We start from the raw sequence: 123,153 nt of genomic DNA, 5'->3' as shown, positions 1-123,153 counted from the left end.
AGATATGGAAAACATGCACTGTTAGGGCTCCCAGGCTTGGTAAACACTGGCCTTAATAAGAATGAAGTGCTATTTACACAAAGAGATATGTTTTGTCAAAGCAGAATATAACATTAGTCCAATACAACAGGCTTTAAAATAAAGCATTCCCGCAAACGCTCACGTGTTTAAATTACTAAGCGTAACAATCGGTACATGTAGCCGTGTTTTCCGCCTTTCATTTTTTAAACCACCAGTACAGTCGCTCCTTGTGGCTGGCATTCAGATAAATTATTTATATTTCTAGGCATGTTACATTGGGGTGTCAGCATCTGTTATAAGTTTTAAGGCAACTAATGTGTGGTTGTAGACACATTATAAGCTTATGAAAGGACCAACACATGCATTGTTTGATACAGCTTTTGTGTATGCAACAGCGACAATGAAAACCGGTGCTCCAGGCTAAACTTCTCATCTGTGATGCTCTAAACAATGGACAAAGCACCTGAACGCTTAAGAACTATTCAAATCAATATTTAAACTGAAGCCTGGCATTAAGAACCCTATATTTGGTATTCCAGTACATACCTTTTTATAAAGGGATAATGTCAAGTGTATTGCAAACTCGATGGTTTATTTATTACAACAGAGCTAGAAGAACTTGTGCTGTAACCCACCAATAAAACAACCCGATATTTGCTTTCATTAGGCTACATTAGACTGCTAAAGGCTGATATCAGATTGGTTGCTATGGGTTACAGCACACCGTCACTCTTTGCACCATGTGACTGTGTCCATATGTGTGGAATGTTCATCGGTCTTGCAGAGTATTATAGTATATGTTGCCGATACCTATTAATGTCAGGTCCTGGAAGAAGTACACTGTGACGAGCATCTTCTGTTGTCCCTATAAACTGTATTTTCTTCACTTTTAAGATGTTCAGCTGTGTTTTTGTAACGGGACTCATCATATATTCCAGAGGTATCTGTGTCAGGATCGTTGGCGAGTAATTAAAGTGCCAGGGAATGTGACCGAGCCAGTGGATATATTATTATATTTTTTATGGCACAATGCACAAATGATACAAAAGCTAAGTGAATATCTAGAGACACTGTAACATGTTATGTGTGTGACTTCTGTTTAAGATTTGCTATCAAAGGTTATGGAATAAAATGAAATGAGGCTTTTTACTTGATTCAGTTGCTGTTGATCCTTTACATAACAAAAAATAAGTTTTGACTATCTCTGTTCTAGGAGGGGGGATGTGAGTTGAATCCATGTTTATATACATTTTATTTACATAGCGCTCCGAAGATTGTAGAATTTTACACCTATTGTCAGGTATACAGGGAAATAGATACATGTTCTGACAAAACAAAGTTTAAAGAGGGGGAAATTTTTAGCTTACAGCTGCACTATCATCTACTTTATCATCATTATCTATTTACCGTATTTCCCCATGTATAAGACGCACCTTTTTCCCCAAAATTTTGGGTCTAAAAAAAAGGTGAGTCTTATATACTGCAAGTGCTACTTACCTCAATGAAGAAGTCGGCACCTGGTGGGAGAGAGGAGTCCCCGCTGATCAGAACAGCATGTCTCCGCTGGCTGAATGGAACAACGTGTCCCCGCTCCGAGAGGTAAGGCACTCAGCTAGGAGCCACCAGGGCCAGGGGGGAGTCTCAGAAGGCGGGGGCCCCTGGAATCTGGCAACTGCCTGGAGGGCAGCATGCTCAGACCATCAGATGGCACCCAGCGCGGGACGTCCAGCCGGCCGTGGGAGACCCCAGTCGTCTCAGGAAGCAAACAAGTGTCACCAGCGGGTCCATCAAGTGTTCTCCACTACCCAGGTACTGCTGGCCGATTGTAGCCTTCAAGGTAAGGCAGAATATGAATCCTCTGAGTGGGAGAGCACAAATTATGTGACCATCCGAGGTGGTGTCTTAGCCCCCCCGCTGGCTGTTTGGAACAGCGTGTACCCGCTGATTGGCAAAAGGACCTTAAGGTCCTTCAGGCGCCTCCCACAGTCTCGGAGCTGTCAGTCTTTATGTAATACATCTTTTTTTTTCATTTTGGGCCCCAAAATTAAGGTGCGTCTTATACTTGGGGAAATACGGTATATAGCGCCACTAAAATAAACCAGAAATATGTGACAGGATACAGGATGTAAAGCCCAAAGGATCTTAGGTGACAGAAAATCACCTGTATGCATGACATGGCCAGAATGTCTAGGGGGCGTCACACAACAGACCTTGAAGAGATACAATCCCTCCCATGCTTCCTGAATTTACTTATACTTTACATTGTTACATTTTAATTACTGTTCGATCAATATTAACTTTTAAAGTCTAGAGAATATAAATAGATGGTAACAAATGCATGTAACATGGAGAATAAAAGGAATTTATTGGGCAGTTAATAGTTAAATAGAGGGAGAAATCTTGAAATTCTAGGAGCATCCCTGGAATCAGTGAGTGTTGGTGATTATATAAAGCAGTAATCCAATATACTGTAATCCAGTGGAACTATAACTCCCAGCATGTCCTACCAGTCCAAAAGTGAGAGATAATTCTAGTATTGGGGTCCCTGGGTTGATGTGGGGTGAGGGGATCCTAGTATTGGGGTCTCAGGATTTATTTGGGGTGAGGGGATCCTAGTATTTGGGTCTCAGGATTGATTTGGGGTGAGGGGATCCTAGTATTGGGGTCTCAGGATTGATTTGGGGTGAGGGGATCCTAGTATTGGGGGCTCAGGATTGATTTGGGGTGAGGAGATCCTAGTATTGGGGTCTCAGGATTGATTTGGGGTGAGGGGATCCTAGTATTGCGGTCCCTGAGTTAATGTGGGGTTAGGGGGTCTTAGCAGTGGGGTCCCAGGGGTGATTTGGGGTAAGGGGATCTTAGCATTGGGGTCTCAGGATTGATTTGGGGTGAAGGATCCGAGTATTGGGGTCTCAGGGGTGATTTGGGGTGAGGGGATCTTAGTACTGCGGTCCCCGAGTTAATGAGGGGGTTAGGGGGTCTTAGCAGTGGGGTCCCAGGGGTGATGTGATCTTATTATTGGGGTCTCAGGGGTGATTTTGGCCGAGGGGATCTTAGTATTGCGGTCCCTGAGTTAATGAGGGGTTAGGGGGTCTTAGCAGTGGGGTCCCAGGGGTGATTTGGGGTGAGGGGATCCGAGTATTGGGGTCTCAGGGGTGATTTGGGGTGAGGGGATCTTAGTACTGCGGTCCCCGAGTTAATGAGGGGTTAGGGGGTCTTAGCAGTGGGGTCCCAGGGGTGATGTGATATTATTGGGGTCTCAGGATTGATTTTGGCGAAGGGGATCTTAGTATTGCGGTCCCTGAGTTAATGAGGGGTTAGGGGGTCTTAGCAGTGGGGTCCCAGGGGTGATGTGATCTTATTATTGGGGTCTCAGGATTGATTTTGGCCAAGGGGATCTTAGTATTGCGGTCCCTGAGTTAATGAGGGGTTAGGGGGTCTTTGCAGTGGGGTCCCAGGGGTGATTTGGGGTGAGGGGATCTTAGTACTGCGGTCCCCGAGTTAATGAGGGGTTAGGGGGTCTTAGCAGTGGGGTCCCAGGGGTGATGTGATCTTATTATTGGGGTCTCAGGATTGATTTTGGCCAAGGGGATCTTAGTATTGCGGTCCCCGAGTTAATGAGGGGTTAGGGGGTCTTAGCAGTGGGGTCCCAGGGGTGATGTGGGGTCACTGGGCACACGTGTCACCTCCCCTCTCGCTGGAGGACCGGCCGCTGTCCCGGCATGCACCGCGCTGTGGACACGTCACCATAGAGAGGACCCTGTTATGGCGGCCGTTGAGGTGGCAGACACCGGGCCGGTATTGCGGATCTGAGGGATAACCGGACACTGGGATATGAGACGTGCATTGCGGCCTGTCAGAGGGAGGACGGAACGCTAAAGCCTCGCACTTTCCTGAGACGTGTGGCCGAGTAGCAGCGCTCATTTCTCGGCTGTGCCGCTAGTTCTGCCCGGTGTGACGTTACGGAGAGCTGATCCCTGACCTCGGCCATGGCCTCCTGGTTCGGGGGTCTGGGCTCTGGTCTGGGCCAGTCCCTGGGACATGTGGGGGGCAGCCTGTCCTCCCTGACCGGACAGATCTCCAACTTCACCAAAGACATCCTGCTGGAGGGGGCCGAGGAGCTGCCAGGTGAGAGACTGTCCAAGATATGGCATTCTGAACCAGTTCTACACGTGACATGGCGCAGCTGCGGGGTAGAGGTGGCGCAGGGCCCCCGGTCTGCGGGGTTGAGGTGGCGCAGGGCCCCCGGTCTGCGGGGTTGAGGTGGCGCAGGGCCCCCGGTCTGCGGGGTTGAGGTGGCGCAGGGCCCCCGGTCTGTGGGGTTGAGGTGGCGCAGGGCCCCAGGTCTGTGGGGTTGAGGTGGCGCAGGGCCCCAGGTTTGCGGGGTTGAGGTGGCGCAGGGCCCCAGGTCTGCGGGGTTGCCGTGGCACAACTTCCCAGTTCTACGCATGCCGTGGCGCAGGGCCCCAGCTCTGCGGATAACGTGGCGCAGGGCGGCAGCTCTATAAATGACGTGGTGCAGCATTCCAGCTCTACGCGTGCCGTGGCGCAGGGCCCCAGCTATACATGTCACATAACTTGGGGTCCTAACTTTACTTGTTACATGCTATAAGGTCCATTGCATACAATAGGGGCCGATCTCTGAGGTACATGCTCTATAAAGAATGATCTGTACATTAATCTCTCTACAGAGATGCCTGTTATGAAGTTAAACCACTTTCTATATAACAATCTAATGCAATGAATGGATAACAGTCTGTTGTGTCTGGTCTATTATCCCCTATACAAGCTGTCAGAGTCCCTCACTTGTTATTGGTGGTCTGGTTTCTGCAGACAGGAAGTAAACAGCCTTGGGACAGACAGTCTGACAGCTGTTTGTATCCCTTGTATCTGGTTTCCAGGATTTGTGTGTTGGGTACATCGAAGTAAGACTTGTATCCATACAATACATCTTGGGGCCTATTTGTCAGATGGCCTAGGAGATAAATACTAACTTACTCAGTAATGTGATATTATTGAATTAACAACATACCTGTTTTCAATCCAATACACGTGTAACATTTACATACAGACTAACTGCGTACAAAATGAGCTGGTTCAGTCCCTTAAGACATTTTGGTTTCAAAACAAATGAAAACAGTTTCACTGGTTTATGCTTTGTAAGACCTGTAAGCTTGTTTGGGCTGGGTCTTTTTATTACCTCCTGATTTAATGTCACTGTATTTAAGTTGTCTTTATGTGCGTCTTGTTGCTGTCAATCTGTCAGCAAGTGGCAGATTTTTCAACTTGTGTTGGAGGGCAGCAATATTGTTACCTGACGTCCTTTATACATTCTTTTTATTTGTTGATGTTTTAAAGAATGTTTGGCTTGTGCTCCTATTTCATACTTAATCTTCCACATAGAAGGCTTTGAATAGGACTGGTTATGTAGCCCAGGAATCTGCTACCTGATCAGAAGGGTTTCACAGCGTTTGCTAATAGTATTCTGTTGAATGACATGGTCTTTAGTGAATTGTTCTTGGAACTAACAAGATCATGTCTACAGTGGCTTTATTATTATTATCATAGATTTGTAACGTGTTGCAGTACTCCACAGCGCCATACAATGAAAACAGGGACATATATAAAAATAAAACATACATAAAACAGGGACATACAAGGTAGACAAAATTAAATGCAGACATGAAAACAAAGGGTATGAAGGACCCTGCTCATTAGAGAGCTTACATTCTAAGTGGAAGATGGCACAGCTGAAACAAGATGAGCGAGTGTGTTTTAGAGTGGAGATTGGGATAGTTGTGAGAGTGCTTTAGTGTGAATAGAGTTATCGGGGATAAGGTCACCTCTAAAAAATGAGTTGGGGTTTTAAAGAGAGTCTAAAGATTTAAAGGCTGTAGGAAAGTCTGATTGAGCGTGATTCCAAAAGTGGGGAGCAGCACGGGAGAAGTCTTGTAGGCGGGAGTGAGAGGTGGTTACCAGAGATTAGACAAGGCTCAGGTCAGAGGTAGATCTAAGAGGGCGGGAGGGAGAGTATTTTGATATGAGATTTGAGATGTATGAAGGGGTGGTGTTGTTGAGGGCTTTGTAGGTAGGGATGAGTAATTTAAATAAGATTAGAAATTAGATTCTGGAGGACACAGGCAGCCAGTGTAGGGATTTGCAAAGTGGTGCAGCAGATGTGGAGCGGTGAGAGAGGAAGATCAGTCATGCAGTAGCATTTAGGATGGATTGAAGTGTGGATATATGGGTGTCAGGAATGCCAGATAGCAGGAGGTTGCAGTAGTCAAGACAGAAGATGAGAGAATGCATAATCGTTTTTGTAGTCTGTTGAATAAAAAAAGGACGCATTCTTGCAATGTTTTTAAGGTGGAGTTGACAGGACTGTGAGAGAGTCTGGATGTGAGGAATAAAGCAGAGGGCAGAGTCAAGTGTGACACCAAGGCAGTGGGCTTGGGAGACTGAGGAAATTCAGGTGTTATTGACAGTGAGGGCAATTGGTGATTCTGGCAGGAGGGAAGATAATAAGCTCTGTTTTGGACATGTTGAGTATTAGGTAGCTTTGGGACATCCATGTGGAGATAGTAGAAAGACAGTTGGCTACACCAGATAGTACAGAAGGGGAGAGGTCAGGGAAGAGAGATAAATGTGGGTGTCATCAGTGTAGAGGTGGTACTGGAGGCCGAAGGAGCAAATTAGTGCCCCAAGAGAAGTGTACAATGAAAAAGTTAAAGGGCCAAGAACAGAGCCTTGTGGGACCACAACAGATAGTGGAAGTGGAGGGGATGATGTGCGAGAGGTAGAAGCACTAAAGGAAAGGTTTGATACGTAGAAAGTGAACCAGGAAAGAACTGTCACTAAGGCCAATGGAGTGAAGGGTGTGTAGGAGAAAAGGGTGATCAACAGTGTCAAAAGCAGCAGAAAAGTCCAGGAGAATGAGTATGGAGAAATGATCCTTAGACTTTGCATTAAGTAGATCATTGATCACTTTTGTAAGGGCAGTTTCAATGGAATGGACAGAGGCCTGATTGCAGAGAGTCGCGAATGGTGTGAGATGATAGAAAGAGAGACAGGTGTTTGTACACTAATCGCTCAAGTGGTTTGGAGGCAAAGTGAAAGGGCGATAGAGAGAGAGGCTGGAACATGAGATGATTTCTTTAGAATTGGTGAGATTAGCGCATGTTTAAAAGAGGATGGAAATGTGCCAGTGGAGAGAGACATGTTGAAGAGGTGAGATAGAGGTGGGCATGCAGCGGAGGAGAGGGAGTGGAGAAGTTGGGAGGGAATAGGGTTGAGAGAACAGGCTGTAGTGTGAGATGAATGCGGAGACTTCTTCAGTTACTAGAGCGAATGAATTTAGGGTGGATTTGGAAGTGTAGGTCAAGGTGAGTAGAGTGTGTGGAATTTGGCATGAGTAAATATCGATTTTGTCTTTTGAAATAAGTGTCAAACTCATGGACTGTGAAGAGGGAGGAGGTGCAGGTGGGCAGAGAAGTGAGTTGAAGGTGGCAAAGAAGCAACGTGGGTTAGAAGACTGGGTGGATATTAGATTTGAAGAATCTTTGATTGCTAATTGAAAGGGCAGCGCTGTAAGATAAAAGGATGAATTTCTAGTGGAAGAAATCTGGATAGGAACGAGATTTTCTCCAGTGGCACTCTGCAGTGCAGGAGCACTTTTACACGGAGCGGGTCTGTTTGGTGTTCCTTGGTTGGGGTTTGGTTCGTCGGAGACTGTGATAATTGGAGCTGCATTGTTTAGGGCTGAAGTGTGTGTTTGTTGTAGAAAGAGACAGCTTGATTAGGGCAGGACAATGCAGTCACATGAGAAAATAGTTGTTTTGGTGAAAATGATAAGTGGATTGGGTTAAAAGTACTTGGGTGTCGTTGTGTATGTCTGTATTTGGGTGCAGGGGTGAGGGCTTGAGGTAAGGTGAGGCAGGTGAGGCTGAAGGAAAGAAGGTTGTCGTCAGAGAGTGGGAATGCTAAATTGGTGACACTAGAAGTGGAGCAGTAGTGGAAGAAGATCAGGTCAATGGATTGCCCATTACAGTGGGTGGGAGATGAGGTCTACTGGGAGAGACCAAAGGAAGGAAGGAAGTGAAAGAAGTTTAGTGGCAGAAGAGACAATGGGATTTTTAGTGGGAATGTTGAAATTGCCTAATATATGAGTATTCAGATCAAAGGACAGCAAATAAGTGAACCAGGCTGCAAAGTTGTCAAGGAATTGGGAAACTGGACCTGGAGGGTGATAAATGACAGCAACATGAAGGTGGAGAGCAGTATTCTCCCCAGCACCTTTCCCCCGGGTGCTCCACCTGGCTGTTTATACTTGACTCCCGGCTCTTGGAACCTAACAGAGTTATATTATAATATAATAATCCATTGTCTGTCCTGTGTTAACTGCCTATGTGAGCACAACAGGCAGCAGTGTGTGTTAGAAAAGTCCTGGCACAAGTCTTGGCAGGTGTGTGGGCGATAACATCCAACTTTTTTCAATATTAATTGCAAAGTATTACACTGTCCCTACCCGGCTTCTTCCTAATGCCACCCGGCTGGCAAAATTTTCTGGAGTGGACACTGGAGAGGATAAAATAGACTGAAAGTGTGGACTTCAAAGGAAGATAATGAGAGGAAGGGTTCAGATGCTATGACTTGGAAGGTGCAGCTTGGAGAAAGTAGAATGCTTACTCCACCACGTTGTCTGTCTCCGGGTCTAGGGCTATGGCTGAGGGAGGGTGTCCTGTAGGAGAGGGCTGCAGGGGATGTAGTGTCAGAGGAGGTGAGCCAAATATTTGTAATGGCAAGGAGGTTGAGGGATTTAAAAATGAATAGATCACGGATGGATAGAAGTTTGTTACAAACAGATCTAGCGTTCCATAGTGCACAAGAGAAGAGAGAGTAGTGAAGATGTCTGAATCAGGGCCGTCTTTCTAATTGAGCACAATGGGCAGGTGCCCGGGGGCCCTGCAGCCCAGGGGGGCCCGACGGAGGCAGCAAAAAAAAAAGAAGAAAATACTTACCTTGCGGTCAGCTGGCGATCCGGCTCCCTCCATGGTCTCCTCCTCCGTACGGCGCTCGCAGTGCATGTCGGGCGTGACATCCATTGCGGAGCGCGACGGAGTGAAGTAGTGAAGGGGAAATAATAGGCGAGGGAGAAGAGGAGCTTGTATCCTCCTCAGAAAATTTTGCCAGCCTGGTGGCATTAAGAAGTAGCCGTGTGGGGGCAGTTTTAATACTTTGCAATAATATTGAAACATGTGAATGAGATGTGAATGAATGTGTATAAGCTGGGGTACGTAATGAGAGAGTGGTAAGGAACAATTGATCCAAATTGTGCAGGGCAGTGGAAGAGGTGAGGGATACTTTACTGCCCCCTGGCTGGGGTTGAGTAGGCAGTTTCTGCAGCTCTGGCTTTTAGGTTTGTTGCTTTTTTTTTTTTTTTTTATATATATTTTTTTCTTTTTTTTAATTATTATTATTATTATTATAATTATTATTATTATTATTGTTATTGTTCTTTGACATTATAGACCATACTGTGTGATGATCAGTCGGAATGATGTGTGAAAGTTCCAAGGGGTGAATTTATTTTTATAGCCTCTATATAAGTAACTGAATGTATTTTGTATTATAACTTCTGACCGGTGAAATGTGTTCTGTAGCTCTGAACCAGTAGAAATATTTGTTTTAATTTCAAATTAATTTAACCTGTTCTTTAGTTATGTATGATATAGTTTATAGCTAGTAAGTGTCTATTCTGCTTTCAGTCCTGGTTTATATCTTGAAACATTGAAGTGTTTTTACTTCAGGAATGTGTTTGTTTGTTTTTGCTTGTTTCTATTAATTTGCGTTGAAGTAGTGCAGAGTTATTGTGAAAACAAATCTGAGCTTGTTTCTAGAAGTAGCTTATTTATAATGCCTGGTACACCTGTATATATACAGAACTGCTATTATTGTATGTGTTGTCTTTCAGTGCTTTAGAACATTTAAATGACAGCCAATGAAATATATGGGTCCTGCTCACATAGTGTAGTACTGCAGACACAGGTTTCTCTCATAACGAACGTGCTTTCTTTTTGAAGGTATTCTAATCATTTTTGCCACTGCCGTGCTCATGCCAGTGGACACATAAACAGGGCTGTTTGTATGTTACAGCTGTATGCTTGCAGACCAACAACTTTGAAAGTTGAATACAATAAAAATGGTCTCATCCAATAGTCTATGGAGGTTGTCTGGGTGGTGGGTGCCCCAAACAATGCACGGAGGAGCCGTTTCTTGAACAATCCATGAATTGTTTATCTTAGAGTATATTGCTGTCAATCCAGTGACTTAGAGGGATGCAGATGTAATTTAATTGTGCAGCTTTTTCATTGGGGAAAAAAAATGTGTTTCCGTGCATTACTTTCTTCCAATAGTTTGATTTCTATTTCTGGAGCTCCTTCATTTTAGTTTTTTAATGGGTTCTCCATTTTTCTTTTCCCAATGTCACAGACAAATTCTTAGTTTATAATATAAGAGAGCTTTGGGTCATGTAGACAAATGTTGGTGCTCTGGCTTCATTTGACAAAGTTTAGAGCAACCATTAATCTGTATGACCGACCATCATGTAGAATACATATCGCATGTGGCTGATTTAAATTGAGGAGACCCAGTGCAATGATGGGGAGGGGGGTGATGGTTCTCCCCTGCACACTACCACAATTATATATAGTGAAATGATCGACGACCAGATAAACGTCAAGAGCTCTGTGGACAGCCTCTACCCTTCAAATCTCATTAATAGGTTAAAACCATACCTATATACATACACAGAGTGAGACACCTGTGTATAATAACATGCCAGCAGGCATTTTAAACAAGCATTGTACGTGTTTGATATACATACATGACACATGTCAGACTTGCTGATATGGAACAAGAAGTGTTTTAAAGTAATGCCATGCAACGCAAGTTAATTGCTTATAGATAGGCATATAATATATATGGTCCCATTTGTCTTTTTGTTTTCACATCGGTTTCTATTCCTGTATCTTGCATTAAAAGAGCGTAATTTTAGCACCAGTGGGCACATAGCTAGAGAGTACGAGTTTTTGTTTTCTCAAAGTTGTTGTTTTGTTGCAGATGTTACGCCAGAGCTGCACGTGTCCAAACTGCGAGACATAGAGAGCATGCAGTCTACGCAGAGATCAGAGGTGAGCGCAGTGGGCGGTCCCTTCCCTCCTCCATTTTGGTTCTTATAACTCATACTGGTTGTGTCTTGTGTGCAGAATGAGAGGATGAAGAAACTGTGCACCGAGCTGGAAGACAAGCTGGAGGCGGCCGAACTGCAAGTGAAGCAGCAGTCTCTGGACTACAGGAATCGGCTACAGCAAAAAGAGGTGCGAAGATGAGGACTGCAGTGCATTATTACATGCTAGACATGCAATAGTAACAAACAATCACATGCCTCTAGTGTCATTCATTCTCACATAGCTAGTGTGGCACCTGAAAGTCATATTAATGGCTATACACAGAAATATTACATCTCTGCGCTGTAGTAACTATTTCTAGACCGGTACGTGGGATATAGGAGAAGTAAAGCCTGCCTCTCCCAGTACTCTCTCCAGGGCAGGGATCACATGTATGAAGAATTCCAGCCAAGAGTAAACCTCTAAGTAAGGTTATGTAAACTATTATGTGGCTGTTTCCTATTCATATACTTTTATTTTTTTATTACATAATTTTGCTCTACTAGTAGAAGGGTTTGCAGCGGGAGGGTCATAGTGCGAAGTCTTCTATCTCCCAGTATAGACTGCTATTAACTAAAGCTTACAGATCTCATGTAGTACAATTGTGCAATAAAATGTACTATACCTTTTTTATAACTTAATACATTTTATTTAAATTTTTTTACAAAACATTTTGAAAAGCAAAATGTTCTATACTTTGAATTATTTTCTTGGCCATAAAATTGCTTTAATTTACAAGCTCCCCCACCTGTAATTCCCTTGAATGAGCGTAGTCTGTGATGACCGCAGCACTGAGACATAATGGTAACTCCAAGTCTCCGACAACATGTCATCTGGCATGTGCTCTAGAAGTTATACTTGCCCTGCTTCTAGCTTCCAGTACTGACTGCAACTAATACCTATTTTGCAAACAAGGCATGTTTTGCAAACACATGAATAAATCTCATGTGTTCTGTCGTCAGCAAAGTGTTACTTCTCCAAATTTAGTGATTGCACTGTATATAACTCCATGTTACAATGGTCACCACCTCCAGTATCTGTTGTAGATAAAGATAACTGCCCTGGAACCATTGTCTTCATCTCACTGCTGGTACACACATATTTTATACAGGAAGCCCTAATGCAGAATGCCGGAGAATTCCAGACAGATGACAGTAGATAACTTTCATGCAGGGATGTTGGGGGATGGGGGGTTTACAGGCGTTTAGGATATTACTTACCATCAGTAACCTGCCATTATTGACCACTACTGGTGCTACTTGGCCACCAGATACTCGCTGACTGTGTCAACTGCGCGCCAATGGTGCCCCCATGTGTAGGAAAAGAGTGGCTGCCATTGTGCTCCGCAGTGGGTGGGGGGCCGTTCTCCCTTCTTTTCCTTGTTCTGGAAGCATTAGAGACAAAGTGGGCCAGGGCTCAGAACCTTTTGCTCCCTGGCATCATTAGGGGTCTGGGCTGGGACATTTAATTTATGATAATACAGGCTTTTAAGTAACATACAGTTGTCATTACTGGTATTGTCGGCTGTTCTTCCCGCTCAGGTTGTGTAAAGCACAGAGTACACAGATTGGGAACAATTTTCTTTTTTTTTCTTTCTTTTTTTACTTGCATTTAGGTGGAAATCAGTCATCTCAAAGCCAAGCTGAACTCCCTCCAGGATGAAATGCAGAAGACGCAGGTCTCAGCACAGCTGTCCAGCGTCTCTCTCCAGGCGGCCGACCCTTCCCCTTTCATGTCCAGCATCCAGCCGTCTGCATCCGTGTTCCAGGGAGACGACATGGACTTCAGTGATGTTATCTGGTCTCAGCAAGAAATCAACAACCTCTCCAGCGAGGTGTCCAGACTACAAACGGAGGTGACTCATTGGAAGCATGTAGCACAGGTGAGACCCCCTCTCCTGCGTTCCTCCAAGTAACAGGGACGTCCTGTGTGGGGGATGTGACGGGAGATGTTTCTGAGGCCATTTGTAAACTAGCACCAGTATACTTCACTTCTAAATCTGTTGTAGTTCTCTTATTAGACAAATAGTGCAAATAATTAATACCGCTGCTAAAATTTTACTTTGTTTACATGCCACATCGCATGTTCTATGTTGTTCTATTTTTTGCGCTTCCCGAATGTACAACTGAACACATGAGTATGTTTCTTCTCATTGCTGAACACTGCAGCTAATACGTTTGATCTTTGTTTTAGTCTATGAAAAGCCAAGGGACCCACAGCACCGACCCAAGTGAGATCTGCATTTTACAAGACACTATTAAGGTACAATCCCCTTTCCCTGCAGCATTTGTGTTTTAAATAAATGTACAGAGATTGTGAAGATCAGTAGTTGGAGTTTCAGATAAAATTATGTGACAATCACGGTTTCACTTTCTCATCTCCTGTTAGTCTGATTTCTTTACTTCCTGACACACTAATGGCTGCCTGTGGTACATTACTTTGCGTTAGATGAACGCAGATGGCCAGGCCTCATTTGAAGTCTGTGCTATAAATATTTTATTGTTAAAACGTGGTAAGTCTTGTACATCTCTCCAGAATAAAACTGCTGCGTCTATGAGATATTCTTGGTTCAGAAGTTACTGTCCAAGAAATGTCAAGCAAGTGTCACAGCTTCATTCATGGTAAAGGACCAGTAAATCTAAGATTGACATTGTATTAAATCCCTCCAATTGCTAGTTTAGCCTAGTACCTACCGCTCCTGGGGATCCCTGTTCCCCCGCAGTAACGCTGGACACACACACACAGATATATCAGCAAATTGGCCCTAATCAATGGGTTGGTCTGATAATGGTCCAATCTAAAAGGCCAAGAGCATAACCATAAATCCAGTTGATTGGTGATTGTTGTTGGACTATGTGTGTGGTCATCTGCTGATCATGCTAACCAACTCGAGCAAGACTTGGCCACTTAGCAAAACTAAATCCTAATGATTGCTGGCCTCCTATTGTCTATAGTGACCCTGAATTTGGAGGGTTGTACATGTGTTTTTGTCACCGCAGGATCTGAGGCAGAGACTGAGTCGTGAGATTGATGAACACCAGCATGAGCTTTCAATCTTACAAGACGCTCATCGCCAGAAACTAGCCGAGATCACGAGGAGGCACCGAGAAGAGCTGGGGGAATACGAAGAGAGGATCGAGGAGCTGGAGGAACAGTTAAACACAGGTTTGTATTCCACTATTATAGTCATAAACTGGCTTTATTATAAGACTAAACGGAGTTGGTCATCTGAACAAAATCCTTATCCTGCACTGAGGCGTTCTAAGAACGACACCGTTTATTAGTCAGCAAATTCCTATATCAGCACTAGCCTGTGTCATGCTCTGAATGTCCTTTGGGCAAAGCATAGACTAAAAACAGCCATGTATAAGGTATACCCAAAAATCAGAGCTCTAGAAAGAAGAGAGTCCGGATCAGACCGGTCACTATTGTAATGTACTTGAAGAAAAATTGGCATTTAGGTTTAATTAACTAATAGTACTTAGAAGTCAGATAAAGAAATATATGGAAATACCTCTTTAAAGTTCACCTCAATCAGCATTTTAGGAGTCCGTAATATTCTACCTATATAGGAAGCTTTCTTTTATTTATTTTTTTGTTTCCACTTATTCCATCCTTATAACTTCTGCTAGCTCCACATGAGAGACGGCTTCTCAATGAAGCGGATGTTATTAAGTCAAAAGATGGTTTTATATAAAGACCTAAATAATGTGGAGCAAACAGCACAAACGACTAGTAATTCCTTAATTATTAACTATATTTATACATCCACCTATATAGGGGAAGGTGAGTCCCTTGTTGCAGGGGGGTAAAATTGCTACCCCAGCATGTCCTGCCTCCACTACGTCTGGACAGGGATAGTAAAATCTTACACCCAACGTAACGCTTAGGACTCCTGCTCCAAGCCAAAAATGGCTCCATGAGGCCACCACCAGATCCCAGAGCCACAGTCCTGTGGTTACATTACCCAGAGCTCTTTGAGCTCCGTTATGTGGATTTGCTCTCTGGGGTAGCGCATCGTCTGGATACATTTGAATCTCTCCAAAGCCACAGTAAGGGTCTGGTGCTGCTGCTCTCCGTCCCCCACCAATCCCTACTTTCATTCAGGTTGTGGTCTTGCATTTGTGTTTCAGGGGCCACAGGTGGTGCTCCTGACCAGTTCAAAGTATTTGAACTGCAGAAAACCATCCAGTCCCTGGAAGCAGAGAAAGCTGAGAGCGCACAGAAGGTCCAGGAGCTGGAAAATAAACTGAGAGACCTGGGTGACGCAGTGTCCACAGGGGATTTGGAGAAAAAGATCCTGTGTCAGGAAAAGGAGTCGGCAGAGGCCGAGAGGAAACAACTGGCGCTAGATTACGAGAGATTAAATTGTGAATTTACTGAGCTGCTGAGATCCCGAGAGGCTGATGGTTCCATCAGTGTGACCAGTCTGCAGCAAGAGGTTCTACGGCTACAAGAAGCCCTGCTTGGTAAGCGTTCGTCAGAATTCTTGCCCAATGTGCGCTTTTGAAATAATGTTATATATACATGCTGAATAATATGTTAATATGTTGGTGCTATGTATAGAGTGAGTATTGGAACGGTTAATAGTCTTTAGTAGAACATGCAGTAATTGGCACATAAGAGACATTTGAGAAGAACCTGGCAAATTATTGGGCCAAACTTGTGAAGAAAGTGTAATAACTTCTATAATTTCTGCCACAAGGACACTGGGAGGTGAAAACTGGTGTAAAGGAAAAAAAGGCAGTTTTGTCATATCCACTAATTAGGTTATATTATTTTTATGTTTATTTTAGAAAATGAAGTAAGGGTCTGATTGTTTGCTGAGAGTGACACTGTCTTTGTTGGTGTGTTCACAAGTGATTGTATTATGAAATGGTTAATTATAAGAATATATGTTGTTGTTGTTCTATTTTTCAGATGCTGAAAAAGAAATGAGTAAAACGACTAGGTCAGACCAGGTAACGTTCAATGTGCTCATTTGTGTTATATCATGGTTGGTAAGGCCATAAACTAAGAACTGGACTTTATTTTGCAGCAGGTAGATGTATCAGTGAGTAAAGACGTGACTGATCTGGATAGTGACATACAGGCCCTGAAGGAAGACGTGAAGAGGCTAGAGAAAGAAAAGGTAAAGATTTCATAAGTCGCATTCTGTCTCGCTTGTATCGATATGAATTCTATTTTATTGCACTCATTATGTACTGACAGTGTAGGCTGCTGTCTTATATCCTGAACTGGTGACATCACTGAGTGTGCAGCCTATCCAGTCACTAGGAACCAGTGACATCACTGAGTGTGCAGCCTATCCAGTCACTAGGAGCCAGTGTCATCACTGAGAATGCAGCCTATCCAGTCACTAGGAGCCAGTGACATCACTGAGAATGCAGCCTCTCCAGTCTCTAGGAGCCAGTGACATCACTGAGAATGCAGCCTATCCAGTGACTAGGAACCAGTGACATCACTGAGAATGCAGCCTATCCAGTGACTAGGAACCAGTGACATCACTGAGAATGCAGCCTATCCAGTCACTAGGAGCCAGTGTATTCACTGAGAATGCAGCCTATCCAGTCACTAGGAGCCAGTGACATCACTGAGAATGCAGCCTATCCAGTCACTAGGAGCCAGTGACATCACTGACAATGTAGCCTATCCAGTCACTAGGAACCAGTGACATCACTGAGAATGCAGCCTATCCAGTGACTAGGAACCAGTGACATCACTGAGAATGCAGCCTATCCAGTCACTAGGAGCCAGTGACATCACTGAGAATGCAGCCTCTCCAGTCTCTAGGAGCCAGTAACATCACTGAGAATGCAGCCTCTCCAGTCTCTAGGAGCCAGTAACATCACTGAGAGTGCAGCCTCTCCAGTCACTAGGAACCAGTGACATCACTGAGAATGCAGCCTATCCAGTGACATCACTGAGAATGCAGCCTATCCAGTCACTAGGAGCCAGTGACATCACTGAGAACGTAGCCTATCCATTCACTAGGAACCAGTGACATCACTGAGAGTGCAGCCTCTCCAGTGACATCACTGAGAATGCAGCCTATCCAGTCACTAGGAACCAGTGACATCACTGAGAGTGCAGCCTATCCAGTCACTAGGAGCCAGTGACATCCTGAGAATGCAGCCTATCCAGTCACTAGGAACCAGTGACATCACTGAGAGTGCAGCCTCTCCAGTCACTAGGAGCCAGTGACATCACTGAGAGTGCAGCCTATCCAGTCACTAGGAACCAGTGACATCACTGAGAGTGCAGCCTATCCAGTCACTAGGAACCAGTGACATCACTGAGAATGCAGCCTATCCAGTCACTAGGAACCAGTGACATTTAAGATGTTAAATTAACTAGCGTGCACATCCTCTATGATTCTGCCTCACCTTCAAGTTTTAAGTTTTACTTACAGAACTTAAATAGTAATGATAACGTTTTTTATTTTCTTACTTTCAGGAGACGCTGAAAACCGAATTGGATCGGGTAACATCCACTTCTGCCCGAGAGGCCGATACGGCTTATGAGCAGCTGAGAAGAGATTTGGAAGAAAGTGAGAGGAGACTGAGGGAAACTTCCACAGAAAAGGAATCTCTTACAGCTGAACTAGAGGAGCTGGATAAACAAAATCAAGAGGCCTTACAGGTAGAATCTTACTCTTTCCCCACTTCTTACTGTACAATCTCCTATTGTTACACTAACATATTTATATAGGATTCCAGTCTATAGTTCTACAGCCAGTTCCAGTCTCTCCGTGATAACAGAGGCTATAAAGGCTGTTTGCTGACCATATAGAGACACAAGGCTCCAAATTAAATGCTTTTTTTACATCTTCATTATCGTTATATAACCTAAGGTAGTGTTTATTATTTTTTATAAATTTGATGATTTAATGTTCATTATTCACAAACTGTAACTGGTTATTATTATATTAGCAGTCCATGCTGGGGGGTCCATGCTGCCTTGGGATACAAGAGGGCTTCTACATGGATAGGCCTTTGGTTTGAAATGTTGAAAAAAAGTCAACTTAAAGCTCCTCACCTTCTATGCCCCAAGTATCAATGTGTCCCCATGTCTAAGTGTCATAGGAGATTGATGCTTAATATAGCACTATAATCCACAGTAGCTTACAGTATACTTATTGTGCATGTCGTGTATATCTTTGAGATAAAACTCTGTCATAGTAAACTTCAGTGACGAGCCTGTATAAATGAAGCTGTATCCTCTTGTTTTGCAGCATCTCCTGCTTGTGAAAGAGCAGTTGTCCAAACAGAGGACTGAATTGGAGTCCCGGACTGCGCAGCTGAATGAGGAAAAGGAGAAAGCTTTGCAAGCGGTTTCTGAAAAGGGCAAAATACTTCACCAATTAGAATCCGAGCAAGAAAAGCTGACCCAGTCTACGATCACTCTCAACGACTTGAGTGTCAGCAAAGAGCAGCTGACCGTCCAGGTGAACGAGCTGATGGAGAAGCTGAAACATTTGGAAACCACAAATTTCAGCATTAAGAGTGAAAATAAAGAGCTTCTGGAAAATCTGAACCAAGTTAAAGAAGAACTCTCTGTTTCTAAGGTGGCCTCTCCATCTAGACCGGAGCACCAGAATGATGGCGAGAGGGAATCAGAGATTTTAAAACTAAATAACCATCTTTCAGAAGTAAAGCAATTAAAAGATGATCTGGAGAAAGAAATCTGTGATCTCAAGATGGAGAATGAGATGCTGCTTTCAACCCAAGAACAGGCAAAGCTGCAGCTTCAAGAGGTTGTCTCCTTGAATAGTAGAGAATCCTTGGAGAAGCAGACGGTGATTGAAGCGTTGAGGATGGAGAAGGGGCGGCTGGAACTGGAGTTAAACCAGATGGAGAACAGACTTCTTGCAGAGGCTCAAAAATATGAACAAACCATCGACGAGCTTTCCAATACGCAAAAGATGGACACCTCCGCCTTGCAACGCGAGCACGAACGCCTCATCATGCTCAGTCAGGAGAAAGATTTCCAAATATTGGAAAGCAAACGAGCTTTAGAACAAATGGAGACCGATTACGAGGAAACCAAGGAGTTGCTGACCAGTACCTTAGAAGGCCAAAAGCAGCTCACCGAACTCTTAAGAGAGAAGGAAACATTTGTCAATGATCTGAAGGAACTTAATCTGGAGTTAAAAAGACAGCTTGAACATCACACCAAAATATCTAAAGAATGTGATGTTTTAAGACAAAATATTGAAGAAAAGGAAAAAATTCTGGCATCCATGAAGGAAGATAATAGCCATTTTAAGGAGGAAATCGAACGACTGAAAGACCAACAGAGCCGATCTCAACCAGCGGTGGAACCGAAGACTTTGGACATCATCACCGAACTAGAGGCAGAAATCACTCAACTGACTAAAGTGCAGAATAATTACGAAGAAGAGTTGAAACTTCAGAAGAGAGTAGTTGATAAACAAAATCAGAGCACTATACAGCTGCAGAAGTCTCTGCAGGAAAAGATGAAAGAAATGGATGATGTAAAGTTACAACAGAAAGAAATGGTGGACACTTATGAGAAACTGCTTTCTGAAAAGGACAGTGAGATATCTAGTTTGCAACAGACGAACGAGTTGATCAGCTCCCAGCTACAGAATGAGCATCTGATCCACACAGAGTCCTCGGACATACTCCACGATACGAAGACGCAAAATATTAATAACTGCGATAATGGTACGGAGAAGCATGATTTCTCTAAAGTGGAGATTGAACGATTGGTGAAAGGCATCAAAGAGAAAGAGATGGAGATTAAAATGCTCAATGAGAAGAATGTTACTTTAACCAAGCAGATAGACCAGTTGTCGAAAGATGAAGTTGGTAAACTCACCAACATTATCCAACAAAAAGACATGGAAATTCAAAGTCTTCATGCTCGAGTGTCCTCGGTTAATTACATGCAAGATGTAGTGTATCTGCAACAGCAATTACAAGCCTACGCTATGGAGAGAGAGCAAGTTCTGGCTGTCCTCAGTGAGAAGACCAGGGAGAATAGTCAGCTAAGAACAGAGTACCACAAAATAATGGACGTGGTGGCCGCAAAAGAGTCTGCCCTCTTGAAACTTCAAGATGAAAACCAGAGACTCTCTCACAGCCAAGAAGGGAGCACTCAAGAGATGTTCAGAGAAACCATCCAAAATCTGTCACGGATCATTCGAGAGAAAGATATTGAAATAGATGCCTTAAGTCAAAAATGTCAGACCTTGTTGACTGTCCTCCAGACGTCCGGCTCGGAGAACAGCAATGAACTTGGAAGCATCAACAGCAATCAGTTTGAGGAGCTGTTGCAGGAACGTGACCAACTCAAGCAGCAAGTTAAGAAAGTGGAAGAATGGAAACATCAAGTGATGACAACTGTCAAGAACATGCAACACGAGTCTGCCCATCTGCATGAGGAGCTGCACAAGCTTCAAGGACAAATACATATAGACAGTGATTCCAGTTCGAGGTTACAAGAAGACTACAACCACCTGATTCAGAGCTACGAACACAATGAGAAAAAATTGAAAGGTCTCGGTGTTGAGTTGAATAATGTACAAAGCAGCATTGGGGATCTTAACCATACGAAAGAACGTATTCTTGGCCAACTTGACACAGTCAAGCTGCAGGCAAGTAGGGTTCCTGTGGTTGGTGATGTAGAGTATTCTTCGGCAGCATCTTCTGAACAGAAAAACGATCACATGCTGAAGGTCCAACAAGAGTACGAGCAGCTGAAAATTCAGATTCAAGAGAGAGATGCAACCATCAGGACCCTTCAAGAGAACAACCAACGTTTGTCCGACTCCATGGCTATAACGTCTGAGCAGGGCCGCAAGAGTCAACAAGAGACCGTCTTGGAGATGAAGCACATGAAAGAGAAGAATGAAGTATTGCAGCATTCGCTCAAAGAAAAGGACCTCTTCATAAAAACCAAGGGAGACAAATTAAACTCCGCCAGTGAAACTTTGCGAAACAAAGAGACCGAGAACGAACTGTTAAAACAGGCTGTCACCAACCTCAAAGAAAGGACTCTTATTTTGGAAATGGACATCACCAAGTTAAAGGAAGAGAACGAAAAGGTGATGGCCAAAGAGAAGGAGAAAGAAACGGAATTCCGGGCTTTGCATGAGACCAACATGCAGTTCTCAATGCTGCTGAGAGAAAAGGAGTTCGAGTCCAGCTCCATGAAGGAAAAGGCATCTGCACTCGAGAACCTTCTCAAAGAAAAGGAACAGGTGTCTAAACCAGTCTTTTCTATATTTTATTATTGGTTACATATTTGTATTTATTTTTTTAAAAATCTGTGCCAGAAAAGTAGATTTTATTTTTAATTGATTGATTCCTCTTTACGGTCTTCTGCATTCTTTCATAGAACACGTTTCCTTTTAAGGTTTACGTGAGAAGAGAGATTAGTCAGAACATACTCACAGCTGATGTAATAAACCACACAATGAACCTGGGGGATATAGTAATTAGGAAGAAGTGGGGGAGGGGCGTTTGGCAAGAAGAAGGAATAAAACATTAACTGGGGCAGGCTTAAAGGATGACTCCGTCCAAAACAAAGTAGTCTTTACTTGGGTTGAGTTATATAAGTAACGTTAGAATTCTTAGTTATTTCCTGTATTTTAAGGAGTATTTCCACTTTATCTATAGGCATGATGACCCAAATAATGACGACTTAAACTATTAGTCACCTTTCAGCCAGTGGAACGAAAGAAATCTCTGGCGCTAATATGAATATCACAGGTATAGGAAGAAGAACACAATTTCTGACCAGGTAACAAATGCAGCAGCTCTCAAAAGGAGGTAGTGTTAACCCTCCCAACAAAGCATACAAAAGGGAAAAAGGAGAGTTGCGCAGAAGTACCTAATAGGTTTTTAATAAAAAATGTCAAACAGCTGTGTAAAATACATGTATCACATACTGACAACCACAGAGTTACGGTGGAACGTATACTATGTATATACTAGCTTTTCTAAGAAACAAATAAAATAAAAATAAAAATGTAAAGATAAAAATAAATAAATCTCAATAAAAAACAGATCACATGACCTCATAATCATGTATATACATGCATATATTGCGATGCAACCCAATACACCTATTTATCACCAGCTGGTAAATATAGTTGGAATATCTAGATTTAATTGGATCCTGCAGGATATAAGGAAGGCAGAGAAATTGTTTTTCCCTTTTAGCTCTTCAAATATATAAATACAGTTGAAATTGAACTATTACATGTACATGCAAATGATGTTTCTTGATGGAGTTTAGATCTTCAGAAAACTGTCCTTATAAGGATCAAATATAGATGTTATCCAGTCATCAAACAGTGCAAGGGAATAATGAAAATGCTGTTAATTATCCAGAAAGTGGAATCTCTTGTCACAGTCACTGTTATAAAACAAATATGATCCTATATATAGAGAGAACCACACTTTGTGTGTGAAACATCAAATAGAGGCACCGCTTATTAGTGCTTCAGCGGCTATTGGCAATCAAATACCACATGTCTCCAAGAATAAAAACAGTTCCGTTATTGTGGATCTAATATGAATAATATCCGGTAAATAGACAGATGAAGAGAATTTGAATATTATAAATCATCAGTAAAATAAGATCTGTCGCAACCGCGACTGAAATTCAATAACAATTCCGTATATCGAACCATACTATGTATGTTAAACGTCCAACAGAGGTGCAGCTTCTTTCCGCTTCAGTGGCTCTATATAGTCAAAAGACCACATACCTCTGGGGATCCAAATCGGCTGATGATGAGTGTCTGTCAGCAATGGCAAAGATTGACCACCTTACCAGAAAGCGGGTCAGGATAAAAAACATACAGCAGTTCCTTCGGTGCGCACCAAATCCGGATCCAGACACACAAATGACGTGTGGATGATAGGTCCCAATAATAATAGCGTTTCAGGCTTGGTAATAGCAATCAAATTACTCAGGCACTCAGATAGTGGTAGGCAACATAAAACAAGGCGACGCGTTTCGTCTGATGAACAGACTTTTTCAAGCAGTATTATTCCATCTGGATAGTTGCCCTTTTTATAGGGAGTATTCCTTCATTTAATTACATTCATCTGTTCAGATCTTTAAGGTCTTAAAGGTACAAATGTCCATTAATGCACTTAGAAAGTGCATAACACTATCTGATCTTTAGTACATATATATGAATCCGTACATAAGGATAATCAAAAACTAACAAAATATAAATCATAATAATAACACCAAAAAGAATATAATAGGTAAACTAAATTAAATTAAAAAATTATATATAAAAATAAATACATAAATTAAAATCTAAATATCCCAGTCGTTAAATTCCAAGGTTTCATTCAAACCTTCTGGGTGTAGTGTTTGTAATTTAAAAATCCATGATACCTCGCTTTTACACAATTTCCTATAACGATCCCCCCCCCTATCTGTAGGACAAAATCTTTCTATTCCAGTTATCTTCAAACCCTTCGGATTATTACCATGAGCTTCCGAGAAATGCCTAGAAACACTGTGTTTCATGTAGCCCTTCATAACATTTTGCCTATGCTCTCTGAAACGACTTTTCAGAGAGCGAGTGGTGCGGCCCACGTACTGGAGTCCACAAGGGCACTCCAGCACGTAGATGACAAAAGTTGTCTCACAGTTAATGTATTGTGAGATAGGAAAAACCAATTTATTCACTGTAGACCTAATATTAGTGACTGCTTTCTGAATAAAGTCACATGTTAAACAAACATTCTTATTACAACCATAACATCCTGGTTTTTTAGATGGTAACCAGGATTGGGCGTTCTTCTTTCCATTTTCTATTTGATCATTTTTATTATTTCTATTAGATCTCAAAACACTTGGTGCTAGTAAGTTTTTTAGGTTATTATTTTTCTTGTACACTACTATTGGAGTTTCATCTAGAACATTGCTCAAAATATTATCCTGATGCAGGATTTTATAGTTGTTAGTTATAATCCGTTTGATCAGATGAGATTTATTGTTATATTTTGAAATGTAAATGAGAGAATTATCAAAACCTTTTGATTTAGTAGAGTTATCAGATTGAGTTTTATTCTTTGAAACTAATAAATCACTTCGTTTTAATTTAGAAGCATGCTCTTTGGCTTCTTCTAACAGATCTGACGGATATCCTCTTTCAGAAAATTCCAATTGCATTTTATTGGCCTGTGTTTCATAGTCATTCTCAAGAGTACAATTCCTTTTAATCCTACATAATTGTCCCTTGGGGATATTTCTGATCCACGGTTTATAATGGCCGCTTTTGAAATGTAGATACGTATTAGAATCCACAGGCTTATTATAATTATTGGAAATAATTCTATTACTAGTTTCCTCTATCGTAAGGGTAATATCCAGGAAGTTTGCAGTGGAACAACTAAACTGATGAGTGAAAAATAAATTATAAGTGTTAGTGTTAAGAAAAGAAACAAATTCTGAGGCCAATTGAGCACCTCCATCCCAAATAATAAATAAATCGTCTATGTAACGGCCATAGAGCACCAGGTTCGCCCCATAGGGGCCACCCCAAATGAGGTCGTCCTCCAACGCCCCCATATAAATGTTGGCGAAGCTAGGGGCAAACCTGGTGCCCATGGCCGTCCCAAGTATTTGTAAGTAATACACCGATTCAAACAAAAAATAATTGTGCGTAAGAATGAATAAAATCGCATCAATAATGAAATCAAGATGTCTCCCAGAGATCTCACCTTTCTTAGTCAAAGCTTCCTTAACTGCCTGTGCCCCACTCTGATGGGGAATATGTGTATACAATGATTGAACGTCCAGTGTCAGGAACCCCCAACCTGGACGCCAGATTATATTCTGAATCAAATTCAAAAAGTGCATGGTATCTCGTAGGTAAGATCTCTGCGAGACAACGCAATCCTGAAGATAGTGATCCACGTAATAAGACAAATTAGATGTGAGGGAACCAATACCAGAGATAATGGGACGCCCGGGGGGTGTAGTGAGGGATTTGTGAATCTTGGGTAAATAATAAAACACCGGTGTAATGGGGTGATGCATAAAAAGAAAGTTATGAACATCCTTAGTAATAACACCTTCCGATAATCCTTGACTCAACAGAATCTCAAATTCTTTTATATAAGAAATAGTGGGGTCTTTATCTAAGGTTCTATAGAACTTGGCATCTTGAAGTTGCCTAAGAGCTTCTGTATAGTAGTCCTCTCTATCCAGAATTACGACTCCTCCTCCCTTGTCCGCCGGTTTAATAACCACTGAGACATCATTTTGTAGGGAGAATAGAGCCTTTCTTTCTTGTAAAGATAAATTATTTCTCCCTAAATCTCTCCCAAGGGACTTGCTACACAATGTCTTAAACTCATCCAATGTTTTTTTATAAAATAATTGTATAGATGGACTCCTATGATGAACGGGATAGAATTCAGACTTATTCTTAAATTTGTTAGTACTTAACTTATTGTTAACATCATAAAGGGCTACAAGATCACAGTTTGTTGTATCCAAAACATTATTATCTCTCCACAGATCCTCTAGGATTTCTAACCCCCTATCATCACGTCTATCTAGACATATGGGGGAACCCTCTGTACATTTCCTATTCAGATTTTTAGATGCAAAATACCTTTGGCGACATAAGGTTCTAATATATCTGTTTAGTTCAGTATATAGGTCAAACAAATTGGGATTTGTACTAGGAGCAAATGAGAGACCTTTCTTCAATAGTTGCAATTGACCATTATCTAGAGTTTTAGTAGACAAATTAAAGATCCCCTTTACATCCTCTGATACCTTTTGGGTTCTGTTTCGGTCCCCTCCCCCTCTCTTTCCTCGTGTTCTCTTGTACGTTTTGGTGTCCTCGGGGCTATGGCATCGAATCGATTTCGATGCTGAAAAGTCTCCCATGGATTGGTTTTCTCTAAAAAATGTGGTTTATAACCATTTATAAACCATCTATTTACCGGATATTATTCATATTAGATCCACAATAACGGAACTGTTTTTATTCTTGGAGACATGTGGTATTTGATTGCCAATAGCCGCTGAAGCACTAATAAGCGGTGCCTCTATTTGATGTTTCACACACAAAGTGTGGTTCTCTCTATATATAGGATCATATTTGTTTTATAACAGTGACTGTGACAAGAGATTCCACTTTCTGGATAATTAACAGCATTTTCATTATTCCCTTGCACTGTTTGATGACTGGATAACATCTATATTTGATCCTTATAAGGACAGTTTTCTGAAGATCTAAACTCCATCAAGAAACATCATTTGCATGTACATGTAATAGTTCAATTTCAACTGTATTTATATATTTGAAGAGCTAAAAGGGAAAAACAATTTCTCTGCCTTCCTTATATCCTGCAGGATCCAATTAAATCTAGATATTCCAACTATATTTACCAGCTGGTGATAAATAGGTGTATTGGGTTGCATCGCAATATATGCATGTATATACATGATTATGAGGTCATGTGATCTGTTTTTTATTGAGATTTATTTATTTTTATCTTTACATTTTTATTTTTATTTTATTTGTTTCTTAGAAAAGCTAGTATATACATAGTATACGTTCCACCGTAACTCTGTGGTTGTCAGTATGTGATACATGTATTTTACACAGCTGTTTGACATTTTTTATTAAAAACCTATTAGGTACTTCTGCGCAACTCTCCTTTTTCCCTTTTGTAACCTTTCAGCCAGTGCCATTTGGCCATGCATTCTGGTCGTGCTGACCCTGGTCCTGTATGGAGAATTAATTTCCATACGAGAAACTTAATTAAGTTTCCATGGTTTATCCTGCAACTCATAGGGAGGGGTATAAAATGAGTGTACATCTCTTTAAATGACCACTACATAGGAAATCCTCTTTCTGTTAATGTTCGTCTACAGATCATCATCATTATCATCACCATTTATTTATATAGCGCCACTGATTCCGCAGCGCTGTACAGAGAAGTCACTCACACAAGTCCCTGCCCCATTGGAGCTTACAGTCTAAATTCCCTAACACACATACACACACACACACACACACAGACAGAGAGAGACACTAGGGTCAATTTTGATAGCAACCAATTAACCTACTAGTATGTTTTTGGAGTGTGGGAGGAAACTGGAGCACCCGAAGGAAACCCACGCAAACACAGGGAGAACATACAAACTCCACACAGATAAGGCCATGGTCAGGAATCAAACTCATGACCCCAGTGCTGTGAGGTAGCAGTGCTTACCACTTAGCCACCATGCTGCCCTACAAGAGTAATATATTTTAATGTCCAGAACTCACTGCACACAGATGTGTAAATATTGACCCTTTCCGATTCTGCTGCCTCTTTTTATATGTTTCTGTAATGAAATTACTGAGCTCCTGGTTGTCTCCCGTAAACCATGTTTTGTAGAAGAACATGGTTTAGGGTCTCAGTAGCTCTCCTCCTGTTAGAGCCGTTTGATGACTACTGTTAGAGGAATATGTTTTCTCCATGGCAGTAATCTATGAATCAGATCTCCCTGTCTATTTCCTGTGCAAGAGTTCTGATAAGTGACCATGTCTGTAAGCTTGACCGCTCCTGGCGTTGTTATTAGAGGGCCCTTCCATCGTCTTCATGCCTAGTGACCGGTGACTAGGAGAGTGTCAGCCCAGAGCTTTTTGTGTCAGTGCTACCAGTGAATGATCCGCCCGTCTCCTTACACAGGGAAAAGCCGGGGAGTTGAACCAATTGTTAAACGAAGTGAGATCGATGCAGGAAAAGGCCATTCTGTTCCAGCACGAGAGGGACCAGGTTATGTTGGCGCTGAAGCAGAAACAGATGGAAAGCGTCTCTCTGCAGAATGAGGTAAGAGGCACCCAGGCTGGTTAATGATCAGAGACTGCTCTTCATGTAGGTAACCGTGTATGTTACTGTGTTATATAAGAGCTAGGCAGCCTGTATCTCTGCGGCTGTTGTGGAACTAGAAGTCCCAGGATGTCCGTTCAATACCTGGCTGCTGGATTCACAACAATGGTAGCCTGGTTTATGATGCCGGATGTGATGGAGGAAGAAAATACCCCCTAATACAGACTACAAGCCCCAGCATGGTCTGATAGCTGGCTGGTTATTCTGAGAATTGTAGTTTCATCATAGCTAGAGAGCCACAGTTTGGCCAGCCCTGCCCTAATACTTCTAGCTTTGTATTTTGGGGGGTGGAGGAAGAACTCTTTCTGCCTGTTGTTCTACACTGGCTTTATTATGTAACGCCCGTATTATTACGCTTATTTGCCAATGTCACGGTATTGATGCGTTGCTCTCGTGTGAGCGCACACTTTCAGTGATGACACTGATAGGATCCTGTTAGTCACATGACTCTGGATCACATGATTGGGACAGCATCACGTGACAGCATCACGTGAGTTCGAGTCATTTTCAAATTCCTAACATGTAGGAAAAGGCCCTCACCCATTTTTTGTTTGTGTTTTAATCAATGGTCTCTAAACTGAGCTAAATCGCTGGATATATTTATCTATATCACCTGTCTTCTCTCGCTGTATATGAGATAAACATTTAATTCTCTGGCTGATCCATTATCTCAGGTTCAGCATTTACGAGAGAAAGAGCAGCGACTGAATCAAGAGCTGGAGAGGCTGCGCAATCACCTGCTGGAGATGGAGGACTCGTACACCCGAGAGGCGCTGGCTGCCGAGGACAGAGAAACCAAGCTGAAGAAGAAAGTGAAAGCGCTGGAAGAAAGGCTTTTATCCTCGTGCACCGCTGTGGAAACCGCCAGGTTATTATTGCTGGTTGTATGACGGGGGGCTGGGCTTATTTGCCATAGGATTAATTACAAATCTGCAATTTCTTTCCTCAACAGTCATCAGGCTACAATGCAGGTGGAGTCCTTGCAGGAGCAGCTGAATCTTGCGTCCAGGCAGAGAGACGAGGCCATGATGCAGTTTAACATGTCTCAGGAACAAGTCAAACAGTATGCAATGTCACTGACCAACCTGCAGATGGTGCTAGAGCAGTTCCAGCAAGGTGAGTGTCGTCCGTGCAGACCGTCCAAGTGTTCACATTGCAGATACTCTGACTGTACACTGACTTAAAGGGCAGCACTCAGAGAAGGAACATGTTTCCTCCTTTGGTAATAAGTACTTCCAGATATAATATTCAATCATTTTTAAATTAAACAGAACGCCATGCAATATTTATTTGATGATTAAATTTTGTGTTGCCCTCAGGGGGATCATTATACCTATATTAAATTTGTTTTATAGCTTAAACAGATATGTTTTTATCTTTGCAATCAGGGAATATGAATAAAATAATTAAGTGGACATCTCGTTTAATTGAATCAAGTTTGTCCTGATAGGTTTACAAAAAATGTTTCCAGCATCACTAGATCTTCATAAGGCATACATGCCAACATTCCGGGAGACTCACGAATTCCGGGTAGGTCTCCCACATCAGAGCCGGCATGGAGTTGTGTATGGGCGGAGGGGGCGGTGCTTCACGAATCGCGCCATATTGGCCCCACCCCCTGTGACGTAATGCCTGCTTTGGGTCCTTTAACCAGTGTAAAAAGACCACAAACAGGCATTACGTCACTGGGGGCGGGTCCAAAATGATGCGATTCACGAGGCCCCGCCTCTTCTGCCCTCCCCTTACACCCCTCTTCAGTGATCTCCCGGAGTGAGCCAGCCAAAAGTAGGCAAGTATTTCATAAGGTGAACGGAATTTGTTAGACACACGCTGTAATGTTCAGTAGAATGAACGCAGCAGCCTCATTACACGTAATACACACAAGTTCTCTAGTTATCAGATACTCTCTCCTATTTACAGGTAAGTATGTGGCCCTGTTTATGTATATATTGGATGATATGACTGTAGGGGCTTGTTATAAGGACTGTAGGCTAGTAATTTTATTTAGAAACCTAATCCTTTTGCAGTAAACATTTAATTTAAACACAACTAAGTTTAGATGAAGAGGTGTAATAATTGTAATAGTATATATTATCTGAGCTACTTGTGCCCCGGCTTCCGAGACTTTTTTTTTAGTCATTGCTGTAAAAGCAGCGTGATTTGTGACTAACAATCTGTATTTTTCAATTTTACAGAGGAGAAAGCCATGTACTCTGCAGAGTTAGAAAAGCACAAGAGACAGAGCACAGAGTTTAGGCAGAAAGTGGATAAACTGGAAGATAAAGTCCTGTTTCTTCAGGTAAGAAGATCAAATCCTGACTACGTCCCTCCTGTGTCTGTTATATATGATGTGTTGTATAATTACCCTGTTCTGTAACACTAAGGGGTATATATACTAAACTGCGGGTTTGAAAAAGTGGAGATGTTGCCTATAGCAACCAATCAGATTCTAGCTGTCATTTTGTAGAAAGTACTAAATAAATTATAACTAGAATCTGGTTGCTATAGGCAACATCTCCACCACTCTCATTGTGTAATAACAAGTACTAGCTCTCACTAGTCACAATGTGGGGACACAGACTGTATAGGTTCTAGTAACTGGGTCTAAGAATATGCTGATGGCAAATTAGAAACAATCTTTAGATGTAATAATTCCCAGTGTGTCTGTCTTTTTGTAAGCATTAGAAGTGTAAATACATTAAGACCAATTAATTTCAAACCACCCCACTTTGTGCACTAGTTCTTTGTTTTGTATCCTTGTTTCTCTCTCCTCACCTGTCCCATGTTCCAGCGCGGTGCAGATGCTCACGCGACTCTGCTTTGTGCTAACACGGTGCGCTTCTGTCTCTAATATACTGTATTATGTTATATATCATAGGCCATTATAATCTGCTATGATCTATTCTGCATTACAGCAGACTAGATAGGGGAAGAGCCACATAGCAATGCCGGCATACAGAGACAGATCTGTGTTGTATCTGAGCAGGGATCCGAGTAGTGTCTGTACCGCACTGCATCGTGGGATAGGTCCAGACAAGCAAATAAAGGACTAATAGGTGGGAGAAGGGGGAGGGGCTTTGAATTTAGTGGGACACCCTGTTTGCTAAGTGATCTCTCCTTCGTAGGCCATACTGCCAGCATTAGCTCAGAGGTGGCTTGTTTAACTTTGCGTTCTGGAGGTTGGACTTGCCCTGTATTGTCTATTTCTTTTATTTTTTTCATGTAAATGACCCAGCTGTTTCTTCCCCTGCAGCTGTCCCTATATGGGCCGTTAAGCTGACTATTGCGTTCTTGTTACAACAGACGTAAACAATCGCTGTGGTTTAGTCTCTCTAGACCTCCGCTGTCTAGTGGCCATTCTGGATGAAGACTGTGTCCCTCAGTCTCTCCTGGAGTATGAGCAGGGGCTATGGCAACTATTGTATAATGGTTTTATAAATGTTCGTTGTTCCTGTGTTCCATAACGCTGCTCGGTTGAGTCTCTGACTATGAATAAGGTCTTCCAGCGTTAGGCTTCTGTGGGAATGTTGCTTAAGACCCTGGTTCCTGGTCTGTTCAATTCATTTGCTGGCTGATGACTTTGAATGTGACGCTGAAGTGGTGTCTACTGTTTGGTGGTTTTCTGACAGCCTTTCTGGGGATGATTCCTTTTTTATTCCCCACCTGGTCTGTTATTTGGACACCTCACTTAAGAGACACAGATTGTTGCTGTTATTGGCCTTCCACCCGGGTTAGTTTTGGTTTTCTCCATTTGTATCACAAACTTCTCTTTGTTGTTTCCAACATTCTATTCCTGTTTTCGGAACCAGAGCCCATCTCTGAGCTAATGCTCCTTTATAAATGAGCGGTATCACGTGTTTTATTCACTTTGAAACGTGAATATTTAATTTATTTGCACGTTACGATTTATTCCTTTCACATGTAAAGCTGACATCATTTTGTCTGTGTGTATTCAGGACTCGGCCTCCTTGCAGTATGAATGTGTTTCCTTGTGAAGCGAATGATTGAATATTCTCTGGACAGCGCTGTATAATGAAATAAACCTGTATAATAAATAATTATAGTGAAAGATGGCTCATAAATAAATGAAGGAAAGCGCCCCTAGAGGTGAGGGTTAAAGCCTATTTCCATCCTAGGAAAGTTTAGATGAAGCAAACGGTGCGCTGGAAGCGGCCTCCAGACTTACTGAGCAACTGGACCTGAAAGAAGAACAAATCGAGGAGCTGCGAAGACGAGGTGAGATTAATATATTACACTTCCTGTCCGATGTTTACTGTCATATTGACCTCTGACCTGTCCTCTCCACCTAATCTGCTGTCCCCCTGTCCAGTGTGACATCCGCTGCCAGTTCCCCGGTTCAGATGGCCAGCTGTGGTGTTGATGCCCCATTGCTGTGTTTTATTATAACCTTCGTTGGTAGGAGTGAGGCCACAGTGCTTTTTGGAGCCTTCAGAGGGACCTGCCAGATAGGCCGGTAACGCTCACAAGGGAATTAGAACTTTGTAAACTCCACTCAAAACTGATTTATTTTTCTAGTGGAGTTAATCTTTTAATGTTGAATGACCTCAGTACTTATACAATAATAATGTAATAGTAAGAGAGTGAAAGTGACTGACTTGCAGTCTTCTAGGTAACGGATATTTTCTGGACAGATGGGTAGGATCACACACAGGGGATGACAATTGGTGTAACCAGTGAGTTTATAAAGGGAATAGCTGACATGCTACTCCTAACCTTTTGAGGATTTTGTCCTATGCCGGCATATTGTAATTATTGTCTAAGGTCTGTGTTAATATGTCTTTTCTGTTTAAGAATAAATACTGTTGAAGGTGCGTTAGATTATGGAGCGCACCTTTTTGTCATTCTTCATCTCCTGTTCACATGTCCCCAGTTTTAAAGTAGGCAGAGGAGATAGAACAACTTAACGCGCACAGCAGTGCGTAGTATTGCAGGAGCTGATCTTGTGGGGGTTAGTCACAGGGCAAGCGGGAAGTCACAAAGGGAGAACTTGATAATGAAACGAGCAGGGTACCCCAACAGCACAGAGTAATGATGTGAATGTCAAACGCACCTCGATATTTATTAATGTTAAATCAGCTTCAGTGGAATGTAGAGTAAAGTTGAACAATACAATTTATATTCATAATTAAGGTGTGACAATATTTGAGTTTAATGATCACGTACTGTCAGCAATATGTCATTACTACCAGTTTATGACGGACAATTGCATGATACTGTATATAACTTGTGGTTAAGGCAAATCTCCATACAACGTACAGCCACAGTTCTATTGCATGGAGACAAGAAAAATGCACAGCTCAATAATAACTGCATTATAAAGGAAACGTTGGAGCAACGAAAACTTTCCCTAATCAACATAGTATATCTAATAGAAATGTATCCAAAATTACTGATCCCATTATGCCTTATTGATTCTGACTGTCAGAAATGTTACTACTCATCTGTGCTCCAAATCCAACGTGCACAGAGATGGAGTCTGAAATCAGTCACATTGTACACTTTTTGAATTTGAAGGTGTCGCATCTGATTTATTCGCTCTTGAATCCATGCATCTCTTTCATGCCCTGTACATCGATTTTAGGTGTTTTGTATCTAAGGAGAAAGCGTTCCTCTTTCATAGCCATGGTTTGTTTTTCTATAAAGTTTCACGAATACAAAAACAGAATATTTTCATCACCAAAAAGCTAATTTTGATGCTTGTATTAATGGACATGCCTGAGTTCCATAGCTGTATTGACAAGTTAGGACACACAGGCCTAGGGCAGCACTGTTCATATTACTAACACCATTTCTACGCAGAGTCCTGAAGTTTTTTGTCAACCAACTATATTGTATAAAAAAGTAATGGGAGCATTCACTGTCCGTGCTATGAGAGCATCCTCTGAGGATGGTGTCAGTGTGATAATCATCAGCCAGTGTTGCTACCACTTACACGAGAGAGAATAGGACGCGTAGCTGGCCACATGCGCGGAAATTAATGAGCTCTCAGCCAGGCACCCGTTGTGCAAGTTTATCTGCGATATCCTTTTAATTATGTACATCTATATATTGATCGTCTATGAGTTGCATTTACAATACTTTGATTTTTGGTCATGGGAAAAGCGAAAAAGATTTCATTATGTTGAAGAGAAATATTCTCTTAAATCCATCGGGCAACGCTATCCATCTTAATTCAGTAAGCAGCAACTTGCTCTGCCCAGACGGATAGCCAGGAATCCCGCCTGTATTCTCGGCGTTCTTTCATTATATTGTGGCAGCTCTACTCTTGGTGGGATTCTATGTAAACTTGCAATACAGTTTATATTCCCCCCTTCCTGTCATTTTTCAAAGAGATTAGATTAGAATAGACTTTTTTCCCTTAATAGTGCACTAATTGTTTTTCCTAGGAGATTAAGTTGTGCGAGTGTTGATATTAGATCAGAAAAAAATCCCATATTCCAAATGCATTAGGCTGACTAGACAGGAAATCCATAACCATAAGTGTTTGTGTTGAGAGCAGATTAGTGAATGTTTTTGCTGCATTTTTAAGAGATGAAGCAGTTCACATTGCTGAATGCAAGGACTGAAGCAATTCTGTGCGCTAACCGTTCAGCTCCCACAAATCTGTGATGAACATTGGTCTATATGTTTGGGGTCGAGTCTGATTAGGAAACTCTGTAAGTGGGTAGCGGCACGGGAAAAGTGTAACAAGCCACTATTCTATTCAATGAATTTCATACCTCCGACTTATTTGTTCAACGTTGTTCACTCGTCATTCATTTAGGCAGAGGTAATGCTAATCTTTATCCAGTGGAAGTATTAGAACAATCACAGGGTTAGTCTTGTTACTAATTATTATTATTGTTATTGTAGATTTGTATGGCACCTCACCATAGCGCTGGACAGTGGAGATAACGGGACTTAGAGACATTAAAACAAAAATAATGAAGGCTTTGCTTATGAGAAGGCTTATAGTCTAATTGGAAGAGAGCACCACTGAAATAAGAGGAGCGAGTGTGGCTCAGAGTGGAAATGACCGTTGTGAGGGTGGGAGTAGGGTACACTCAGAGATGGTTCTTCAGAGAGCGTTTAAAGAGTTGAAGGCTACGGGAGAGTCTAATTGGTCAATTCCATAGGTGGATAGGAGCACGGGAGTTAGTGGGAGGTGGCTATGAGAGAGGTGGCGAGGTACGGGGCAGAGGCAGATTAAAGGATCTGAGAGTATTTTGACATGAGGTTTGAGGGGGTGTTGAGGGCTTTTGATCGTGAGGGATAGTAGCTTGAATTGGAACTGGAGGCTAGATGAGGGAATTGGTTCCACAAGAGAAGATGAGGTGTACATGAGAAAGCAGAGGGCCGAGAACAGCGCCTTGTGGTAGCCTAAAAGATGGGAGTGGAGGGGAGGATGTGCCAGAGGTAGAAACACTGATGAGTTATTAGATAGATAGGAAGAGAACAAGGAGAGAACAGTGTTCTGAATGTTACTGGAGTGAAGTGTTTGCAGGAGAAAACAGTGGTCAGTGGTGTCAAAAGCAGAAGAGAAGTCCAGGAGGATGACCATGGGAGGTGACCCTTAGATTCATCATTGGTCACTCTTGTGAGGGGAGTCTTATCAGAATGTTGGAGGCAGAAGTCGCGTTGTAGAAAGTCAAGAAGGGATTAAGGGAAGAGAAAGCCAGATAGGTGGCTGTACAGAAGCCGCTGACGTAGTCTGGTAGGAGAGAACGAGGGTGGTAATTGGAGAGCGAGGAAGGGTCAGGAGATGGTCTCCTTAGGATTGGTGAGATGAGTTTGTATTTAAAGGAGGATTGGAATGTGCCAGTCTGGAGAGACAGGGTGAAAAGTTGGGCTAGTTGTGTGCATGTACTACGGATAGGGAGCAGAGATATTGAGTTAGGAGTAGGGCTGAGGAAGCTGTTTGTTAGGGTTGGATGATGAGATGAATGCCAAGAGTTTGTTCTTGGTTAGAGTATGAATGAACAGAGGGTAGAGGAGAACACAGAGGGTGCTGGACCTGGTATGAGGAGAAATTCCGTCAAGTGTTGTTGAGTTTGTCTTTGAAGTGGGTGTCCTGGGCTGTGCGGGAGAAAGGGAGAGGTGGTGCAGGTGGGCAGAGAAGAGAGTTGAAGATTGCAAAGATTTTCCGTGGGTTAGAAGATTAAATGGATATTAGAGAAGTAAATGGTGTTCTAAGCTGGTTGTGTTTGAATCTCCGAAAAGTTAGGTGAGAGCTGAAACTGCTTTGTCTAAGGCTGAAGTGAGTGATGTTGTAGAAAGGAGCAGCCAGATCAGGCTATTATAGAAGAGAGTAGTAGTTTTAGTGAATATGAGAAGTGGATCAGGTCAAGGGTATTTAAGTGTGTCTGTGTGTGTATTTAGGTGCGGAGAGGGGAGTATGAGGTAAGATGAGGTTGAAGGTAAGGAATTTGTGGTTGGAAAGCGGGAAGGCTAGAGAATCTAAGGATAAAGCGTAGCTAGATAAGGTCAAGGGGGAGTCCACCATGTTATGAGAGTAGGTAGGTCAAACGATCGTAAGATAATCAGACAGGCAGCAAAGGAGTTATGGTATTTGGAGTCTGGAACTGGGGGTGATAACTTAGAGAAGTTCAAAGCTGGAGACAGATGGTGTGGACTTTACAGGAAAAGGAAGGGTCCGGGGTATGACTCAGAAAGGTGCGTGACGTAGATTGCCTACTCTGCCCCCTGTCTCTGGGTCGATGAGTGTGGCTGAGGGAGAGTCCCTCATAGAGAGACGAGCAGTGGATCTAGTGTCGGAGGAAGCCAAGTTTCTGTAATGGCAAAGAGTTGAAGGGATTTCATAATGAATAGATCATGGATAGATGTCCGTTTGTTACAGACCAGTCCGTGTACCAGAATGCACAGGACAAGGGAGGGGAAGGTAGTGGAGAAATGCTGACATGGTTTGAGAGGTTTTAAGCACAAGGATAATGTGAAGTTTGGGATGCACAGAGGAGAGGGAGCAGATGGTTGGGATTGCACGGGTCTCTGGTTGGGTGAGATGTCACCAGCAGCCATGAGAAGGAGGAGGGGGAGGACAATTTGTGGTTGTGAGGTATGGTTCTGCTTGTCTGTGTTGGTGAGTGAGGGAGGTGCAGGGAGTAGAACAGGTCTTGGGTGTATACTAGCGAGGGAGAAATAATTATGGAGGTGCGAGAAATAGGATGCTGGAGAGAGAGTGTAGGAAAAGTAGAGACGGTAAATTGAGCAGGTGCATGCTGTATAGATGCGAGATGTGGATGGATGTTGGGGTAGGTTTTGAGAGAGGGGAGGAGCAGTAAATCCAGGTGGTTCAGGGTAGTGGAGTCTCCTTTGCTGCCCCCTTGCTGGGAGAATGGAGGAGGCAGCCTGTTGACTTGTGGTCCGTTTCTTCTGGATAGTCTTGTTTCTGGTGTGAGGACCACTCCTCGGAGTCATTTACCAGCATTTATACAATGCTTTCTATATTCTGCATTATATATTTATTATATTTAAGTCTGCTTAGTTCCTTTTCCACCAGGTGCTAAATTAGACTGTTGTACAAGACCAAATTAAATAACTTCTTCTCTAACTTGGCCCTGACTCGTGTAGTAACTGGATATTCGTTTGTCTCCACTCGCTAAGCAGTGAAATTTGACATCTTGTCATGAGCCTGAGCAATAAAATGAATTTTAAAGAAAAACGTCTTTTCCTTTCCCCCTCTCGAATGTGCGTTCCTAAGACCGAGCTGCTAATATCTTTTCAAGGTGCAGGATAATTCGAGTTTGAATGAACTGGTGCACGCGTTGGACTTTTTTTATTATGATTATATTTAGTCTCATTTTAACCCTTGCATTAACGGCAGTTTGAGAAGCTTCAATGTCGGCTTTGTGAGTAAATAATTTATGACTATACTAGAGAATCCACAAGAGTTTACATTTAATAGAATGAATACTGTATTATTATAATTATTATTATTATTAATTTTTATTTATAAGGCGCCACAAGGCGTCCGCAGCGCCGTACAGAGACAAACAAATTACAATACAAGGTGAGACAGCACAGTACAGTAAACAGTAAGCACAGTAACTCAGTAAGCTCAATGCACAGCTAGAGAGGGCGGGAAAGGGGGAGGGAGGATCCGCAAATGACGGGGCCCAAGAAGGAGGACGTGGAAGACAGGGAGACCCCCAGGGGGGAGGAGGGAGCGAGAGTGGACGTGGGGTGGAGGACCCTCGAGGAGGAGGGCTAAGTAGCTGGAGAGCAGAGTTAGAAGTGGTGGAAACAGGAGGAGAGATGGCCCTGCTCAGAGGAGCGTACAATCTAAGGGGAGGGGTGGACAGACAGAGAGACGCAGGGGAGAGAGGGAGAGTAGGGGGATGGAGGCAGAAGATAAGGTAGGAAGTTAAGTGGGAGATAGAAAGGCTTTAAGAAAAAGGTGGGTTTTTAGGGCCTGTTTGAAACCATATGATAGTAAATTGTAATCTTTTTGGATTAAGGCCATTGTTTGGATGTTCTGGTTTCTTTGTTCTCTTAAACACCTCAACAATACTATTCAACATGCTTGAAGGCACCTGTGGCTATTTCTTTTTTATCACGAACTACAAGTCCCAGCATGCCAATGGCATCCTCTGAGACCTCAGTTGACAAAGATTGACTTGATAGAATATACGGGTCTTCGTATAAATGGACTTCCAGGTTCATAACGTTTCTTTGTACTGATTGGTTACCTCTCTTGGTTTGCATCTTTCCGCCATAGTGATGTTGAGATACCAACTGGCGCTCACTCCTAGGTCAGGGGTAGGCAACCAGCGGCTCTCCGGGAGTTTGTGAAACTACAAGTCCCAGCATGCTTTGCCAGTAGATAACCAGCAGATAGGTGGCAAGGCATGCTGGGATTTGTAGTTTCACAACACCTGGAGAGCCGCAGGTTGCCTACCCCTGTCCTAGGTGAAAAGACTAAAATGAGCTGCGATAGAGTTTTGCAGACTCTCTCCTTGTTGGTGTCTGTTAGTGCAGGAATCCAAATACTCTGCGATCTGTTGTAGTGGGGTAAAATGTTCATCATTTATCCTATTTAATCATCATGAATTAGCTGATCATCGTAGGACTCATCTTTGTATCCATTGTACCCTCCTCTGTTTTTAACTTTTTCTATTCCCAGAGAAGGAGATGAAGAAACCTAGAATTGCGTAAGGGGCGGAGTTACATCTGGGTGATAAGTCTAAACAATTGATAGGCCATTTGTTCAGATTATTGCAGAAATAAAACAGCATAAACATCTATATTTTGATGGCCGGTTTTGTGGAATCACTGACTTTTCACCTGGTCTCGTACGTAATTTTATGAGTTTGTTTTCACCTTTTTGCGATTTGGATGACAAAAGCCGAACCCGTCCAATTGTGTTGGTCCTTTGGCCACCTTTGCGTTTTATTTGTTCTGGTTTAGTGCATTAAAATGAGGAAAGACTGAGAAATGCATCAGAAGTGCACAGACAAGGGAGCAGCCTGAAGGGTGATGCTGCGTCCTCGTGATCAGCGTCGTGTCTGATTTAGTGACCCCCCGTATATCATATTCTTTCTGATCTACGTACTTCTCATCCTGGCTCAGAACTGAAACGGTTACTTCCTGCTACAGACAGAAAAAATAGAGGCCTATTGAAAACAGTCCCAAATGCATTCTCAGACACAGTCGTAGCCAAATCTCCTGAAGGATTTCTTTATGGACGTGCTGGCAGAGTAGACGCTGGATTCACAGAAAGACCCAGCCTGCCAAGGGGACATTTCTGGGATTGCCATAAATGGTTAACGAATTGATCCTGACCATTCCTAATCTCGCCGTTTCCAGGTCCGGATTAATAATGTTTTTTTAATGTTTACTATAAAATTAAACTTAGGTTTCTTTTTTTTTTTTATTTAAAAGTCTGAGATACCCATTGAATCTGGCTGAGGTTCTCCTTGGGTACGTGTGCTGTATAGTGCTAACGCCAAACATCAGAAAGATCAAGGATGCATTAAAATGACTCCATGGTCCGTCCTGTGTTGCAGTTCAGCGCTGGGAGTACTGGCGTTTAAATCCCTCACAGTGATCATTATTTTACGGTCCGTCCAGCTGCGCAGGACAGCGTTCCATATACAACCAGCCATGAGTACGAGAACTCGCTGATTCTGTCCAGCAAGACATTCCCCCCCAGCTCTGGATTGATTTATCCAGTCTCCATAGATGTATCTCTCCTTGAGTCGATTGATTCAATGTAACACCTTGCACTTTAGTTGTATGATTAATGGCCTTGCCCGCAGATAGTTAAACTGTCTAGACCCACACTTGTACATATATGGAGATTTTTTTGTTTTTCTTTGCCCACAGGCGTTCACACGCTCACACTTTGGGTGGAGAACCCACCAGGGAACATTCAAGGTCATTCGGTAATCACAGAAACAACATTCCATTTATTGTTAAAAGAAGAAAATCAAGATATACAATAAAAACAATAGTGTACTCTTGCCAATTCAGACCCAATATTCCAACTATTCCCCTGGACAGGGGGCTGCGAGACTCTGATGTGGAAAGCAGAAATAATTTAAACGGAGCTTTTCCATGTTCCTATGATTGAATTAGAGCCCAGACTGTGCCGGTTGGTAATGTATACATGGTTCACTTTGTATTTTAGATGATTTGAAGCAGGAGATGTTGGATGATGCTCAGCACAAACTAATGAACCTCCTGAACAGCACCGAAGGGAAGGTGGACAAGTAAGTGACCTCCTTGTACACAGAGAACTTTGTTAATGTGATTTCTGTGCTTAAAACAGGGAACTGAAATTCTCAATGAAATGCAGAATAACCCATTTTAGTTCTTTCCCATCAGATGTTTTCCATGGAGATATACATAGGAATATTTAATCTAAACATTAGTACCAACGTGTCTGCTATAACAGCAGTTAAACAGCCCGATCGAAGCATCACCCTTGTTTTAGATAAGACGTGACCTATCGGGCTGCTTAGAGATTCCTCAGAGGGCTCTGACACTACTTAGTTTTTGTGGGGTAAGGGAGGGTCTTGTAGAAAAAACAATCTGGATCTTTGGAACACTTCACAAGACAAAGAAATCCAGAGAATGATCAACCTACAAGTATTTTAAGTGTCAGTCCGTTCATGAGTTGTCCTGGTCTGTTTTGTGGTTATGTTCTTGTAAACAGAACAGACTGTGTAGTAGTACAGAGGATACATACTGAGGAACGGTTTCAGACTTGATTGTACAATGAATTCAGCGCTGGTCTCAAGCTGTGAATTCATTCATTATTAGAGAGTCATGAGTGAGCTGATCAACAGGCCTCAATATTGGATACTGTAGTCTTAATCAGTTATACCCAATAGCAGTCACCCCCGAATACTTTGTTACATACATATTATCATCACTATTTATTTATATAGCGCCACTAATTCCGCAGCGCTGTACAAAGACCTCACTCACATCAGTCCCTGCCCCATTGGGGCTTACAGTCTAAATTCCCTAATATACACACACAGACTAAGGTCAATTTGTTAGCAGCCAATTAACCTACCAGTATATTTTTGGAGTGTGGAAGGAAACCGGAGCACCCGGAGGAAACCCACACTAACACGGGGGGAGAACATACAAACTCCACACAGATAAGGCCATGGGTCGGGAATTGAACTCACGACCCCAGTGCTGTAAGGCAGAAGTGCTAACCACTGAGCCACCGTGCTGACCAATTGTGCTATGGGAGTTTGACTCTGATTTGCCCACGTTCCCCCTGTGATGTTCAATGACATTATCTCTGGATCTATTATATCCCTGGATGTGAATATACCTGGTATCCATCACTGGTATTCATCACTTTGTTTATGTGCCTTTAGCTGCCGTGTAGCGTAGACCCAAGCGCTTGCCTTTGGCTCGTCTCCTGTGTTCCTCTACCCTGAGATCAGAGAGGCGCTGGGCGGAACGTGGGAAGACATCGATAGCTGCGGGCCCCCAGGGATTACTACCATATGTGGCAGTTCTAGCTTGTTGTAAACTTATCCGCTAAATATTTCCTAACAACACAAGAAAAACAAAAAATGTTAATTGTGAAGTTCTGCTCTCTGCTACTTTGTATATATTATTTGGAGACCTCATTGTTTTCCTGATCGTCATCCCAGTCCATGTTCTCGGATCTTCAAACGTTAACCTATTCGCACAAATGAGGATGTTCTGGTTCATTAGTGTAAAAGAAGTGAATCTGTGTGCAAACCGGAGTCACCGACTAGTTTCTGAGCGTCACCGTTAGTCGCTGTCTAATCACTGGTCCTCTCAGATCACATTCAGGTCTAGTTAGTGGTTCCGTCACCTACGCCCAGCGGAGGCAGCCATACTTACCACTGAGATAACTAACTAATTTACATTGCAAGGAGGTAAATGGGTACCACCAGGAGGGTGATTGATTTGCAGATACTGCAGATCAGGTTCAGAAAAGTGCCCCTCAGTTCTGATGCTAAATGTTAATGTATATATACTTCACTTTGCTCACAGACATCCCTATTAGTAACTCAGCGTAGGGGACATCACATTTTATAAATTCAATGTGACCGATTAGTGCAATCGCCCCGGGCAACGTGAGCAGTGATGTTGGGATATACTTATCTTTAGTCTTTTACACAACTAAGTAAGTTTTTCTACTGACCTACAGTGCAGTGTGCAAGTGGACTTCATCCTACGCAGCTTTACTAATATCTGTGTTCAATGGAAATAATTATTTATGGATGCAGGTAAATGTCATTAGATTAAAAGTGTTTTCCTGCAATTCTCAGGGTTTTGATGAGGAATCTCTTTGTTGGCCATTTCCACACCCCGAAAAACAAGCGTCACGAGGTGCTGAGATTAATGGGGAGCATCCTCGGACTGCAGAAAGCAGAGATGGATGAGGTGAGTACTTGTAGCGTCACGTGAACGTTCGTGCTGTTTGGTATTCTGTTCTTTCTCTTTTCCTTTCTTTTTCTCTCCTCTTGGCCAACTTTATATGGGCAATAAGTAGGTTACAGTACGAAGTGACCTATCTCCTACGCTGGGGGAGGGTGTTGTGGGTGGTGGGATCTCCTCCTGCCTTGTTGGAGACCTCACAAGTCTGATTCTCTCCCCGCAGCTTTTTGTTGAAGAGACCCGCGGTGTAACCCGGTGGGTGACCGGTTGGCTCGGAGGAGCTGCGTCTACTTCCAAGAGTGTCCCAAGCACCCCTCAAAGACCGAGCCACCAATCCCTGTTCAATAGCGTAAGTGTACAATCACCTAGCATGCATGTGAGTGTATAGTAAATAATATGTATGGTTTAGTTCTTATGTCATTATTTGTGATCATCATTATTCCAAAGGGCCCCACTGAGGAAGGAGGAAAAGCAGACTACAGTTCTTTCTCCTCCATCATGCAGCGTGTGCTCCCTGTGTCATGTGAGGTCACGTGACGCAGAAATCAGCTGCCCCTGGGGGCCGCAGACGAGGGCTGAGGTGCATGTTGCCCACCACTGTGTTAAATATTCCTGCTAGACCAGGCCTGTCCAACCTGCGGCCCTCCAGGTGTTTGTGACACTACAAGCCCCAGTATGCTTTGCCAGTAGACAACCAGTTGATAGCTGGAAGGGCATGCTGGGACTTGTAGTTTCACAACACTTGGAGGGCCGCAGGTTGGACAGGCCTGCGTTAGACCTGGTTTTAGAGGAATCACATGTTATCTGTGAGTTATACTTTAATACAAATCTATAGTGGTCAGTTCATTGTCTCCTGGCCCTGATGTGTGTGTGTGTGTTAGGAAACTTAGATTGTAAGCTCCATTGGTGCAGAGACAGAGTTTGTACAGTGCTGAATAACATGTTGGTACTATGTAAATAAAGGATAATAAATAATAGATGTGTACCCAGAGGATGATACACGTGGCATCTTTTCCATTCATTTTATTTGCTTGCAGGTTGTAATTTGGGAATCTGTAAAAACACATCATAATTTTGTTTGTTGCTTGGCCACAATTTTAAAGTAAATTCATCAATGTTTTCTCTTCGTTGCTCCGAGTTCAGATCATTTCATCATGTTCTCTGTGTACAGTCATTTTCAGAGCTCTTTGTAAAGTTCCTGGAAACGGAATCACTGCCCAAACTTCCTCCGCCCAAGCTGTCGATGCAGGACATGGCGCCCCTGGGTCAGAGCGTCACCGGAGCCGCGGCGGTCCCAGGTACATCGCCAGTAACTGAGCTATTACACCACCTGTGTATTCTATGCTGGAAGTATCAGCACGATGTGTTATTACATTATGTCTCCTCTGTCATCTTCATGGTGGAAATCACTTATTTGTCCTAAGTCCCTTGATTTATCTGTTGTCTCTGAGCCAGTGATGGTTTAATACAGAGAGCAGACCCCAGTAATTGCTTCCAGAGTTCAAAAGTCACCATCGATGAACTTCATTCCTAGTCTCTGATGTCTTTATCATCACTGGGAAGAAACATCCCAAACGAACTTCTTCTTTTTTTTTTTTTTTAATGTGTATTCTATATAGATTTGTGGTTTGTTCTATTAGGAAATGAAAAATGATATATTAGGAATTGTTACTTCAGATTAGTCGCAGACTGACAACAAGAGTAACTGTCACACCCAAAGCTGGACTGATAGGACCTAAGTTATCATGATCATAAATACTTTGACCACACACAGATTAATCAGTTGGTTTCACATTGCCCCATACGGACTGGCTGAGCCGGACGTTAAAGGAAGGACGCAGCAGCTAGATGCACTGTGCTATCCGGTCGCTCTGCGATGAGTAGAATTGGATGGATAAGTCTCTACGTGTGGGACCTTCACATCCAACCATTCGGTGATATGGCCAAACACCCTGGTTTCACCCTGTATCGGCTAGTTTAATCACATTCCCCAGGCTCTCGCCCCCTATCTGCATCTACTTATCAGCCTTGTAGCCGGTGGGCCCCTACCCCTTACATACCCTTGGAGCACGCATTGGCCGTCTTCTAGATAATCGGACCTTGCAGAATGTTGGGGGTTAGGAGGGATACAAACAATGCAGATCCCAAATAAATGTTGTTGGGTTTTTTTAGATATTTTTATTGAACAAAGTTTTACTTCAAATGCAAATATAAAACATTAGAGAGGCCAAGGGAAACAATGCAGGAAAACATTAATTAGTCATTAAATAATTTACAGAAGGTTTCCAGAAACAAGTCAGTGTACGTGTCTATAGCTGGATAAAATAGAATGGAAAAGCGTTCCCTGGCTGTATGATATTTCTACATATAATACCTAATGCCCAAAATGTTCCATTTAATTCTTCTTTTCCTTATCTTTTAATCAAATAACAATCATAAATATCATAGTGATACATACGGTTCCACAGGGGAGGTTTTCCATGGTAACATTGGGGGAAATAACGCTTAGCTTGTTGTCTATCACAGTAGAATTGGAGAGATCCTCTAAAAGTCTCGTTTCATTCCACCAAGTGAATTTTTAATTAAAATTGACGCAAAAATGGCAAAAATTTGCACCTTTGTGGTCCCTCTGAACTCCCTCTACCCCCATATCTCTTCCGGGTGATCCATTGTATGTGGAAGGCTTGCAGGAGATTACCGAGTAGCTTTTCAAACTTCCTAAAAAGGAAAAGTGGAGCTGTCGCCCATAGCAACCAATCAGATGTCGGCTATCATTTTTTAGAATGTACCAGATACATAATATCTGTTTGGTTGCCATGGGTAACACCTCCACTTTTCCTTTTAGGAAGATTTGATAAAGCTACCCCCCCATGTATGTTTCATTGTTTCAAACTGAATGAACTTAAAATATTTTTCTGATGTAGGTACCGGGTTGAGCCGACGGCAAGACTCCAATCCCTTCCTGGCTCCTCGCTCCGCCGCTGTCCCACTTCTCTCCACCTCTTCCCTGGGAGCCGGCTCATCAGGACACCTTCTCATGAAGCCCATATCCAGCGCCCTGCCCACTTTCACGCCTGTGCCAGTCTCCTCCGACGCCAGCGCAGGCGCCGTGCTAAAGGACCTCTTAAAGCAATAGACTGGTCCGAATGAAGACTCTGGAGCATTACAGCACTTTAAAATGAAAAAAAAGAAACACTATTATTGTATATAAAAAAGCCCAAAGAGACTTTTTGTACAATCAGAAAAATTTATTTAAAAAGACAAAAACTTTTCTAACTGCAAAACCCCAGAGCAGGAACTCTCCCGATACTAAATCACAGAGCAGTAGATGCCAAATAAATGGACACGTTATGGCAGTCTTCATTCTGGAAGATAGGTAACACCCTGTTTGGAGTTATTATATTTACCTGCCAGGAATTTATTTATTGTATCGGAAATAATCTTGTAATTTATCAGAAATAATTTCCTCTACTGTAGGGAAGATGATCAACAGCAGAACATTGTGTCCCCGCCATTAAGTGATCAGGAGATGACCCCCCCTTCCCTCTTGCCAAATTAGTCAGTGTTATTTTTATCCAAATACACCAGAAATGTTGTATTGCATTATAATACTCTGCAGAAACCAACTAACTCTGATCTTGTATATGTCTTGTCACACCCACTTGATTTATTTTTATTATTATTTATTTATATCCTCCCCAGTTGACACTAGGACGGTGTACAAAGATTTTTATATTGTCTGAAAAACAAGAGGTAAATGTAATCGTTTCTCTGAAGGAGTGAAGGAAATATTAGTGCCACAAAGTTTCTTTGCGGTGGATAGGGAAGGAAGCTCAGATATATCTCTTCATACTCACCTGATGTCAGTTGACATTTCCAGCTCACAAGTAGATAGGTTAGGATCAACTTTTATATGATTTTTCTACCTGACCGGAGCACAAACATGAATAACATTCACGTCCAAATCCTCTTATTAGCAATTGGTCAACTTGGATTTAGCAAATTGTAGAATCCCATTTTACATTAATGGGGCGTCCAACAGATTTTACTTTTTTTTTTTAAATTAAATTTTTTAATTAATGTTAAAAATATAAATACATGAACAAACTGCTTTAAATTCCTGCATTTTACAATATCCTTCCTGGACGGGTCTTATAAAAAGCATCGAAACACGTGACACATATTTGATAACTGCAAATATGTACAGAGAAGTGAATCTGTTGTGAGTTATTGTAGTTATTCTCATTGATGGTCTGCAGGACCCAGGCACAGCCTGCAGGTGGAGCAATTTGAACATTTTAAAGCAATAAGTGAACCCTCTGTCTAAAGGAGTGGTCATATTGCCTAATTTGAATATTACTGCCCGCCCCCTTCCCCTCTCCTCCACGTGACTGCAACAAATATATTAAAATGTGAACAGCGCCATCCTTCCCAGGACTTACAGTTGCTGTGACCCAAACCAGACACTAGTAAATAATATCCTTATTCGTCATCTGACCTCGACAATGGTGGTACTCCCAGTAACATTTAGATAGAGGAATAAAATTAATGACATTTTCAGTATAATTTAACTCTTTCAGCAGGTGGAAGTTCAGTTAAGTTGAACATTTTGGGTTGGTTTTCTTGCTATATGAAATACCACTAGTATCGAGTGTTTTATACATTGATTATTCTGTATGTTTGCTTTATCTCATCTCCTCTTACACAGCACAGTGGAAGATTTCACCTTTCTATTTTATTGCCTCTTTTTGCTCATGTATATTGGGTGTTTGTTACATAACTGTTAATTGCAGGGCTACAGTGTGAATATTCTGTATAGAAAATAAATCTAAATGAATGAATGTCATCTTGGTCCTGTGTTAATATCTTCTATATTTGGGAAAACAATTGATGGGAGACAGGAAGTCATTAGATGCAGATCAGTGATTTGTAAAATTTCTCGTATGTAAAAGATGATTTATAGTATTGGGTAGAAAAGTGATTTTTGTTTCTTTAAAGTTTTATTGTTCCAGATATTTGTGGACCTGATTCATCAAAGACCGTAAGTCCATTTACGTGTTGTCTTGCGTGACATAGCCGTGTGCGTGTGTCAGAACGGGGCTGCATGCAGTCCATGTCCTCACAAGCGGCTGATCCAAGCTTCGGACATCTCTTACGTCTTTGTTAGCTGTATCACTCGCACCAGCTACAGGTCGGGTGTAAGTGCCGATGGATAGTGATGAAGTATGTATTGCTAGAACCTGTGTGTGCAATTACGACAAACTGTAAAAATGCATTTTATGTACATATAAAGAACATCCTGATGTGTGTATTTCATGTAAAAAAAAAAAATTAAATGTACTTTATTAATGATAGTAGTAAGAGGTGTTAATGTATGTAATATTGTTTTTTGTTTTTTTCCATCCTTTCTAGTATGACTTTATACTGCACGTAGCATTATGTGTATCCCACAGTCTGTTCTATCTCTCTACATACAACAAGTGCTGTATAGTCAGCTCGTACTTCCACCCAGATTCAAATGGAAACATTAACGTTCTAACTTGTATTAAACAGCCAGTGGCACCAAAATATTTCTACCTAAGCTTCAGATCCGTTAAGGCTGAAATTGTGGCTATCCTGCATGTCATTTGGAACTAAACTTATCTCTAAACATCAAGACCATGGTTATTTTTTTTTATTCTGGTGTAGGGATCGAATGCACCAACGACCTAATAGTCCCAAATTCGTGTAATGGACCCTCACATTACCGAGAGGAAAGTAAAAAAATTGCTTTCTTTGTGGATTTGGTAGATTTGGCAATATTGCAGATATGTCCAGGTCATGTGGCAGTAGATATGATCTCCTTTATACAGTGGAGTGTCTCATCGTGCAGCGGTCCGTTGGGCCTCTGTCTGGGGTGCTGATTACACATGGACGGCTTTTAGCTGCGATTCTCTGGTAACTTCAGAGTTACTGCAATTATTGTGTAGTATAATAAATCACCTTAATTGCAGAAATCATAGTGTGATTACTCAATGAGCATAGTCTACACATCAAGCTTTTGGGGCACCAGGCGTTTTTTTTAACATTTCACCCCATACCTCCTAGATCATGTTTCAGTGTAAACGCCTCTTCTACTATCCTGTTGTTATACACAAATGAGGCACTTGTATTACTGTGAAAGGGTTAAAGAATGTAACACCCCCCCCCCCCCCTCTTATTTTTGGCAGTCACCCCGAGATTGTTGTGAGTAGTCTGGCCAGTTAGTGAACTGACTAATCAGAACCATCTGTCTCAGACGGAGGCCCCTATTTGCATTGTTTAGCATACTCTGAAAATGAAGAGTTCATTTTTTGCATTCCTTGTGCAATTGGTCTAATGCAGAATTACAGTGCAGGACTAAGCTGAACCAGGTGCTCGTCAGTGTGTATGAGAGACGCTGCAGACTCTGCCTCTTGCTTACATCACTCCCAGCTCTCTCAGCAAAGCAACTTCAGCTGCTTATTCCTGCAGAAATCATCGCCCAGGCGCCCAGCACAGAAAATGCTGAAATTCAGGTAACCGTTTCTGCTTTTTATGTCCTTTTATTGCTGTTTGGCTTAAAATTATGCCCAACGTAGAGCTCTTTAAGTGTCATTTTATGTCCTGTATAACTTTTATACCACAATGTCCTGCTGAGATTTATAGAGGGAAACTAACCCAGACACCAGTGTCGGACTGTGTAATTAATGACCATTTATACATCTTTTTTCCATATAGTCATGAACTCAGATGTGTTTTGAAGTTGTATTTTAACATCCACCTGTCATTTTATGGATATTTAGGGGTAATTGTTCATCCTTTGAACGCACCATCATATTAAACAAGAAAACGTGAATTTCGACCTGTTTTTAAATGTTCCACAGATGGACTTAAAGACTTTTAAAAAGAGAAGGGACATAAATGTTTGTTTTCTTCTCATGTTGCACCCAGTAACCTGGATATTAAGGAGTGCCGATTTGCTACACTTGTACCTGACGTAGAGATAAACACTCCTAGACACAAGTAGTTACTTTTTTATTTGTAAAGAATCCTAATGTAGAGGCGTTTCAGATACACTTGAGAAAAACTAAGTTATTCAACCTGTAGTTTTCCAGATGTCGTTGAGCTAGGAGGTTGTGTTGGGAATTGTAGTCCCACAGAAACTGGAGATCCACAATATACCTAAACGTGCTTCATACTGATCTGGATGGACCTGTACTTTATAGGAGTCTGTACAGCGTACTGCAGTTCCCCAGGGCCCACAGAAAGTTACACTTTGCACAGTGAATAATCCTGCAGCTGATATCCATCTCACCACACTTCCTTTGTATAATACCAAGTCCGTCTGTGATGAGGCCACAAACGGGACCTTAAAAGTGGATTTCTCCAACTCTGATACATTTTATTCTATCATTTGTCTTTTATGCAAATTCATTTCACGAGCAGCGTAAGAATCTCAGATTTATTTATGGACGAGATGCAAACTATTTTTTTTTCTTGTTTCGGTCATTGCATCTATCATTTTTTTTCTACTTTGCATACGATTTGCCATACATAGCTAGTACGGTTGGAGAAAGACACAGTTCATTCTTTTCATAAATTCTAATTGCATTGTTCACAAATCCAACCATAGAGTGTGATGTGTTTTTTGTTGTTGTTGTTGTTTTTTTGGGATGAGGGGGGGTAATACTTGACCCCACAATTATACTCTGATCAATTCCTTTGCCACCTCATATGGTAAAGAATCCCACACTTACAGTAAAAACCCCTTCCAGTGCTGATGGTGAAACAATGTTTCTTCCAGTCTTCTGCTTAGTTAAAAAGTTCTATACAAAGCTTTATATTGTCTTCCTAATATATTAATTACATATTATGTATCCTCTATGGCACATTTTTCCAAACTAAAGTAAACTAGTTTTCTTAACCTTTCTTTATACTTTAATACTTTCATTTTCTTTATTAATTGGAGTAGAACTCTCTCCTTCTATGCCCTCTTACAGCAAGGTGCCCAAAAGTGCATCTCCTATTGAAGATGGGGTCTATCTAGTGACTTATACAATGGTAATATAATGTTTGAATTGTATGCATTTATCCCCCTTGTAAGCATCCCAGAATTGTCGTGGCCTTTGCAGCAGCTGCCTGGCACTGAGCACTGCTGATCAGCTTTCTGTCAACTAGTGTTCTGAAATCCTTTTCCACATTTGTATTCCATGTAACTTGTAGCATAAACAGCCGAGGTGCATAACTCTGCATTTACCTATATTAAATATCATCTACCATTTCACAGCCAAATTTAGTCTTATCTAAATCTTTCTGTAGCAGCTTACTACCTTGCTCATTCTTAAAGACCCTGCATAGTTTGTGTCATCTACAAATACAGACACCTTACTTTCTATGTCCTCTTTAAAGTCATTAATAAACAGGTTGTAAATGACTAAAAGACAAGCAGGGATGTTTCATCAAAGACCACTGTGGTGGACTTAATATCCCACAGTGGTTTTTGGCGGTTTGCTGGTTTGGAGCTGACAACTCCTACTGGTGCCGTTTGCCCAAGCCAACCATTCAGTTACTGACTGGCAATTGCCCGCCAATATGATGTCAGTCGCAGGTGGGTAATTGCTGCCACCACCAGGTTCCTTCATCATCTGGAACCACTCATGTGTCTTAGCAGCTGCAGCGTCTCTTTGCGGTTACTCTGGCTGATTCCTTCCTGACCGCTTACTGTGGATCAGGACTACTGGGTATCTGGCAGGACATCCGGGGGATAGATTAACATTTTTGGCTAATCTGTTGGTCACAGGAATAAGCAGGATGTTAATTGTAATGGTGTTTGTAGTCTCAATTAGCTCTTAAAAGAGAAATGCTTTATTTTCTTTCTTTTTTTTTTCCCTAAGTCCCTCATGTACAGATGAAGGGGTCAGACTGGGCATTTTCATTTAAGGGGTGGTGAATGCCACCCTATCCACATCTAATCAGAGCCCCTGTCTTGGATCTGGTGCCAGTTAGTCTGGCATTGGAAAGTTAATCATTAGGTTTCTCACTCAAAATTTCTTTTAGGCTTTAGCAGTGGGGTCTAGTGGCACCTTCTACCTGAATTCAGTTTCAGGAGGTTGGCATGAAGCCTGACACTGATCTATGTGCTGGTGCATGGTCCTCCTTACTGTCCTGGTTAATGTTCTTGCGTGGTTTGTGTCATCAGCAAATACGGGCACCTTACTTTCCATGTCCTCTACAAAACCATTAATAAAAACATTGTAAATGACTAAGGCAAATTGGCCACTGGGCGCTCGTGTACCCATGTAGACCACCAGGTGAGTGCATTTCATTTTTGCATCTATACAAGTTGCCTCATAAATACTTCATCAAGATAGGGGAATGAGTCACACCCATTAATCCCCAAAAATTTAATTTCCATATATGAACCACAGAAGTGAAATACATTGCTCAGTGTTAACCTGACATTCCATTCCAGCTCTGCTTAAAAGAAAAAAATATATTACCTCTCTATTTCATTATACAGCTGAAGCTGCTTCCACATCTTGAATTTATTCAGGTCAAAAAGCTAAGAAGGCAGTCATTTTAAGCTGCTGTGACATAATTGACCCCATCCTTCTGTATGGTCTGCCAAGCTGTCAGTCACTACTTTTTAGTTAGAAAAGCTCCTCCCTTCTAACATATCAACATGCTGCAGAGGAGTGAGAGAGAGCGCATAAGGGAGATTTTTAGTTAAGTATAAACACTCCATTTATTTCATGTATAAGATTTAGCTTGGTAAATCTAAAATATAGATTTTGTCATAAGTTAATGCCTTTACTTGTCCTGTAAATTGACTCAACCCCCCCAAAAATCTGTTAATTATATCTATTGATGTATTTTATATGTAAGTCAATACAGTACGTCATTTGTATCCGATAATAGAACACTGAATGAAATCAAACTGCTATCTCTATGTCATGTGATTACAAATGAACTTCCCATGGATAAATGTACATAATCTGGGGCAAATGTGGTACCCATAGCTGTGCCGCTAATCTTTAAAAAATATTAATTTCTAAGCAGGAATTTATTTATGAATAAGTACAGTGTGAATGGAAGCTGGTGTAGTTCGGGTCATGCCATTTAAACTTAAACAATTACTGCTGCCCCCAACCTTAGCGGTTTGTTTTATTCTCAATAAATCATCTTTAATAGGATGTTGTACGGTCTGTTTCTCTGCACATGAATTAGGTCTGGATTAAAGACCAATATCATTTTGTATTCTAATATCACATTTAACAAGATCATATAATATATCCAAAATCCCCCAGGTTATTCGCAAGCAATGAAATTATAAGACAATATTGTTTATAATGACACAGATTCGCCCCATATGGTCTCCCTGCCGTCACATACAATGGGGAGATATGTCGCCTCCTCTGTAGGTACTTGGGACCCACGGACGTGCCAAATGGATTGAGAGGGAAAGGAGTTGTGGTTTATTTTTTTTTGTGTGTGGTTTTTTCCACAAATTAGTGACTCATTACCGCAGGTCTATCCTCTCACAGAGACCCTGGAGCAGAGAGCCAAGAAAAATGTTTCATTAAGCGTGAACTGGCAGAACAATCCGCATCAAGTCGCTGTGTACTGGCACCGTCCTCTGCAGCCCAGGGAAGGGGGGCAGAGATCTGCTCTCTAATCGCCCCTCGTGGAAGACCGAGGGATAGATTTATCAAGCCTTCTAAAAAGTAAAAGTGAAGGTCTTGCTCATAGCAGCCAATCAGATTCTAGCAATTGTTTATCTAATACATTATACAAAATGATAGCTAGAATCTGATTGGTTGCTACGGGCAACATCTCCACTTTTCCTTTTTAGTAACTGCAGCCAAGTCGATTTTTCCTTGCTTACAGAACTGATGTTATACAGTAATCTCTTTAATACATTTTTTATGGTGTTTTTATTAGATTACTAACCTCTAGAGATATGCAGCTCATTGCTCTTCATATTGATATATCGCCTAGAAACTAGGAAATGCCAAAATACTGGATTAATTTATTTTGTTTACCACTTCCAGGGCAATTCTCAGGGGAAACTGAACATAATTTCTTACAGGAACTGTATCCCTGTCCATTTCCCTGGCAGGAGATCTGTGCACAGGATTGAGAAGTATAAAAGTATATAGGAAAATGGTCCGGAAATTGCAGCCTGTCATTTGAAGATTAAACCAATACTTATGAGAATTCAGTCCAATTTACACAGAGCAAAATGGCCTTTTACACTGTGTGAAAACTGGTATATAGTCCTAAATACAGTGTAGAGTTTGATACAAACTTAGATATAGCAGCATAGTGGCTCAGTGGTTAGCACTTCTACCTCACTACACTGGTGCATGAGTTCAATTCCCGACCATGACCTTATCTGTGTGGAGTTTGTATGTTCTCCCCGTGTTTACGTGGGTTTCCTCCGGGTGCTCTGGTTTCCTCCCACACTCCAAAAACATACTGGTAGGTTAATTGGCTGCTATCAAATTGACCCTAGTCTGTGTGTGTGTGTGTGTGTGTGTGTGTGTGTGTATGTTAGGGAATTTAGACTGTAAGCTCCAATGGGACAGGGACTGATGTGAGTGAGTTCTCTGTACAGCGCTGCAGAATTAGTGGCGCTATATAAATTAAATGGTGATGATGATATCTCCAGGTGTGTGCGGCATTCGTATCTTCGATGTCCTTTTTCTGCAGGTCCCTGTGAACGCTGATGTTGTCAACTTGTGACTACACAGTTCTAAATTATTGGGGAGACAGCTCTCTGTGACGTTAATAAACTAAAAATAAGGTCTCGTTTGCTAATAATGATTTTCGTGTCTTTGTTTCAGAATATTGGTCCTGATCACACTCTGCCTAACAGATGTTGTACACGCACAGGTAAGCGGTCTGTATTGCACATGGAAAATGTTCTCTTTAAAATGGATTTAAAGAAATGTATTTTATGTGATTACACACAGAAGATTGTGTATTTTTAATATTTGTAATTGTTATCAGCATGATTGAAATCTGTCACTACGTTTGATTAGTCAAGTTAAAATGTAACCTAAATCTGTTAGGTGCCCCCTAGTGGACAGTTCATCTACCAAGCAATAAACTAAAGGGTCACTTAAACTAAAAAGCATGTTACTTTATATAAAATAGCTGCCACTAACCTATATATTAAAGTTCCCATAAACTGGTCCCCGGTACATTTGAGACACTTGACACATTTTTTATTAGCTGGACAGACAAGTGCCACTTTCAGATCTGATAACCTGTAACTTTACATATATATTGTAGAATGGTATTAATAGTTGTTGGTTTTTTTTATGTAACTCTTATATTTTGGGTTTAGGAATTGCTCACTTGAAATAGATAGAGCAAGAATACAATATTTGTATTTGTCATTAATTGCATAACATTGTAATTAGTTGGACGGTGTTTTCTTAAGCACTTAATTGCATGAGATATGTTTATGTATGTAAATCACCTGCGTGCCCCAGACTTTGTTGCAACAACGTTGCTGCTCTCTGTAACACAGTTATTCTTAGAGCTGCAGAGAATCTGAGAAGTTAAAATGTTTGATATAATTTTGAGCAGACCCAGGACGTTGTTTCTGTACGTTTGGTTAACTTCAGACTTCTCGATAACCAATTCTACCCAAATCGTATGTAGTTTTTTTTCCCCCTCCTCACTTTGGGGCGGGGAAACCTCCAGTGTACAGATCGCAGCTTGAGCCGCCTTCTGCTTTTCTGTTTGGAAAATGCAGATTTTGGTTTTGAGATAATCTGTGAAACGTGTATCCAATGTCAATTCCCCAACCGCTGTGTAGTGCGGCCAGCAAGCACAGCTGGCCCAGCGTGGGATCCTTCTTGGCCGATCGCACTCCATCTTCTCTTAAAGGCAATCTGACACCGAAATTCTGTTGCAACCGTTACCCAGAAATTTACATTTTGTTCCGGAATTGATGACTCTTTTTTTCAAAATTTTCATTTTATCTGTCTGCCAGCTCTTCTTTGCTGGCATGTCCTAATGCCGGTGGCACTCTATGCAAATTAGGGGGAGGAGACAGACTTACCAGCCATTATAATACTGTGCAGCCCTTCCTCCCAGTCTTCGCTTTCATTGTGTATTGCCATTAACAGTATCGACCCTGTCCTCCCGGGCAACTCTGGATGGAGTTAGCCAGGTGTCAGTAGCTAAAAATATATTTTATTATTAAAATAAAGCTTCTTTTTTGTTTGCTCCAATTTTTATATATTCTTTAGATTGACCTAAGACTGGCTGACAAAACTTTAAGCCAGGGTTTCCCAAACCCAGTCCTCAGGGCTCTCCAACAGTGCAGGTTTTCCATATCTCCTTGCTGGAGCACAGGTGTATTCATTACTGACTGACACATTGTAACAGATCCACAGGTGGTCCTAATTATGTCACATGTGATCCAGAAAACCTGCACTGTTGGGGAGCCCTGAGGACTGGGTTTGGGAAACCCTGCTTTAAGCTGTTCTTACAGCTGTCAGCCAATATCACTCAACTGCCTCATTTTACTATTGAGGCGAGAGAAGGTTTTCTATCGATGCTACAACATACAGTTCCTTTCCGTCCTCCGGTATATGGCGACAAGGCAGTGCAAAGAAACCCTAAACTTGTGATTGTATATCTCACATGTTATTTACATACAAGAAGTGTCCGCCTCTATTTCTACACATATAATGCTAGTAACAAATGTTTGACTCGATGTAGCGTTGTGTAGATGCCCTCTCAAGGAGGAGGGAGGCCCCTCTACTGCCGTTAGGCTTTAAAAACTTACTACACCCCAATACGAAAAAATAAATTCTTAAGCAAAGCTGGTACCTCTATTTCAGTGGACAGATCCTGTTTCCCAAGTTTAAATACTCCCACACCCCCCTATAAAACCAACTCTGGTGATTTTACTGGTTTTATTATAATACTTTTCATCTCTTTGTTTTTACCATACAAAGCCGCAGTGTTCCAACGGTTTCCAGATGGACAGGACGACCGGGGAGTGTTTAGGTAAGGCCACAACCAGGCAGCTTCACAACTAATGACAATATTTTTGGTGATAATTTTTAAAAATTGCAAACATGTTCTGCTTTGCATTTGAAAACATTTTTCTGCAAATCTAAAGGACGAAAATTGCATAAACAGAGGAAGTAATGGGTTAGATCTGTCAGTAAAGGGGGGGGGACGGGTCATATTTTTACTGATCTGTAATTGTTCTTCCTAACCAGTGAAATGTTGACTGAGCTCCAACTAGCTGCCAGTAACTTTACAAATGTCTGGCGACCATGGAGTAAAGAGATGGAATGTTGGACAAGTGCATGTTTTTGTATTTCAGGAAATACTAAAGAGACATGTTTTTGAAATGTTCTAAAAGTTATCTCACAGTGCCAAATGAATGGTAACATGAGGGACAGATTGGGGTGTCCACCATAATTTAGAGTTTCTTTTTCTTGTGTAAAATGTACAGTTATGTTCTGTGTAGGCTCACGTCCCAATGCAGACTTTACATTAACTTACACACACACTACTCTACGCTTAGAGAGACGGTACGGGGGGAGGGAAGATGCGGGCAGGCTTAGGGCAAGTACAGTAACGGTATGTTCACTTAGTTGCCGGCACAAACAGGGGTAATCAGCCAATGAGGAAGCACATTTGTTTCTGGTTCTCGATCTTTGAAGCAAAATCCGTGTTGTTCATGTCCAAGGGGAATGGGGTCTGCAAAAGTATGTGCTGAACGAAGATGCTTGTAGAACTGCAAGTGCCAGCATATCCTGGCATCCAGAGGTAAATAACATTTGGCTCTCGTATTACTGCGTAGGCAACAGATGGAGAAACACAGGTTGTCTGCCCAGGGTATAGACTGAAACGCTTGTAGTAACATTTATTGGTCACAAGGTGGCGCTGTAGCTCTCTTTACTTACTGGCCAGTGCCATTGCCCTCTGGCATGGAATTTGCATTAAAAAAAACGCAAACCTCATGTGAAAACGCATATAAACATCATATGTTAATGCACATGTCTGATATACGGGTCACATGCAGTATATCCATGGTTAATATGCGCTCCGGATACAAGTGGCATGGCACTCGCCCATTCATGTCCATAGCCCGGTCATGTCAATGAGGTTTCCAATGTTTAGAACCGCTATTAAAATGAATGTGACACGTTCTGCAACTCAATAGAATAATTAAATTAGCGCTAGACCGCCTGGGCTGGTTTCCACTAAGACAGGAGTACAACGACCAACGGGACCCCCTGCTAGAGTGGTAACCCCCCCCAATATTACCAGGGAAAACTGCATTGGGTTTGCCCATAATAGCGGAACTAAACCCAGAATGGTCACGGGGGAAGTCCCTATTAAGATGGGGGTGCAAAAGAGAGTGTCCCACCCCTCCAAGAGACTACCCCCACCATGCAGGAAAGTGCAGGGGCTCTTCCTGGTAGCCCTGGGATGTGGGTACTGGGGTAATGAGGAATATGAGTATTGGCACCCCAGGATAATGGTAAGTGTCTATAAGAGAACCTGCCCTTTATACAAATATCATATAAAACACAAACATTTGTAAATATAAAGTTTATATAAAACTCCCCCTATTCTCTTGTTCACTACAATAAAGAAACATCATTCCTTTTTTTACTGTTTTATCATAAGCCAATGGGAATTCTTGAAGTTTTTATTCCAAAGGGGAACAGCCTTAAATTGTTATCCAAAGGGAAATTCAGGCCAGGTCGTCTTGTAACGCACTGAAAAGAAAAATGAAAAAATAAATATTAAGATGACTCGAACTGCTCCTCACGGTGACTTGCTGCGAAATGAGAGCTGGATCAAAAGACCGGCACACCCCTTAGCAGCTCAGCCAATCACAAGCAGTTTTCTCATGGTAGCCGCAATGTGATTGGCTGGTGGTTAAGGGGAGCCCCAGGGATTGCGTGCTTTAATCACACATCAATAGAGATTAATTAAATCTATCTACACTTTTACGTGCCCAGCCTGCCAAGTTAGAGAGAATTACCTTTCAGCAAGAGATTTCCAGGTAAATGACCTGACAATCTCTTCTGCCAGATAATAAAACGACGTCCTTCTTATTCCCAACTGAAACTATCAAATTCACATCATCTGTTGCATTATAATCTGTGGAAGATGAATAGTGTCATCTAATTCCGTCATATTTATCATCGAAGCATATATAGTACATTAGGCAATTTCACAAATAAAATGAACATTTGAAGGGGATTGTCCATTTTTAGACCCCCCCCCCTCGCTAGTTTTCCCAATACCCCCACACCAGTGTAGCATTTAGGTGCCACCTAATTGGACAGGAGTTGTGATTGTCCAATCAGATGAACTTTAAGTCACTCCCCTCCTATTGTTATACAAGTCCTAGCATTGGAGCTACAGTGCTTAAGGACTCTATGAAAGGGGAACCGTTGACAATTATAAGAAAGAATCTTGTTATTCACCTCCGAAAGCCTCCTTATAGGGCCGTCCCTGGGAACTGAGAGTAATGAATAGATAATAATTATTTGTAAACATGGAATACATTGATGATCTCTTGCTATATCCCATCTCTAGACATAGATGAATGTCGGACCATCGCGGACGCCTGTCGAGGAGACATGATGTGCGTGAACCAGAACGGAGGCTACCTCTGCATCCCCCGCACAAACACCTTGTACAGATCACAATACCGAAACCCCTTCCTCCCAGCCGCCTCACCTCTCTCTCCACCGCTTACTGCATCAAACTTCCCCTCCCCGGCCAGACCCCTCATCTGTCGCTTTGGGTACCACATGGACGAGAACAGTCAGTGTGTGGGTAAGTTCACTGCTGTTATATTTGCAACATAGAACCTTTGTGGTAGAGTTATCAAACCTCCTTAAAAGGAAAAGTGGAGTTGTTGTTGTAGCAACCAAGCTGATTCTCACAATCATTTATCCAGTACATTTTATATAATGATAGCTAGAATCTGATTGGTTGCTATGGGCAACACCTCCACTTTTTAGACAGTTTGATAAATCTGCCATTTTAAACAACATTGTATTTTGGTTTTGTGTGGTATTTGTTTCCTGTTAATCTTCTATTGGCATATAACACTAGGCTTAAATCGGTGTCTACTGGGGCTTATAATGAACTGTGGACTATTACTGAAAATTAAAATGAAATTTTAATTTTCAGTACTAGTCTTTGCATGATTCACGGTTCTTCAATGAATTTGCAGAAAAAGAAGTGGGAATAGTGATAGCAATAACATTTTCCTGACGATTTTCAGCGTAATTCTGCAGCTCTTTTAGTCGGTCGGAAATGCGTTCACGCTAAGAGATAAGTCAGAATAAAAGATTCAAGTGAAATTTCATTCCATTCAATGAAAGAGATTTTTTTTTTTTGTGGAACTTCATTAGGAACATGTGGGAGGTCTGTAGAACAGCAGATGTTTGGTAACCTGTCTACAGCGATATATTAATCTCTTTACAGATCTCCCCAGGATCCTAACTCTTATTCATGTTGTCAGATCTGGCTCAGTCCCCACAGACGCTGACATATTGGAACGGAGTGCTCTCCAGGTGTCCTAAGCATTTCCTGCATTACTAGCTGTACTTGGAGAGACGTGTGCTGTGTAGGACTGACACACTGCTGCTTGTGTTGGCTCAGAGTCGCTGCCTTCCTCGCTTCAGTCTTGTTACCATAGGATACAATTAGCTACAAGTGAAATGTGAACGCCGAATCGCCTTCACTTTGTTACATAGAAAGAGGCTTTTGTTTCTCAATGGAAGATGTGGACACAGAGTTTCCAAACGTCTGTTAAGGACTTGTTGATTATTTATGTCTGTGTGTCAGTAATTTGGGTCTGTGGTACCCAACCTATGGGGTTTGTTTATTATGGGATGAAAAGCCCTATCTGTGGCCATAATGGGTGTATACATCAAGGGGAAACTGCTGGCTGTAAGATTCGCCGGTGAAGCCTATATCAAGTGTAGTCGGCAGAAGAAAATAAATGGAAAAAATGCTTAATTTTTAGCATGTGTTTATTAAATATTTAAAAATATTGGCAACTGTTGAATATCTATTTTATACAATTACATTTTTTTCCGTTTTTTAAAAAAAATAATTAGTGGAGATGAAAGCCCAAATCAGTTGCACTGTGCATGCGTGATCCGGCCACCCGCGAAACGTTAACTCTTACTGCTCTGGGCCAGTACCCTGAGTCAGCTCTCTGGCTGGGGGGGGGGGGGGGGGGGGGTTGGCACTCACAATGAAAGAGAGAGCAGCAGGCGCTCTAAGCTGCCCCCACTGTGCTGACTGCGCTATGGCTGAAGTCTAACTGCGCTGGCAAGTCCGACTCGCTGAGCTCACCCGTGCAGCAGCCAAGTGGCGCTGTCACAGCTCTCGGCACTCCGCCACAATTGTCAGACGGAGCCAGGAATGTTAATGTTTCCGTTGCCTTCCAAACCAATCACTGCAGACCTGCCGTGTCTCTGAGCGCAGGAATACCGTTACGACCACGTGTGCCAGTGTCTCGGCTGTTACTGTCCAGCTCCGCCTTACTCTTCCTGACCTAACTGCCAGGCCAGTCACTTATGTATTTATTTATTTTTAACTTTTTATTTTGAAAGGACATATAGTAAATACACTCGGTGCAGGAAATAAGACAAACACTCGGTCACTTATTTAAATTCAAATAATTTGCTGAGTCACCCGACACTGGAAGCTAAGTGAAGAGTCTTTCCTGCCAGCGAGACTTATGTGGCAGGTGCGGGTGACACAGACGAATGGGTGAATTATGCTCGTCGGTCTTAAAATGGCAATCAAGCAGCACTCCCACTGACTAACCATTAGTTAAATAATTTACATAAAGGACTTACAAATATATTACATTGCCCCGAGATGTTTTTATGAGCTGGCTGGACCACTGGGTGACAAGTTGGTCATGGGGATCTATGAGCTGGTTATAGGAGATCCGTAATATGCTGGTCACTGATACGCTGGTCACTGATACGCTGGTCACTGATACGCTGGTCACTGATACGCTGGTCACTGATACGCTGGTCACTGATACGCTGGTCACTGATACGCTGGTCACTGATACGCTGGTCACTGATACGCTGGTCACTGATACGCTGGTGGATGTTATTAGGGGATGCGAGTGAGCTGGACAAGTGTGTTCCTGCCTGAGAACTTAAACCTGGGCCCTATATACTTTCCTTTTATCTACACTTTAAGAAAAGAGGTTCCTGTAAAGGGATTTTTGTTTTTCATCTCAATTTTTTAACTTTCTCTCCCTTTTCCATATCATCACAAGGCTGTTGTCAGGTGATTTAATTGCAGAAAAATAATTGCTTCCTTCGCCTTGGTAGTACCAATCAGCTTTTCCGACTCTTGCCCAAATGTTCAGTTATCTGTGATATTTCCCAAGGCTCAGACTCATGTCAAAGTGGCAATTTCAACAGACCCTGGATCCTATGGTGGATTAAAATGGTTCAGTTATCAGCTTGAGAAAAGTATCAACTGAGTTTGAAAATTTAAAACTGAAACAATGTTACAAATCATCTTTTAATTGAGGAATATGTTGTATTTATTTTTTTTACAACAATCTACTTGTGAACAGAACAGGGCTGTATTATAACTCCTGCTGACATCCTAATCAAACACAATCCTATAAATGCTAAAAATACAACTAAGAAAGCAAATTACTTCACAATAAAAATAAAAATCCGTTCCTTGGGAAACTAAACCCCCCCCCCCCCGTTTCTGAGCGGTGGATCACAGGGGATTGGAGCAGAGCGCCAGGATATTTTTGGAATGTGTTTGTACCAGACATTGGAGATCGGATTCATATTTGTTGTATGAGAAACACATCCCACTGTTGCGACATGTATTGGCAGCGTCTGACGGAATGCGGCCATTTAACACATTTATAACATTGGAAATGCGGTGTAATAAGTTGTTTCTAAATTATAAACCGCAGATCACATCAGGCAGTGATCTACATGGGAATGATGCTGAGATTTATACCTGGCGTAACATGACCCTTCCTGTAATTTATACGATTATTACAGATCAGTCCGGATTTACATTTTTTGCTTCGCAATGTTTCCAGCGCCGTCCTATCCCATTACCCTCTCCGCTGCCACCACTTTCTATGATCCCAGACCTCGCTGAACCCCATTTATATAAAATACAGTTAAATAACCAGAATTAAGCCCACCGTGCGGTCACAAGGTTATCGTGCATCGCGCTCCCTGCCGATCAGTGACTTGGAGCAGCCACATCGCCAAAGAAATGTAAAAAAAAGAAATTGAAGGGGGCAGGCGGGCCCCTCAGTAGCAGCTGGCCCCCTGGCCTCAGGAACGTTGTCGCTGGTTCCTAGCACACTGGTAGGCTGAATTATCTTTCAGCTGACATTATGTGTGTAGGTGACAGGATCACTTTAACAGCCTCTAAAAAATAAAAATCAGTAATTACATACTGATATCCATACCATAAAACCAAGAAGAACTTTATTCCCCATGTACTTTCTCTTCAGTCTTCTAGAAGCCGCTGTCCCTGGTTTAAGCCCTAACAACCTATAAGATTTGGTTGGTCTTGTACAAATTAGACTAATGAAAGAAAAAGTATTTTTTGGTCGTTACAACACATTAGCACTATGTAAAACGCTTTCACCGAGAAGCCTGAACACAGACAATTGCTCCTAATAAATTCTGTTGTGATTATATTAGTATACAGTTACCATTTATATAATCATTATTTACAGGAGCTTATACAACTATTCATGACACTAATATTATGTATACCTACATTATAATAATGTTATTTGTGCATTATATAGTATACCTCAATGGACTAGATCTCTGTCTAGTCACTGATTGAGAGAGAGACGGACACCTTCCATATGTTGGAGTGACCATAGAAGCATTGGTTATTAGTGGTTATTAATAGTCATGTTTATTTTTGTTTGCAGATATTGATGAATGTGCGAGTGAATCCCACCAGTGTAATCCCACCCAGGTGTGTATAAACACAGAGGGAGGCTATACCTGTTCTTGTACAGAGGGGTACTGGCTGCTGGAGGGCCAATGTTTAGGTGAGTTTCATGAGCTTATGTCTGTATCTGAGTGCAACATGTGTGAACCCAAACTGTACTATAGACAATGACTTATGTAACTGATGGAAATGTTTTATTTATAACATGTGACACATTATTAATGCCTATGTATAATCAGTGCCAGGTGGGTTTACATGCACACTTGGGGAATATGCCTGAAATGTGGATTTTATGATACTATTTGATGTTTTCTGTACTGTGGTTTTTACATGTTTGACATCGCTGTAGCATCTATCTCTATTATGAAGAAAACAAATTGTATTGTCTTTATAAAGCGAATCACGAATTTCCACTATGAAAATTGTTGAATTTCCAATTCTGAGGTTTGTTAAATGCAGAATCTAACTTTACTAATGGTGCCAGAAGTGGGATTATTCCTGCTAGACCAAATCCCAGTGTTTGTTATATTACATCATATAACACTGATTGCCTTTAATTGGATCAAATTACTTAATGATGAGTGAGGGACAGTGGAGGCTTTGAAGGTGAAGTCACCGAAGCAGATGAACCTCAATTCTAAAATGCCTCATTTTTTATATCTCACATGATGATAAAGACCTTTAAATGATTTATTCTGGTAGTGATCTTTCCATGTTTCTTTAATTCACCTTTTACAGAGGTGGGTGACTATAAAATTACAATTCTGGGACATCCAAACAAGGGAAATGTCGTAAGGAGCTATATAGCCCTTTAACTGGGGCTTTTCTTTGGCCGTTTAGAATGTTCCATTTTCTGGAATCATTTGTAACATTAATACTGTCTTCCCTGCGACCAACAGCTCAGAGTCATTATTAACATTCTACAAACCTTTATCAAGTCTGAGAATTTACTCTGAAGCCCCTGCCCAGCAATGTCTGTTCCTGAGAGCGGAACTTTGTGTCACTGACCCCCCCTTCCCCACCAGGTGATATCTGAGGGTCAGGTGGGGGCTCTGTGTTCAGTCTGTGTCTGATAACAGTCACTGCCTCCTAGCAATAACACAAGTAATAGACACATTAAACCCAGATGTGTGCACCGCGTGTCAATGGGAAACATATGTGGCTCAGCCTCTGCGAGAGCACAGAGTAGTAACGGACAATGAAACTGTAACTTTGTAACATCCTCGGCTATAATGTAACTTTATGTAGCATGTAAAGATGAACAGCTGTGTCATTCTTGTGGTTACTTTGGTCTCCTCCATAACTATTCCCCCCCCCCTGTTCTGTTACATAATTACAAGGACTGATCTGATATGAGTCATACACAGTGTTTTACTCTATCCCTGGACGTCACAGGGCTCGATCACAGGGAATCGGATTTATTCCTTGTTTATTTTCAGGCACGGCCAGAGCTTTAAAAGCTACTTTGAATTATGCAGTAATTTCCTCCCCCTATTTGAAGATAGCAACTGGTCTGGAACAATGACTTATTTCCTGGAGACCAAGTTACTCTTAAAGTCTTCATATTATTATTATTATTATTATTATTACTATTATTATTACAGGATTAAGGGTTTATACTGTATTTATGTTTTGGAGATCTATACAGACATTTGGTCAAGGTCCGGTGTAAGGAGTATATTCAGAGTAGGCTGAAACCTGTGCCCACAAGCTGGGCACAACTACCAGGATTAGATCCACTAAAGACTTGTGAAGACAATAGGCAGAGAGCCCACGGAGGAGGCGGGCGGTGTAACTGGTAAGCAACAGTTATAGGTAATGAGAACAGGAGGGAGGAAGGCCCTGATCACTAGAGCTTACAATCTAATGGGAAAGGGGCAGACAAACAGGTGACACATGGGGGTGAGCCAATGTAAGGGAATCTGAGGGAAAGAAGCAAGAGTAGGAGAGATGGAGGATGACGATGGTGAGGTATACTACATGGGGAGGTGGTTACATGGAGGTCTGGTAGGATTTCCTAAACAGGTGGGTTTCAATGACCGTTTGAAGCTTTACTGGCTGGGGGATAGGAGCGAGGGAGATCGTTCCAGTGGGGGGGGGGGGGGGGGGCAGCACAGGAGAAATCTTGGATAAGGGACTGAGATGTGGGGAGGAAAGGCGACGTCATTGGCTGACCGGAGGGGGTGCGAGTATGTATGGGGAGGAGGTTGGAGATTAATGGGGCAGTGGAGTTGGAGAGGACCTTGTATGTGAGGGTGAGGAGTTTGAGGAGGATTCTGTAGTTGAAGGGGAGCCAGTGTAAGGCTTGGCAGAGGCATATGCATGAAATTATGTTAGAGACTTGAGTTTCCCTGAATTCAAAATTACTAGCCAAATTTAAATATTAGAATAATGCATTAAAACCCAAGCTTTTCTTATTAGTCGCAATAGTAGAAATTAATTTCTTGTGATGAGTACACATCAGCAAATCCATTATGATTATATTCACAGGTTACTTGTTAGCCCCCCCCCAAACGCTAATCAATAACCTCACTGCACTATAAAGTTAGCAATGTTAGATATAGAAACAGTTATTCCTCTGAAACCAACCCAGTATAAGACGCCAAAATTGTTCTACCCGTTAAGGTATAAACTACCTCTTTTTAGGAAGAGCTAATAATATCTTATACTCCAGCAGTAGCCCTTCTGAAAGACCAATTCTTCATTTTGCGTATTCTTTTTTAAATTGGCTATGGGGCCACCCAATAATTAGAACGCTGAGGATAGGCAACTCTAAAACGTCAGCATGATGCTGGAGAGTGCTTTGATGAGCAAGTAAAAACAGTATTTTATATATATATATATATATATATATATATATATATATATATATATATATATATATATATTATATTATATATCCGGGGAGTTGAATCATAGACTGTAATATAAATTAAAGCATCTACCAGCCATTATTCTCCTATCAGTGCTTGTCCAGCATGTATAGAGGTACTGAAGTGATTGGTAGATCTAATAATGCTTAAAATTTACAAGATGTGTGTCTCAAAGTGCACACACTCATATACAAATGCTGGTAGTGTGCATTTGGCATTAGAAGGGATGCCATTGGGCAGCAGAATGGTTATGCACATCTCTGATTGTTTTGCAAGGTTTACGTGGTGATGATCAGTCTTCCTCTGTAGTGGAATACTCTGATGTCACATGATGCTCAGTCAATTAGAAATCCGAGGAATGAACAGATATATCCTTGGCGATTCCCACCCCCTGTTCATTTGATACAGGATGTTAAAGTGGAAGCAGTGGGTTAACTAAAATTGAAAAGCATGTAGCCCGTATCCTGAGGAATCACCTCGTGAATATTAGTCAAGCGGTTCCTCAGTGATGTCACTGGTATCTAACAAATTCATACACTGCAAACTGGTTTACTCACAAAAATGGATGTATCCGCTATATATAGGTAAATGTAACGATCCAAGAAAAGGGACCAAAATTATGAACAACATATTAATGGAGAGGTTCGTTAAAAATTATTTACATTTTTTTATTTCAATTTTGGCTACAGGAAAAGATCACTGAAATAAAAAGGAGAATGAACTAGAGAAACCTGGGGATTTTATTTGTGTCAAAGAGTAAACTTATAAATCCCCTTTTATAGTGAAGAAATATGAGTTTCTCTCTCTAGAGGATAAAATGAAAGTATTGTTATTATTTGCTGATTGTTCCAGCGCTGTTATGATGACAATAAGTGAATTCAGCGTGAATGGGATTGTGTGGGAAACTGTTTATACCAACAGCAAGTGAACCATCTGAAATAATACACATGGATGCAGAGAGAACAAAGGCTGCACTGTTATACAATGTTTCCATCTCTCAGATAAATATTGGTGTCTCCAACACACATATTACACTTCATTCCTATCACTATTATGTAACTGCTGTCTCCTGTGGTTCTGCCCTCTTGCAGCCCTTACACTCTGTCTCTTCCGATCTCATGTCTCACCTGTCCTGTGTCTGTCTCTATCTTGGCTTTTCCCTCACAGGACCCTGTCTCTTCTCAGTTATTTTGTTATTGGTCTTAATTTTGTCCACGTGTCCCCATTTTTGAGTGGGTGTGGATCATCAGAATGTTCACAGCAGCACAAACTATTTCAGGATATGAATATGCTTATCCTGTTGGAGATAGTGACCTGTCCACTTGTTTGATTGTGTTAGTGAGGACAGGGCTGCATGTGACAGGGGCAGTGACATGATGTGAGGAGGGGAATGGAGGCAGCAAGAAGCCACAGACTGAAAGTTAAATAGTGGAAGGAGCAGGGTCCCCCAGCAGCACAGAGTATATCAGGAGATGAGTGATGTGTCAGTGAGGACAGGGCTGCATGTGACAGGGGCAGTGAGATGATGTGAGGAGGGGAATGGAGGCAGCAGGAAGCCACAGACTGAAAGTTATATAGTGGAGGGAGCAGGGTCCCCAGCAGCACAGAGTAGTGATGTGAAGCACCAAACAAAAGAAAATGGAGGGGTCCTATGTACCTCCTAAATGAAATGAAGTTCAAATATTAAACTTATTCCAGGTTCTAGCGATAATTTAATTTTGTGGCTTGGAAAACAAATATGATCAGTTTCTGCTCTTTCCTAAAGTAATTCTGAAAAATTGGGAACAACATTTCATCTGCTATTGACCATGACCTTTTCACTTTAGAGCTAGGGTAGTCTGGCGCAAATTTGCTATTTGTGTTGGTATAATTGTTATTTCATACTTTCCCCACTAGAGGGAGCATTCAGCCGCCTTCATATCTACCTACTGTAATAACTATTAATAGATCATGGCATTTAACTGACTTTATTATGTTGATTAGAATTAATAAGAGTGTTTTGTGACATCCATGAAACTTTAATGAATAGGAATCTTCAAAGTATCTTTTTATTTTTATATAAGTAACTATTTTCACTAACGATTATAAGATTACTACTTCTTTAAAATCAACACTTGTAACTTCAGCCAGTTTTGATAAGTTCAGGCTCTTCCCAAGGAGTGGTCATTATTCTCCCCAGGTGGGAAACAGGGCATGGCAATGGGCTCCAAGTTTGCCCTGAGTTATGCTTCTTTTTTTTAGTATGAATCTTTAAGGATGTAAATATTTGGAATAACAACCCCCACCAGAAGTATCTTATAATGAGGCAAAGATAAATAGACAGGATATTGATTGTTTGCTTTTGTTGGGGGGGGGGGATGGTAATTTATTGGATTACGTTTCAAGTATATCGAAACAAATGATCTCAATGTAGCACTCACAGATTCATTTTATAGAGTGAAAATTACCTTTTTGGATTTAAATTTCTTTATTGTAACTGATTGTTGGGGCACGCGTACTAAACACAAACCAGTAGACTATAACAAATTTATACCGGTTACCAGCAGTCGTCATTCCAATTGGTTTAATGACAGTTTAAGAAAATAAAAAAACCAGTTCAGAACAAATCTCTTCTTAGTGAAATTATAAAAAAATGAAACTATAGACAAAGCATTCAGTGAAGCACAGAAAATTGACATATACTCTATTGTCCTATAAAAATAGGGACATAGGCCCCAAGACGGCGTATACTACGCCTTTCATAACCAGTTTAGTACTGCCTCTAAGACTGCCTTTTAAATATTGTCAGTTTCTAATAAGGGATGAGACACTAATACATTTATTACCCAAGCTAAATTGTATATAATATGAGGATATTATTTATTTTACTCTTTTATATTTCAAATATTAACTTGTATGTTTTATTATTATTATTATAGATGTCTTACACATCAGACCTACTGGTTTATTTGTTATTTTTAGTCTTTATAATTTCATTTTTTATTTTTTTTCTAAAGAACTTTAAAAGAACTCTAAAGAGCTTTATTCTACAGATTATCATGTAGTATGTGAAGAACACGTCTAGGGTTCTGTATATGTCATACATGATCGGTGAATAGAATTCCCACCCAATCAGCCCAGTGGGCACTGGGCACTGCCCAATAAAATACGGGTGTAATGTGTCAGTTACCCCAGCAGGGCTTCTCAATAAAGCCCTGCACAACAGGGGAGAGGAAGAGGTATGTGCATATCATATATGTATGATAATGATGGAGGCTGAAAAATATCTTTCTAGGTACTTTTGTGTTTAATAACTGAACACACAAATGATTCACATATAAAATTCTGCTACAGAAGTCTACTCGCTTGTAAACAAATGAAACAATCTTTATGGGATGTTAACAAGTCCCTCCTACGCGTTTGTCAAACTTTCCTAGAGTTCATTACATTGTATCTACCTTTTATTGATGTAACTAAGTCGCGTCTTCGCTTCCTCTAAGACAAAGTTTATTGCAGGATAAAACGTGTTTACTCTGAGTCTTGCTCTATAAAGACACATTAGTATGTCATATGTATCATATTTCTACTTTATAAATATTGCTGCCTTTTCATTTGTTATATATCAATAAAGGACATTGTATAATACAAATATTTATCAGTTTATAAAAAGGATTGTTGCCTAAACCAGCAGGATAGTTTCGCATTTAGATCTGTTTTTTGTGTTACTGTATTTACTAAGAGTTGTAGAATAAGTCTCTGTACTCTCAGCTGATTTACGGAAATTTAGTATTTGTTTAGGTTTTTGAGTAAAGATCATTTACAAAAATTAAGTTGTTAAAGCCGGGAATGGAAGAATATCCAATATATTAAATAATTGTCCATGTCACATTATGTCTGTATCTGCAGATCATTGCACAGTTTCACAGTTCATATGGGGGCAGGAAAGAGGGACATTAGGGTGTAGGCTGTGGCTACAAGGAGCTTGGTCTACAGGTGTGCCAGCCATTCACTGGGCATTCCATGATTGTGTCTTTTGACGCCATCATTGATCCGGCTCCTTAGTATCCCTGATTGACTGATTCGGTCTGGGAGTCTTAGCAGCCTATTGTAATAAATGTTTGGCCGATCACCAATACTCTCTCTGGCACTTCAGCTTTTCTGGCAAATGACAGATTGCCAGTTCTGGCCGGAGGTAATGGTTTGTTCTGTGCTGGCACAGATTCGGGCCATGGGAGTCCACGCTACATGAAAACTGCGCGATTTGTCTAACAGCTCTGACCCAATCAGTATCACTTAGAGCTGCCTTATCCAGCACAGCAGGCAGTCTCCAGGAGGCCACAAGTCCTAGGTGCTCTTAGAGCATAGAAATTCCCACCAATCCCACAATCTAGACAACGAAGTAACCATATATTAAGTCTCTTAGCCTGCAGAATGATCGTAGATTGGGGTCCTTTCCAGAGACTGAAGAGGTGTAAACGTATCTCAGAAACAATGTTCGGTAGCTCTGTCGTGAAGGGGCAGAAGCACCATGTGTGAAATACTGGCATTGTCCACAGAGTAACCGATGAAACGAAGAAAAGGCAGGAGGGAAAATTTTCTCTTTTAGATTAGCAGATGCTGAAAGTACAGGTTGCTGGAGAGGTCAAAACTAGTGTAAAATGTATTCGGAAGGGATGCATGGAACCAGGGGTGCCAAGAATGACGAGCAGGTACAAAGTGCTTGACCTGTCTAGTGGGGGAGCAACCAGCCTGGGGTAGTTATGGAAGGGGCCCCAAGAAACTGCCCCCCTTTTTTTGCTGTGATATCACCCCCCTCTGCCATTACATGATATGTCCATGTCTGCCAGCTATACTTGTTTCTTCTTCAGAATGCTTTTGAAGAGGAAGATGTAGGTAAAAAACAACAACTATTAGATACATACATAAAAAAGGTATTTAACTTGCTATTTAAACAAGCAAAAACCATCTGTTGGATTGCTGCTGTAATGTGTTATTACAAAAAAAAAATGTTTTAAATGTTTGCTAGTGTCCCGAATCACTGTTGTTTCTTTGGAAGGGGGACAATTATTAATAGCCGCCTTGGGCCCAGGATAGATTGACACCAGCTGTTATTACAGTACAATCTCTGTAATAAGCTCAGGATTCACAATTGCAGTAAATTCTCCCACGTGGATATGAAGAACTGGTTATAATTAAGTGTTAATTGTTATGTTTATACTTCATAATAATTCTGATAAAAAAAAAATCAAATCCATTGTAATAGAAATGTTTTTATCAAAAGTTCTTTGTCCTTTATAATACTTTTTCCTCAATTATTAACTGTTACATTGCTATGAAGTGAAACTACGGAGGCCCATTTCTCTTTATAAAAGAGCCAAATACTGAAATTAAACTATATCTCATTTAGATAAAATCTTCTTGTCAAGTTCACCATTGTAATTAAATTCTGTCCCTTGTATTCATTCCGCTTCATTGTCACACACATTATAGATTTCAGGTGCGATGAACTCTGAAGAGGAGGAGGCTGCTCACAAGAGCTTACAATCTAGAGGGCTCTCTGAGAAGGGGACGTTTAAGAAATAATATTTTTGTTTTGGTTTTTTTTAGACATCGATGAATGCCGCTACGGGTACTGCCAGCAGCTATGTGCCAATGTACCAGGATCGTATTCCTGTACGTGTAACCCTGGGTTTGTGCTGAACTCTGACGGAAGGTCATGCCAAGGTATGTGGAGGTCAGAAGGTGGTACGGGCATTGTGGTTTAGTCTTTTCAGTAACGTCTCCTGTGACAGACCAGGGATTCAGCTGGTAGATCTGGATTACTCTGCTGATGCTTTTAACCTCTTCTATGCTAGGGGAAAATAGGGATCCAGCAGTCTACAGAAGTAATAAACTGTATTTCATGAAATATGTTTTCGTAATCATGTATAATGAGATTAATCTGTGCTCACCAACTGCTAAAATCATTTTTAAAACCTGCTACAGCAAATCTGACAAAGTGACTTTAAAACCTTGATTATCTCTTGAGGCTTAATGACAGAATTTATGACTACAGTCTAAGGGCCTGATTCATTAAGGATCTTAAATGAAGAGGTATCTTATTTCAGTCTCCTGGACAAAACCATGTTACATTGCAAGGGGTGCAAACTAGTTTTCTGTTTTGCATATAAGTTAAATACTGACTGTTTTTTCATGTAGCGCACAAATACTCGATAGCTTATTTGTACACTGAAATATAAAGTTGATATTTGTGTACTACATGAAAAAACAGTCAGTAGTATTTAACTTATGTGCAAAACAGAAAACTAGTTTGCACCCCTTGCATTGTAACATGGTTTTGTCCAGGAGACTGAAATAAGATACCTCTTCATTCAAGATCCTTAATGAATCAGGCCCCAAATCTGTAGTTCATCATCATCACCATTTATTTATATAGCGCCACTGATTCCGCAGCGCTGTACAGAGAACTCATTCACATCAGTCCCTGCCCCATTGGGGCTTACAGTCTAAATTCCCCCCCACACAGACACACACACGGGTCAATTTGATAGCAGCCAATTGACCTACCAGTATGTTTTTGGAGTGTGGGAGGAAACCGGAGCACCCGGAGGAAACCCAGGCAAACACAAGGAGAACATACAAACTCCACACAGATAAGGCCATGGTAAGGAATCGAACTCATGACCCCAGTGCTGTGAGGCAGAAGTGCTAACCACTGAGCCACTGTGCTGCCATCATTCTACAGACTGATAGATTTAAAAGTCAGACAGATTTAAAATTTCAGGCATAAGTCCTATATCAGGTTTTTGGAGTTAGGACGGTAAAAGGCAGTAACTAAATGGAAACCAAGTATCTACGTTTACAAAGCGCCATTAATAAGCAATGAGACCTGCCTTGGATTGCATCTGTGGTATGAGCGATGCAGAGGTATATGTCTCTAGTACCAATAAATGTTATATATACACAGCTGAGTCCGACAAAGCTGGTGGTCACGGATATTTATCACAGTAATTAGCGATTATAAATTCTACAATATATATTGTTGATGTAAGCACACCTGAGTCTCTGTGGGATTATCTGTATATTAACGTATAATTCATGGTGTTCTAGATGTAGATGAATGTACCACGGAAAATCCCTGCGTTCAGAGCTGCGTTAATACGTACGGATCCTACCTGTGCCGCTGTGAGTCCGGCTACGAGCTGGAGGACGATGGCATAAACTGCAGCGGTAAGGCTAGAAAGACACTTGTGTGACTGATATCTTGGTCCTGTCTCAGTGTGATATTTGGGTACCAGACCTTAGACGCTACTTGTGTATAATTTGGTCCTTCCAGATATGGACGAGTGCAGCGTTTCAGAGTTCTTGTGCCAACACGAGTGCGTCAACGGGCCGGGATCCTACTACTGCAGCTGTCCGTCGGGTTACATGTTGCTGGATGACAGCAGAACGTGTCAGGGTGAGTTACCAGGAACGAGGATAATGTTATAGAGCGTCACCATATTGTGACAGGGAGACAAAGTGTCACTGGCTGTGATATGAACAGTCCATGGGAAATCCGTGTGCGCCCAAATGGACCGGATCCAACACATCACAAACCGTGATGTGATTTGTTTTTCGTGACTGCCTGAAAATACATTTTGCCCATAAATGCGGCAATCAGTCTTTGTGATTTAACTGCTCGGGTGAAGATCCATCCAGTCTGTTCACCCACGCAGGGGCAGCTCAAAGGGTAACGCAAATAAAACCTAATGTTGCCTAATTAAGCTCCATAGGCTGGGTACGACAACTTGCTGTAATAAATCTTCATATTAGAAATAGGACTCAAACACTGTTTATAGGTTTTAAAAAAAAAATAGGTGCAGTCCACAGTATGTGTGCATGGTTAGATATTGCTAAGGAAACTGTCAAATAGCAGCAACAGTGTGTTTCTTACTTTCCAACAAGCAATTTCAGGCATAAGTCCTATATCAGGTTTTTGGAGTTATGACGGTAAGTTGTACTATGCAGCCCAACTGTATTATATTAATTATGCAAAAACAACAACATTGAGTACAGTTACCGTTTATTAAGACAGTGAATTAGATGTCTCTGCTTGATAGAAAGAACAGTCTATTGAATTAGTGGCTGTTGATATGAGAGAAACAAATGTACAGGTGTGGAATGGTTCAGGCTTACGGCTGTAACGTGGTGCGTGGATCCGTCTGATAGCCGTGTGTGTGTGTGTGTACACTTGGCGCCCTCGGAGTGTTTCACGTACAGCGTTTGTCTTACAGATGTTGACGAGTGTGATACAAGGAACAACACGTGTACTCCACAACAGACATGCTTAAATATCCCTGGAACCTATAAGTGTATAGATCCTGTGCGCTGTGAAGAACCGTACATCCAGCTCAATGATAAGTGAGTATTTAAGTTATAACAAGGGTCTAAGGTGGAATTTAAAACAACGGATATATTGAGTAATGCAGTACCGTGTTTGATCAGCAGGTGGCGATTTGCTCCTTCTTATATGCTCCCATGCTTTCAAATAGATCTCAATCTTGATGTATAAATGGTATTATGTCTCCATTCTATGTAGAGAGATAAATACAAAGCAACAACATAGTGTGACATTGTTATGGAAAAAACAGCAGCAAGTCCAGCACCACTTGGTATGTTCTGATGATTATGTTGTGAGAAAATAGAAAAAAGAACGGACAACACCCTGTGGTAATGGACACTGTAGCCCCTTTAGGGTATGTGTTTACCAAAGCGGATCAGATCATGCGCCTCTTCAGGACTCCTATAGCTGTATCTCCCGCCTACAATCAGCTGACCTGGATCCCTCATCAGAAACCATGTATCAGGAGACAGAAATGAAAGCAGATATCTTGCGCATTATCCTCTTTAGTATAAAAATGCTTTTAATACAAAACTCTAAAAACCATGAAAGATTTAAATGTATGGTATCACCAAACAGAACATATGGATGCGCCCATACCAGAAATCCATGGGAAACAACGTCTGAATCGTACACTCACAGATGTCACTCTAACAGTCCAGATATGCTGGAACCCAAAAAGGAATCACTGGTCCGGTAATCCACCCGTCACCAGGCGTTGTTAGTCAGCTGATTCTAGGAGGGAGATACAGCTAAAGGAGTTCTGAAGAGGCGCATGATCTGATCCGCTTTGGTAAACACATACCCTAACAACATAATCATCAGAACATACCAAGTGGTGCTGGACTTGCTGCTGTTTTTTCCATAACAATGTCACACTATGTTGTTGCTTTGTATTTATCTCTCTACATATAATGGAGACATAATACCATTTATACACATCAAGATTGAGACCTATTTGTTAGTATGGGACCACATGTATGAATGCCCAAGTGTACAAAGAAGGGAGCGCAAGTGTATGTATTTATATATTTGTTGATTACATTGTATTTGGTTTGGAATATTGTGGATGTTCCAGGTACAAGCACAGCTGTGTATCTGAGGTGAGCGCCCATTATAGAGTCCCACATTGTATTTATAACTTCTTATATGCTGTCTGCACAACAGGAATGCATATGGGTTCTTTTAAGATAATATAATATCATTGTCATTTTGCACAATATCTTTTTATATAGTAATTTATGATCTCATCTGAGATTTGCCATCAAGCAAAATGGCAGCTCTCAGCAGCCTTATTCCCAGAGCCGTAATTCTAGCTCCCGGGGCGAGAAAGACAAATGCCGCCCCCCCCCCAGCCCTCAATTTTAACCAAATTAACCTAAAATATTCCTAAATTGCGCCCCCCTTCAGCGTTGCGCCCTGGGCAGTCGCCCCTGTTGCACAGCCATAGTTACAGCCCTGCTTATTCCAGCAGTTTTGCAAAGAAGTATCACCCAGCGCAGCTAGTGGTGTAAAATGCTTTGGTTCAGTCATTTAAGGCCCCCTCCATCACACGGACCATGAGAGGGTGGCAGCAATACAGAGATTGGTACTGGCTGGTGCACAGACAGCAGTATGCATCTGATGGGACGTATGCCGAGTGTGATATTGATACACCAAGTATATATTTTTTTAAATGCATACAGTTTGTGTTCACAAAACTTCCTCTGCCCTCAAAGTAAAATAAACAATCAATCTGTCAGCAACACCTAATGGACAAATCCTCACGAAGAAATGGTAACTATCCAATCACTTCTCAGCTAAGCACGTATCAGATATGTGAGGACCAAAGTAATATCATTGGTCTAATAACATTTAGTATACAAAGCGCCTTAAACCTTTGATAACAGAGTGTAACAGTGTCACCTTATAGACCGGTAAAGACCAGCGTGTAATGATGGGATAATGTGGTATCTCTCTCTCCGTTGTAGTCGGTGTATGTGTCCCGTGGAGAATCCCACTTGCCGGGATCAGCCCTTCACCATTGTGCACAGACATATGGACATCGTCTCCAGCAGCCGAGTCCCTGTGGACATCTTCCAGATGCAGGCGACCAGCCGCTACCCCGGAGTCTACTATATCTTCCAGATCAAGTCTGGCAACGAGGGGAGAGAGTTCTACATGAGGGTAGGAAAGACATGAACCCCAAAACACGTCAGCAGACCCCTGCTAACCCGCCGTGTTCGTTCTGTGAAGACAATAGAACCCTTCCCCAAACCTGACCTAGACGCAGGACACTACGCCCCCCCCAACCTGACCTAGACGCAGGACACTACGCCCCCTCCAACCTGACCTAGACGCAGGACACTACTTCCCCCCCACCCAAAATTGACCTGACCACTTGACACTACACTGCCCAAACTGATTACTGGACATGATTATAATAGGATTCTGTTATAAATGGAATCAGTAACAAACAGTGAAAGCTAAATAAACAATGTGAAGTACTAAGTCGCTGGAGGGAATTTTCCAGCCACTACTACAGTAAATAAAACAATATAATAGCACTAAACTAACTCCAGGAGCCAAGATTACTTGATCATATAAAAGATTTTAGTAAAGAGACAAAACAATTTCAGCAGCATCACAAATTTAAGCAGCAAAAAAACATTTGTGTAACTGATAATTAACCACTAATTTCTCAAAAATCAACCCATCTTATTAATTCACAAACACATCCATACAATCTATATAAAAATAATACATGCTACTACAATGTATCCGTTTCCCATTCTGTCAGAGAATAGAAGTAGTAATAAAAATAACTTTGCTACTGTATCAAACGTTTATAAACCACTGAACTGGTATTTGAAATGTTCTGTTCAATTGACCGGTTCATAATGGCATTAGCCTCCCAGATTTGCAAAAGGAATAAAAGTTTGAATGGTACAAGTAAGGGTATTTCTTATTTTTTATTTATTTGCTATAGATCCTAAATAAAAGATGTTAAACAGAAACTCGGAGCAGCGTCCCTACCAGCACTCAGGTGCTTGTTCTCTTTATCCATCCATAATAAGATTAGCATAACGTGGAGCGAATCTAGTGCCCATGGCCGTCCCTGGTTTCTGCTAAAATCAAACATAGATTGAATGTGAAAATATTGTGAGTGCAAATAAATTTGATGGAATCCACAGTAAAATTACATTGCCTCTCCCAAATCCCCACAACTTGAGATAATAGGATGTGATTAGTATCCCCACATTGTAGGGAATGTTGGTATAAAGGGACTATACATCACATCATCATTTATTTATATAGCGCCACTAATTCCGCAGCGCTGTACAGAGAACTCACTCACATCAGTCCCTGCTCCATTGGAGCTTAGTCTAAATTCCCTAATATAGACACACACTCACACACAGACACAGAAGGAGACAGACAGGAAGACAGAGAGGGAGAGACTAGGGTCAATTTTGATAGCAGCCAATTAACCTACTAGTGTGTTTTTTGAGTGTGAGAGGAAAACCACGCAAACACAGGGAGAACATACAAACTCCACAAAGATAAGGCCATGGTCGGGAATCGAACTCATGACCCCAGTGCTGAGGCAGAAGTGCTAACCACTGAGCCACCGTGCTGCCCACATCACATCCAGTAATAAATGTCCCAAAGAATAGAGGAAAGAGATTTTAATAGGGACAAAGTGATGTCCTTAATATAGAATTTCACTTACTCCTCACCCACTATCCGTGGGTTATAATGATTGTTTTATCAGCCACCAAATGCATTTTTCCCATATTCTCCTCCATCACTACTCACCAGAAGGTGGCAGCACTGTGCTGCAGACCGCTCTGTACATGTTACACAGATATTGTGGGTCGGCTGATCAGATAAACCACTGCTATGGCCTGAACTTTATTATCTGGACATTTTCCGTAAACTTGCAAACGGATTGTTAACTAATGAGTTTTCCATACATTCCAGACCTTATATATTTAGCACGAGCACACAGTCCGTGACGCATAGAGGAGCCGTTTGCTATTTTTATAGTTCAGTAAATAATAGTAGTTTCCATTCTTCAGGCCTAGACAGGTGAACACAGTAGTGTTACATTTACCCGCTTGAGACAGTGAAACACAACATCCTGTTTCGTGTGTGCTCGTATGTTGGGTTATATTGTCATATTTGTGTCTTTGTCAAAGATCAAGATCGATGTGACACGTGGAAGAAATAATTGGAAATAAACGGGCCTTGGGGCAGGACGGGATGAACTCATTGTTATATTATGACAAGTTTCAGAACGTTGCCAGTATTGTAGGCGGTGGGCGAGGATTAATGCTATAAACATTGTGAACGTGCCGCTGCGCCCTAGATCATGTCATGTGACTGTGGGATGCCTCTTGCTGTAGTTTCCACGTGTCTTAATGAAGTTGGGTTAATGCTACGTCCACGGTCTGTTGCTCATCTTTCTTGTCTAATCAGATTTCTCTCCTTTCTCCCTTGTACAGCAAACTGGGCCCATCAGCGCCACCTTGGTAATGACGCGACCAATTAAAGGACCCCGTGACCTGGTCCTTGACCTGGAAATGATCTCCGTGAACACCGTGGTTAACTTCCGAGGCAGCTCTATCATCCGGTTGAGGATATTTGTGTCTCCGTATTCATTCTGAGCCAGCACTGTTTTAGTACCACAGTATTCCCCCCTTTCCTGACGCACAGTTTCCTGAGCTATGAACCAAAAATGGAAGTTTACCTGTAGATAAACTTGTGTAAATAGGCGTTTTAAAGAGAGACGTAATATTCTTCCAAACTTTATATTTGCAGGAATCATCAAATCATCCCATATAGAATTTTATTTAATGAGAATTGTTCGAATCATTCACTGGACATCAGAATAGTTAAAATAACGTGTTTTTGTTTTGTTTAATTTTATGGGGTTTTTAAGATTTTTTTTGTTATTATTTTCTGGCTGATGAAACCTCTAGCAGTTTGCTGAGAATATGTAGACAAAGTGCAGCATTCTATATTCCTAGGGTTGTATAGGAAAAGTGTTGGTCTGTGTCTGCTAGTTCTCCCTATAATGCAGTAACATCGCCTCCTTCAGGTTTTCAAGGGTACTGCACATAGGCTGAGGTTTCAACAATGAGAATATTAATGAAGGAAAAATGCTTCTAACATTCCAGTTACAATTCCTTCCTGATCATGCAGTGAGTTAAGATCATTGCTAAGGACCTCAGCACAGACGTCTGTTTCATGTTAATGTCTGTGCAACAATTCAATATAATATACAAATTAATAGATACACTTAAAAACCCCAGGATAATGCAAAATGTGTACAAATGACCTGAGATGTCTTGATCTATTCACTACACAACAGCGCTACTTAAATAAGTTATGTGGTTTACATAAAAAAAATAAAAATAAATCCTTTTTGTAACAATTTTGAAATCGGTGGCGTTAAAGTGATTGCGGACACACAGCCAGACCGACAGACCGACCAAGAGACTGATGGTAAAACTTCAATCACGACAAAATGTTTCAGCTTCACATTAATTTATTGCATTTTAATGAACGCAATGAAAAGACAAAAATAGACATACAACAATAACTATGTAATCAATGTCACATTGACTGAACCCAGTAGATAATATATATTATGACATCATTACACCATTCATTCGTAATAAGGTTTAAATTCCTGTATAGAAGTAATATAGAGGATAAGATTTTGGGGGTTTTCTATGTCGTCCTAATGCAGGAATTTCACGGTATCCTTCTGGTCTGTCCCTTATACACCAGAGATTCTCCTTCCAGCCTTCACATGTCTGCGGATTCTGTTGCGTCAGGAAAGGGTCTTATTTAAACAATACACTTTTTTTTTTAATGTTTTTGTTTACTTGGAAAATAAAATGGAATTTATTAATGGAAGCTCGTTCTTTTTTTGTGAAGAATTTCATTAAAGAAAATGTTTTGGAAAATGCATCGACAATCAGACATTCATTCTACACCTCGTACCTTGAAACAAAAATAGCCATCAGCCATTCAGTGTTACATTCTCTGCTACTATTTGCACTATACATGGAGGATTCATCTATGGGGACTGCTATGTATTACCAAAAAAAAAAGTGCAAAGCACTGTTGATAGATAAGGCAAATACTTTAATTGAAGGTTTAATAAATAGGCCCCATAGTGTGGTACAATAGATAAAGAGTTGGGGAGGATAGAGGAAGGTGCTGGGTGCACGGTTGGGGTAAGAGATGGAGAATGGAATGAAGGGAGAACGAACAATTAGAAGAAAAAAATGAAAACCAGGCAGAGTGAACATAAAATGGGAAATATAAAGATGCTTCAATGAGTTATAATAGCAGGGAAAGGATTATATATAATGTGCAATTAAGTAAACAAAGGAAGGAATAGAAAGTGGAGGATTGATTGAGGTTTCCCAGTCTGTTAAATGATAAATAGTAATTTGCATTAAAATTGTGGAGAATGAGGTCAGGTCTATGATCGCACACTGCAGAGATTGTCACTTATTTCACTGAATTTCTAAGAGAAATACATTGTTTCACCAGGGGTGCCTGGACGTTTGCACACAGCAGTAATACACAGTGGTACAGGAGTTATTGATCTCATCACAGAACATAATGCACAAGAAAATACCACAGAACTTTTGGTTTAAACATTTTACTGAGCTGTTGTACCAATGTTTAGGTATAATGACCAAGTGAGGCAAGAAATGTACACAAAAGCTACATGTCTACTAATACTAAGGAGGTGTCTGATAAATTCTTAATTTTGTTTTTCTCGGCGCTATAAAATGAAGTTATGTCCCAGCCAATAAAATCAGAGGAATTAGGATTCAGAGTCAGCTGACTAAACCACTGGGACGTGGACCAACCGGAATCTTGGATTGCTGGATTCTTAATATACAGACAAAGCAACATTCCCATTTCGCAGCTGTCTAGGTGAAGATGGTCGTTCTACCCCCATCCAGTCACAGAGACAAATATTACAAAGAGCTGAAACTGTTTAAAGCAAAGAAAATCTGTTGTTGCTGCAAACAATGGAAGTTCCAGTATCTTGCTCCAGCTGTGACGCTTCTCTTACACATTGAGCGGCTATAGAGGAAGCTCCCAGTCATTGCTACATTCCTTCCTGTAGGTATCCGAGATCACAGCCCTGTTACTATGTATCTGTCCCAGGACTGAGCCCTCTAACAAATCTGCACACACACAATGAGCAAGATGTTACCAGATAAAAGGAGAAACCCCCAGAAGCCGAAGACACCGACGGAGCAGCAGCAGCGCTACAGAAATTACCGTTTCCATCATCTCTCAGCAGAGATGGAACTAGAGCACTCTATATATACAGAGTAACACGGAACACGTCTCTAATTAAATATATTTCATACCACCAACATATTCTGTGACACTCACATGAAAGCTAGTAGCCAATCAGAGCAATATAAAATTAAAGCAACAATCCCAAATACCTTTTTACATTTAAACAGCAATTTAAGTACCTTTTAAGCATGCATCTCATTTTTCTTAGCTGCTCTCCAACAAATTATTAACTCCTTTTCAAAATCTCTCTCTGAAGACAAGCAATGCTGCCAGTTACGCACAGACTCACGGCTCTCTCAGCATGTCATGTGATGGCAGAGGGGGAAGGATTTTTACAGTGCAGACAGAGCTCAGAGGGGCATTTCAAAACAACTCTGCTCAATACATCATGTGCCATGTGACTGTGGTTGCCACGATAGTCACCTTAAACTAAACCCTGCAGAAATATATTTCATGGATATACAGGACAAACATCAACAGCGCCAACTGTGACAGAAACAGACACAAATGATCTGTGTGACATGCACCTCTATGGGAAATTATGTTTGTATATTCAACATGTTTAGGAGCGGATTTCAGGCATAATTTTTGGCTAACGCTGATCAATCATTTATACTTGCCGATCAATGTTACTTTTACAGGAAAAGAATTACAGTCGCCTAAAACAGAGTTTTACCTATTTCTGAATCTCCTCCTCTCTTACACATTTATAACAGAATAGTGTACACGATACAACAATTATCGTCTCACTGTAATCATCAGATCTATCAACGAGGCAGAGCTCAGAATAAGACTGTTCCAGCAATGTATGTTAACCCCCCTCCTGAACACGTTTCCTATATTTTTCTAACCCCCAAATCACCTTTTGTAAAAAAAAAAAAAAAAAAAAAAAAAAAAAAAAAAAGTGAACCATAATCTAATATTTTATATAGACCCTTACACCTTTTCAATCCATTTGCTCTCCTGTGGTACAATTAGAAGTGTCACAAACTATTCTATGAGCCCACATGCGCTGCAGTCTTGGATAAATGGTCAGATATTGTGGTATTTGTGTCTGTTTATTGCAGCAATAGGAAATCTTTTATTGGGCAATTTCACTTTTTTTTTTATCGTAGCAGCGGAGTGATGTCCAGCGGTAAGAGGAGTCGTACTGCTTGCCAGGCCAGTGGATATGCTTCACCGCATGTATGAGCTGGTATGCCAGTTTGCGCATAGGCACCAGAAGCCCAGATTTAAAAACAAAAACAAAACAAAACAAACACAATTAAAAAGAGGAAACAATTCTTTCTTTTAATAATAAAACATTTTTTCCATTGCTGACCCCCCTGGATAAAAATCCTTCACAATTGGTGGACAGCGATGGTACTTGTACTGCCTCTGTTCTTGGCAAATAGGCTTTTAGACGGAAACATACCGCCGTAAACTCTCGGCACTGTCTACCGTCAGTAGTAGTCTTCGCCAGCCTGGGGTTCCGTTAAATAGGGAGGAACCCCAGGCTGTTTATACATGATTTAGGGCTTATCTCTGAGAATAGACCCCTCTTCCTATATGCCGACTGTCTGGATCTCATCCAGTTTCACACTGACCCTGTTGCTCAGACCAAGCGGCAAGATTAAGCCATGTTATTTTCCCTGACGCACTGTCCTCTGTCCCACAGGGTTTGTGCACACAATCTCTCCTATAGTGACTCATAGGCACACTGTGGGGGGTTCATAGTGCCTGGAAACCCCCCTCCAAGCCTGGGGCACTGTATAATTAAGGTGGCTGGACCCTGCTCCCGCATCACATGGCTCTGCTTGAAAAGGGAGAGCTGCGTGCACCTAACACTAGTGCACGCAGCATTGCCCATGTATATAATGGGGATAGGAAGAGTTGGAGAGCAGCCAAGCACTGTCTAAAATTATAGCCACGCCCCCATGCATGTTGGTCACGCCCACTGGCGGTGTGGTGTGGAAACCCCTCTCTACAAATCCTGTGTTTGCCCCTGAGACTAATGGTAAACATGGAGTTAAGAGAACTTTCTATGAACGGCTGGCCAGGGTATTACTTTGTGTATTCACTGAACCTGGCTGATAATCATATTTCCAATCCGTTAATGCTGCACGGATCATCTAACTAATCCTGTAATATGAGGATCTCTGATACCTGCAGAACTAGGAGCGGTTCCTGCTCGATTGTTACTGTAACAGCAGCATTGGGGGGGTATAATAACCTCGGACCTGCAGCTGACTGCCCTCTATACGGTCCCGGCATCATCCACGGTCTCTCACCAGAAATATTTTATATAGAATTAGCTCAATAAGGACAGACGGTCGCTCCAAAAACAAAAAATACTTGTTCTGGTATAAAAAGGCAACAAATATCTATACAGGGGACAAACAAAGTGCCCAGACTGTATACAATGTATCAACCTATAAACATGTACATTCCATAGGTTCTTGTTTGGCGTGACAGCAAAGAGATTAAGACCCCAAAATGGGTGTGGCCTATGGGCATCGTAATATATGGATTGTGGATGGTTGAACTAGGGTGTGGTCCGGTCACTCAGCACCAGGATTTATTATGTCTTGGTTTTGTCGTTTGCAAATGTTGGTGGGTACGAGAAATGTATTCAGACGCTCATAGCTGCCTATTGTCCCCCTTACACTAATATTCTGCAAGTTATTATTATATTACTATATATCTGCAGAACATTGCTCTGTTCCATCTACCCCCTGACAGATACATAGTGATATATTCTGCAGATTATTACATTACTGACCTCTCTAGAGTTCTGCAGAACATTACTCTAGTCCATCTACCCCCTGACAGATACATAGTGATATATTTTGCAGATTATTACATTACTGACCTCTCTAGAGTTCTGCAGAACATTGCTCTATTCCATCTACCCCCTGACAGATACATAGTGATATATTTTGCAGATTATTACATTACTGACCTCTCTAGAGATCTGCAGAACATTGCTCTGTCCCATCTACCCCAGACAGGAGATGCTTTGCAAAATAACTCATACTTAGAAGCTGGGAAAAGACCTACATTTCTGTGATTTAAAGAACCCCTTTATCCTCAATCCTCTGCAATAAATACATTCACTTCAAAAAATAAATTTTGGGGGGTTTGAAGAGTGAAGGTACCATTCACTATTCAGTCTCGTTCTGTTTTTTTCCAGTGCAATTTTGTTAAAAAAAAAAAAAAGTACAAAACATGTATTTTCTTCCTTCAGCGATGACAGAAAAATACACATTCACAGCTCTAAGACAGAAGATCCTGAACACAGCATTTCAGATATTTCCCCTCAGTCTATCACATCATTGTCCTACTCCTGAGCGATTCAACAATCCAGGTTGGTGATTCAGATTCCTTCCTTCTTTCACACTTTGTAAATGTATTGTACAAGGCAGTTTGTGGCCTATACTACGATCTGCTTCATATATACCATACCGGTGTGTGTGTTACATGTGTGCTATGAATATATCAATTCTGACGTAGAATTGTAGATAAAATTAGGATGGAAATGTGGCAGGAACAAACAATGGAGCAAGGCTGAAGACCAAATACTCTGGTAAGGAAATGGCCTTAGTGAGTTCCTTAAATAGAGGGAAGTGATCCCTGATCGGTGCCTGACATCGGCGGGAAAACCGCAACCAATTGCTAACAAGTCGCAGGGCGACGGAGCGTAGAATCTTGCGCATGCGTACCGATGGCTAACGCAAACAGCGTCAAGTTGCTAAGTAACGGTTGCCAAGCTCGGCGTATGCATGCAAGTCGAACAGGAAGCTTCTCTAGGCAACGGGACGCCGATTCAGCAATTAGACAGGCGTCCGTTTAGAAATAGAAACACAAGACAACTTATTTAGCTGAGTGATATATGTGCAATGTGGGGTTTAAGTGCCCTGCGTGGGGGCATTTCTTGGATATAATTTCTTATAAGAAGTCCATTCCTGTCCGTATCCAGACAGGCGCCACTGTTACAATACATAGTAGAAGTTTCGTGACTTTTCCTTGTACTTTTTTAAATATTTTCTTTTGTTATATTTTGACACCATTCATAGAATTAATGAGATTGTTCTGCTACAACCCGGTGTAACAATTAATCCAGACAAGGGGGATCCTCCAATTATACCAAATCAGTAACTCATTTGTTTCTCTTAAATGTGCACATCCGTTCCTAGCGTGAAGCCCGATTTTTGCAGAATGTTTCTGTAACAGGAGATGAGATTCTGTCGGAGGCCGATACCTGAGAACGGACCCCCTTCAAGGGGAGATAAAAAGCTTTGTCTGCAGAACCCTTTTGTCTACTTTCTGCGCTCGCCGACCTCGTATTGGGACATCTTTCTTCCTTGTTCATATTTCACTAGATCTATACAATAACATACGCACCTGCGCTGGGACGAAACAACACTGCAATAAACTAGATTAACACAAACTAGCTTCCTGGGGGAGCATCAGTAAGATGAGGGACGTTGGTCGTCACCCTCACACCCCTGTCTGGGAATGTGTCTAAATCATGCAGTCATGTGATCACTTTAGATTATATAAATACAGATTCTCACACAGACTCTGTGGTATATCACTGCCCCTACAAGGTGAGTCCGCAGGTAAGTGAACGTTATCATCCTCAGATATTTATATAGCGCCACTAATTCCGCAACGCTATACAGAGAACTCTCTCACATCAGTCCCTGCCCTATTGGAGCTTACAATCTAAATTCCCTACAACATACACACAGAGACAAACAGACTAAGGTCAATTTGATAGCAATCAATTAACCTACTAGCATGATTTGGGAGTGTGGGAGGAAACCGGAGCACCCGGAGGACACCCACGCAAACACAGGGAGAACATACAAACTCCACACAGGTAAGGCCATGGTCGGGGAATCGAACTCATGACCCCAGTGCTGTGAGGCAGCAGTGCTAACCACTGAGCCATCATGCTGCCAATACACACTAATACGGCGCAGCCATTCATATAATATTTGACCAAAGTACCTGTCCTTTATATAATTCAGTCCTAAATGATCAAAATCTGATTAGCAATTGCCAGAAACATTTGCTGATGATAATCCAATATTTATATAGACTGGAAAATTCATTGTATCCAATCACATCTGTGCAATTCAAAGTTGCCATCAGATATGTGATCAATTGAGCAAGACAAAACGCAATGTTCAATCTGATCAGCTTGTAACCTGTGTGACCAGTTTAAACAAACGGAACAGAATTTACCTCCACTGTATGTAGAAAGTAAAGAGAGAACAATGTGTGCCTCTAAGAACTCTTAGGGCTAGATTTACTAAGCTGCGGGTTTGAAAAAGTGGGGATGTTGCCTATAGCAACCAATCAGATTCTAGCTATCATTTTGTAGAAGGTACTAAATAAATGAAAGCTATAATCTGATTGGTTGCTATAGGCAACATCCCCACTTTATCAAACCCGCAGCTTAGTAAATCTAGCCCTAACCTTGATGCCAATGAGTAACCAGCATAATGCTGGCACCACACGCCACAATATGATCAGATCTGTGCGCAATTGCTGTGAAGAGCTAAATTGCACAGATCTGATTGCAATGGTTACAATTGCAGGGAATTGGAAACAAGTTAAGTCCCCCACCACCAATGTTTAAGGGGTTTTGTTTGTTCTCATGCACCAGCTTCATTTACATTCACCAAATACTAGCCCCCTTCCTAATTCACACATGGTAGGGAGCAGGAAGCACCCCAAGAATGAGGCAGGGGGAGGGGGGCGGGCGACTTATTCACACCAAAGAACAGACATCAATAAATTAGTGGAACCAAAACATTAAATTGAATTATTTCTAAACTATGAAATTATTATGGTAAGTTCTTGTTACAAATTTGTATGTGCAGATAATTACTCATTACCACTTCTCTAGTTCTGTACTCGGCGTCCGAATCAACATTTATAGTATTCATTATTATATTGTATTAATAAGTTCCCAGACCTGGATTTAAATACCTCGTCCCATTATCCACAACCCTACTTCCCAAATACTGCAGCTGCATCCGCGCTCCATCATGTCTGTGTACAATAAGTTATTTGGAATAATTTAGTCTGTTTATTTGTTATGATTTGTAAATAACTAACACACAAAATAACAGATGACTGATGTCCAAGCTGAGCAGACTTTCTCCTAATACCTGCACCTTATACTGCAGACATTTGCAGAAAGACAATTTGCATTTTGCAGCTCCACAAAAACCAGCCATTTCCTCCTGAGTGCCATCATTGTGTATGTGGTATATAATGGTATTATAACCAGGACATCTGGTCATGGCACGCTGGGGCTGTTCATATGCCACCATGTAAAATATAGAATTGCTATAAAATGTACATTGGTAACACAGCAATATAGGAAACTACAGGCAGAGCACCAGCCACCCCTGAATCTCCATCAATAACCATCCCCAGCATCAGACAACCACACTACACACACTGACAGCACCATCTAGGGCACCGGCTGGGTATAACCCAGGTGGCACCAGGGGCTGACTGTGTGCTCCAGCCTGGCACTATCATCCCCACCTCCAATACAGAGTCCTCACACCCGGCCACACCTCCCGGTAACACCAGCCCTGCCCTCACTCCTCTGTCTGCCTGGCTGTCAGCTGGGACCTCTAGGACTACTGGGGCACTAGGACAGGTACCAGCACCTTATACTATCACCTGTGTGTGGTGTCACCTGTGTGTTGTCCTCAGGACTGCAGTGACATTGTGTAACTTGTCCGTGGTGTCTGAACTGTGTGCAGCTCTCTTCCTCCCCCTGTACAGTGCATACTGTTCTCATACACAGGTAGGTTCTCTATACAGTGTTTATAAATTATATTTTATGTACTTTATTTTATGTACTGCCACAACAAGTCCACGTAGTATATTGTATGTTGTGTCATAGTTGTCACAGTATACAGAGTGCATGGCAGTTCTGGTAGCAGTGCATTGTACAGTTCTGGTAGCAGTGCATTGTACAGTTGTGATGATTGTGTATTGTGAGTTCTGGTAGCAGTGCATAGTGTAGATGTGATAATTGTGTATTGTGCAGTTGGGGTAGTAGTGCTTTGTACAGTTCTGATGATTGTGTATTGTGCAGCTGGGGTAGTAGTGCTTTGTACAATCTGATGATTGTGTATTGTGCAGTTGTGATAGTTGTATATTGTACAGTTCTGGTAGTAGTGCATTGTACAGTTGCGATGATTGTGTATTGTGCAGTTCTGGTAGTAGTGCATTGTACAGTTGCAATGATTGTGTATTGTGTAGCTGGGGTAGTAGTGGATTGTTCAGTTGCGATGATTGTGTATTGTGTAGCTGGGGTAGTAGTGCATTGTACAGTTGTGATAATTGTGTATTGTGTAGCTGGGGTAGTAGTGCTTTGTACAATCTGATGATTGTGTATTGTGCAGTTGTGATAGTTGTATATTGTACAGTTCTGGTAGTAGTGCATTGTACAGTTGCGATGATTGTGTATTGTGCAGTTCTGGTAGTAGTGCATTGTACAGTTGCAATGATTGTGTATTGTGTAGCTGGGGTAGTAGTGCATTGTTCAGTTGCGATGATTGTGTAGCTGGGGTAGTAGTGCATTGTACAGTTGTGATGATTGTGTATTGTGTAGCTGGGGTAGTAGTGCTTTGTACAGTTCTGATGATTGTGTATTGTGCAGTTGTGATAGTTGTGTATTGTGCAGTTCTGGTAGTAGTGCTTTGTACAGTTGTGATAATTGTGTATTGTGTAGCTGGGGTAGTAGTGCATTGTACAGTTGTGATAATTGTGTATTGTGTAGCTGAGGTAGTAGTGCTTTGTACAGTTCTGGTAATAGTGTATAGTCCTCTGGAGATAATAGAGCATTGTGCACTACAGTATTCGTGTATTGTGAAGCACACTTGTGGAACTGTAATGAAATTGATGAACACAATCTATAAAACCAGATGAGAAGTGTCTGATGGATACACGCCCGGAGTTGCATAACTTGTCTGTTGTGGGAACAATTTTGCTTTTCCCTTCAGTGTTTGGAAAAACTCTTAGACACGACCTTGGTAGATTAATAATATAATTTGTGTAGAATGAGGATTTTGTGTAGAACAGTGAGCACACAGTGACATCACAGCCGCACTGTGCTTCAGTTGTTAGCAGCCGTTTCCTATTATTAACATATGCACAACCACACCAAAATAATCACCAGTGGGCACACTGTAATCACAGCAAGACTAACCTACAGCGCAGTGCACAGGAAGTGGGGCCACCATTGGTGGGCAAGAGGTGGTTCAGGGCCAGCAAACTGCCAATCCCCACATTGGGCCTTTTCCTAATAATTTGATGTCACACAGTCTATGTAGCAGGTTAGTGTGTGATTGGATGGTGATGTCACACAGTGAGCGCAGTCACACAGTCTATGTAGCAGGTTAGTGTATGATTGGATGGTGATGTCACACAGTGAGCGCAGTCACACAGTCTATGTAGCAGGTTAGTGTGTGATTGGATGGTGATGTCACAGCGCAGTCACACAGTCTATGTAGCAGGTTAGTGTGTGATTGGATGGTGATGTCACAGCGCAGTCACACAGTCTATGTAGCAGGTTAGTGTGTGATTGGATGGTGATGTCACACAGTGAGCGCAGTCACACAGTCTATGTAGCAGGTTAGTGTGTGATTGGATGGTGATGTCACACAGTGAGAGCAGTCACACAGTCTATGTAGCAGGTTAGTGTGTGATTGGATGATGATGTCACACAGTGAGCGCAGTCACACAGTCTATGTAACAGGTTAGTGTGTGATTGGATGGTGATGTCACACAGTGAGCGCAGTCACACAGTCTATGTAGCAGGTTAGTAACAGATAAAGATTTTCTATTTCAGAAAATTTGCAATAACAATACTTGTTAAAAATAAAAAATAAAGATACGTAGCTATTTTTAAAGCCCAGCAACATTTAAGAATATTTTGAAGGTGTGAATACATTTGCACATGTAGGTTATTGGTAAAGATCAAAGAACTATACATCAGACAGCTCAGGCTTTGCAGAACTATTGCACCCACACCCTCAGTTTATCAGGCAGCAGTTGTGAAATGCAGGGACGAGTGATACATTTCTGTGTCTTGGTGTTTCTTTAAAGGAAGCAATCTATAATATTTGCATGTGTGCTCTGTTTATATAATGTGTTGGCACCAGCGTGCCCGGGCACCTGACCAGCAGCTCAGTGGCTGTCAGTAAGACGTATGTTTACCAGCGTCACTGGAACTTCTGTTCAGGATTATCCCTGGCTCCTGGATCCAGCTCAATTCCAGTCAGGGTTCCTGCAGCACTAATATGTAACACACATCACACGCCGTCAACGGAGAGGTTATACATTTATTTTATTTTGTTAGATTGACCATATAATAATGAATTCAGCACCCTAGACAGAATCTATGCAGCACACTGACCCGATGTGTCCTCTTATTGTGCAGAGAAAGGGAATTATCTTTTAAACGTTCTCTTTTACATATATCTGGGCATTTGTGGAGAATTCATATTCTTATAGTCCCGTTTACCATTAGTTCTCGGTGGTCTGTTAAACCATCCTAGCGGGTCCTTGTGTTTCTTTTCAAGCTCCATCTCTTTAATTACCGTGACCTCCTTTTTGTTAGGTATTATAATGAATCTCCGCATGAAACCGTATAGAACTTTCACAGGTCCTAGGATGGTGACTGGCCTATTAGGTATTTTAATCTCTTTCCATGCCAGAGATTATTTTGTTGTCCTGTTTTGGTGATCTAAGGGTTAAGATGAGAGTAAACTTTGTTACAACAGTTCTGGTTAAGCGGAAGTTACTCCCTGAATGCTGCCATATTTTTGTAGACTCGGCTACACTTCCCTGGCTAATAATGACCTTCTCTAGACAATAAGAGCATTAATTACAGTGTTGTTTGCTCCTGTTAGGGTGAGGGAGAGGGCAAAGGGCAGGGGCAATAGAAGATGGTGGTGACAGCAGATGAGGGCCCCCAATCATTGTAGCATGCATAAGTCCGGCCTTTTCCCTGTAAAGTACTATGTAGCAGCTCTTTATAGTTTCCCAAATTTAAATGACCCCTGAACTGAAAACACAAGAACCCCAATAACATTGAGTAATATATATTACATTTCCATACTGCAACAGCTGAATTCAAGCTATTGCTCTGTGTTATCTACCATTTTCTGCAAAAGCTGTCTCGATGCTGTGTCTGGCAGGGGGATGAGTGGCAGGAAGTGTGCGGTGCGTAAGAAAAGAGGTTCCCTGTGATCATTACCTCAGATATCTTCATAAATAAGGGCCTCTCTCAAAATCCTTATTAGCCTGTGGCTTATAAAGGTATACTTCCCAATTGTTGTGACTTTGACAGGAAAGTCTTCATTTTAGGGATCCGTCCCGCAGTCTCACCCACGGACACGTATGTCCTGCGTTGGGACGAATGGAGGTATCATCCGTTCACAGAGGACTTGAACGGGGAGTGCACACACCTACTACTTATGCACACAGGATTGTATGAGTGCTTGGTGGGAAGGGCAAGTGGCTAAGAGGCAGTTTGACGCTTCACATTGCTAGACCCGCCCCCGAGGACCTGACAACGCCCCTTTGTGATGTGGCCTCACCCCCAATTGTGGCATGACCACGCCCCTGACCCCACTGCAGGATGTCAAATGGTAGGATGTATGCAGTGACATAGTTCATACCTTTACTAAACATTTATAAAGGCAAAATCAGGACAAAATAAGCCCCGCCCCAATCAGTGTAAGCTCCGCCAAATTTACTGCATGTGACAATAGTGTAGACCAGTGGATCCCGACCTTTCTCAGTTCGAGGCACCCGTAGGGTCTCCATCATTTTTTCAAGGCACCCCTAAGCCAATATAATTACCAAGTAGTCCTCCGCCGTACTGCCCACCGGTCCTTTCTGCGGCACCGCTGTGAGATCGCTGCGGCTCCCGCACAGTTTGGGAACCACTGGTGTAGGGTTTTTTTTTTTTATTATAAATAATTCTTTTTAGGGATAATTAACATCTAAAGCTAGAAAGTAAAACAGATGTGGAGAATGGAATCTAAACGCAGAAAAAGAGGAATTTTATTTTGTTTTGGTCAACACTAAAGAAAATAAAAAAGGGACTTTTTGGGGACAAATCTTTAAATCCTGGGAGCGTCCCTGGAGATATGGGACAGTTGGCAGCAATGTGCGGGGAATCTAGAATACAATGAAGTGAAGACTTACTGGTAATGTGACTGCACCTTCTGTCTCATTGTCTCAGCGAAATAATAAGATAATGAAACATCAACTTTGCTATTGTGTAGATAACAGGAGAGTAATGTACAGGGCTAGCGATCGGTGGCATCCCAGTAAATTGTGTATTTTGCATTAATATTTTCTATACAGCAATATCAGTTATATCGTAGCTCTACCAAACTCATTTTTTGGCTCATCTGCTGTTGTGAACACGGATTGTCCTTTGGTTTATGGGACGATTTATTAATGGGTCTTATTGCCAAAGAAATCTGGTGGTTTCAACATCAAAAGAGCTTTCACTCGCTGCGCCGTATACATCAAAGTCTTACCGCAGTCGGCAAGACTCACTTTCTCCAACTAAAGCATTTTTTCAATGTTTAAAAATATTTGTAAAAAATATTTTAAAGTTTTTTTTTGTTTTTTTTAAATCACGAAACAAAAGAAATGATAAAAAAAATCATCCTTAAAGCTGCAGATCGATAAAGAGAACAATGGCAATTGCAGGACTTGCAATTGCTCCAATGACAACAGAATCTACAGCTACAACTTGCTCCCGTGGCTTCTTATCCCTAAACTTTGTTCTTACACTGTCCTTCCCTTCTTCCTAACAATAAACCCCTTATCACACATCCTAACCCCCCTCCCTGCTGACTAACCCAATCACCATCCCCCTGCTTGGTAACCCCAATAACCACTATAGCCCAAACTCTTCCAGCCTAACTTTAAACACCCCCCTCATAGCCTAACTGTAACCCAGTCTAATAATAATCCCCTGCATTTTAATATTAACCCCCCCCCCCCTCCTTACACAGCTCAACTTATCTTCCACTTGAGCAGAGCAGTGTAGCCAATCAGAGATGAGCGTTGCAGCCACAAGCAGTGGCTTCCAAACAAACAGTAAGAATTTCCCACAAGCCCCAGGGAGTAATTATTTTGCTATTTTTCAAACAATTGTGTCCTTAAGCAACTAAATTATTCACACAGCTTTCACACTATACATAAGTTGGGGCACAAAATACCTTTCAGTGCTGCACAAGAATGTTCCAGTTTCAGAGAAATTGTATATTTCGGTCATGTGTTCATGTTGGACTATAGCCAATCAGTGGATTTTTATTTTTTTTAACTGCATGTAAAGCATAATTTATTTTTGTAAACCTATTGGATTAATCAGTTAATGTTTATGATTTATGCCTCTTGTGTTGAGATGGTTATCGCTCTTATGTGTTCGACTTGTGGCTCTTTGTCCTTCACTCTGCACCAATGAGTGAGGGACTTCGGGGAGGATTCACAGAGCTGGTGGGAGGGGAGACAGATCTCTGCAAGGACTAGTCAGTCACCTGCTATCACAGTCTGCTCACATTAGGAGAATACATCAATGACAACTTGTGTGGAAGTCTAACACAACTTACAATTTCATTGCAGCAATGGATTCTTATGGCCAACATTGGCGCCGTTGAACGGATTGTGTCACTGTGATACAGGTATGTCCCTATATCATTATCCTTCATTCCATTTGTGATATTCTCTGGTTTGTCTATAGCACTTTCTTTGCTGACCTGTAATCAGCTGGGGACGTACTGTAGGTTATACCATTACTATTTGTAATAGAAGACGCTTTTTTTGTTTATAATCAATGTTGTACCAATACACGGCCTCTATCCCCTTCACAAACTCTTGACTTTAATGAATCATCAATATAACTTGGTGTAAATGTAGATTTAAATTAGGAAGAAATTGCCAATACGTAATAGGCGGTAAATTAGGAAAATTAATGGAAGTCTCAAGAATGAAAAGTCCATTGTAGTTAAATCTGTATATTCTGTAATTACAGTACAGGGATCCTAAATCTACTTTTGGCTGAGGCTGTGAACCAGCTTTGAAATCTGTAGCTTAATTTTGAAATTCCTAATGTACTTTCATTTAATTGCTTATTATTTTGTTTTACTTTATTATATTTACTATTAAAATACAAATAATTATAAATTGGTATTGAGAAAAGTATCATAGGTACACATCCCACAGTAGTGTAATTAAAGCGCATAATAAGTCAGTCACAAATACTGTTGGAGAAAGGATGAGGTCCATCGCTCGTCTTTTGTTGAAAACTTTTGTTCAGTTTATTGAATGGATTCCTAATGCACATACAGTAAAATGTTTATTTTTAAGTGATAACATTTTCTGCACGTCAGAATTTTGTTTATTGTGGTTGTTGAAAACTTTTCAGTGTTTTTTTTTTTTCTCCCTAAAAACTTTTTTTGTGCAATCGCTGAAGTTCTATATTTACTCTGCATTCATTTTAACACGCTGCTATCAGTCGCTTTGTGTAGCTCTGGTTACAATGGCTTATATAACCAAGGTGCGTTTCGTGCTAAGGAGCGGTTATCTCCGCCACTTATCAGAGGTTTTGTTTTGGAATCTTGCGGATTTCAGGGCACAGAATTTCCATGGGGGGGTTGGCGTTAACAGCGATAAAACTGTGTGTTTTGGCAGACGTTATATTTAAACGTTAAGTGACCATGTGTGAGGTCTGTAGAATTTCCCTGACTGATACGGTCCTGTTGCATCAGAAAGGCTTCGTCTCTTGAAGGAGGTGGAAATCGGAGTAATACGGCATCTAGACCTAGTACAAACTCTGGCAGAAGTGGCGAAACGCTTTGGTTTTGCACGGTTATGTCTGGATAGTTATCTCAGCGCACTTTCAGGTTGACACCAGAGGGTAAATGTACCAAGCTGAGAGTTTTCTGGCGGGTTTGAAAAACCAATCAGATTCTAGTTATCATTTATTTTTTACATTCTACAAAATGACAGCTAGAATCTGATTGGTTGCTATAGGCAACATCTCCACTTTTTAAACCCGCCGGAAAACTCTCAGCTTCATACATTTACCCCCTACTTTCCCTTCTCTGGGGATTCCTCCGCAAACTACTGCGCAGAGAGGCGCAGTGCGCAGACCGCTTATGTAACCACTTTATGACCAACTCTTACATTAAAAAGGTTTTTTCAGTTTTCTCTTAAACTACTGCTTGGTTTAGCCCCATTCATGGGTTTTATTAGATGTGTATTATTCATTTCAGTAATCTCACTCTGCAAATTGAAATCTAAATTTTGCCATATTGTTCCGTGCAAAATGTGCCCCTTACCCCCTCTGAGCCGTCTGCCCCTGGTGGTTTTGGATAATGGAGCCCTTCCAGCAATTGTATTGGGGCACATTTTGATTCACATCGAGGGAGCATGTACCCTGGGCTTTCTTTAGAAACTAATAACAGCCATTGTTTGGTTAGTAGCTCACATATTACATCTAGCATGGGGGGGGGGGGGGGGGAGGGGGGGGAAGGGGGGGGGGGTGTTTGTATATATACACCGAAGATACCGAGAGCAATACAGTCCCATAGTAATGAAAAAAAAAAATCCAGATGTGGCATTTCCAAGTTATTTATTTTGAGTATTAAATTAAAAAATCCTGGAGGATTTTGATTAAATATGGCAATGTTTATTAAGCAACTTATGACTGTCAGAGGAAAAAGAATGGCGTCAGAATTCAAGAAGGATATAAAAGGAAAAATAATAAATAAATAAATAAATAAATAAATAAATATCTCCTTTCTCCACACTGGTATCAAAGAAAAAATATTTTCAGAATCTACCATCTAATACCAGATAGTGGACAAACCCAGACATTAAATCACAGCTACACAAATCCGTGCAGAGGGACAGAAGCTAACACAATAAATACATTTTCAAACCGAGGTGATAAAAGCACAAACCCTCATGCAGGGAGCCCCCATCTGGCCTTCCCTATGAGACCACCCGCAGCTAATCCACTCATTATATTAACATTTCCTGTCTTCTACTAATATACTGCTTGTTTCATACACATTTATTATATAACCCCTTTGTGGGTTTTATCCCCACGGCGAAGCTGAAGGAATTTAGAGTAAATGAAGATTGTGTAAAACTCGAGGGGGGGGGGTTACTTTGGGAATATGACAAAAGGCGCAGTTACCGTTTCATCCTGCGGTAACAGCTCGCTTATGTTTTTTCTTCCTTTAAACTATAATAACCGAGTCTGAATGGATTAACTGGATATAAATCAGTGATGGGCAACAGACGCCCTTCGGTCCCTCCGAGCCTCTACCTGGGGCCCCCGGCTCCTTCCTGCTATATTGTCAGATGTGTGTGTTATACAGTGTAACACTTGTAGAAAATGCTGACGATATGTTATTACAGATAGGTGTCTCTTTCATTAAATGTATCGTTTCTACTTATTAATGAGATTAAGAGTAACGTGTGGCCCTTCTGAAGGTTAGAGCCCCCCTATGTGGCCCTTGAAGTGTATCACGTTGCCCATCACTGATATAAGGGATATTTTACCACCAATGTAATATCTTTATAGCGTTACCTCCTGCACACTCATACAGCAGGACAGCGGACATCACATGTCCAGGATGAAAGAAAAGAGAAAAAAGTGGGACAATCAGTAGCAGATAGTATGTACCCTGTATAAAGGGGTCGGTGAGGTGGGCATCATAAGGTTCACTTGTGTCTATGAAAGACTTTGCAAACAGTAACTATTTTGCAACAAAGAGGTCACAAAGAGAATATTGTCACCAGTTACTGTGAGACGACAACCAATGCAGGATTAATGACCTCCATGATAGGGGAATAAGAGTAGGACTTGACGTGTACAGGAACACACAGAGGAGGCAGCTAAACCTATATGGAGCCAATCAGCTCACTAGGAACCAGTGACATCACTGCAGCATAAAACCCAGTGCCCATGTGATGTCATCAGTGAAGAGTTAGGCTGCATTCACGTGACTAGCGGATCACAATGGCCGCCTGCACTGTGTGTAATTGGTAGGTGCACCTTGATCTGTTTAGCCAGACTTATGTTCCTTGGTTTGGCCCTTTAAACACTAGCCCACATGCATTGCTCATTGCTGCACGCTGGCAGGTGGTTAGAAATTCCAATCTGTCGAAATCCTGCTGGGATAAGAGAGGTGTAAATTATATGACTAATAGCTTAAATCTTCTGCAATCACTTTCCCGCTTATCTCAACTAATGCCGAGCCAAATAAAAATGACGACACAATCCTGCGGCTCATTTGCATAACCACACCCCCGCTGTCCTCATGGAAAAGAGTTCTTGCACAAGATGTAACTATGAGGTTTCCTCTATGTTTAACTTCCTCCCTCTGATTAATAGGAATCATTGATGGTGATCTGTGGATTAACGAGAGCCGCGCTTATGTAGGATGGCTGCGGAGTTTATAAAGAGCTGCTGTAAAGGGTGTTTTCAAAGCGACCAGAAGAAAGGTAAGGGGACAGCAATTAGTAAATATCTTTCATTAACGCACACACACCGCCTCCAGAGGAAGCAAACCCAGGGCAACCGGATTCTCTGGAATTGAAAGCAAACATCTAATTGGTTGCTACGGGTTACAGCACCTTCTTTTCTGTTCTCAGGATTCCATAAAGTCACCGCCACAAAACCCACCATATTTATGTGCACTGAGAATTTGCAATATTGCACCAGAGGATCCCTGTCCGTATTCTGGTGCCAGAAGCGTAGCACCGCTCAACATGTGTGATATATGGGTGTCCCCATCCAAATATTATGGTTTTGTAAATGATTACTGACAACAGCAAATATTTCTGTGAATCTTGGTAAAACCTTTTACAACTACGTTTTGCCAAACCATGGATGTGGTACTTGCCACATTCCCTATGCTGGTCGCTACTTCCTACGAACATCGCTCAACAAATTAATGTATCAGCAAAATGTATCAGCCATACTTGTCTCTGATCATTTTATAACAATTTACTAACGGTTGAAAAAAATTTTATCCACATGTTTTTGTTATACCAACAGGTCTCCAAAAACAATAAACAGAGTAACTGTAGTAGCAGGAGTCTCACATTGGGTTTACAAAACTATGAAACTAGTACAAACTAGTACTACAAAACTATATAGTCTCACACTAATTTAGTGTGGACGGCTTAGAAAGATTAGAGGGGAAAAAAAAAGAAAAAAATACTGATTAGATTTTTATATTTTATGGGGAAAAAAAATAAATGGCACTTAATTGTTACTGACAGCTAGTAACTTCACTTACTGACCATTGGTTGGTCAGCACTAAGCACAGAAGTCATGTGACACACTTAGACCTTACTGACATGGGCTGTTACAATGTTACAGAGGTGATGTTTGATATTGCAGCGTGAGTGTGGATTACAAGTCAACCAGCTGGGAGGCACCAGGTTTGCACAGCTATTTACTAAGGGAGGTCAAGCAGTACACATACTATAACCTCTCTGCTCCTCCTTAGTGTGTCTCAGCAGCCCTCTACCGACCTCACAGAGGACGGACTTAACCCTTTGCATAGGGCTCCCATTTCCCACACTCTCATTGTGGTGTCTGACTTATGAGATCCTATTCCTAGCAGTTCATTTAGTGCAGACACATCCACACGGAGTATAAAAACATCGATTTTGGAATAAAAGTTGTTTGCGCGCTCGGATTACTTTAATTTATCTCTGTACTGCCTCATGCAACTTTTGCAAAGGTTGTAGCCCTAAAATAACCTTGACAAGATCCAAATGTAATCAAATCAGCTTAAATGCCTGGATCCTGTGTGGTATGGTCATAGATAGGACAGCAATCCTGCACGAGCAACGAGCGACGAGCGGAGAATGGGTCCCCATAAAGCAGGATTAGACCTTTTTTGTTAAACAGAGGTTTTTTTTATTCATGCTACCCCAGTATACGACACAACACAGCCCTGCTCAGTACAGGGGATGCATCACGTCTGAGGGCAATGAAATAAGCAACAAGCACAAATTGTCTAGATGATATGAAGGCTTTGCTGAAAAACTCGGAATGATTTGGGAAAAACTGCAGTAAGGCGTGTGCAAGGCAGCAGTAAAAGCATATAATCTGACCTTCTGTCACTGTTCATGTATTAAGCTTCAATACATATTAAAGTTCTATTTAAGGTTTGTGTATAATTATTTTTTTACTTGAACTAGAATACAGTCTATGAGCTCGTGTTGTTTCTTTATCCTAAATGTGTGTTGAAGGATCCTTAATAGTTCAGAAATCCCTGTCTGTTGCACACAGTCAAATATAAGTAACTAGATTAAATAAAATACATATTCTGTCTGTATCCAGTCATGGTACATAAATATTATCTGACATTCATCCACCTCTCCAAAAATTGCCTGTAAATCAAGAAGTCTAATGAACAAGTCTTTGAATAAGTGCTAGTTCACGCATATGCACTGGAAAAATAGGTAAAACGCATGAAATCTAATGCACGCTGTAGACATTTTTAATGATGCATTTGGAACGCATATCTCAAAGGCTCTTACGCGTTTCGCCTTTCAGTAGTACTATTTACTGTACTGTTAGTGTCCGTTAGCGCATGAGAAATAGTTGGTGCTAGTTTATATGTGGTGTTTAGATTTTAGAATGTAATGGTGGGAATTGGCATGTTTTGATTTGGTTTTTGTGCATTTGGTTTAATGGCCAACCACGTCACCCTCTCTCATTCTATAGTCTTCGAGCAACCAGTAAACACAATTAGACTGTAGTGTAAGTGCACCCTGCTATTTTATACACACCGGGCATAAACATAGGTAGTAAAGGTTAGTCTGTGTGTTGTAGTCTTTCTGCATCTCGTTATTTTTTAGCACTCATTTGAGTAACTATCTATATTAGAAGCTGGAATGCAGATAAAACTTAACTGCTTAAGTTACAGAATTAGATTTAGATTTTTTAAGAGGAATAGGGAGGTGTTTTTGGTTCACATGAAGCAGTAACAATAGAATTGTGCAATTGTTAAACATTAATATACAGAGTTCAGTAGAGTATTCTGCAGATCCCTAGAGAGATTGGTAAAATTATCAAGCTGTAAAATTATTAGTATAAAATGAAAGGGGAGGAAATATGGGGATCCGGATGATACCAGAAAGTTTATATGTTGATACAAATCAGTCTTGGTTATAAAATATTAACGATGGCCCTCAGATTCTGGGGTAGATTAGCCTGTGTATCTAGTGGTACAGTACAGCTTTGCTTTTAATGTAAATTTCTGCCTTTTCAGCACTGACAGACAAAGGATGCATTGAAGCAACCAGGAAAGGATCCCGTATTGTGGAGCTTCCCCCAATGTCTGCCGTTTCCATTAAAAGACAAGTGGGGTGTACGGAGGATTATTTACTCTCCAAGCTGCCCCCGGATGGGCGAGATGTTCCGTTTGTTGTGCCAACGTTCAAACCATCCTACATTCAGCCGAAAACGGTGACCAGTCCAACTCACCTGGAGGGACTGAAAGGTAAACGGAAATCTAATGCAGTCATTTGTGTGCACACGTGCATTCATAAACAGAACAGTAGGAGACTTCTGCAAAATGTGATATCTGAACACATTAAAGTATTCTCCTTATGGCCGGACCCCAGATCTGAAAATAACAGGAAACTACTTGTTGGTATCCTCTCTACTGCCAAATGTTCTACTGCTTCCCGAGGGCAGATCTTCCCATAAATAGGACAATTTCAGGAAGGAAGATAAATATCAGATTGCATATACTGGAAGATATGAATGTCACACGCTGGGGGGGTTGTTGGTTGGAGCCCACCCGTACTAAAAGAGCAGGGTCTACCATAGTGATTGGCAACAGGCGTCCCTAGTGCCGCATGCAGCTCTCTGAGCCATCACCTGCGGTCCCCAGCTCCTTCCTGCTGTATTATCAGAGTGTAACACGTGTAAAACACCTGCCGATCTGTCATTACAGAACGGCGGCTGTTTTCTGTGATTACATGCTTTGTTTTACCTTATTACTGATGCATGTGGCCGTTTTGAAGGTTAGAGGGCCACCTGTGTGGCCCCTGAAGTGCATCAGGTCGCCCATCTCTGATCTACACTCTTGTTTGGTTTACATATTGAGCGCAGACGTTATTTATGCAGAGTATATCAGGATACGATTCATGTTTGTAATGTGATTGTCACTGATATTTATTTGCAAAAACTTTATTTGCAAAAAAAATTGAGCAAAATATTTTCTCATCAACTCAACGTGTGACTCGTAATATAATAAATAAGTTGATATGAGACCTTCCAGGGACGTTGCATGTTAAGGTATCTGTACGTCACCATTTCCTGACATCTTGTTGTGTATTCCACTCCGTATGTCGGTCATATTCCAGGAGTTTTTTCACCCCAATGTTTTACTTTATATTAGTGGAACTGAATATCTACAGCGCCAGGTCCGGTGAGGCCACAAGTTAACCCTTAGAGCTCCAGGCCTGTAGCGCCGACGGAGCAGAGTATCTCTCCGCTGAAGTAGAGAGATTTTCTTTATATTGATAAATTGCGGTGAAAAGAGATTTTTTTTTTTATTGCTGCTCATTGACATAAGATCACCTTATGGCCCAGATGGAGACCCAGGCCCCATGTGTACCCTGCGTCTCACGTACTGTTCAGTAACATTGTTCCATCTTGTGTCGCTCAGGATCCGCCAGGGCCACGTTCACGGACAGAAAATCGGAACTGTCATCTATGTATCACAAAGGACCCAACTACGATGTGGTTTATAACCCCAGCTTTGTTCTGCAGCACATCTCACCTGACCTCAACAGACGGGGGACGCTGAATGACAACTCTGTCCGATTATATAGTTCAGGTAACTGCAGTCGCTTAAGTTAAGAAAGTTAATTAAATGTAGTTGCTACAAACAACAGTAGTTCATTATCTTAGTGGTGGCCTGAGCTTAGTATAATATGTAGTAGCCTGCAGGTGTAGTGATGTGTGTGCAGGTGTAGTGATATGTGTGCAGGTGTAGTGATATGTGCGCAGGTGTAGTGGTGTGTGTGCAGGTGTAATGATATGTGCAGAGGTGTATAGTGCTATGCGCAGGTGTAGTGTACTATGTTGCTCTCTGCAGGTGTAGTGTACCGTGCGCAGGCGTAGTGTACCATGTTGCTGTCTGCAGGTGTAGTGTACTATGTGCAGGTGTAGTGTACTATGTTTCTGTGTGCAGGTGTAGTGTACTATGTGCAGGTGTAGTGTACTATGTTTCTGTGTGCAGGTGTAGTGTAATGTGTGCAGGTGTAGTGTACCGTGCGCAGGTGTAGTGTACCATACGCAGGTGTAGTGTATTTTTTGACACATTTGCAACATATGAGAAGTAACTTCAGAAAGTTTTAATGTAAGATACAGCTTAAATAATATCTCTGCTCCTCTGCATTATATCTATTCTCCTCCCTGTCACACAACTGCTGCAATAGTCACCAAGTGAAATCTACAGCAAATAATGACTTATCCGTCACCAGCGATGATTCTCACATTAATCACATTCTTATTTGAGCAGCCTTCAGAACAAACAGAATATTGCCAGATATACAGACGTACACGTCTTGCTGTGCACATACATGTAATTAGTCTATGTACTCTGTACCTCAGGCTTCCTATTTGGAAAGTAAGATACCAGCAAATAATAAGCTGATTGTGGTCTGTGTCTGATGTGCTGGGATTCCCTCTCTTCTGTCTGTTTACAATGTCTAAATCCTTTTATTTATGGGCGTATTTCAGTCTGTGACCTGAGAAACATCAAAGCGGCGGATTCTCCTGGTGTCAGCAGTTCCCTGTACGATCTGAGCAGCTATATCCAGGTATTGGGAACGTAACACAAACTAACTAGATTCCTGATATCGCCATGTGGGGAGGAGACAGAATTAAGACAATAGGAGAGTTTATAAAGACTGCGACTTATGCAGAGCAGCTCATCTATATAGGTGCAATTGTACAAAATGTTTACAGACACAAACTTACAGACGATACACTCAACCCGTGATCTATCTGTGTGTGTGATAGACGTGGTCGCTGGATTTGACATATCAAACTAGTCAGACATGGGTAGTTTGTGATTTAATGCATTTATGTAAATATAACGGTGTGGAGGCTCAAAGTGCACCTATCTGGCAGTTTTGAAATAACTAATATTAACAGTGCACCCTAAATAAAATAATTATTGCCATATACGTAACAGACATATACAATGGTCTTTATAAAAAAAAAACAAAAAAAACAATTTACAAACACCCCTCCCTTCTGTCACCTGCTTCCTGCAGTAATGCCGTAGTATTATTATTTCAATTAGCTGTCGGAATGGGCGGACATTCCTGTGACACCAATATCATGTGATCATTCTGAGCCAATGTGCTGAGAGCTGGCAGACTTTCTCCAGTTTGATGACGTTGTAGAAAGTTCCCCAATCTTTCCTTTGCCAGTACATGGGATTTTCACTCCATCAATTCTGACTGCTAACTACAGACATATACAAACTTGAAGACAGGATGAATTTAACAGCTGTAACAACCAGTAGGTCACCTACCAGGTGTATCTGCGCAGTCGGAGATGAACACGCCGTTATCTCCCATATAATCTCCCACCCCTTCCCTTCCCTGTTCCATCTCTCCAACATGGCATACTGACCTTTGCATACGCATTTCTGGTGCACATGTAGAATGTAGGAATATGTATTTGAACATACACCGATCAGCCACAACATTAAAGCCACCTGCCTAATATTATATAGGTCCCCTTCTGCCACCGAACAATTTGTAGACAATTTTTGCAGGTTGGCAGTACACATTATGCGGATGGAAGATTCCACTGGGGATTTGGGGCTGTACTTGGTCTGCAGCAATGTTTGGGTAGGTGGTATGTGTCAAGGTAATATCCACATGAATTCCAGGTTTCCCAGCAGAACATCGCCCAGAGCATCACATTGCCTACAGCCGTCCACGTGATGTAAAGAAAATGTGACTCATCAGACCAGGCCACCTTCGTCCATTGCTCCATAGTCCAGTTCTGGTGCTCACATGTCCATTGTAGGCGCATTTGGTGGTGGACAGGGGTCAGCATGGGCACTCTGACCGGTCTGTGGCTTACGCAGCCCCATACGCAGCAAGCTGCGATGCTCTGTGTGTCCTGACACCTTTCTATCATAACCAGCATTAGCTTTTTCAGCAATTTGTGCTACAGTAGCTCTTCTGTAGGATTACGTAGAAACATAGAATTTAACTTGGCCCATCTAGTCGGCCCATTTTATGACCTATGGTAATCTCCAACCCTATATGATCCCTAGTTCTTTGTAAGGATATCACTATGTCTATCCCAAGCATGTTTACATTGCTCTACTGTATTAATCTCTACCACCTCTGATGGAGGCTATTCCACTTATCCACTACCGTTTTCAGTCCGGTTCAGTAGTTGTCCTTTCTTGGACCACTTTTGGTAGGTACTAACCACTGCACACTGGGAACACCCCACAAGACCGGCCGTTTTGGAGATGCTCTGACCCAGCCGTCCAGCCATCACAATTTGGCCCTTGTCAAAGTCGCTCAGATCCTTACGCTTAAACATTTTTCTTGCTCCCAACACATAAATTTCAAAAATTGACTGTTCACTTGCTGCTTAATATATCCCACCTCTTGACTGGTGTGCTTGTAACCAGATAATCAATGGTACTTGTTGTTCACAATGTTGCGGCTCATCGGTGTAGATTTGGATGCATGAATTGGTGGATTAGAATTGTTGAGGTTAAGAGCACTGTTCCCTCTGCCCTGAAATCCTGTTGGGAAAATATCCCCTTGTGTGGGGCTGCAATGAACTTACCACTTTGCATTTCAAAATCATTCTGCCTACAGGGAGTGTGAGCTAAGACACCTATGTTCAGAGAGGAATATACCTAAAATCTAAGTAAAAGTGATCCCAGCTTTTCCTGTTTTTAAACAGTCCCCATTTTTAAGCTTAATCCAACTGCCCCACTTTCCTCATAAATAGTGATGTTTAGTTTTAACAGGATAAGAATTTGTCGTTCAGAGAATTTATTTAACTGGTGTAGAACTCCTGCGAAGCAGCCGCTGGCGAGATATAAACGGTCACTACAGTCACACGATGCGTGTGTTCAGCTGGTCATACCACAAGCAGTGGCTGCTTGCACAGCTTCTAAACCATACAAAACACTGCAAAATTAATTACTGTTTCGCTTGTTACTAAATAATGTGGTTACAAAATGCCCAAAAAGTTTCAAATACCTCCTCAGTTCTGCACAACGTGTGTGATAGTTTCAGACGCTGCCATGCAAATAAAGACAATTAACTCAAATGCAAATGTGCAGCACAAATACTGCTGTAGGACATCCTGCGCAGTTGCAAATATTTTTTGGGGGAGACGCGCATGATTTTGTGACCGAGATGGTGCCGTCTGAAAGGTGAACTTGTTATTTCTGATGCGGGGGCTTTGACATCAATATATACTGCGTGGCTTAATACATTGTTACCATATCAGAAGATCTGTTTGTAACAGAGATTATTTTACTTGACAGAGATACGATTCTGTCTCCAGCGTACGAAGCAGCAATTCCTCCAGAAAAGACTCGCAGGGCAGTAATCGCAGCCTCGGTAAGACCAGGAACCAGAATTTTCACTGCTAATTATGAAGACATTGTCATAATAAATATTAAAAGTTTAAGCCTTGATTTTATTATATTTATATCTATATTCTAATTACAATACCTTTTTGTTCAATAAAAAGTTGTACAAGCAGAATAAGAGTACGGCTATGGGCAATAGATTTGCTCCAGCCTATGCTGATCGTATCGATACATAGATGATTCAATTGTGGTATGGTTGGTTACGGAGGAGGAATCATTAAGTTTTATTTAGTATGTTAATAACAACAATGTGAATAGCAGATTTTGCATGGAACAGAATGCTTGTAAAATAGAATGTTTTGATACGATTCTTAGTATTGGTATTAATGGCATAGTAGAGGCTTGCACATTTTCCTGCAATACCATTTGTATCTAGCCATCCTAAACTTGTGATAATGGCCAATGTGTATGATGAAATGGCTACATCACATAAGAATTGTGAAAGAAACAAGGGGTTATATTTACTAAAGTGCAGGCTTGAAAAAGTGGAGATGTTGCCTATAGCAACCAATCAGATTCTAGTAATCATTTATTTAGTACATGCTACAAAATGTCAACTAGAAACTAATTGGTTGCTATAGGCAACATCTCCACTTTTTCAAACCCCGTAGTTTAGTAAATATACCCCATTGTCTTTTTTGGAAGAAGCAGAAAAATGAATCACTAGACTTAAAATTCAAGGAATATCCGCTAAAAACAAGATAAAGTAAATGCATTTAATTTGAAACAAAACAATTTGTTAATAAATAGTAATAAGTTATATCAATAGAAGTAGTTACGTATGGTCATTAAATCTTACAGAATCAGTTAGATAAACATTAGTCTGTAGACCTGATAACTATTTTAAGACATTCATTAATATACCTTTAAATATTTTAATAGCCATTCAAAATTATTTTGTCTTCTAGTCTTATTGTACAGGATAAACAGAATAGAGATTGGTCTCTACCTTCTATATTAATAATAATAGAACTATGGGATATCATTCATGTGAATCGTGAGCGGCCTGTATAGAGCAATGTAAACAATTAACTATTAGTCTTACAAAGGCCAATTTCCCTTTTAAGTAATTTATTATTTGTTCCTCTAAATGTCATGTTTACCTGATACAATATAACTACTGGCAATGCTGATCAAGGAGCATAAATATCTTTTTAACTTGACGTTTGTCTTATTACATAAATTATTCATTATAAATAATTGAAGTAAATAGTTGTGGTTATAGGAGGTAAGATCTGACATTGTAAGCCACAACTTCTGATGACGTGACCTTAGCATCACGAAACGCGTCAGTTTGAGAGCAAAGGTTCTCCTCTGTGTACCACATGGCAGACTGTTGCTGTAATCTACATTTCTGATAAATAAAGTGCTTTTACCTTTATATATGAATGCACGGATTTGCCTTAATGTTTTTGCTATTTGTCCCAATACTGTAGTAGCTTCTGCAATGAGAGAAAGTGGTATAGTTATATTTCTGTAGCATGTCTTGGAATGCGAGGATCTCTGTTTAGAACAACGCCCAATGAGAACTTGCAGGATGAGTGACTCTTGACACAATGCCAAGTTTCACTTCGCTCTGAGTATTTTTTGACATCATTGTTCCTTGACTGTAAACTTTATATTGTAAAACTTCCTTTTGTTGCAGATACAATAACATTATCCGGGGATGAGCGGGAGTTTGGGAGGTTAAATTTCAGACTGCGGTATGTTGCGGCTGTGGAACAGATCTGGATTACCGTGTTACAAGTAAGGATCCAACGCCCTTCCAGCCAGCACTGTAATATAAATGACTGCACAAGTACAAAATGCTGGTAAATCTGTTTACACCTGTGATACGCACCTGTAAATGACAGACAAAATAACTGCAGAGTTACATCACCTTTCATCTTTCGTCTCGTCCTTTGTTATAACCTTCTCTCATCGTGCTGAAAGGACAACGCCTCTGGCAACATCATATTATAAATCATTTAACTCTTTGAAACAATGAAAAAAACTTAGGTAGCGTTAATTAACTAGGAAAAACTGAAAAATGCTGCTTCATTTCCGCAGGACCAATGTATGGGTATGCCAATGTACATGGCAGCCACGTGGGTCCATGCTTTGCTCACTAGACATGCCGTACATGGCACAGAGTCCCGCTTACAGACTGGTCCGCTCTTGATGGAGCTCATCAGTGTCGGAGATGGACTTCCTTCCTCTATGGTTTACATGCTGAGCAAGAACACCGGTCGTACATTGATGAACTCCAACATGGACGCATTAAATGCCATTTTGCTGCATTCTCGTTTATAAAACCAGTTGTGTAATTTCTTCCACCAATTTATTAATATTATCATATTGAAATCTATTAAAACTAAAAAGACACCAGGTAACAAATTGTGGGTTGTAAAAAGTAGTTCTTTTAGTTACATACGCTCTACAATAAGGCTCTACAATAATTACTAATAGTATCTCTTCCGGACCTCACACGTCAGCTCTTCCTCTCAGTCACCTGCTATTTTGGAGACAGATCCTTACGCGTTTCTGTATTTTCTTTGTGTACAGTATATGTCAGTGTGCTGGACTATTAAAGAGAAAAAGGATTCAACTTTACAAATTTTGTTAAAAACCCACTACTTAAATTATCAGTTATGTTTATTTATTTTTTACACTGATGGATACAAAAAGGGTAATAATACATTGTAGGGGGAATACTGATTAACCCCATCATCAATTAATTTGCTGAAAGCTTTTATTGTGGCATTTGGACAAGGTGGCAAGGTCTTCAAAAGCTGAGTTGGTCAACAAGCTCACGATCTGCATATACACCGGGCCCCTCGAAGACCGGGACTCCCCAGATCTCTCGTCCCCCCTGGCTGTGAATTCTGGTGTTTACAATGTAACACCCCTCACAAGCCAATGACAAGTTGTGAATCTACGCTGTCTACATATTCTTATTTTCACTTTTTGATACATTTTAGAATGATATAAATAAGGTGTCAGTGAAGGTTTAGCAAACGGTCAGTATGTTCAAGGGCTGCAAACTGCGTTTATAATATGCATCAAACCACATACTTATTTTTGCATGCAGGGGACATACTGGCTGCTTTTGCATGTAGCACTTATACTGGGCAGCTTTATTTTACACTGTGATTTAGAGTTCAGCTAGAACACTCCCCATCCCAACCCTAAGTCTGTCAAAACATTTTAAATATCAAACAAAGCCTATTCTAAAAATACTACATTGCAATTGTGTAAAAGTATTCAATAATCACATTTTTAATATTACTAAAAATACATTATATAGGTGTGTATGTACCCGTAACCTATAGCTCGGCCTCATTCCTAAGACTAGCTTGTGCCAGAGGAAGTTTTATATCCTTTTTCCTCTTTAAATAGGGGGGGAAAAAAAATAAAAAATATTATATATATATATATATATATATATATATATATATATATATATATATATATATATATATATATATATACACATACACACATATATATATATATATACACACACATATATACATATATACACACATATACACATACACTATAGTCTGTTATAAAGAGACTTCTTACTCAACCATTGAACACATATGTTGCAGAACTTATTACATGGGAAGACAATTACTGTGAGACCATAAACGTCTCAGTGTTTAACTGTAAATTGTGGGTTGTTAAAGGACTAAATCTTTGTCTGTTTCTCATCAGCTGAAAGACCTGTCTTGGCCGGGAATCTGCGGAGAATCTCCCAGTATCTACATTAAAGGGATCATTACTCTGCCGAAAGCCGTACACTTTAAATCCTCTGCTAAGGAGGCGGCTATGGTAAGTGTGGGAGCAGAGTGTGTCTGGAGTAGTGGTCCAAGTGGTGGCATGAAAAACGTAATGTGAATGTAAGTGATCGTATAATCCCACTTCTACCGCTGGTCTGAAGGGTGAGCGTTTCCCCAAAAACCTTCTCCATTCAGCCACCTCCGATTAGCTGTATTTATGGATTTCATCGGTCATCTGGGATAATAATGTTATTCTGACATTTTCCTTCAGGTTCATGTACGTTTATTTCTGCATATTTATAGGAGCAGACCGATTTGTTTATTTATGTTGAACTTGGATTGAACACACATATGCTCTGCATTAGATACAACTTTATCCACATAGCAAATTTAGGTGAAGTCACAGAGTAACTGAACAAAACAAAACAGCGTATAGAGGTGTTATTTTGTAGTGTTCATGCTCTGTGTCTCCCCACAGGACATGGACTTCATGGAAACATTTGTATTTGCCATCAAGTTACAAAGTCTACAGAGTGCCAGGCTGGTGTTCAAGGTGCTCAGTCTAACTCCCCGCAAGAGAACCATCAGCAAGTGTTCGATATCCCTGCGTGATCTGAGCGAGGTGGAGACCGATCATTGGCTGGATGTGGTGCCGTCCTCCAAGGCTCCGGTGAGTCTATAAGCAGGGGTCCAGGAGGTCACCGCAGTCTGGGGGAGGTCACCGCACTCTGGGGGAGGTCACCACAGTCTGGGGGAGGTCACCACAGTCTGGGGGAGGTCACCGCAATCTGGGGGAGGTCACCGCAATCTGGGGGAGGTCACCGCAATCTGGGGGAGATCACCGCACTTGTGCCCTCCAAATCTTAAGAGAATTTCTTACAAAATTGGGGTTAATTGGCGACTGTGAAACCATCTACGAGAAATCTAATCCTGGACACACAAGCAACAATTTTGTTGCCATTTTGGTTGTTTTAGACCTAACCGCTGTGTGTGAGCAGAACACTGGTTTCCCCAAAACAAATTATATCAGGATGGATTGTTCTTAAATATAATCAGCTGATGACTGCATCCTGTGGACGGTCTTTGGACACCCACATGGCATCCCCAATTATTCGTCCAGAACCCCGATTCTGTGTTGTTTGGGGATAATTACTTAAATAATGTGTAGCAAATGTAAGCAGTGATGTACGGACTGTACATGTGGCAAACCAATCATTTGACCTAATCACCAAGCAACAGATATCTGTGGCTAATTCGATGAATGCCCAACTTGCCAGCGTGTACAGAGGTAGCCATTAATAAGTTGGACCAAATGTCCAGGTAGCAGGTCGTCCTTTGTATCATGGTTGGCCAAATGTTTGCATAAATAAGGTCATTACAATCACTTTTACTAGCCATTCCAATTGTAAAGCGCTACAGAATTTGCTGGCGCTATATAAATGGTGACGATTATCCTATGTAAAACTGGATTTAAATCAAATCATTGTTTCTGGTCCTCACACACTGCAAGGCTTTGGTGAAACTTCTACACACACCTTCAGACGTCTTCGATTGCAGACTGCCCTCTATAATATACGGACTCCTTTCCTTTGTAGACTGGGCCCTTTCAGGTCTTCTGTGGCTCTGCAAACCCAAATCCTCCCTCTTCCAAGGTCAATCAGCCTTTTCACCATATTAATCATTTATATAGCGCCATTATATTACGCAGACAATACCCAATCATTCACATCGGTCCTTGTCCCATTGGATCTTGCGATGTTTGATATGCAAGGATCCGGTTTGCTATTTAGCGAGCAGGACACACAGTGCCATTCATACTCCTGCCCTAAGTGTAAACTGAAAAAATATTACAAAAATAAACAAAACGGAATCCGGGTACAGTATTTGTTCTCTCAGCTGTGCAGTAAAATAATGTATTCAGTGACGTCTGTATGAAACATACAACATTATAATAAAACAATCTTTGAACTGGTGGGTGCGTGTGTAAATACATTTATTCCCAGGGTCAATGTACAGGACATGGGAGGTGTTTACATTATTCATGTTATGTACTAGAATGTTATAGTAACATACCTTCCATCCAATAGCCATTTAATTGTTTGTTTTACGTATTGTCCTGCTATGATGTGTATCTGACCTGTAACAGATCGCTCCTTATCTCTTGTACAGCGCTGAGTAAACAAACAGTGCAGTTAACTCCCACTGGCCTTAGAATACCTCCTCTGTTCTATACAGGCAGGAAATCAAGTTTCAAATCCAATTACTAAAAAATGTAATTTTTTTGTAAATATAATCATCTGATGACAATGTCGGCAGTTGACGGTCATTCGGGATCCCCTGTGATCTTATTGTTGAGTCCAAAATATCAGTTCTGTGCCATTTGGGTATCATCAGATGACCTTACACACGGTAAACTAATCAATCATTTGACCCACTCGCAAAATGACTTGATCTGCTGCCAATACCACGCAGGGTACCAGGTTGTGCTGCGAGATAAAGAGTCTCTGTGGTTTAAGATTCTTTTTGCTGCAGTCTGTTTACTAAAATGTGATTTTGTTTTTCTATGCGCAAGAACTTTAAATGAGCAGCAGTGAAGTTAGAAGCCCCGGACTGCGTTGTCTGGTGTGAGAGGTGTAGAAAGACTCCACGGGACGTTGACTGCTCATTACACACATAATGAAGTATATGTGCAGATAAGCACAGAAAAAGGAAAGTAACAAGACTGTCAAAAAAACAATAATTAAGACTCCTGAAATAACAACAGTCTTATATCAAGAGATAGGTCACATCCTAATGAGGGTTGTACGAACAGCACATTAGGAAAAATCAGATTATTATATTCATAATGCAGTTCAGTATTTTGCAGATTAAAGTTTCCACAGGTTTTGACAGGTTTGTCAGCTGCCAACATCTGCATCCGTGGCCGACAAATCATTCTGGGAATTGTAGTTCAACAACAAACAAGAGGTCACATTGTATCTCTAAAGCATGGGATAATAAAGTAACTTCAAAATGCTCTACAATGTTCGCATGAAAAGGGAATTGCAAAATGTTTCACGTCTACAGATAATTTCATTTTGTGACGGTGTAAACCCAGTACCCGCATATAAAACCAGCTGTGTTATTGTCATGTCAACACGCTATCTACCCTGTCCTGTTTGTCATCCATGCAGGCATGTCACACGGAGCTCCTGGTCGGGACTTGTTTCCAGGCAATAAACAGCAGGATTCAGTTACAAATCCTCAAGGCTCAGAACCTGCCCAGCTCATCCACCCCTCTCACCATAAGTACGTCCAGTCTAAGACTTGTGTCTGCTCAGTTCCTGTGCCACTTGGCATCACGTTGATCAGATATTAAAAGCATCTTGGGACATTCAGAGTTTCTTGCAGTGTCTTTCAATGCGTTTACAGCAGGACATCAGATAAGATCATTATAGGTTATATATCTGTGAATGTTATCCGTAGCTATTTCATATAAAGCAAAGTATATTTTAAAGGTTTTTTTTCTTAATACTTTTCGTGGAAACATATTTCAGTTAGGACACAGATTTGCAGGAATTAGTACTTAGAGAGATTACAATACCTGTATTGCAGGTACATTCACCAAGCAACATTGACTATCTTGTATTAGTGTAAAAAGTGAAGCAGAGAGGATCAGACACCTCTATCCCATTCTGGGCGATGTTCAAGCTGGAATCCTGGACTCTCTGCATACATGAATCTACTTTCACAACCACAGTTAGTCTTATGCCAGAGCTGGTCACACAGGGGACGGTCCTGTTTGTTGGCTAAGGAGTGGTGAAATGCGTTAGTCCTCAGGCTGTGTGTCTGTATCACCAGCATCACTGTTTGATAAACGCAATTTCTAGAGTCCCTGTTCTATTATAGACACAAATGGTCCTTTATAAAACTGCAATATACACCGGTGAGCGCTGGATTTCTATTTCCAAAAATGTTCTTTATTGGTCACCTCTCACGTAACATTGAGCACATATACATTTTACAGATATTTTTCACAAATGCCTTTATATCAGTTAGGCAGAGTTGTTTATTTTTGTTACCCTTGCATATGACATAGCTCAGCTCTGTGCATCGGACACAGTTGCATCCAAAGCGGTTTTGTGTCGTATCCAAGGGCAAAGAAAATAAACAGCTGTCTACATGAAAGGGGCGTAAGGACAAAATGATGCTTAGGTGCCGTAACAACCAATCATAATCTGTCACAGATCCTTATTGCTCTCCCTCCCCCTCCTCAGATTTCTTTGTGAAGGCCGAGATGTTCAGCACGGAGGGGCTGCTGTACAAAAAGAAAACTCGCCCCTTAAAATCATCGAACGCTCAGGTGAATTGGGGGGAGACCATGATTTTCCCGGTGACACAGAAAGAGGAAGGAATCAACTTTCTGATTAAACTGTACAGCCGGAGCTCGGTCAGGCGGAAACATTTTATTGGGCAGGTAAGGACAACTAGGATATATTTCAGTGGGTCACGGTCGGGAGGTAGGAGGCATCACCGTGTTGTAGAGAGGTAGGAAGCATCACCGTGTGTTCTAGGACAGGGCTGGCGTCTCTATATCTCTCCGAATGTAAAGCTGGGCACATGCATTAATAGTTACGTATTTGGCCAGATTACATAGAGTCAGCGATACATAAATCAGTATAGTCACCAGCTTGAAATTTACAATGACCCAGGGTCAATCGATAAAGCAGGATGAAGAATCACCAACATTCCTGGTCCTAGTTCTTATTCCTTGTGTATTGACAAATGCATATCATCATCAACATTTATTTATATAGCGCCAGCAGATTCCGTAGCGCTTTACAACTGGGAACAAACAGTAATAAAACAATACTGGGTAATACATTCATACAGAGAGGTAAGAGGACCCTGCTCACAAGCTTACAATCTATGGGACAATGGGAGTTTAATACACAAGGGCACGTGCTACATCATATTGAAGATTGGACCAGCTAAAATGCAAAGGTTACAAAGTATTTAGTGGTCTGTTTGATCAGTCACACAACTATGTTATTCAGAGAGTTGTTGTCTTGTGTTAGCTTTTGTAGAGGTTGGTAATAGGGTAACCTAGAGAGATTAAGATGTTGGTTGAGGAATATTATAAGCTTGTCTGAAGAGGTGGGTTTTCAGAGAACGCTTGAAGACTAGAGGAAAGTCTTGTGCGAGAACCTGAATTCCATAAAGTGGGTGCAGCCCGAAAAAATCCCTTAACCGAGAATGGGAGGAAGTGAGGAGAGTGGAAGAGAGATGCAGATCTTGTGCAGAACGGAGGTATCGAGTTGGGAGATATTTTGAGGCAAGGGAGGAGATTTATGTTGGTGCAGTTTTGTTGATGGCCTTGTAAGTTAGTAGAAATATTTTATATTGGGTTCTGCAAAAAAACAGGCAACCAATGACTGAGAGTGGCTCAGCAGAAGAACGATTTGCAAAGAAAATAAATCTAGGCGCTGTGTGCAATATAGATTGTAGGGGTGAGAGTCTAATTTTGGGAAGACCAGTAAGGAGGGAATTGCAATAGTCTATGTGGGAGATGATGAGTGCATGAATTAACGTTTTTGCAGTGTCCTGTGTAATATATGTGCGTATTCTGAAAATTATTTTTTAGTTGTATGTAACAAGATTTAGATATAGAGTCAATGTGGGGAACAAAGTATAGTTGCGAGTCAAGGATTACACCTAGGCAGCGAGCTTGCGGGGTGGGATTTTTGGTCATGTCAACAGAAATAGAAATGTCAGGTAGGTAACGTCGTTTGATGGGTGGGAATATTATTAACTCTGTTTTTGAAAGATTTGAGTTTGAGTTGGCGAGAGGACATCCAAGATGAAATGGCAGAAAGACAGTCAGTAACGCGAGACAACACAGATGGTGAAAGATCAGGAGAGGATAGATAGATTGTGCATCATCCGTATAGAGATGATACTGAAATCCAAAAGAGCTTATTAGTACCACTTCTCCTGTTCTGTATGCTGGGATATGTGGTAACTGCATAGTACCACTTCTCCTGTTCTGTATGCTGGGATATGTGGTAACTGCATAGTACCACTTCTCCTGTTCTGTATGCTGGGATATGTGGTAACTGCATAGTACCACTATTCTTTAGGATGGATAACTGTGCATAATACTTCTTTTAATCACCTCACTATTAGCTCAGTCTCTGCTCCGTGTAATAAGCACATTCTGTAATGACTTAAGCTCTGCATTATGTAAACTGCATTTGTTCCCGGTAGCTGCAGATAACACTCACAGATTTATCCATCTGTTCTCTAAAATACAACAAACGTTTCTTTCATGAGAGGCGGACGGTGCACTGGGGTATACAACCCACAATATCCATTTACAATTCTCCTAAAAGATTTACTTTCTAGGAAGAGGAAATGTCAGTTGTATAAATTACAGCAGAGTAGACGCCTTTCACTCTCTTAGATGTAACACATTCATCCAGTCTGCTCCTTAAATAGATGTCAAGGAGAAATAGTTGACGTAGCTATAAGGATTAGTTTACATTGGTGACAATGAGTAAAAATATAATACGTCCTTAGGGAAACTAGAAGCATTAAATAAGGTTTGTGTCGGAGGCGGGTGTTGAGCTCACATAACATTTCTGGAGAGGTTGTGTCAATTAATTATGTGGCAAATAGGTTTTCTGCTTACAGACTACAAAAACATTGTGTCCTAGAAGCATAGAGAACAGACTGATCATCTTATGTATCGTTATATTGTTATACAGTGGTCCGTGCGCTCAGAAGTGGTCTAGGAAATAATATGGTGTGAAAAGTGGTTACTTCTCTGTGTTTTGTGTTTCTAATGTCAGATTCTTAAAGAAACAATGTAGCAATTTGAGAATAGGTTTTAATAACATTTCCAGGATTATATTAATAGTTTGAGATCATGTCATAATACAGTGGTTCCCAATCTTTCGCAGTTCGAGGCACCCTTAGGGTCTCCATAATTTTTCAAGACACCCCTAAGCCAAAATAATTACCGGGTAGTCCCATTTTTTAAGTAGTTGGGTCAAAATAGCGGAAGATGTATTTTCCATATCACTCTGTCCCGTCCCCCCCTTCAGCACCTCTCTCTGCCGTCCCCCCCTTCAGCACCTCTCTCTGCCGTCCCCCCCTTCAGCACCTCTCTCTGCCGTCCCCCCCTTCAGCACCTCTCTCTGCCGTCCCCCCCTTCAGCACCTCTCTCTGCCGTCCCCCCCTTCAGCACCTCTCTCTGCCGTCCCCCCCTTCAGCACCTCTCTCTGCCGTCCCCCCCTTCAGCACCTCTCTCTGCCGTCCCCCTCTTCAGCATCTCTCTCTGCCGTCCCCCCCTTCAGCATATCTCTCTGCCGTCCCCCCCTTCAGCATCTCTCTCTGCCGTCCCCCCCTTCAGCATCTCTCTCTGCCGTCCCCCCCTTCAGCATCTCTCTCTGCCCCCCCCTTCAGCATCTCTCTCTGTCACCCCCCCCCCCCCTTCAGCATCTCTCTCTGTCACCCCCCCCCCCCTTCAGCATCTCTCATTGTCCCCCTTCACTCTCCGTTCCTTTACTTACCTTCTTTCCTCATTTTCTGCTTTCTTCTCTCCTGATTTCCTCTCTGGTTTTCCCCATCTCCCCCCCCCCCCCCCCTCCCAAACCAACCCAAATTCTTAACCACGTTCCTCGTACTGATGCAGGAGAAGGTTATTGACCGGTCACTGACGTGATCACTTTGCAGTTCCCCAGCATCAGTGTGTTCACTGGTCATAGCAGATATACAGTACAGGGAGGGGAAAGTTCAATTCTCCTCCCCTGCGAATATCACTATCCTGTCCCCTCTGACCTGCTCCTCATGCCCCGTTGTTATGATTGTGTCACTCACTGACCAATGGCAGTGACCATTTCAGAAGCTTCTAATGTGCGGCTTTTGAGTGAGGAAATAATGTGTGGATTCTAGAACCTCTTGTCTGGATCACTGTGTCAATGTCACGTACGGATGCAATTATATTGTTATTGATTGTTGTATAGACAACATTGCTGAAACACTGTATAAAGCGTTAAGAGGTTACACAGCAGCTACAGATCTCTACATCTGGATATTTTACTGTACCCCTGATATACATCTATCCTGCGCAGCTCACGTATCTGTGCAATTAGTCTGTCTGAAACTAAATCCTACCGAGGACAGTTTGCAATTTGGCTTATAAAAGGCAGAGAACGGACAATATGGGAGAAGTAATCTTGTTCTTTGCTCTATAACAGAGCAGCTTTTCATGGCACACACTGGGTCCTCTGTGTAATACAGTCAGTCCCGCAGACAGAAAAGGGCGATCAGCTCTCTTCCCTTTTGAGTGCCTGCCAGGTCCTCTACGACCAGGGGAAAGTTAATCAACACAGGACAGACCGATCGTTCCCAGCCCGGAGCCAGCTGCAGGTGCGGATGTGTTGGGAACATCTGCTTAGCCCCCTGTTTAAACCATAAGGAATAAATCATACATACATCCTGCCGGGTATTAATCTTACAACATAACATGCGTGATCCAATCATGGGAAGGTCTTTATCCCCAGGAAGACAAGTTCACAATAATGTTTATAATTGCATTTATCTTGTACTTAAGAATGTTTTGTTAAAACAGTTATTTGTTTCTATTTTGCTCTTTGCAACATAAAAATTAAGATATATTTTCTCCTTTGCTCTCAGTTAAGTTATGAGGTGAAGGCTCAAGAACTAGCTGTCGCTTATTTGAAAGCCAGAGAGCAAGTCATGGCTCACTCCAACTTAGCGCCTGTTAATGGTCAAAATATTCCTTGTAGCTGACTAAGGAACCAAATCAAATTAAAAACATTCAAAGACAAACTGCAGGCAACAGGTAGTTTAGGAATTCCTAAAGCTACAGATCTCATTACCACACCTGTCCAATCACAAGTTCTCACCTATATATGGCTTGGCACCGTTTTACCCGTTCACCCAGTGGTAACAGAGAACAAAATCTACCTCTGAACATCCCATAACTCTTAGATGCCAAAAGAGTAAGTGTGCATTTATGGCAAAAAGACAAATGGCATAGCATACAAGTTTTCTTATCATGACATATTTGCAATGCCGTTGTGTAAATCCAAATGTACCTTGGGCATCTGCACTGCCCCCTGCAGGAATCTCTGTCCTCCTACACAGTTATTTCATGCATATCAGCTAACTATTAGCAATCACATTAGTAACAGCCAATATCAAACACAGGTTTTACATTTTTATATAAGTATATTTATAAAACGCATAAGATAAATCCTAAGGAAAAGCCTTGAAATAGATAGTTTCCACTCTTAAGAATACCTCTACATATACAGTAATAACAGCTGTTCTTTGTATCATGATCAGATACACTGTAACACACGAATCAGGCGCAATCTAACGCACCAGTCAGGAACACTGTAGCACACGAGCAGATACACTGTAGCACACAAGCAGATACATTGTAACAATCTCTCTGACCTTTCTGTTTCAGGTATGGATCAGCAGTGACAGTAACAGCAGCGAGGCCGCAGATCAATGGACGGATACAATCAGTCACCCAGAGAAAGTGGTGACCAAGTGGCATAAACTTAACCCCTCGAGTTACTGACGGGTATAGACTCAGACTATCCCATTGGACCAAGATCTCCCGGGAGTCATGTGTAAATAAGGACCATGGACTATATCTCATTGGATGAATGCTTCCCACCTGGAGACATTATACAGACTTTGGGTGGAGCTATGGATTATAATGCTGCAGTGGGGAGGCATGAGGCATGGCTGTAGGATGCCTCATTTTGCACAAGACCCATTATGAACTATCTTTCTGAACTGTTAATCCCCATTGTTACTTTTATTACCTACAGTACTTTTATTGTCATGTGTCGTATTAAATAAAATCGGCATGATATACACCTGTTATTTAAAGGATAATATGAGGATATTTTATTTCAGACAGAACGTTTAGATTTGTACACAGGTGTGTCCCTGATTATACAATAATAACACAGAATTAACCAGACATTTACAGCCATATATCCTGTATGTAAACTGCTAATAAAGGTTTAATGCAAATTATATTAAGAGTGTAGAAGTTCCCTGAGCCACCAGCTGACGTTTCACTACAAACTTCCTGATCTCTTAGTGATCATATCTTTTGTTATATAAATAAACTCCATCCTAATGAATCTGTCATTTATTCTTGGTCTGTAGCTCAGACGGCCACACAGTACCACTATGTGCCAGGGGTAATCTTCCAAATCTGCACATATTATGCTCAGTACCACTTCTCTCATTCCATTTGCTAATTACAATTATCAGTATTGGTTTTATTCTCTCGATTATATAATTTCAGATTACAGAGACAAGTATGTAAGATACAATTACATGGTATTAGCATATTGTTCCACGGTCAGGCAGGTTTGTGATATTCCTGACCGGCCAACTTGGCTTTGAAGCAATTTCACATAAACTAGTTCAGGAGTAAAACTGTGAAATTAGAATATTTGAACATTTTATTCAGTTCCACAAATAAAAACAGAAGCAAATAAATTATTTTCTTATTTATTAACGCTGCCAATATAAGCCCACGGACACCACAATTTCAATAAAGATTAATCCTAAGTACTGGAACATCCTGAGTGTAGTGTTTTGTTTCGTACATTTAAGAACACTGTAAAGTTCAGTCGGCTCAAGGACAAAGAGATTAAACAACCTGTGTTTTACCCAGGAAGGTGAAGGAAGTACAGGGCACAGGTAGAGGCTGTGAAGTCAGAGGTAAGGGGCCTAGGTAGAGGCCATATAGTAAGAGGTAAAGGCTGTGCAATCGGAGGCAGGTGGCACAAGTAGCAGAGGCCATGTTAAAAGAGCTAGAGTTCACGGGCAGAGCCGCCATGTTAAAAGAGCTAGAGCTCACGGGCAGAGCCGCCACCGCAAGAGCTGGGGCTCACGGGCAGAGCCGCCACCGCAAGAGCTAGGAGCTCACGGGCAGAGCCGCCACCGCAAGAGCTAGAGCTCACGGGCAGAGCCGCCACCGCAAGAGCTAGAGCTCACGGGCAGAGCCGCCACCGCAAGAGCTGGGGCTCACGGGCAGAGCCGCCACCACTGGAAGAGCTAGGAGCTCACGGGCAGAGCCGCCACCACTGGAAGAGCTAGGAGCTCACGGGCAGAGCCGCCACCACTGGAAGAGCTAGGAGCTCACGGGCAGAGCCGCCACCACTGGAAGAGCTAGGAGCTCACGGGCAGAGCCGCCACCACTGGAAGAGCTAGGAGCTCACGGGCAGAGCCGCCACCACTGGAAGAGCTAGGAGCTCACGGGCAGAGCCGCCACCACTGGAAGAGCTAGGAGCTCACGGGCAGAGCCGCCACCACTGGAAGAGCTAGGAGCTCACGGGCAGAGCCGCCACCACTGGAAGAGCTAGGAGCTCACGGGCAGAGCCGCCACCACTGGAAGAGCTAGGAGCTCACGGGCAGAGCCGCCACCACTGGAAGAGCTAGGAGCTCACGGGCAGAGCCGCCACCACTGGAAGAGCTAGGAGCTCACGGGCAGAGCCGCCACCACTGGAAGAGCTAGGAGCTCACGGGCAGAGCCGCCACCACTGGAAGAGCTAGGAGCTCACGGGCAGAGCCGCCACCACTGGAAGAGCTAGGAGCTCACGGGCAGAGCCGCCACCACTGGAAGAGCTAGGAGCTCACGGGCAGAGCCGCCACCACTGGAAGAGCTAGGAGCTCACGGGCAGAGCCGCCACCACTGGAAGAGCTAGGAGCTCACGGGCAGAGCCGCCACCACTGGAAGAGCTAGGAGCTCACGGGCAGAGCCGCCACCACTGGAAGAGCTAGAGCTCACGGGCAGAGCCGCCACCACTGGAAGAGCTAGAGCTCACGGGCAGAGCCGCCACCACTGGAAGAGCTAGAGCTCACGGGCAGAGCCGCACTGTAAGAGGTACAGATGCATATAGACTTAAGGAAGAGGTACTGAGCAAAGACAGTAAAGGCACCAGCCTCTGGTATAAGTCGCAGGTGTTAGGGGTCACATTACATTATAGGAACCTATTATAGG

General features: G+C 41.6%; 3 protein-coding genes across 5 annotated transcripts; all 3 read left to right on the top strand.

The window, feature by feature from the left end:
• Positions 1-3,766: 3,766 nt before the first annotated feature.
• TRIP11 (thyroid hormone receptor interactor 11) lies at positions 3,767-47,885 on the top strand. Its single transcript, XM_075193339.1, has 21 exons — positions 3,767-4,149; positions 11,140-11,210; positions 11,286-11,396; positions 12,862-13,128; positions 13,440-13,508; positions 14,246-14,411; positions 15,380-15,715; positions 16,167-16,207; positions 16,285-16,377; positions 17,703-17,888; positions 18,481-21,474; positions 27,944-28,084; positions 28,819-29,012; positions 29,097-29,260; positions 30,340-30,443; positions 32,281-32,380; positions 40,791-40,872; positions 42,931-43,045; positions 43,263-43,388; positions 44,211-44,337; positions 45,964-47,885. The coding sequence occupies exons 1-21, from the start codon at positions 4,011-4,013 to the stop codon at positions 46,173-46,175; spliced, it is 5,838 nt and encodes a 1,945-aa protein (XP_075049440.1). The 5' UTR covers positions 3,767-4,010; the 3' UTR covers positions 46,176-47,885.
• Positions 47,886-49,334: 1,449 nt separating this feature from the next.
• FBLN5 (fibulin 5) lies at positions 49,335-81,181 on the top strand. Its single transcript, XM_075193345.1, has 11 exons — positions 49,335-49,575; positions 54,886-54,934; positions 57,019-57,070; positions 59,633-59,875; positions 64,017-64,139; positions 72,499-72,615; positions 74,002-74,121; positions 74,228-74,350; positions 75,168-75,294; positions 77,245-77,440; positions 79,762-81,181. Exons 1-11 carry the CDS (start codon positions 49,448-49,450, stop codon positions 79,921-79,923), a joined length of 1,440 nt encoding a protein of 479 aa, XP_075049446.1. The 5' UTR covers positions 49,335-49,447; the 3' UTR covers positions 79,924-81,181.
• An 8,006-nt stretch (positions 81,182-89,187) lies between these two features.
• Positions 89,188-121,282, top strand: TC2N (tandem C2 domains, nuclear). Of its 3 annotated transcripts, none has more exons than XM_075192862.1 (13): positions 89,188-89,414; positions 95,267-95,325; positions 99,051-99,160; positions 101,950-102,180; positions 103,357-103,527; positions 104,436-104,515; positions 107,236-107,311; positions 108,989-109,089; positions 111,043-111,159; positions 111,586-111,777; positions 114,281-114,395; positions 115,364-115,563; positions 120,589-121,282. In XM_075192862.1, the coding sequence occupies exons 3-13, from the start codon at positions 99,100-99,102 to the stop codon at positions 120,703-120,705; spliced, it is 1,461 nt and encodes a 486-aa protein (XP_075048963.1). In that variant the 5' UTR covers positions 89,188-89,414; positions 95,267-95,325; positions 99,051-99,099; the 3' UTR covers positions 120,706-121,282. The 3 variants fall into 3 exon arrangements, with proteins under 3 accessions (XP_075048963.1, XP_075048964.1, XP_075048965.1); XM_075192863.1 differs by having other exon boundaries at positions 89,240-89,264; XM_075192864.1 differs by lacking the exon at positions 89,188-89,414 and adding an exon at positions 91,927-91,950.
• The last annotated feature ends 1,871 nt before the right edge of the window (positions 121,283-123,153 follow it).

This window comes from Mixophyes fleayi, chromosome 12 (genome assembly GCF_038048845.1).
Source record: "Mixophyes fleayi isolate aMixFle1 chromosome 12, aMixFle1.hap1, whole genome shotgun sequence".
NCBI lineage: Eukaryota > Metazoa > Chordata > Amphibia > Anura > Limnodynastidae > Mixophyes > Mixophyes fleayi.
Note: the sequence above shows the minus strand (reverse complement) of the source record. Positions and strands in the feature narration are given on the sequence as shown.

Excerpts from the sequence above, each read along its gene's own strand:
- TRIP11 (XM_075193339.1), top strand. The coding sequence starts at position 4,011 with ATGGCCTCCTGGTTCGGGGGTCTGGGCTCTGGTCTGGGCCAGTCCCTG. Across the intron at positions 17,889-18,480 it reads AAAATCAAGAGGCCTTACAG|CATCTCCTGCTTGTGAAAGA; the intron begins GTAGAATCTTAC and ends CTTGTTTTGCAG. Across the intron at positions 40,873-42,930 it reads ACCGAAGGGAAGGTGGACAA|GGTTTTGATGAGGAATCTCT; the intron begins GTAAGTGACCTC and ends TGCAATTCTCAG.
- FBLN5 (XM_075193345.1), top strand. The coding sequence starts at position 49,448 with ATGAGAGACGCTGCAGACTCTGCCTCTTGCTTACATCACTCCCAGCTC. Across the intron at positions 54,935-57,018 it reads CAGATGTTGTACACGCACAG|CCGCAGTGTTCCAACGGTTT; the intron begins GTAAGCGGTCTG and ends TACCATACAAAG. Across the intron at positions 72,616-74,001 it reads TGACGGAAGGTCATGCCAAG|ATGTAGATGAATGTACCACG; the intron begins GTATGTGGAGGT and ends ATGGTGTTCTAG.
- TC2N (XM_075192862.1), top strand. The coding sequence starts at position 99,100 with ATGGCTGCGGAGTTTATAAAGAGCTGCTGTAAAGGGTGTTTTCAAAGC. Across the intron at positions 99,161-101,949 it reads TCAAAGCGACCAGAAGAAAG|CACTGACAGACAAAGGATGC; the intron begins GTAAGGGGACAG and ends CTGCCTTTTCAG. Across the intron at positions 115,564-120,588 it reads GGAAACATTTTATTGGGCAG|GTATGGATCAGCAGTGACAG; the intron begins GTAAGGACAACT and ends TTTCTGTTTCAG.